We start from the raw sequence: 138093 nt of genomic DNA, 5'->3' as shown, positions 1-138093 counted from the left end.
GGCTATAACCCGTTCCTGCAACAACTTACATGAAAAGTACCTGTGGGAGCGGGATCTGTTTTCAGAAAGCTGGCGTGCTGGGGCTTTGCGCTCCATCCGTGCGGGTTTTTAACCTTTCCGCCGTGTGCGGGAGCCTCTCGAGTTGCGCAGGGGCCGCAGAGTGCTGTGGTTTCTCAAGCCACGGAAAACCCGCGGCTGTGGAGCGTGGGAATATCGGCTGCATCCCTTGGAAGGCCGGACAGGGACATTCTGCGCGAGATTTCCCCCGTCCCGCTGCGAAAATAGCCGGGAAGAGGCATAGAAGTTGCAGTTGGTTTCCAGGCCGTGCAGTTGGGCTGTGCTTTGGGGTGACACCGTGTTCCTCTGAGGTGGTGGGGAACAGCCCGTTATGACTAGGACGCGGACTGCCGGCGGCCTGCGGCCGGGCGAAGGGACAACGGGCAAAGACCCACGGGCGCAACATCACCCAAGGGGACAACATCCCGTGTCTGGCGGGCAGGGCCTTGGGCTGCCCAGGGGCGAAGGGACCCGCGTGGGACCCCCCTCGCCCTTGGGGAGCCAGCAGCCTCCACGACTTTTGCCACCTGGGGCCTTCAGTGAGGCTGGAGCAGGCAGCAAACTCCGCGCTGGGGTTGAGGCTGCTGAAGCCGCCCGCAGCCTCTTTTCCCGGTTGCACCCTGCGCAGGGTTGGGGGCTGTGGGCTGGCTCTGGTGGCCGGTCTCCTACCGGCTGTACCTGCAGCCCGCGGGCAGATACCCACCCGTTGTCTCGGCTGCAAGCACCGGGCAGACGCCTTTCCTCTGCCTCTTTGCAAGACTTGCTCCTGAAGGAGCTCAATCGCCTGCAGAAAGCCACTTGTGAATTACACTTGTTCTCACTCGGAGTGAATAATTCTATTTATTCCGCTATATTTCGCAACCTGTATAATTATTGCATGAGACAAGCCGCAAATTACGTGTACTGCAGGTCGGAGATGGGGGAGATAGGCAGGATTCGAGTCCTCCGTATCTTAGGCAGGATCTTCTATTTTCACACCATGCCCCAGAGCGATATAACTCAAGGGCGCCTTGAAAGAAACCCACAACGCGAATATGGCCGACATTAGTAAAATAACAGGGGTTTGGGTTTTGTTGGGGTTTTTTTTTCCTTTAAAGATAACTTTTAATCGGAGCTAGCGTTTGAAGATTATTTTCACACTGAACTACCTACCGTTCAAATCTGCTAAGCATTTCTAGATTGACCGTGGATTAGCGAATTTAAATTCCCACTACTGTTCAAATAGCTCTGCCGCATATACATTTCACAGGGTAAAAAGGGGAGCGTTTGACTCGCGATCGCCGGCTGGAGTAAGGTAACATTTTGAATCGGACCCCTGCTATCATGTAAGTCAACGTCGAGGTTCTCCCAGGCTTCAACGGGAGGAACAGGTCGTGTTTCCCGGTCCTGTAGCCGAGAGTCCCCGCAGGGAAGCGGGATCGGGCCGGCTGCGGAGCTCCCCCACCCCTGCGGGGTGTCTCTCCCTGACACCAGGGCGTGAGGCGGCTCCGCTCCGGCGGCTCCACGCTCGGTCCGCGGTGCCGGCAGCTCCTCTCGTACCCGCTGCCACCTCATCGGGCCCGACTCGAGGCCGCCCTCGGAAAATGTCCCATGGGGGGCGAGTGGCTTGGTCAGGTGAGTAAAGGCCGGGAACCCCGGGAACCCAAGATGAGGAGACTGCGGGGAGCGGCGGTGCCCGGCGGAACCCTCCGCGGCGCGGATTCAACGCACCTAGACAGGGGTGTCTGGGGTTTTATGAGCCGCGAAAGATTCCCAGTGTGCTGGTCTTGCATGGCCTGCCCGCCTTCGCCTCGGTCTCACCGCATGCCTGGCGACCCACAGCTGCACCCCGCGACCCCATCCCTCCGTCCCTCGGCCGGGTCGGTGTGGCCTCGGAGCGTGGAGGAGAGCGGGTGGGTAGGTGTGTGTGTGTTCGTGTTATTTATTACCTTCATTTACCGTCCAAAAGCTGTTGGCACATACATTTTCAAGTACAAATTGCTGTTGTATTGCATATTCCCCTCTCACCAATCTGCCGCCAGCGTCCTAAAATACATCCCTAATATATTTTACAAGTAAATATATCACCAACGAAAATAATTAAGCAACGTGATGCATCGGACAGAATTATTATTTATATTCCCTGCGTTACCGAGAATGTATTTAAACGGTGGTGGGGAACGTACTGTGCCTGGCTCGCTGTGTAGAGTTATATGTGAGAGGAGGTTTATTTGCAGACATTAAAAAAAAAAAAAAAAACCAAACAGAAGAAGGATCTGAAAAGAAAACAAACACAAAATTAAAAAACAAAGCTTTCATAAACAAAGTAGGGTCTCTATTTTCTCAGCTCCCTGAAATTAAAATATTCGGTATATTAGGTATAATATTTGAGCGGGTGTGCCGAGGGACGCAAGGGACTGAGGGGGCAAATTATTACTGCATATTAGGAGTATTTATTGAAACATTAATGTCAGAGCGGTATTTCATTCGCAGTCTGAAACGCAAAACATAATTGAAGACAAAAAAAGATTAGTTCAGTTTCATTTCAAGTAATTCTTGCGGGATTCAGCGATATCTACTTTGATTACCAGTGTCTGAGAATGTTAGTTGAAAATCACCTAATTCTGGACGTCCTTGATCCCTCAGATTTGGAATTCCCATGAGCAGACAGTGGCCTTACGGCTCTGAGGCGAGCAGGCGGGCACAGCAAATGTTTTGTACTTTTTCCCACCAAGAGAATAATCCGGTGTTTAATCTATCCCCGCCTCGAGCTCTTGGCAGTTACAAAGGTGGTTTGCTATGGGAAATAAACCTTGACAGGAGCATATTTCTGAAAAAAGAATAAGTAGAACTGCAAAGCTGTATCTTTTTCGGCCTCCTTTTGCTCAGAAATGCTCCTGCTTAAAAACCCTCGGTAGGCGAGATGGCCTCAGCAGCAAACAGAAAAAATACGGTGTTCGACATCGAAATGTTGAGGAAAGAAATTCTCCCATTGCTTCCAGAGCAGCGCCTTTATTTTGTATGCCTGTGAACGAACGGTAAGCATCTCGGCCTTTAGCCTATAAATTAGTTATTTAAAAAATAAAAAAATTGCTATGGCTTAAAAAAAACCCCATTCCTGATGCATTTCAGCATTCTCCGTGGGCAGCATTAGCAATAAAATCAAGACAACATTTAATACAAAAAAAATATTGGCAGGCGCTAAAAGGCCGTTTGTTGCCATTCATAACTTGGAGATGCGTTTTAATGCACTTTAATGATGATTTGAAGAGATGTCCTTGCGCGTTCTCGGCCGGTAAAGGAGTCCAAAATGAGGGGGGGGGCCGAGACAGGAGGTGGCTTTACCGCGTGGGGCGGCAGGGACGTGGGGCGGTGGGGGCCGGGCCGATGCGCCCCTGCCGCGGGTGGTTTAACCACGCCGGGAGCCCTTCCCTGCCCCCGGGCCCCCTCCTCTTTGAATGCAGTTGATTCATGAACTAGGGTACGAAATGCAAATGTTCATTAAGTCTTTCCTCCCTCCTCTCTCCATCCTCCCTCCCGCCTCCGCACCCCCTTCCAAAAAAAAAAAAAAAAAAAAAAATAAAATCTTTTTTTTCTTCTAGTGAATAGCTTCAACATGGCGTGCTGAAAGGCAGAAGCTTTGCCCGTTCCTAGATCTGAACTGTGATTAAACATCCCCAAAGAAAGCATCTCTTTTCCTCCTACCGCTCCCCCCATTCCCTCCCCTCCCCGTAGCGTAGAGGAAAGCGCCCTCTTCTACGTAGGAAAGGTCAAGTCCTACAACGCACAACCCACGGTCATTACTGTACGGTGACCCGGGGTGTACTGGGGAGGAACGGCCGGGTGTCCCGTGATCAAAAACACTGGGACCTTTTTTTTTTTTTTTGCTTTTTCTTTCCTTTTTTTTTTTTTTCCTTTCCTTTTTTTCCCTCCTCCTCATACGATGGGAATCCGTGGAATTAGACAGCATTTTAGCTTCCTGCAATCACCTTGTGTGCAAATCGCCATCGGAAATCCTAGGGAACCAGGAGAGACAGAGAGAGGGAAAAAATAAATAGCAGTAATAACAGTAATTATACCAGCAATAATCGTCATTAGCCCGTGATATTGCTGCGTTTTGCCTGAAGCTGGCAGGAAGGACGATGTGCCCTAGTGGCTAGATTTCTCTTCGTCTAAAGGCAGACCAACAACTAGAACAAAAAAATTATATCAAACCCCAAATCAACAGCAACCCAAGTCACTGAGAGATCGCGAAGGAGTGTTTTGTGGAACGGGTCTATTTAATCTGTAGGGGAGGAAAGCCAAATAATATGCAATCCATCCTCATTGATCTGGAGGTCTACAGCCCAGCGCGGGATCCTAGCTGTCAGTCTCCGTCGGGATATATTTTTGCACAGGCGAGAGACTTCTGGATGCTGGGGTAAGATTTTCATGCTCTTCCTGGAAGCGGCTGAATGTTTCTCCTCTCCCCCTGGCTCGGTGGTGAATTAGGCAAACAAGCCAACACCAAACACCCACCCGGTCCTCCCGCGAAGCCGCCTGCATGACTGGAGCAAGGTCATTCGAAAGGCCTTTGTGGAGGGTTTCCCAGGCCCCCGCTCTCCCCCCAACCCACCCCTTTACCTCCCCACCCCGCTCCCTTTCTCCTACGGTGTAGGAGGCCGAAGTGCCGCTTCTCCTGCTGCGACCTGGGTGAAGAAGGCTGCCTGGGCTAAGAGAGCCGAAGAGCCCGCTGAGAAAAGTAAGATTGCTTTTCCTAGCTTGGATGCTGGCTCCACCTTTCCCAGAGATGCTGCTTCCCATTCTAGCATAGGTGGAAAGTAAAGAAGGCTCCTGGCAGGAAAGTGGACCAGGAGAAGCTGGGGTTAGAGCCCAAGATGTGGGCAGACTTGCAGATACAGCTGCTGTTTGCTTGGCTTTGTGCTGCACCGGGGTGTCTTGCAGAGTTGGGTCTCTTTCCTCGTGGAAAAGCTGCTCTTGGATTTTAATCGTGGTTGGTTTACTCACGTGTGTTTGCTTCTGACATTATTTTTATCGTTCAAGAGCTGGGGAGGAGGGTGGACGGTTACGTGTGGAAAGAAGCAGGGGAAGCATGTTGAACCTGTCTGCTTTTCGCCGTAGCCTATGTGTATCTAGAGAGGAAAATGCCAGCCAGGAGGTGTAACCTGCCAGTTTAAATTAATCTGAACTTCGTCGTGATCGCTTTGATTTAAACGCACCAAGCAAAGTGCTTTCATTTATTCCTGGTCGTATAAATCGGCCCCTCTAGTCGGTCTGGGAGAGGAGCAATAGAAGAGCAGGGTGTTTTAAGCCTGGTTTTAGCCTTCGAGATGCCCTCAGGTAGGCATAAAAAATTATGGATTTTAATACAAAGCAATCCTGAATGGGCATTGTCTCAAGCTAGTGGTTGGTTTATGTTTAAATATGTGAAGGTTTGTAAAATCAAAATACCGTGCTGTACAGACACTTGATAGGAAAGTAAAATCGAAAGAGAAAGGAGTAACCAGCACACTGCGCCCTGTCTGATTAGGAGGTTTTGTCCGAATTTCCTGGCCTCTGTGGCGGGGACCTGTCTTGTTGATGCACCCCGATTTCTGTAAGGAGTGATATTAGTATCGGCCTTTGCTGGAAAGTCGGGAAAGGGCAAATAAGCGGGACCGCAAGCGGGTTTCCACCCCGGCATAGGCGAGAGCAGCCATATTAGGCTTAGATTGAGAGCTATTTTTATGGGTATCTTTGTGTGACACAAGAGAGAACGGACAAGAAGCGGTCCTTATAGAGCTGGCTGAGCTATATGGAGGTATGCGATCACATCCTCGGTTGCAGCGCGAATTTTAATCTCGTGTTAGCCAAACAGCTTCCTATAAAGGTTACACAAATACAGGTACCTTCATTATTATACAATTCTGAGAGTCCATCAAAATATGAAGTTAGAGCTTTGAAGTCGTTGATTTGACAGCCCCGGTATAGTGATACTTCCTGTACCCGCCCCCTAAAACAATCCTTGATGAAGAAATGCCTTTACGTCGGTGGGTTTCACGATATGTGAATAAGGTTCTCCTATAAAGTTAGCGGTATGGTACAGTAAAATCTGATGTGTTTCTTGGCGAGTTGGGCAAAATAAAATAAAAAAAAATTGAAATACGTTTATAAATCATTGTTAAAGTCCAATGTATATTAGAGAGAACCCTGTATCCTATAAAATTCAGTTTAGCTTAGAATCCCAGTCGATTACCTTGACTTGAATTTCTGTGGCGAAGCGCGGATCTTGGCATCACAGAAACAGTCTATCTACGACAAGCTTGTCTCAGCGTTGAGACATTCCACTTCGCGTAGCTTTCAGCTCTTAATCTAGAGGGCACATTACATATCTCATAACTCTGGTGTGTTGTTTGCATCCTGAATTTGCAGGGAAAAAAAAAAACACTCGTTTGTCCGAGGCAACGCAAGAGAAATCCGGCCCACCCCCCACCTCCCAAATATATTTCCTGGATTAACAAATCTAAGGTCAAGTTCAAGGCATTAGTTGTAGCAATACTTTTAAATGTAAGTGGACATGGGAATGTTTTGGCGGCCTTGTTTTTTTCCCCCCTAAGGTGGAGGGTAAAGCAGCATTCCGGGCTGCGCATGAACTTTGCATGGAAACATCGCTTGAGATGTGGCCGTCCGTAGGGTTAACCACGCCGTTTAATAGCACCGCACTTTCAAGGGGTTTCTGGGGATGTTCCCTAAACCGTTCTGATTAATTCCACATAAAATACACCGGCACGAAAGGGGACTGCTACCTGCTTCCTACAAACGGCGCTAACGACCTGGGGTTTTGTGTGTCTGGGTGGGAGTCGCTGGGAAGTGCCTGCTTTGCTGTACCGCGGATTATAACCAGGGAAATTTGCTTTCGCGCTCGTTTTAAGCCCGCCGCTTGGTCTAGACACCCCTCACCCGCAGCCTAGTTTTGCCGAAGTCTCTTGCACCTGTATCTGGATAGACGGGGCGGGGGTGTGTGGAATGAATGACTGGATGTGAGTATTCGTGTGTCGGGAAAATCTCGCAGAGCATTCAAGGGGAGAAAAAGAGACATTTATGGTAGCACCGTCAGTCAATCAATTTCCGATATACTTGGCCGTCTGAGAAAATATTTCCTCATGTCCCCCTTATAGCCAAAACTGCCTCCATTCTCTTTCAGGAGCAAGCTACTAAATATAAAATATTAACAATATAAAATAAACCGAATTTTAGAGGGGTTCAACTTCCCGGAGCCTGGGCGGGCAGGGCTAGAAGACTGGGGGGGGAGGGGGGGCGGGGGCGAAGAGAGACGGCGCTGCGAAAGACTCCCTGCGCTTGGGAAGGCGCCGGAAGTCTGTCACAACACTACGGCGTTTGGCTGCAAAAGGGCAGGAAAATAGTAGTCGAAAAAAGAGATTTTATCTCTCTGGAAGTAGCTTCGTCTCTTGAAATAAACGAAACAAAACAAAACAAAAAGAGCCCTCGATATTTTGGCTTGCAGCAGCTGTCGGAATCAGAGTCTGCCTTTAGATAGAGCCCTCGAGCGTACAAGGGATGCAAAATAGCAGGGTTGGTCGCCAGCGATGGGTAAATCTCTGTAGGTCCGCAGCCCTTTAATCCCAATAGGCAAACTAAACGTGAGAATTGGGAAGATCTAAAAAACAATCACCCTCAGCAGCTTTTCCATCTCACTACTTAAATAGACACAGAGGGTGATGGAGGAAAGGATTTCGGTAATCGATACTAAAAATCAATCTAAAATATTCTACTCCCAGATGAGTGCAGCCTTTTGAGATGTTCAAGCCTCTGACATAACGTAATGTGATTAAATACAACAAAAAGAGTCATAATAACTTTGACTTGAATCGTGTATACATCCGCCCTTTCTCTTTGCACGTATTCTGCAGTTCCCTAGAAAAATCACAATCATACCGCTTCAGGTTTTGGACGATAAATAGTCTATCCCATATCACAGCACGGGGCTTCCATCTCGCCAATTTAAAAAATTACCTATTATTTAAATTATTAGAAACATTTTAGCTAACTATTGAAACACACTTCTATTGCAGTGTTACGGGAACATATTTAGTTGAAAAGTAAAAATAAAAATAAAACCAAAGACTACGTATAGCTCCTTTCCATAAAGGTCAAAAAGGCAAACAGAAAAGAAGAAACAACAGTAAAGAACTTCTGAGCCCTAAACATTTAAAATACAAACAATAAGCACAATTTTTTTTTTTTCCCTAAAGCTGCATTCCTGGCCAATTTTGCGAAGAATTATCGCCTTCTGGCCCTATTTTCATTGGAAAAGTTGGAAGGGGGTTGCTCTTTTCCTTGGCAATAAGGTTGCGAATTCCCTAATACTGTATTTTTCTAATAAGCCTTTGCAGACTGTAATCAACCCCCAGGTTTACCAAACACTGTCCTAATTCCTGAGACATTTTCTCCTGCTCGAGCCGGAACACCCCTCACCATTCCCATGCGAGAGGAGCAGCAGCGATGGAAGCCAGCGATCGTGTAATATTTTAATTAGCTCCTCTTGACGCAAATTCCTTTTAGCACACGTCTCTCCTGTTAATTATAAGCACCCACCCTATTGGCAAGGTAAATGGCCGGCTTCAATTTTTTTTTTTTCCCCAAGCAAAACCTGGTGCAAAAAGACAACAATTTAGATACTTTAGAACTTGACCTCTTGAAGACTAGCGGTAGTAACTTAAACAGTCCCCTTCGCACGCCATCTGTATATATAAAAGCTGGCTATCGAGGCATCTTAGCTCTGTTTATATTCCTCCAAAGAAGAGATGTAGCATTTTTTTTCCTCGCTTTGTTTAGCTTAGATGTGGATAAATGTGCTCACAGTCTCCCCACCTCTTGGCCACGCTTCTCCTTTGCAAAAACGTCCTGCAGCAGAGCTCCCAAATTCAGAGCGGTTTTACCCTCTCTAATCCGGCCGAAATACATGGGAAGGCGTAACGAATGCATTTTGCTTCTCCAAACGAAATGCCTGCCTTTGTTTATGTTGTTTTCAGTGAGGTTAGCGAGGGGAAGGCTCGGTTTTCCCCCTTCCTCAACGCGGAAGTCCCAATTACTGTATTAAAAGAGCAATTCAACATTAGACTAAATAATCAACATTTATAATTGTGCTGAACACAGCAACTTAACAGCAGGCTCCCTGCAATTACCCGCACATTCCGGGGCTTTAAGCGTACATTATCTCTGTTTCACTCAACAGCAAATAAAGCAGAGAACAGCCTGTGCCTTGGATGTCTACTCACTCCCAGACGAGCGGCACCTCTCGCAGCCTTCCCCATCACCCTCCCCGCTTGCTCTGCAGGAGGAGCCCAGAAGCGTTTTGGGGTCCCCTTGCGTTGCTAAAGCGCTTGGAGAAACAAACTGCTCGGTTTGGGAAGGGGGGACGAGGGGATACACACACACAACTCGAGCGATGCAAAAGTAGGCATCAGGGCTGCATGTGTGCATGCTTGCAAGCACACATATGCCCAGACACACACACACACACCCCACACGCACACACACGCCTATTCGCAGTTGCCTTCTCGCCCTTCTTGCCTTAATTTCCCTTTGTTTCCCAGAGGCAGCCGCGACCTCTGGCACGGCAGAGCCTCGCACGGCGCCGCAGCCCCGGCCGCCGAAAGGAGCTAGGACGAGCCCCATACAAACCTGTGCCGGTTCCGCTCCCCACTTCTAGCCCAAAGGTTTGAAATTTATTGAAATGCAAGAGGGAGGGAGGGCTGCAGTGAGTCCGAGGAGGTGGCGTCCCGCGATTAAGCACTGGGCAGCTCTGTCATGTCTGCTCTGACACAAGCTGAAGTTGACTGCCAAAGTGCTATAAAACCGCAGGTCGGTCTAGAACTGTTTTCGGTTCTCCTAGACGCGCCGTGTTCAATTATAGCCTTAAAAGCCCTAATACAAGTGCAAGAATTTGTTTGCCATCACACAGAGGCGGGGCGAGGCTCTGCAGTGGTGGTGCCTTTGTTATCTCAAAGTCACTGAAATCCTTATACATTCCTTTTTGTTGGAATGGAGGGGTGTCTGAGTGTGAGCAGGGTGTGGGGAGAGGGTTTTCGTCCACGGAATTGAAGGGTGGGGGGACACAGGGAAAAGAAACAGTGCTCGGATATCAAAAGAGGGCTTCCGACCCCCCAAACCCACCCCATACCCCCATCCGCCCTCAGAAGCGGAAAGTAAATGCGAGCGAAAGTATAACGTTAAGGAAAAAGCCATCCGGATCTCTTGCATCCCCCTCCCCAAGTTAAGAAAAAAAAAGAAGAGAGAGGGAGAGGGAAACCACCAAACCCTTTTATAGTCCTTAAAAGACGCTGCAGTCTTCTGCTGGCGGTTTTGACGATGTGCAATCTCTTTCCATCCACTTTCTAGCAAATATGTCCAGCTGGAAGATTAATTAATTAATTTCAAGTTCAGCTTGCAGACATGCAGTAAGCGTAAGAAGTTCTTGCAGCAAACCAAAATAAAGAGTTCATTACAGGGATACGTCCAGAGCATTTGATTTGTGAACGGTAACCCTTGTAAAATAAGAAAAAGGCATATAAACATTAATGCTAATAAATTAGTTTACTCCACTGCAAAGTAATTACTTGATAATACTGAATTTACAGCTTGAATTCAAACGTAATAGTTAACTATAATGTAGGGAAAATACATAATGAGAATATTTTCTCTGTGCACAACATGATTAGATTTGTTATTGAGTCAGTTACGATAAGCTAAGCAATAAATAAACAAATCGATGTTGACATTTAAATACCGAAGATCTCCAGAATTTACTGGAGAACTTTCTCCGGATATATAAATACTTCCACAGCACTGCAGAGGAAGAGGGGGAAAATCCAAATATTCCTTCCCTAACGTTTTCGTTTCCCTTCCATTAGCCTCCAAAGTCCACGGGGGCATGGATCTTGAACTACTTCTGATTTCCTAAGAGCACCGACTTTACAATAGCCTTTTACAGTTCTGTTTTTCTATTTTGATGAAATCCAGCCGGAACCCAAATATTTCTTTTCTGAAATCGAGCATCAGAATAGCAAAAAAATATTTTCTCCGAGAGCCTAGGGATGTCCATGCCTCAAAAGGTGCTGTATTCTTTGGCGTATTTCTCTGTTTTCTTTGGCTCTGCTCGTTCGGTGGGGTGTGCATTTTTATTGGCAGAGAAGTACATTTTAGTCTCTGCCCTGTACAATCCGCTTTCTATATCATCCCTTTCATGCAACAATAGTAAAAGTTTAACCACGATTTTAAAATAGGTCTCCCTGGGTCTCAGCCTTCAGCGACGGTGCGAAGCGAAAAGGAAAGTATCTCGGAACTGCAAGCTTGTTTCTAGGGGTTAACAGTATGTCAAATAATTTTAACTAGGCTTCTGGCAATTAAACTCTACGTATTTGTCAAGATGGGGTAGCCCAATCTGCACTGGTTTTCCAAGTATTTGGCGGCAGCGTTGAGGCGGAGAGATCAGCAAACACCCTTTAGCTCCGTGGTCTGCAATTTAAAGGGCTTTCTGGCGTTGCGAATGAGGCAAGGGATGGTTTGAAGGGGGTGAGGAGGGCGAACCTGCGTCCTGGGAACCCGACATTGCTAACTACCTCCAGCAAAGCTTGGCTGAAGCCGCGCGGGGTATTTGAGGTTAATATGTAAGTAAGGGAAGGAAGACACTAAGCGCTTCGGAAGTGAACATGAATGCAAGCATGTAATCTATTCACCATGAAAATCAGTACAGACTTGACCCTGGCACATTCTTCCTAGTTTCAAGAAAAATCCTGCGGGGTGAGGGCTTTTTATTTTTCTTTTTTTTTCTTTTTTTTTTTTTTGGGGGGGGGGGAGGCTGTGGGGGAGGGGGTCTTGAGAACTCAAACCGATCTAAAACAAACTGGTAAAAAAAGAAAAGGGGGGTGGTGGTGGTGAGAAATAAACCCCCGGTCGGTTCCTTGAGGAGCGTATCCTGCTCGGCAGCAGCTCTCCGGCAGAAGCCATGCCTGGATCTCTGCTGTGCCCTCCGCCCGGAGCCTGCCGTCTGTCCGCCGAGCGCCCCAGCCCGCACACGGCCAGCGGGAAGGTCTCACCCAGCCCTGGGGGGACCGCTAAGGCTGTGCCCCAGCGCCAGCGGGCGCCTCGGTCCAGGCGGCCCGGCCCGGTGCGGGGCTGCGGCAGTGGCCCGGCGGGTCCGTGTCCCCCGGGGCTCCCCCCCGCGCTCGGCTCGCCCCTGGGAGCCGGCGACGAGCTGTTGCTTCCCCCGCGCCGGCCACAAAGGGAGCGGGGCCCGGACCCGCCGCTCGTCAATGTCAACGTCGGGCCACGTGACCGCACCTCCCTGCCGCCGCCGGGGAGAGCTTTCCACGTCAGCTTACGTCTCCCCATCTCTTACTTCACGGATCTGCTTCAAAGAGGCAGCTGCGTTAGAGAATCATGTTAAGCTCAGCTAATGCGGAGAAGCCGAGGTAGCCCTAATGATGGATTTTGATGAGCGTGTTCCTTGTTCCTCTAACATGTATTTGCCAAGTTGTACTTACTACGTCTCGGGTCCTGATTTTTCCAGCCTCCCTTCTTTTTTGCCCCAGACCCCGTCTTCTCGCCCTATGACATACTCCTACTCCTCCAACCTACCCCAAGTCCAACCTGTGAGAGAAGTTACCTTCAGGGAATATGCCATTGATCCCTCCAGTAAATGGCACCCCAGGAACAATCTGCCCCACTGCTACTCAGCAGAGGAGATCATGCACAGAGACTGCCTGCCTGCCACCAACACTGCTAGCATGGGCGAGATGTTCGGCAAAAACACAGCTAACGTCTACCACCCCAGCAGCAACGTCTCCTCCAATTTCTATAGCACAGTGGGCAGGAACGGGGTCCTACCCCAGGCTTTCGACCAGTTTTTCGAGACGGCTTATGGCACGGCGGAAAACCTGGCCTCGGCGGACTACCCGGTAGACAAGAGTGGCGAGAAGGCGCCCGCGGCCGCCGGGGCGGCGGCGGCAACTTCAAGTTCGGAGGGCGGCTGCGGCAGGGCGGCGGCGGCGGCGGAGAAGGAGAGGCGGAGGCGGCCGGAGAGCAGCAGCAGCCCCGAGTCATCTTCCGGCAACAATGAGGAGAAATCCGGCAGCTCCAGTACGTATAAAGGCAGCGCCCGAGCGCTTTTAGGAAAGGCAGCTTGAAATCTAGCGCACCGCCGCTGTTAAATTTTTATATGCTGTTTTATAAGCATATAAGGTTTATGAAGGGCCTTTAGATTTCCCCCAACAAAACTTTGTTATAAAAGGCGAGATCACGTGTTTAGTGCTGAAATTGGCCGTGAAATACCCACCGGGCAATGGATGCCTTAAAAAAATTTTTTTTCTCTCTCCTTCCTTTTTTTTTTTAATAATAATAAAAAAGAGCTCTGTGGTCAACTCTCGAAAATATAATAACGTCCGTTCGGTGCCTGTAAATTCGGGATTAAAAAAAAAAAAAAAAGGAGATCTAGACTCCTTTGATATCAATGTAATCCAGTGATTTTATAAAAGCCATGTGTTGCACCAGAAGTCTAGTTAGGAGCTGAATTCAAAGCCTTAGCAGTTTTAACGATTGCACTAGAATAGCGTTTAACAGATAAAGTAGCCGCCTGAACTGTAGCAATATATTAAAAGAAACAAATTAACCTAAAGCTGGCCTTTTTGTCTAAAGGAAGCCATTTTACTAAGGCACTGTGGCAATTACGTGTTGCCTTCTGTCCAACAGTTTGTTACTTGCAATTGTTATTCAATCTGTCAAAGTCTGATTTTTTTATGTGGGCTTTTTAAAAGGCAAAGCCAGTATACGGCTCGGGGGAAAAAAAATACTTCAACAATGAACTGTACCAGAAAAGGAAGTTTTTAAAGGGATAGGAGCTTCGTTTAACGTAAAGAGCTCCTGAACCCTGAAACCTTTTATATTCTGCTTAATGAACTTTAAAACCGTAATGGCTAATCGAGAGGAGAATACCTCGATGTTGCGGAGAGCACGCTTGAAAATAGCCGGCTGGGGGAGAATGAGGCGCCTTGGCCCTGAGCTAAGGGTTTTTTTTCCTCTGCTGTGGATTAGCCTAGGGAAGGAGGGCGAGATCCGAGCGGGTATGGTTCGGAGAGAGCTGGACGCGGGGTCCCCCTGCCCGCTGCCGCCCTGCCTGCTGCAGGCAGCCAGGTGATGGCTGCTGCCTGGGCAGCTCCGTGTGCGCGGAGTCCGGCGAAGCAGCCTACAAAGGCTTTCCTCCAGGTCGTGAAACCCACAGGAACCCCCCGCCACCAGCCCTTCCTCCCGCCGCCCTCCCCGCCGAGGCAGCGAGGCCGGATCCCCGCGTCCCGGCGGGGGTTTCACCCTGCCCGAGGCCCGGGGCCGAGGCTGCTCCCGGTGGGTCCCTCTCTCTGGCTGCCCGCACCGGCCAACGCGTGGGGCTGTTGCCCAGCCTCAGACCTGCCACCGACGGCCACGGAGCGGGCAAAATTTTCCATGTTAACGTGGTTTTTTTTTTGGAGTATGTCCCCCCCACCTCTCCTCAGCCCCCACCAGGTCTCAAACGCTTCTGCCTTTTTTCGCTCCACAGGTGGACAACGTACCCGTAAAAAGAGATGCCCATACACCAAATATCAGATTAGGGAGTTAGAAAGGGAATTCTTCTTCAGCGTCTACATAAACAAAGAGAAACGCCTCCAGCTCTCCCGAATGCTCAATCTGACCGACCGCCAAGTGAAAATATGGTTTCAGAACAGAAGAATGAAAGAAAAAAAAATTAACAGGGACCGATTACAATATTACTCAGCTAATCCACTACTTTAAAACTCATAGCGTTTTTCAAGACGAGATTAAATTCAGATTTCGCCCTTGACAAGGTCAAGCCACGGGGTTACATGGAGGGAGGAGGTGTGTATCTGATGGGACTAGAAGAATCCAAGGTTTTACATACATGTAAATCTACTCTGGAACTTCAATGATGATTTTATATATATATAGATATATTTACATATCAACTGGAATCGATTTGATTTTGACACACATGGCACCCATTTCGGAACGGGCACGTCACCTCTGAGAGCAAAATCCATACCTCTTACCTTTCCAGGCACTGCGGCTCACCCTGCTACCGCTTTCGGGGCGCATAGGCCGTGAGACAACATCCCTCCGTCCCCGGACTCGCCCATTCCCGGCTCTCCTTCGCCCCTGGGCGGCTGCGGACCAGGGTCTGGAGATTGCCAGGTTGAGCTCACCCACCCAGGACCACTGCAGAATAGAAACTCTGAGAAATAACCTTCTGTTCTTCCTTAGTGGAAAAAATGTCTAGGTTAGAGGCAGTGCTCCACTGCCCATGGGTTTGAAAGGAGAATTTGAGGGGACACACACATAACACCAGGAGGGGGGGATGACATGCCTACACCTTCACAAGCCAACCGCGAGCAGTTGTAATACGGATGTAGTGATGGTTCCAATAGCGTTTCCTTTGGGGGTGTGGGGAGGAAGGGGCTAGGGGGAAGAAAGAGGACTAAATGAAAGACTTAATTATTTACTTAAAAAAAAAAAACCAAAAAAACCCACCAGGTATAAATTCGCCATATATCGTAAAGAAACAATCACTGGGAAAAAAATTTGCAAATTTTTAGCTCTCGTTTTATTTATGACAACTGACTATGCGTTGCCATCTTTTCGGAGACAAATCATATTTAAATGCTAAAAATAAAACGGGGGGAGAAGTGTGAATTTAAGCGTTTTAAAAGAAACAACTCCATAAAGGAAACTAACCTTCTGGCTTCTGGCTCACAAACTTTCTTCAGGAAATACCTGTGGAGAACGACAGTTTAGCAAATACCACACAACACTTAATTGAAACTTGGAGTTGTGCAATGCACTAACATTGGATCATTAAAATAACTCCATCGCATGTTCGTTTAAAGGTGACTAGCGAGGAGTTTAAACGGAAGCCAAACAATGTAAATATGGTAATTTTGTTGTTGTCTACTTTAAATGTCACGAGCTCTACTTTGTCGCCCAGTCGACGTATGCAAAGAATGGAGAGTTGTTCGGACTTATTTTAAATATCTATAAATATATATATATATTTCCCTGCAGGAACCAAAGCGTGGAAAAAAAAAAAAAAAAAAAACAGGCAATTTAAAACAAAAAAGGTAAAAAAAAAAAAAGAAAATATTTAAAATTCTATATCAGTTTACAAAGGATACGGTGTTCTATCGTTAAGGTAATTTGCTGTTGAGAATATCTGAATGTATATTTCATACAGGAACGGTGTTTTACAAGACTTGTAAATACTAAAAAAAGAACCCATGACCTATTTTGTTCGAATGCTTTTCTCCCCCTCCCCTTTTTTTTTTGTGGTGGTGTTGTTCCTTTGGGGCTAAAGGGTGTGGGATTTCTTTACATGTGCAACAAAGTGGTGGTAAGAATGTTTTTTGATTAGTAAATTTGCCAAATGGATGTAATTTCTTTGTCACGGTTCACGAAATGCAGTATCTTTATATGACATCACTGTTTTCAACATGTATCATCTATATGTATATACAGTTTTCTTTTAATATGCGAAAGTATTTGGTTGCATGTATACAGTGGAACAGCGCACAAGGAAAATAAAAAAATAGAAACTTTATATTTTTACTCTGGTGTTAAGTTACTGCATGTTCTTTTATCTAATGTAACTCTGGGACCCAAAATTCCTCGTGACCTTGTTCAGCCGTTTGGGGAGAATTATTCTTCTTTGGGGAACTTCGCCGTTAAATCTTCTGCTCTGGAGTTAACAAGTGAACCTGGGCTTGCTCTAGCATCTTTTTAGGGGGTCGCAGGGAGAGGATAATGAAGGATGTTGGTAGCTCACTGTGTCTTAGGCCTTTTTCTTACCCTGCCAAGGCCGGTAAGGCAAGGTTCTATGCTCCAGGGTTTGATGTGACATTGCTGCTTGCTCCCCACCACATGAGTCCAGGAAAACTGCTTGGGAAATGCTGGCAGTGTCAGTAGCGTTTGGGGCAGATTTTATAAGCCAAAGGGAATTTATAACCAAAGGGAAAGTCTCAGCCAGCCGATGGATGTGGCCAGAAGCGTGAGAGCCCTAACAAAATTGTTGTCTTTGGAAAAAAAAAAAAAAAAGGCATGTGGTGGAAATGGACTGTTTGAAATTGTCCTTGATCTCCAAGGCAGGGAGGAGGTGGACTGAGGCGGGCGGGGGGGCGAAGGGGTGGAGGGCTGGAGGGAGAAAGTTATGGGAGGGAGGTGGGGAGAAAACCCCAAACAATAGCTGAGATAGGAATGTGTTTTGGGAAGAGTGTTTGAATCTTTCATGTTGACCCTAATCCTAATCAGGAGAAGAAAGTACATTCTGTTTTCACATTGTTTACTGGCTTTGAACTTCTGTATTGCTTGGACATCACCCATAACCTTGAGGTGAAGGACTTACTGACTTTGGGCCTTTGTTGACAACCGCCACCCAGCCAGGCAACCTCTACCCAAAGGAAATGTTAAAAAGTGAGGGGGGAAAAAGAGAACTTTGTTTGTTTGTTTGTCTAGTGTGCAAGGGGTGATGCCAGTTAAGAGGAGACGGACAGAGGGACAGGCACTGGGAGAGGGACAGAGGGACGGATGGTGAGCTAAATGGCAACGAGTTAAGCCAGCAAGCTTCCTTTCCTGGTTAAAAATTAACTAGCATTCCTAGCCAATCCCAGAGACAGTTAAACCATGGATTTTCTCTGGTTGGGGTTCTGATTTCCTAGCCCAATAAAATCTCATCCTCTATGTTGTTGTGACAATGTGGCCATAAAAAGTGTCCGTGACTTGTCTGCTCGCCTGTACGAAATACATTGCTATAAAGGCAGCGGAGGTTTCTGCACCGAGAGGTGAGTGGCCACTTGCCCACCACCATCCGTCCATCCGTCCGCCTGCCCGCAGTCCTGCCTTGGGGCCCCGCGGCAGGACGGCGGGCAGGCGGACGCGCGGTCGGAGGCGGTTTGAAGGCTGTTTTGCCACAAGATGGCGATCTTCAGATCAATGTCAAAGCCGCCCAAGGCGAGGGGAGCAGCCTGCAGAAAAAAAAAAAAATCTTGGCCTTTGTTCATTTTGCATCCCTGGAGCCGCACGGGTAATTATTGCACTTACAGGGCTTCGCGTTACAAAAAGCCGCTCGGGATGCCGGGGAAGGGGAGGGAGCTGCTGGGGCTTCTCGGTGGAGTTAAAGCCTCTGGGTTTTGGGTTGGGAAATGCGCGAAGGTAAGTGTTTTATCCATCTACCCTGAGTAGAGAAGGGAGAGGAGCGGGCAGTGGTCGCGGTGGTCCCCAGCCAGCTGGGGTGGCCCCGGATCGGACCATGGAGCACAGCGGAAAAGAAGTGTAGTGAGGGGAAGCGATGCAAAAAGTTGGTGATTACGATGTGAAATAATATAGAAGGGACTTTCTGAGTTGCAGCTGACCTTTTATTTTCTCTTTGTAAAGTTTTGGCCAGCCGCGTGGAAAAACCCACGTTATCTGGAAATATTTTTTCAGAGTAACTTGTAGCTTTCTTCCAGTTATAACAAAAAAAAAAAAAAAAAAAGTAGCACTGGAAATATTATGAAACTTGACATTTATATGTGGAACAGTAGGTGTCTTCAATCAAATAGATCTATGGCAACAGAGACTGTAAATGACAGACAATTCTGACAATCTTATTGGACTTGAACTGTAGTTTAGTTGGGGTCGTTTGGTAACTTTAAAGGGTAGGCTGCTTCCTTGCAGCTGGACACAGACTGTGGTAAACAAATTTTGACACACTTAAGTTAAAAACTCTTTGTGTGATTGCATATGAAGTCAATGTTTATGCGAGACCAGATTTGGATTTCCTCTATCTATCTATCTATCTATCTATCTATCTATCTATCTCTCTCTCTCTCTAAACCAGCACATGGGCTGTAAACAAACAATAGTCACGCATTCTCATGTGCTCAGGGCTGCTCTGGGTTGTAGCTTTGAAACTCTATCCTGGCTACGAGTATCCCTAACTCCAGGTTACTTTTCTCGCCCATAAAAGTTTCACATGTTTTTGTTATGTCTCCATTTGAGAAGGGCGTGAGAGAAGGTGATATTATAGGAAGGAGATACTGGTTTGGCTGCATGTTTTAATTCACGTGTTTCTTAGGAGAGATATACAATTTTAAAATATCTGTCCGGTGAAGAAAAAAATAGAAGAAAAAGAAAGGAAAAAAAAAGGTCATTTTATCCTTGCTCTCTCGTAATGCAACACGCCTACAGTATTCTTAAAGAAAGCGCCCTTGTGCTTCCAGGGAACTGTTGCAAGTGTAGTTAAAAGCACATGCTCAGTCGGTAGAGAGCAGTTTTGAAATGCCTATCGGAACCGATCGATTTTATCAAAGATGCTCAGTTAAAAGCTCAGGGATGTTGATCTCATTTAACCTCCCCTCGGCAACGCCAAGACGCGAGAAGCCACGTCTCGGAAAAGAGCAGGGAGAGTTGAGGGTCCCTTTGCAACATTTCATTTTACACCAGTTAAGTTAAACTCAGCATATTTGATCAAATATTTATTTTTCCCCTCGTTGTTTCCCTGCCCCATTCAATACTCGGCTGAATAAATCAAAGGGACCCCAGCAGCAGTTAAAGCGCCCTCTGGTTACGAATTGTTTACTGACGGCCGCAGTTATAGGATAATATTTAAAAAAAACAAGCTTGTTTCTTACAATAACTGTTTATTATTTCACATGATTTGGGTTTGCATGTTTTGGAGGGAAGAGGCGAAGCCAACTCAGTGTCTACACTGTGTTTAATTAATCGTGTACTCAACTTCAGCTCACATACCACATCCAAACCCCTGGGAGGCTTTTTCATAAGCTCTTTGGGTTTCTGTTTTGTTGGGGTTTTTTTGGTTTTTGTTTTTCGTTTTTTTTTTTTTTTTTGTCACAATCTTTTCATTAAATGCTCTGAAATCGAAACTTCAGGCCAACGTGTGTGTCTGAGAGCCAAGTTGTACCGCAACCAAAAAAGACATTTGTGTACGCATCCAGATCTTTTTTAAAGGAATGACAGCTACAAAAAGGGGAGAAGGGATACAGTTTCAAATGCTTAATACAGCTGTGCGGCCCATCTCTCACAGTAGAACGGGTACACTTAAAAGACGGACTCGGGTATATAAGATTTCCCCGGCACATATATAACCCGATACCGCTGTTGCTTCTGCCCGGTGTTCGGGGCTCTCTGGACAATAGAAAGCCCCGTTGCTCTCGCCAGTGCCGAGGAATGGCGAGGAGACGAAGCCCTAATGAACTGGTTGGATGTATTTTGTCCTGACGCACCCTAGAATTCGGAGCTCGCCAGACTTACTTGCAAAATATGTTCCTAATCCAAATGAGTAAAACGATACACATATACTATAAAACATAGTTAGGAGAACAAGCCTCCGGATGGCTGGAATAAAATTAAATCTCAGCCTAATTTTTAACAGGATAATCCGCCAAAAAAGCCAACCTCACCACCACCACCACCAGCGTGAAAGAATTTATAGTAAAGATAAAATTAGTGGGGCCGTCATTTGTCACCTAACTTGGCACAGACGCAGTTCCTAAACCTCCTGATTGAAATCCGCCTTCTTTGGAGCAATTCCAAAAAAGAAAGGGGAAGCAAAAAAAAAAAAAAAAAGAAAGGACGAATCTGGCACACATGCACGTTCTTGACAACTGACAGTTCCAGTATTTAATAACTATACCCTGATTGCATTAATTTTCGGAGCTGTATAAAACGTAATTCGAGGCTATATTCTCAGATAGGCGGCGCATGCACTCCTGCAACAGCCTGCAAGGCCATTTGCGTTTTCACAAATTGCAGTTTGCCCGTGTCTACAAATAAAAGCATATTTTAATTAGCTCGCAAAACGCGTCTCCGGATTAACAGTGCTGATCTTTTGGGTTATACGGGCCAATAATAAAAAGATAAATCACTGTTTAACATGATCCATTTTGAGATTTCCAGTCATAATTTGCTCAGGCTGAGCTGTCGAGTTTTATTTATTCCCTTTTTGTTTTTAATTTCAGTCCATCCAATAAAACGGCTTAACGACGCTATTAATGCACCTATCATATTTTTCTTAGATCAATAAAGTTTTATTTTGATATTGCTGTCTATGTACGCCATGAATTTAGATTCTCCACGAAAGCACCTCCTCGCCGGTTTTGATATTTATCAGGATTTTATTTGCTCGGTTTTATAGACCCTCGGATAGCTTTACTTACAGGAGTAGAATTAAAAAGAAAGTATTTCTCGTCCCCTGGCGTCCACAATATTCTTTAAAATTTCTTTTAAATGGGAGTTAAGCTCCAAGTGACACATTGTTAAGGGCTGGAAATGCAGTAGCTACACCCAGCGCATGCCAAATTAGCTCCGTTTAGTCAGAATTGACCATTATCTTTTATAGTTTCGAATCAAGCCAACATTATTAGTTTTACTTCACTGGGTTTGACGATGCTGGTTACTATTTGCCTTGGCCTTGTTAGCGATTAAAGAAAGCGGAGATAATGCCACTCCGAGCTGAGTTCATGATCTAGACGGAGGCTGTGCCTTGACCATCAAACCCGCACTGGACACCGCTACTAACACCGCACAACCGGGCTACGCAAACTGTAGCTCCCGCAACGCCTGGCACCCTCCAGGGGCGGGCAACCCCCAGCCCTCTGCTGCAAAACCCACGAGGGAAGCCTAAGAAAACTTTAAACCTTCCAACCTGACCCCGGCTTCCGCGCCTTTTGTCTGATTTCCCAGCTCTAGCTTGCAATGAGGGAGAAGAAGCCAACTCGTGTTTCTTTCAGAGCATTTCGAGTCGTTTCATTCCGGCTGACAAGAATTGCAACGTACTTTTATGGGCCTTTTCGCCCCTTTAATCCAATTTTTTTAAAGGGAGCTGCTTATTTTAAAAACAGCTTTGGAAGGATTTCAAGTGTTGCTCCTTGGTTCCGTATGGCTTTTAGGTTTGCAATCCATTTCTATTTAATTTGGCAAATGCAAAATAAACATACCGCAAGAGCGGACTTCCCCGGAGTAATTTTTATACCTGACTTGTGTAGAGAAATTTATTTGGAAGGCTGCGTTGGGACTCACGTTTCATTTTATTTAGATCTGTATTTATAACGCTAAGCCTATTGATAATAGCCTTCCTGTATACCAGCCAATAAACCCGTGCCGTATGTAGTATTAATTTTGTTAACAGCGATATGGCCCACATAGGAATCTGATAAGGGTTTGTCCATCGCACATTAACACATCGTGGGGTTAGTCGGGTTGGGAAAGCACAAACAATATTACAGCATGAAATACGAGAAGGAAATAACCCACGGAAGGTTTCCATAGGTTGTGGGATCTACCCTTGTCACTACATCCCACTGGGCCGGTCAGAAGGAAGCCGCGCTGTGATGCTCGCCCCATCTCACTGGAAAAAGCAGGAGCCTTTCCATAAGGATTTTATGGATGTTGCAAAGTTGTAGGTAGCAGCCTCTGCCCGCTCGCCCGGCGCTTTCAGCGGGCACGGAAGGAGGCTGAGGAGGACCCCTCCGGCCCGGCAGGCCCGCGGAAGGGACACTCGCCTCCTGCCGTAAGAAGGAGGGGAGAGAAATCCTCCGGGGGAATGTCACGCCGAGGAAAAAGCGTTTCCCCGTGGCAGGCACACACTGCGGGGCGAGACCACGGTGGGGCTTAACAGATCCGTGGGACGGGGGGGGACGGGTGCTCCTCGGGGCGGCTTGAACGCTGAGGGCAGGCACCGGGGGATACGGGGCCCCGCGCCCACTCCACAGTCGCCGCCGCCAGCGCCATCTCGGGCACTGCACTTAGGTGCCAGGCAGCGGCCATCGCCCCGGCCGGTGCTGATGCCCTGCCGGCAGTCGCTCTCCCCACCCGCCTCACTGGAAGCGGAGACCGGCAGGGCGGTGCTTCCCCGGGCAGCGTGCGGGAAAGGGGACCTGGCCCGGCTACTCGGAGTGGGCAGACAGCGCCGGGCAGCCTCAAACTCCCTTTGAACTAAAGAGCCCGGAGTTCCACGGGCCAGGCAGTGAGGCGACTTCGAAATGGCAAAAGCGAGAGATGATGGAAGTGAAAGCAAGCCATAATTAAGCGATTCATTAGAAAATCTATCTGTCTCTCTGTCTGCATCCCTGTCTGTCTGCTATCTGTCTGCTGCCTCCGCCACAACTGCAAATTGACTGGACAGGGCTGTCTAGTATCTCAGGATTCATCTGCTTATTCTTCTTTCTATTATTTAGTACATTGCTTGTGAAAGAGATGGTGCTTTTGAAGAGGCAAAAGGTGAATGACCCAAGGGGGGGGGGGAGAGAGATAAAAATTATCTTCCGAATATAAACACATCAATAAACAGAGTCGGCAGCATCCTGCGAGGATCCATTTGAACTGCTCGCGTCTGGATTCTTTCTGTGGCATATGTCTAGCTTTATATTTTAAATGGTAATCAGAGCTCGAGAAGAATCCAGCGTTAACTAAAGCACTAGGAACTGCAACCGCACAATCAATCCTCCCAGAGTGGCATTGCTCCCTAAGAGATTCTTCAGCGCAGCAGCAAGTGTTTTATCTCCAGGAAATTTAAGCATTTAAGCCCAGCCTGGCGGCGTGGCGGTGATGTTAGGCTGGAAGCAGCCCCCTTCCTCGGTAGTTTAACGCGAGAGGCACCAGGCCCCTTTACGGTTTCCAATGATCCGTGATAAACAATAACACGTCTTTTACTTCTTAAAAAACGAGACAATCAAATAAAATGAGCAGAGCCTGAGCATAAAACACCGGGCGAGCCGGGCTTTATTAATTTCGTGAGACACACGCAGGCTGCGCAGGGAGGCGAGCAGGCACTGCCGCCGGAAAACCCAACCGCGGGGAAAGAGGAGCGGTAGTAAAAGCTTCATCTGGACACCGTTTCAGCCTAGGTATAATAAACATCAGGACCGCCGGGCTCTTTTATAGCTGTGCGTGTGATAAGAAAGGAGCAAAACTTGGAGCCAGCATCGGCAAAGCCCGCTCCTGCTCTTTCCCCTTCACTTCCCAGGAGTACGGCTCCTGCCCGGGCACAGGCGCTCGCCCATATGGGAGAAGCATGCGAGTCAGTGTGTATGGAAATCCATATTACACATTAATATCCATCTATCTCCCAAATTCAGAGGTCGACCTGAGAGCAGCTCTGTGCATACGAAACCAGACGGGGAGGGGTTGCTGGGGAGGCCCGGGCTTCCATTGGCTGCAAGCGTTTGCCGTGGTGCGGGGGTATCTCTAATCATATTCAGCATGTTTTGCACAAGAAATGTCAGCCAGGAAGGGCTATCTGCTCCCTTCGCCAAATTATTCCACAACAATGTCATGCTCCGAGAGCCCGGCTGCAAACTCTTTTTTGGTAGACTCCTTGATCAGCTCGGGCAGAGGGGAAGCGGCGGGAGCAGGAGGAGGAGGCGGAGGAGGAGGCGGCTACTACCCCAACAGTGGTATCTACCTGCCACAACCGTCCGATCTGTCCTACGGGCTGCAAAGCTGCGGACTTTTCCCCGTTTTGAGCAAACGCAATGAAGGTACTTCTCAAAGCATGGTCCCCAGCTCACACCCCTACGTGTCAGGGATGGAAGTGTGGCTAGACCCGCCCCGGTCCTGTCGCATGGAAGAGCCGGAGAGCCAGCAGGCCACCTCGTGCTCCTTTGCTCCAAGCATTAAGGAAGAGAGCTCCTACTGCCTCTATGACTCAGAGAAATGCCCCAAGGGCTCGGCTGCCACCGACCTCGCTCCCTTCCCCCGGCTGAGCGCCGAGGTCAACCCGGCCGGCAGCGGCGGCGGGGTCCCCGTCCCGGGATACTTCCGCCTTTCCCAGGCTTATGGCACCTCCAAGAGCTACGGCGCCGGGCCGGCCGGGGCTGCCCCATTCCCTCCGCAGCCCCCCGGCCGCTTCCAGACGCCTCCATCTTTGCATCCTGTCCCGGACGCGGGGAGGAAGGAGGACGAGGAGCGCTCCCCCAGCCCCTTGGCGTGTGTCTCCCAGAGGGAGGACGAGACTCAGGCTTCATCTTCCACCGCAGAGGATCTCTCTCCAGCTCCGTCAGAGAGCAGCAAAGCCTCTCCCGAGAAAGAGCCCGTAGGTAAGCGAATGGTGATGATGGTGATAGTGGTGGTGATGATTTAATAAAAAAAAAAAAAAAAAGGAAAAAAAGAATCGGTTGAGGATCATAGTGGCATCGCGATGCAAAAGGAGGATCCCAGCTTCCCTGCGGGGCTGCCAAGAAGCGCTGCTTAGACTGACCTTCTGAACTTCGTAATATTCGGGCATGGGGTTGCCGTAAAAATTAATGTCCATCCTATAGTTTAAAACCCTTAGAGCCTCCGCTCTGGGCAACTTTAGCCCGCATGCTGCTTAAACATATAGAAAAACAAGATCAATCTTTCCCCTGTGATATGAAGGTGCCTACCAGATAACAGAGATGTTTGTAAAGCATCCAAAATAAGCAATAGGCAGTGCCAATAAATAAACCTATTAACGCGGTAAGTTATATTTTACGATCCAGAATGCTGTTCGGAATAACAGCCGCGCTGAAATGTGCCATCTATGAACTGCTATCAAATTAGACTGATGAATGCACCGCGAATATCCTTCAGCGTCTACACCAGATAACAGGGTTGTTATTTATTCATTCGCTTCTTTATTTCCCTTTCGGGTCCCCATGGCAAAAAAATAACTCCCCTTCCCTGGGCGGCAGACTTTGCAGGGGCTTCTCTCCGGCCGCATTTCAGACGCCCTGTTATTCCTTCAGAGCGCCCCGTTGGAAAATAATAAGATCAAAACAAAAAAAGAAAGCGGAAAACTACTAGAGAGCCAACCCCAAACCAGAAACCACTCCGAGCCATCGAGGGATCAGTGTTACCTCTTTCCTAGCCACTTCCAGTGATAGGAATAAACACCTTGTAACGGAGGATTTTTAGTTTGGGGGATTTTGTTGTGGGTTTTTTTATCTCCTTCCCAGAAATGATTGCATAGGAGACGGCCGAGGCGAAGCTCCCCGGGAAGACAGGGAGGCTCCGGCTGCTCAGCGCACCTTGTTTTCCACCTCCAGAGCATGCTTGCAAAGTTCTGATCCTAGCAGGCTTTGTTTTTTTGGAGGCAGGTGCCTGGAGGTGTGTGAAATAAGCCTCCAGCCATTCACCAAACCGCCCCCCAGTAGCTGTGGGCTCGGAGCGGCCGAGGGGGAGCGAGTAAAAGCCTGTTTTGGAGGGTCAGAGATGAACTACCAAGCGGGGCACGCTGCCCCGCCCGATGCTGGCCGGAGCTTTTTGAGGAAAGGCAGATTTTCCCGGGCGGATTCAGGATCTTTGGAAAACCGGTTTGAAGCTCTCGGTTCCCACAAGGACACCCCAGATTCCAACTGCCCGCCACTGGCAGAGCGAACTCCCTACACACCCACCAACACACACACACAGATGCTCCTTCCACCCTGTCCCCCCTCGGCTCTTTGCCTCCTACCCGCTGGTAACGTCCCTTTTTTACTTTCTCAAAACTAGGCAATTCAAAAGGAGAAAATGCAGCAAACTGGCTCACGGCAAAAAGTGGCAGAAAGAAACGATGCCCCTATACCAAGCATCAAACTCTCGAGCTGGAAAAGGAGTTTCTATTCAATATGTACCTGACTCGTGAGCGTCGCCTAGAGATCAGCCGCACAGTCCACCTCACAGACAGACAAGTTAAAATCTGGTTTCAGAACCGCAGAATGAAACTGAAGAAAATGAACAGAGAGAATAGGATTCGAGAGCTCACAGCCAACTTTAATTTCTCTTGATGAACCTATAAACACATCTTTATGGTTTAAAGAGCCAGTATCATTTTCCTAGGCTGTAGTCATCCGCACCTGTATGGATTAACGATTTTAGCCGTTCTCAGTATGTCCTTAACCTCTTAAGAGCTACTTTGGAGTGCGAAGGGAGGGCGGGGGGACACGACTAAAGCTACACTAATGCACAAAATGCCGTGCGTGAATCTCCCAGCTTCCTTCGGCCTTCCCGGGCGCCGGCTTGTTCCTTTGAGCTTTGAAACACAGAAATACCATTTTGGGAGCTGCAAATATCTTTCTCCCATATCTCTCTCTCTGAAAAGTAAACAAGCTTGGTTAAAGGCGCATTCTTTAAAATTAGAATCGGTATAACTTGAACTGTACGTAGATGCACAATGAAGAATTTAAGCCTTGCCATATTTCTATATATTGGGAGCTTTGTCCCCCTCCCCCTTTTTCCTTCGAAAAGCAGGGCTTACAATAATGAAATGCAGGCATCCTTTAACAGGGCTTCATGGGAACGGGTGTTAAGAGAGTTTTGTTTTTTTTTTTTTTTCTTTGCCTTGAAAGTCAACATTACAGCTTTAAAATTGGCCAGGAAAATGAAATCTCTTCTCTTTAAAGGTATAAAAGCGTTAGTGTTGCTCATGGACTAAATTATGACACTTACCTCTGAATTTCTCTCGCTCTTTCTGGTTGTAGATATTTACTTAATGTAGTTTTGCTTAAATATGTGGAATTAGTGATATTTTTTTGTCTATAAATAACGTTACCATTGGTAACGCATGACAAGCACACAGAAATTCCCCTTTGAGAAGAAAGTCGTCACTTTTTCGTCACTAATTTCACTGAAAACTATATATCCTGAACATCAGAAGGACTTTCTGAGCCAGAGTCTGAGATTGCGAGGGAGAAAATGTTCTTCTTCCTTTATACTGTGAAGTTACATGAATTAAAGAGTCAAACATATAGGTGAAAAAATTTAAAAAGAGAAAAAAAAGAAAGAAAGAAAAAACAAGGGGAAAAGCTATAAATACAGATATGTATAAATGTCTATTATTATTAAAATGCCGATACTGTTTTAAGCAAATGCATTCTATCGTTATTATAAATGTTAGTTCTAGCTATATCTAGTTCTTACCTTAAATCGGAATAAATTAATATTGTAATGCTGCTGTGCGTGAAAAAGACGATGTTTATGTTCTCGTAGAAGAATAAAATACCGTGGAATGAATCCTTTTAATTTTACCTCTTTTTGTGACTGTTTATCCTCAGGTTCTACTTTATGTCTTCGAGAACTTTTACAACAGGAATAGTTGCCTAAACCCCCTGCAATTACTTTAGGAATCTATTTAAATATTACCTAGACGGTCGTAATTTGTCTGGGCCATATAGCGATGGTGCTCTAAGGTTTGTCGGCTTTTGTTCAGTTTTATGACTTGCTAGTATATCTGGATTGTTGCTGTCTTGAACGAGTGGTTTCAGTTGACTGAGGAGCTGCGTAGACCGAGGAAGCAAATTACTATTTCTTGAGGGTAGGGAAATGATTTTTTTTTCCTTTAATCAAACACCTACAAGTGTGCGGGGATCTTTTACTCCAGAGGACGGTGACAAAATTCTAGCTTTATCTCAGGGCTGAGAAGAAACCGTAAAGGTGAGCTCATGGAGAGGGGGGTAACCCAGCCTCGCCTCCCTGCCAGTGGGCCCCTCCAGACAAGACTATTCCCTACCTGTTTGCATGTGGAAGAGCTTATTTCACCCAGGCTGCTTTGGTTTTGGTTTGGTTTGGGGTTTTTTGTCTGCTTTTTGCATCCTCCCTTTCTTGCTGCATGGTTAACTGATAGAGTCTTGCACAAAGGGAAGGCAAAAGGAGGTCTGAGGGAAGACAGAGAGCTTCCTTGCAGGGGCTATGTATGCTTGGAGGAGGGGGGGACAGACTTTGAACCCGAGCTGCTTGAGAGCCTTTAGCTTCTCGTGATGTTAACATTAGTGTGCATGACCTTTTTCTTCGCGATTGCATCTGCATGGAGAGGCGAAAGCTGCCCGGGAGGGGTGGGGTGGTGATGTTATTATATTTTTTTCTTGTTTTCATTAACCCACCCGAGGCTGGCCGGGGACCGCGGAGGGGCGCCGGCGGGGCGGGCGGGCGAGAGGGATGTTTTAGTCACGTTTCTGGTTTTATTTTCATAGCGGGATCCTTGCGTTAAGGACCACGGCAATGGGAAAGTAATAATTAGCGCCTGAGAACTGCTCTGTGGTTTAGGTAGTTTCATGTTGTTGGGGCTCCACCTTTCTCTCTACAGCACGAAACTGCCTTAATTACTTCAGCTGATATCATCACCAGGTATGCTTGGTGCAAGGGTCCTTTCTGCCTGAAGAAATCCTAGCGCTGAACTGATCTGTAGGCGTCAAGTCCCAATGCCATTGTTCCCCATCTGCAACGGAGCCTCCTTTGATTCCTCAGATAAACACGGCAGCCGAGGGGGGAAGCTTGGCAAGCTCTTCAAGGTTAGCTAGCTCCTAAGCGAGTCCCTGCCTGCTTGCGGGATTTTAATATATCTCGTAGGCTGCATTCAAGGTCAGGTGCGTTTTGTATTCTGCTCGGCGTGCGTCGAGCTCGGGGGCCTGGAGGAGCGGGGGGTAGGGGGGAGGCTGTTTATATTTTTCTGTCTGGATTTATTAAAAAACAGAGACCCAAAGGCCTGCCTGGGGGAGGAGGTGGGGAGAGATTAAGTCTGCCGACCCCGCTCCTCACACCCATCGCAAACAAGGCCCAGGGGCACAGGGGCAGTGGCGGGGGGGACCCCAGTCGCGGTGCGGGTGCGCGGCCCCGCCGGCGGCTCTCCCCCTGCTCAGGGGGTGGCTGGTGCCCGCCTGGGCCTGTCACGGGGCTCCGCCGACCCCGCGCCGCCGCCCGTCAGATCCGCTCCCCCGGGGCTGCCCCGCGGCCCGCAAGGCCTCGGTTACGATCACGATTGCGGCGCGGGCGCGGCCGTTCTCCGCGACGGCGGAACGGGCAACAGCGACCTCTCCGGGCCCGCCGCCGCCGCCACCACCGCCGCCTTTTGTGTCCGCAGCGCGGCCGCGGGCAGGGGCGGCCTCCAGCCGGGCCCTCCGCCAGTCCCAGCACCGCAGCAGAGCGGGGCACCTCGGCAGCGCGGAAGGCAGGCAGGGGAAAGTGCAGAAAACTCGATCTGAGTGTGTATGTATTTCTACTTATTTTGTAGCGACCGTGATTATTTTTGCCTAAAAAATAATAATAAAAAAATATATAAACTTTTTCGAAACTCGAAGCTGGGCTGCGGGAACTCGGAGGAGTTTGGATAACGGATTTATCTAGACCCATCCTAGCCGGTTCCTTAGAGAAGGAGACGCCCTTGGCTGGGGCAGGAGCAGAGCTCGACGTTGCAGTCAAATTTAAGTGTTTATGTCTGCCTTTACCCACACTGCACGTCTGACGGGCTATCTGCTGTGTCTGTGACCATGCGGGGAGTGTGTTTACAGTGTGTATGTCCGTGCGCGCCTGTACGGCCTTTGTACATAGATTTGCCTCTGGTCTTTATTTCCCTTTTTTTTCAGCATCATCCTGATTTTGGACTCCTTTACCGCAGTTCTGATTTTTTATTTTATTTCCGCCACGCCAAAATACCTCCGTGCATTCGTAGCACTGGCGATTCCGTGAGAGAGGTTTGCAGTGGCAGGAAACTCTGGGGAAAGGCGATCCTGAACTTCCCGTTCAGGAGAGCTCGCCAAGTCCTGTGCATTCCTGCCCCGCACCCGCGTACGCTCCGCGCCTCCTGCTAATGGAGCAGGGCTTGCAGATACCTTTCACTTAGAAACCGGCAGGGTCCTTCTTCTTGCAGCCGGGGGTAAAAGGCAGTGGGGTGGGAGCTCGGCTAACTTGGTTATATCGAGGTGGAGGGCAGGGAGTATTTTTGTCCAGGCACGATGGTTCCAACGGTCCTTCGTTCCTAGGAATTCGTATTTCATCGTGCAATTTGATGTGAACGTTTGGAGGCTTTTGCCTCCGAGGGTCTGAACCACCAAAACCTTCAGTAATTTGCAAGGCAAATTGTACGGAGCCCCCGCTGCCCCTGCTAGCCTTGGTGGCTCGCCTGCAAAATGGGCTTTGGGGAAAAAAGGGGCTCTAAAAGGACGAGAAGAGAGGCGAATGCTCCAGCGTTATTATCAGCAACGCGATCGCGTGAAAAACGCCTGTAATTATTTGCTATATTTTATCTCTTGCGCTCTGTACACCCGCTCCTGCCACTTGGCTTCCGACAGTGAGCAAAGGCAGAATTTTACAGGGAAATAAAAATGCAGGCACTTTCTTTAAAGCGTTACTGTTATTGTTATTCATTTGCTATTATTTTTGGTGGGGAACCAAAAAAATGAAACCCGCTGCAAGTTGAGAACCCAAATTCGAACATAAACATCAAGGACTCCTGCAGCTAAGATTATTTTTTCTGAATGGAAAAAGGAAGTTCTACAATCACATTTCACCACAGCTGACTCTCAATAATAAATACAAATGACGTCGAGTTCCGTCTTTCCAGGAAAGAAATACAGTTATTTTGTTCTATTACAGCGTGTCCATACAATGGCCCAAAAAAAAAAAAAAAAAGGCAGAGGAGAACTTTATTTGCATTTTTTAAATTGTTAGAAAATAACTGGCTCCTTGTTTGTGGAGATCTTGCAACTGTTCCGTAATTTTCGAACTCTAATGGGGGATAATAGTTTCATTATGGGCCTTTGTAATCGTGAATGGGGGGAGAGAGCGTTGTTAAAATCGGATCTCTGTAAGATTTCAGATTAAACTGTTGGGAAGACATGAAAAGAAGAAGAAAGAGAGAAAGACAGAGGGGGAGAGAGAGAGGGAGAGAGGGACAGCCACATAGCGATGTAAAACTAATTAGAACCACACTTTCGCATGCACAATATTTACACGTGATTTTAATTATTACTGAGCCGTCCCTACCATTTGCCGGGCTCTATTTTCAATAAAAGCTATTTCGAGTAAATTGAGCCACTCGCCGAGGTTTTTTGTGCCCCCTGCATCCTACTGACCGCGCTCCTGCGCCAACCGCGGACATAAACAGCGTGAGCCTCCGCCGGAGGAGGAAACCCAGGGGGTCGCAGGCGTGTTTGCAGAGCGCTCATTCACGACTTTAATTCCTAACACTGGACTTGGATCTGGCCGCCTCTTACTTTCCCCCCCCGCGCACCCTCCCCTCCTTCTGTAACCCTCCGCTCGGTTTCCGATGCCGCTAGCGTGTGTCCTGCAGTCAAAAGGAGGTGCCAGCAAATAAATGACTATATTTGCACATAAATTTGATTCACCAGATTGCGGGACGGCCGACTGCTAGCGCCCCTTTGATAGCCGCCCGGAGAAGCAGGGTGCCTTTCGGCAGCGGGGAGATGGGGCTTTTTCTCCCATTTCCCCCCGCTGCTTCCCTGCTTAGTTAAAGAATTAATTGTCGTGATAAATACCGCCGCCCGGCTCTGACCGCGCTCTTTCCCTCCCGGCCGGGACGAAGGCTCCGTTCCCCTCCGGCCGCCCAGCCCCGGCTCTTGTCCCCGTCCCGCCGAGGGGGTCCCCGTCCGCAGCGGCCCCGTCCAAGGGCAGGCACGGCGGGGAGGACAGGGAGGGTGTTTCGGTCACTGCCGCGCTCTGCCCGGCCGGGTGCGGTGGGTGGTGAAGTGCAGTTTGGTGCGGGCCAGTCCAAATACCCGAGCCAGCCCCTGCTCCGGTCCTCCTCCGACCCGGCGGCCGGATTGTGGGAAGTGGATACGTTAAATTTGACTTTCCGCTGCCGGCTCTGCGCTGAACGGAACGGTATTATTTACAGTGAGTTCCCAAACTAAACACAATAGTATAATTTAACCTTTCCAAGCACTCATAAATTTTTACTGCTGTGAAACACAGCGATGCAAATGAGCACGCTCATAGTTACTGACTTAGTAACAAACCCGTGGTTCCCGAAACAATAACTCCTTATGAAATATAATAAATACATATTTAAATACAGTATACCGCAACTGCTATTTTGCTTTTTTTATTGCTTTAATTATTGTATCATCTTATTTGAAGGTCTCAGATCACAAGGGTGGTGGGGGGTTTTATTTAATTTTTTTTTTTTTTCTTTTTCCGCGGAGAACGCGACCCACTGATGGGATGATTAATTATGATATAAAATAGTCCGCTTAAAAGAAAAAAAAAGGAAAAAGAGGGGCGAGAGAGAGAAAAGGGGGGGGGGCCGTAATACGGAATCTGATCTTTTCATCTCGGTTGGCCGCAATTAAAACAAACCCCGCCGTATAACTCAAATATCCCTTTGCATAAAAACATATGGCCTCGCTATAAAAATTATGGCTGGAAAACAGTGACCCATTAATAGCCCGCGGACTGATTTATACTTTATTGTTCTGCTCCCCCCGCCACGTGACCGGGGCAGCCAATGGGCGCCCGGGCTGCCCTCAACTTATTACTGAGTCTACTTCTCCGCCAGCACCAAGTTGTTACGTGAAACCCGCAGCCCCGAACCGCGGCGGGTCCGCCGCCCGCGCCCGCCATGTCGGCTCCCGGGACCCTCAGCAATTACTACGTGGATTCCTTCCTGGTGCCGGAGGGGGACGAGCTGTCGGCGCCCCGCTACCCCCCCGCCCCGCTGGGGCCTCCGCCGCCGCGGCCGGCGGCGCTGGCCGAGCACCCCGAGCTGGCCCCCTGCAGCTTCCAGCCCAAGGCGCCCGTCTTCGGCCCCCCCTGGAGCCCCGCGCACCCCGCCGGCGCCAGCGGCGTCCCCGCCGTCTACCACCCCTACGCGCACCACCAGGCGCCGGTGGCACCGCCCGACGGCAGGTACATGCGTTCGTGGCTTGAGCCTGTGCCGGGCTCCTTGTCTTTCCCCGGGTTACCTACCAGCAGGCATTACGGCATTAAACCTGAACCGCTGGCGGCCAGGAGGGCTGACTGTACCACGTTTGACACTCACACTTTGTCTCTCTCTGATTATGCTTGTGGTTCTCCTCCAGTTGATAGGGATAAGCAAAGCCACGAAGGCGCATTCTCTGAAAGCAATGGAGAAAGTGAGGCAAACGGAGAGAAACCGCAGATTGATCCAAGTAAGTGGGACTGCGAGGGTCATGGACTTCAGGGCGCTGCGCCGGCGGCAGGGAGGTGGCGAGGCTCTGGGGCTAGTTGCGTGGCCGAGCACCGGCTGCTGCCGCCGCCGCCGCTCCAGCTCGCCGGGGTCTGCCATCTGCGGAAGCCAGCGCTGCCTTCCGCAGGCTTGAACGGCTTTCCAGGCTGAAAGGAAAACAAACCCCCACCCTACAGCTGCAACTTAAACAACAACAACAACAAAAAAAACCCCACCAACTAACCCCCAAAACCAGAGAGGCAAAAGCCGCCACCCCCCTACCGCCCCAGCCACCCCAGCAAACTTCGCGGGACGCGTTCGAATCCTCCTGCCCCAGGCAGACGCCGGGGAGAGGGTGCCTAGAAAGCATCGGATGTGACTCTGGTCTTTTTGAGATGGCTCGCAGGCCTGAGAAGCTCTTGTGGGGCTGAGAGCACAAACCTCGAAGTTGACTTGGTCCCTTCCCTCCCCCCTTTCGTCTCCTCGGTGGAAAAACACGGCCGGGCTGGATGCTCCCAGAGCTGCGGAACTGGTGGCAGAGCGCCTCGGGGTTGCTATCGCGATTAACGCCGTGCGAATGAGGATCCTAAGAGGGCGAGGTTTTAATTATGCCAGCTGTAGACTGGCTCGCCAGCTCCCTGGGTCTTGCCAGTGATGACACAGGAGAAGGCAGAAATTAAAAATTGAAACAATTTCGATGACATGTTGGTCTGGCTGGTCACTCCCCGGGCTGGCAGTTGGCGGGGGTGGGGGTCAGGAAGGAGGGAGGGAGCTAGCAGGGAAAGAGAGGAGGAGAAAGTATTTTAAAATTGCATCCTATAAACAATAAAAAGGAGAGGGGAGGTGGGGGCGGCGAGGCTCTACCACATGTAGTTGCGTGTGACCTCTCCATGTGTCTGTATTTTGGAGTCCATTGTGCCTCACTATCCTCTGTGCCTGGGGCGATGAGAGCCACCTCCTAAACCCCAATATCGGGACACCTACGCGGTTTGTTCTGCGTGGATCTCCCTCCCCAGCCCCCTCCTCCTTATCCCCCCACTCGACCCCGAGCCTGAACTTCTCCTGTTGTTTTCGTTGTAGATAATCCAGCTGCAAACTGGCTCCACGCAAGATCCACCAGGAAAAAGCGTTGCCCTTACACCAAGCACCAGACGCTGGAACTGGAGAAGGAGTTCCTGTTCAATATGTATCTCACTAGGGACCGCAGATACGAGGTGGCCAGGCTCCTCAATTTAACCGAGAGACAAGTGAAAATCTGGTTTCAGAACAGGAGGATGAAAATGAAGAAAATCAACAAAGATCGAGCAAAGGACGAATGACGGCGACACGCGGGTTAAACTGAAAATGCACAAAGTTAAAAAAAAAAAAGGAAAAAAAAAGAGAAAAAAGTTTAAAATAAAACAAAAAATCCTCCCCTGGAGCCCTGCCATGCAATGCGTCTGGGTCCAGGCCTCATTTTTTTTCCCTTGGCAAATTGTGATTATGATTGTACCTTGATTGTCACAGAGACCAGTTTGCCAGGAGAGGTACAGTAAGACTTTTAATTTTCTAATAGGAAAGAAAAAGGGGGCATTAGCACGAGAAGGCTGTTTAGCTGGCTTGTATAAATCTACCTGTTTCTTCACTTACGGAAAGAAAAAAAAAAAGAAAAAAACTACCTTTTCATAATGCACAACTATTTACGGACTGTATAGTTTAGTCTTACGTAGTTAATTTTATTCGCTCTTTGCGCGGCAGAGAGATCTCTGCTCAAATACTTGAACACTGTGTTTTATTGTGGTAATTATGTTTGTGACTCAATTTATGTGCTTGGGTGCTGTACCGGATGTAATGGTGTAAGCTAGAATTCAATTTGAACTCAGGTTGTTTATTATAAAAATTGCATAGAGTATAGCTCTGTAGTGTATTAAGTCTTTTCTGTATAATTAGACAGTTAACCTTTGATTGTAAAATATATATATTATATATATCCCAACGCAAAAAAAAGAAAAAAAAAAAAAAAGGTTCGTCCGGGATGTCTGGGAAATACGGTTTGAAGCAAGTCATTTTAGTATGCACAGTTGATATATGTATAGTACTGTCTTTGTCGGTTGTATATATAATCTATATATTAAAAAAAGTAAATGAACAGACTAGCTTAAATATTGTTTTTGCACCAGTGAGCAGTTATCAGATTTCGGAGCTATACGTATATGTGAAAAGGGTAACTACCTATGGTTTACGTTTGAATTTTAATCGAATGATTTGATGTTATTGTAATGAAGGTTAATTTTATTGATAATAAATTATACGCTATAAAAACCTACATTTGGTTATTGTAAATTTGTATCGATAAAAAAAAAAAAAAAAGAAATCCGGGAAGTTATGTTGATGCAGAACGTACACTGTCTATTTTGAAATAGTTACCTCATGGCCTACTGACCAAATCGTTGTGTTGAAATGATATTTAACTTTTTGCCAAATAAAATATATTGATTCTTTTCTATTTTGTGATGCTTTAAGATTATTAAGAAGGGGTTCTTCCACAGCACACGGAATCTCGCCCGCAGATGAGGTAGGGCTAGGGTCGCCGCCGAGGCAGTATTATTTCGGCGTCAAGGCGAACGCACGGGTCTATAAAAGCAGACCACAGGTGATAAAAATTTGCGCTTATTTTCCTCCGAAATGGGCAGATTCAGGTTCCGAATGCTGAGAGGAGGCTTTGCTTCCCCCCTCCCGGATACAATTTAGGAAGCAGGGCGAGGAGGAAGCCCCTTCGCCTAGCAGCGGGGGCACAGTCCCCACTAAACGCGGATTTAATAAATTCGCCTGGCAGGGCGGGGGATTTAGGGCCAAACCAAAATGTCCGACCTTCTTCAATGCGGACAATAATGTAAATCAGCTCAGACAGCGACATTTAAGATGAGATGGTAAATTAGTCTCCACCAGAAAATGCCTAGCACTAAGTGTGCTTCCACAAGCGCTGTGAGAAGGCTCGCCTTACCAAACGCCTTCATTTTAGGGTTACCCTTTCTAGAGATAATTACCCATGCAAAAATATGTTATTTCAAACATCACCCACTTTTTCCTTCCCCTGCCCTATGTTTGGGATTCCCCCCCCCCCTTTAAATGTGCCGTGGCAAATAAAAATAGCTTCGTTGCATTTTACTCGCGCCTCAGATTATACATGTATGCATAGATAGATAAAGATATAGATACAGATAAAATTCTACTGACAATTATACCAGAATTTATGGTGTCAATTTTACTCGCTGATTTAGCCGAAGGAAAGAGGTGGGCTGGCAGCAGGCTAGAGCATAGGAGACGAAATAGGATTTATTTTTTAAAAACACAAAAAGGTTTCTTTGGAGTGGAAGATTTCCACACACACGCCCCCTACCCCACCAGTGCACCCACCCCTCCCCCGCCGCCCCAAGCCAAACCAAGCTCAGCAACAAAAGAAAATAGCGAAGTCTGTGAGCTTGCTGAAATTTACCCTTGTTTTGGGCGGACATCTTACTGCTCAGAGCAGATATCCTCCATAATATGAGCAGGAGCACACTTCTGCGCCACACCGAGCCTTGTTTGCAAATATGTCGAATAACAATAAAAGTCGTCTTGTTTTACGGAGGTACACTTACACACATATATATATTTAAAGAAAAATAAGATGGAACACACTTATGGTCTTGGCAGAAGTTGTTAGGAAAATTCAGAGCCATACAGTGCAATAAAAGAAAATGACTGCTGTTACCGTTTATGGGGTGTAAAACGCTGCAGGGCTAAAGACAAAACTTAGGGACCCGGCAAGAAATTTACAGATGTGCAGAACTGCGGGAAGGGGAAAAAAGCTTTCGGCTTCACCTTAAAAAAAAAAAAAAAAAAAAAAGAAATCCCAGGGTAAGATTTGATGAGTTCTAATTAGCAAAAGGGAGCTCTTTCTGGTGTGCACACATACAAAAAAGCCCCTAATTGATCCCTGAGCCAGTATTTGCGGATGCTGGGACGCCCTCTGTTGTTGCAGACAGAGGCAACTTCAAAGAATCAGCATTAAGAGTGTGTAATAAATGACGGGTCTGCAAACTGTCTGGAATTCGGCTCTTAATGAGTTTACAACTGTCCAGCCACAATTAAGATTTTCTACAAAAGCCTTTTCATTTGTTTTGTCTGGCTGTTTTAGATAAAGCGGGCGAGCGGAAATAACAACCTTTTATTGGCCTTCCCCTGCTTAAATCCAGGCTGGGAGGTGGACATTTATCTTCTCGGGCGCTGGCGGGCAGAGGCGCTGGCTCCGCGGGGCCCGACGCGGCGGGACGGCGGGCGGCGGCGGTGGCGTCCCGGCGGCGGCAGGTGGCGCTGTGAGCCCGCGAAAGAGCCAGCGCCCGCCCGCCATCAAGCGCTCGGCCGCCTCCCTGAAAGCTCCTAAAATGTCGACTTTATGGGAGCATAACTGGGGTGGGAACCGCTGGTTTGGTTTTAACAAAGGCCGAGAGGTTTGAGGTTCCCGCCCTCCCCTTATCCTGGGAGTACGGCGAGCGATGCCCTGCTGGCACCGGGAGCGGTTAGGGTGGTGTTCAACGCCCGGCCACGCTGGGTACACCCGTGGCAAAAGTAAAGCTTGCTCTGCACCAAGAACATATCCTGCATTTATTATTCTCAAAACGCCGAATCATCTCCTATTAGCTAATAGAGATGGATGGAGCCCTGGCACTGAACCACCAGCTCCTCTTTCTCTTGGCCCAAACCTTCGCCCTTCTCTGCGAACCTTTGAGCCTGCAAACAGGCTGTCCTGACCTTCCGAAGGGCTCCTCAGAAAGGAAACCTTGGGAGCAAAAGGAAGTGGAAGGGTTCGGGCAGGGTGGAAGAGGATCTCCAGATCAGCCCCGGAGGAGAGTGCCCGGAGGGCTTGCCCCTCGGAGAGGGGGATAAAGCGGCGGGTTTTCCAGTGCCCATCTCCGCCCCGCATAGTGGGAAACGGCAGCACAGCAAAACCCCTGTTCGAAAATTATTTACCGGCTATTGAAATTCCTCAACAGCTGTCTTTGATCCAAATAAAAAGCCCTATTTGTGTCCTCAGCAGTTTCAGCTCGGTGGGACCCGCTGTAATTAATTATATGATGCAGATGCTAGCAGACTGATGTTCTGCAAACTTGACGTGTCTCTCAAAGTCATTCCTAACTTCTTCTCGCCTTCTATTTTTATTTCTTCTAGTCATTTTCTTATTTTTTCACCCCGTTTTGCTTTTGTTGGCTTTAGCGTCTTGAGAATGAGGCTTAGTGGGGAATTGTGGGGTATTTTCAGACGGCAGTTGCCAAAAGAGAAGCGGGGAGGAAAGTAAGTGGAAGGAAAATAAAGGCAGAAGGAAAGGAAATATAAAATATGGGCTGAAGTATGAACGCTGTATTCTTCAAGTTTAAGACAGACAAGTAAACAAGTCGCTGCATAGTACTCCGTAGCAGAACTACTTTCTCTGCGGTTTATTTAAATTTCCTTAAATCAAAGCCTTTATATCGAAATTCAGCATCGGGAAGGAATGCGAGCTCTGAGCTATTTTTTACACGCTCTGTTCCAAAGATTTAATTCTTTCTAGGGATAAAGAGTAACAGCCACTCCCTGCTTTCTAACAAGAGCCTTCTGATCAAATGTTTGTCTACAATGACATTACTAAACTTATTATGATTTTTTTTCCTTGGGCAGTAAAATTATATTGAAATTTAAAAGTGTTTATGCGTCGTCATGCTAAGTAATAACTTGGCACAGTGCGCTCCATTATAATCGTGGTTAAATTACAGCGAGCAGATTCCAAAACAACAAAATCTTCTCTAGTATGAACCACATCAAGATACTGCTCAATACACAAGCCATAATCATGTAGTGCTCCCAGGTCGCTTATAACTTATGAGCACCATTTTATGACTACCTTTTACTTCTCGGAAAAGCTCAGAAGGCAAAGAGAGGTAGTCCAGAGCTCACAGGAGAAAAAAATAAATAAATACAATGAATCACGCCTAGAGGATTGTTTTTAAAGCGCATGAGAATATTGCGGTGACGGAAACCTTGAAATCTGCGCCCGTTCGCTGTTTCCTCGACTGGCGAAAAAAAAAAAAAAAAAAAAAAAAAAAAGCTGTGGAAAACCCCCAAACCCCACATTAGAAATTTCAATTTAAAAGTGCGTTTTCAGACTCAGGGATCCACCCTGGTTTTGTGAGCGATAACACGGGAAATTTCAGCGGCTGTTTCAGAGACAGCGTTATGGCTAACGCGGGGGGGAGCAGTAAATAACGTGGCGGGGACCCATGTCTGGGGGCCGTTTTAAGGTTTATTCAGAGAAGACTTCTTCAGAAATCTTAAGGGATGGCAGGAAAAAAAAAAAGCTGAAAGCAATATATATATACACACATATATATATGAAAAAGGTAGTGACAGTAAACACACAGACGCAAGGAAAAATATATAAAAGTGGAAATTGTACAGATCCAGAAAGCTCGAAATACAACCACTCAGATGATCTATTCGGTCCTATGCTATTCATATTTAAGTCTAGACATTGGTTATATTTGCTGTTTCTTTCTTCTTGCATCTTGGTATGTTGTCACCAGAGGAACAATTTATTGGTCTAATGTCATCTACTTCAGCTTCTTTGATCTTCTTGGTCGTCGTCTTGTTTGCATCCATTCGTTTAACTTCTTGGGCCTTTATTCCTTTCCAGCAGCCTCTTCTGCCGACGTGTTCCCACATCGCAACTGCGACCGCAGGGATATTGTCTAATATTGGCGAATTGGAAGAAATAACCGAATGGGGCTCGTTCGCCAGCTGCCCCCTTACTCCTGCAAATAATAACTGTGTTTTCACGTACTTAACACTTGGCAAATATCTACATACAGCCGCCACATTTGCGTGCTCTGAAGCACCAATATCTCAGGGATCTGGCTGTATAGAATATACTTGCTTCTGTCAGTAACCTATATTCATGGGGCTGCAGTAACCTCGTATAAAGAGTCCCAAAGGATGCGTGTGTATGTGTATGTGTTGGAGGTGTGTGTGGAGGGGGGGGATGTCCCACGTTTACAAAAACGTAAAGTTTAGGGTCCGTGCGAAATATCGCCAAGAACAATTTTAAGTGGTGAGAAAGTCTTTGTACACGGGGCACCAAACTATAATTGAAAAGAGAATTTCCGGGGCAATTCCATTGTGCTCCTTCCAGTTTATGATGTGCAATACAGTCAGGCAGTAAAAGCTGTCTTTACCAGGACTCCCTGTCTGAGGGAAGGAAACTCATTTTACGATCCGTTTAAAGGAAGGGCACGGTGCAGCATCCTCAATGAAGAGCCATTCGCATTGTTGGGGAGCCCACTATTTCGAAAAGCAGCAACGCTCCCCGTCTTCAGAGCGTCCCGCTGCCGCCTCACCCTGAGGACCGTAAGGTACGTAGGACCGTAAAGGTAAAAGGGGCATGAAACAGGCAGCTGAGATTTGAATCCATTTGTAGGCGATTTCTTCAGCTCTGGGGATTTTGGTTTATTTTTCTTTTTGAGGAGTTCAGAAAGTTGTGTTTTTCCGAATATTTTTTTATTTCCTTATCCTGGTTTTTTTTTTTTGGTTTTTTTTTTGTTTTGGTTTGGTTTTTTTTTTCCTCCGGGGAGTGTGACCCTGCCTTTTTGTCCTAGGGGAGGACAAATCACGGGGTCACTCCAGGGGGACCCCCTGATTTTCTAAACTCGGAGCAGCCCCTCAAGGCCAGCGGCGGTGCGACGGGGCCCGGCGGCTGGGGGGTACCCCTCCAAACCCCTCTCCCGGCTTACTGCCTGCGTATTTTCCCCCTTACGAAAAAAAACCCCCTAGGGCAACGGTGACGAGCAGCCGCCGTGAAACTCTATATTTTATTTTATTTCATTTCTCGCAACACCCCCGGTGTGTCTAAGGGACCGCATGTGCGTGTCCACCCCTCGGGAGGTGGGGAGCACCGCGCACACACACCCCGCCCGCCGCGGGGTGCGAGGCGCGGGTGCGGCAGCGGCTGGAGGGCGCTCCCGGGCCCGGCGGCAGCAGCGGCAGCGGCGGCGTCCCCGGCCCGTCCATGTCCGGGCACCGGCGGGCCGCGGCCGGCACCACCTGTGAGGCGGGCGGGGATTGGCGGGCGGCGTCATATGACCGGTCACGTGCTCGAGGCAGCTCAGTCCAAAAGAAAATGGGGTTTGGTGTAAATCTGGGGGTGTAATGTTATCATATATCACGCTACCTCGTAAAACCGACACTGAAGCCTGCCGGACAACAAATCACAGGTCAAAATTATGAGCTCTTCGTATTATGTGAATGCGCTTTTTAGCAAATATACGGCGGGGGCTTCTCTTTTCCAAAATGCAGAGCCTACTTCTTGCTCCTTTGCAAGCAACTCCCAGAGAAGCGGCTATGGACCAGGCGCGGGTGCCTTCGCCTCCTCCATGCCCGGCTTGTACAATGTGAACAGTACCATATATCAAAGCCCGTTCTCTTCCGGATACAGCCTGGGCTCTGATGCCTACAACCTGCATTGTTCCTCTTTTGATCAGAACATTCCCGTCCTCTGCAATGAGCTAACCAAACCCAGCTGTGAGAAAGCGGAGGAAAGCAACCTGCACAACCAGGCTGAGCCTAATTTCCGGATATACCCCTGGATGAGGTCTTCAGGTAGGGGCAAGCGGAGAGGGCTCGGAGCTGTGGCAGCCAGGCAAAGCGTGTCGCCAGAATTACTGTCAGCACAGCCTTTATGGTTTTAATTATAGCCGAGGCGCCATTGCGTAGAAAGCCTGTGGCATTGTATGTAAATGAGTATCATAAAACTTTTTATTGCCCAATTAATGGGTTCTAGCCTCGTAAATTTATTTAACTCCATTTGCTATGGAATTTTAGCATTGAGTTGATTTGTGCTGTTTGCTATAGAAATGAGGAGAGCTGGCCGCGGGCTTCCAGAGCCCCCACGGGTAAGCGGCTCCCCTGCCCTCTGCCGAAGTTGGGCAGAAAAATCCCGCTCGCTGGGAAAGGCGGAGGGGAGAGGGGCGTTCAGGAGCGGAGGACGGGCTGCTGAGGACTTTGCCAGCCCATGTTGACGAGACGTGCCACTCTTGTCCCTCCCTGCCCTTTCCACGGAGATTAGGATCTATAGAAATGTACTAAACAGGAAAACGGGGCGGGAGGGTGGGGGCTACTGGGGGCAAGAGTGTGTGAAAAAGGAGAGCTCTCAAATCTGGAGCTAAATGCGATGTATTGTTTACGATCCAGGCGGGGTGGGGGGTGGCGGGAGGGAGCCCCCGACATTAAAATAAAATAAATACGGCCCAACCTTCCAGCTTTCTATTTCCCCTTGCGAAACGCGTAAGTCTGGAAGGTTTTAGGGAAATACATCGCCCGGGGGAAAGTTCCTCCTCCCAAAAGCAATTTCCTCCCCCACCTCCTCTCCTGAATGCTTTCTCTCTACTTTTTCTAGGTCTCGAGCAACTTAATTTTTTGCCCTGCCTGAGCAGGGCAGGGCGTGTGGCTGAAATGTCTTTGTTATGGGAAAGTGGGGGGGGCGGGTGGAAGTGAGAGGAGGGGATCATTCACTCTCGCTAGGCTTGTTTGTTTATTATTTATTTATTAAAAACATATTAAGGGAAAGCAAAAAAAAAAAATTTTGAAAGAAAAACTTTTTTCTCTCTTCTCGCATAACTCCTGGCCGTGTGTGCCTGTTTTCAGGTCCAGATAGGAAGCGAGGGCGCCAGACCTATACCCGCTACCAGACCCTGGAGCTGGAGAAGGAATTCCACTTCAATCGTTATCTGACTCGACGGCGGAGGATAGAGATCGCCCATGCCCTCTGCCTGACGGAGAGGCAGATCAAAATCTGGTTCCAGAACAGGAGGATGAAGTGGAAGAAGGAGCACAAGGAAGAGAGCTCCAACACCCCGGCTCCCACTGAGCCCACGTCAGCAGCAGCCTCTGTCGAGAAAGTGGAAGAAGACGAGGAGGAGGAGGACTAAGGAGTCCCACTCGAGGAAGCGATCTCTTAGTCTAATGTATGCACATGACAGTTGGGAAAGCTCCCTTTAAAGGAGAAGAGAAAAAAAAAAAAAAAGAGAGATAGAGAGAGACTTAATGTTTTTATTAAGAAAAAAAAAAATTTCCCTTCAATAATCATCTTGCAAGCTAGCGTTTGCAGACATGAAAACGTTGCTTGGGGTGGTTTCCCAGCCTTCTGTCCACTCTCCGTGTTCCCAGACCTACCCTGTGCCGAACCTTTTGGTATTATCTCCTAAGAGCACCCTACAATCATTTGGTTTTTTTCGTTTACCCAAAACCGGGTGGGTGGGTTTCTCCAGGGGACATTTCACTGAGAGAAGCGCTGCTTGCACCAATAGTAAACCGTGACCTTCGAAGCAACTACCTGACTCAATAGTCCCAATCATGTGTAAGGGAAAACGTGCATTAGGCTCACATTAAGAAAAACTACCTAATTTTGAATAAGTAGCTCTGCACTTCTATTTTTATTTTTTCTTTCTTTTTTTTTTTTTAATTATTGTTAGAAAAATATCATAACTAACAGCTACACTAACAAAAGGTTAAACAGCAAGTAAGGGGAGGGGGGAGATGTTCCACAAACCACTACGATCTACAGCAATGATTTGTACTACCTATTTTCCAGACTACCTATATATCTTGCTCTGGCTACCTATCTTTGAAAGTATACTGTATTTTAGTAGTCAAAAGAATGTTACAAGATTACTAATGTGAATCGCAAAATGCTTTTAGAAATGTAAGTGTAGTCGTTTGAAAAGCACGCATCCATAGCTTTGGTATAGAATTTGGTATCGAAAAGGCTGAATATATTTAAATTTAAAATAATATATTTATTCCAAAGCAATTATAAATGAAAACCATATGCTGCAATATATCTTTGTTCTTGATTCTTTACTATTCCGAGCGAGGAAGCAAACACACGCCAATATTGTACAAAGCGGTTTCGTATCTCCCATTGGCTTCTACCTTCGGCTGCCTCTGCTAAAGGCCGTTTTCTTATTCTAGGTTGATCTTACTTAACATAGCGGAAAGTGTTATTTGAAAACTGAATTTAAATGACCATGTAACCACCTTTAAAAAAAAACAACTGTTTGTCCTGATTATCCGAACGTGTTAATATGTAATACCGTGAATTTTCCTACAATAGCAGATACTGGTTGGGTTTTGTTTTGTTTTGTTTTTTCTTGTCATCTATATTCGTCTTGGAGCTCATTTGTAAGATCATGTAATAAATTGGGAAGTATGTAATTAATTTGGAAACTTTGTAGCATGATGTATTGTTAAGAACTCTGTATAAATCCGTCTTGAAGGTTTGGCTAAAGTTTATTCAAAAATTGTATGTTACAATGTGTTTCGACGTGTTCGTTGTGAACATTTGGATATGCCGTGTAAGTATTGGAAGTGGGGAAAAAAAAAAAATGTCCGTGAACTCTCTTTGGAAGTGATACCATGTTCAAGTATCTCCCACGATAAATGTGTTTTATGTTATACAGAAAATAAATATGCTTGTTGACAATGAATTGTGTTTCTTTATTAGGGAAACAGTTCGAATGAAGCATCAAAAAATACTTTACATTGACAAATAGATAAATTAGACCATATAAATATTATTTTCTGTAACCAGAAGGAAAAAAATCCAAGGTGATGAATTGATAGGAATCAGTCAATTTCTTTATCTCGTCTTCATGATTTTTTTCGCCCTGGCGCAGTTGATTAATAAAGCGGAAAGCCTGCTTTATGGGAGGGCTTCCTTCCACCGTTTTCCCGTCCTCTCGCAATCCTAACGCCAGTCCAGGCGGCCGGCGAGGGAGCCGAAATCGCACGCAGTGAAATAATATTTCGTAATAAACAGAAAGTGCGGTACGAAACTTCCAAGTGTAAATGATCTGGTCGGGTACGTGTGTGGGGTGTGCAGGGTATGCGGGCGGCTTTCGAGGGCAGCAGAGGGGCATTAAAAAGGGGGAAAAATCCCCCCGCTTTAGAAAATGTATAATTTTTGCCAGGTACCACGTAATGTCAAGGAGATCTGAAATTTTCAATCTTAAAAAAAAAAAATAATAATAATAATAAAAAAATTAAAAAGCTCGTCCGAGAAGTCCCTTTATTCGGACGGGTAAATGCAGGTAGAACCAGAGCATCATTTGCGCAGAAGTTTCCCTTTTCTACCACACTCCGTTCCTGCTCAACCTACTAATTGCAATTTTAATAAAATTAGTACAAACTCCAGGTCTTTTCAAAAACTCCAGGGCTGCCTCTGTGGTAAGATGGCGCCTCTCTAAGACCTGCCTCTTCTTAGTGATGAGGAAAAGGCCATAAATCCGTTGTTGTTTATGAAAATTTACAACTTTGCAATACAACTTTATGAGTTGTTCGGTTTTTCCATTGGTCGTTGTCGGTCATGTGGATGGTAACCGTGAACATGAACTTTTTTATAATTTCCCTTGCGAGAATAGAGCCGCATTCTTTTGCTGAGCTCTGTCCTGCTTCGGATCTCTCTGGCTTTCAATCCCCATTTCATTTGTTCTTTGTAAGGCAATAGTGAACAAAGTGTGCGGAGGTTCGGCATAAGCAGCCGCCTAGAACACAGATCCGGGATGGCAATTTCCAGTTCCCCCGCTGGAAGGTGTGGCATATTGGATTCCAAGCACTGGCGTGGCAGATTTTCAACTTGCAACCTGGCTAATTTCCTGCTTCTTCTGGCACCAAAAGGAGGGCGATTCGTCTCCTGTGCAGCCAAAGCGACAGCTGTCAAAGTCGCAGGGGCTCCTGTGAGCCAGAACCTAAAAGGTGAGAAATGTATATGACACTACCGTAAGCAGGGATACATAGTTTAATACGCTTAAATATTAGACATGTGCAATTAAAGCAAGTGGAAATGTTAGCGGTCAAAAATAGACGTGGCTGCAGCTCGGTTGATTTCGACTTAACAAATGCATGCAAAAATATGCCTAAATAAAATGTCTACTTTCTATTATTTAGCGAGGAAGTCGCGGCTTTAATTTTTTTTTTTTTTTAATGAAGTTTATTTCTGGTTGCATTTGTCAGGGGGCTCTGTGACATGCGGATTATTTCCTAATAATTTAGCTTTACAACATCAATCCGAGGGGATTTTTAATTATTTTTTTTTTTCCCCAGCGTCAGGGAAAAAAAAATTCCCCCCCTTCAACATTAATTTATTTTTTCATTATTTCGCAGCATTAACTTAAAGTTCATTTGCGGCGGCTGAAATTTAGATGTGATTTATGTTTTAGCATTTCAGAAAAAAACCCGTAAGTCAGCACAATGTCTCCTGGCTTCTCCGGCATGTCCAGGCGAAAGGTTATTCTAGATGGGGGAAACAGCGCGGAATGTGTCTTTGATTTTCTTTATCAGATCCAGCGCTGCCTGCAAAACCCCTGTGCCCCGCCGTGGGTCCGTGGGAACGGCGTTCCTGGCGCTTTCCGCTGTGGGTAGCTTGGGCGCCTCGGCTGCGCGGAACGGATAAACCGATCCCAGCTCCGGAGATGGAGCTTTTGCTTCCCCCCCACACCCCCCCCTTTCTCTCGTTGTTGTGACTGTTACGGTGAGGCGCTGGGGCGGGGGGAGCGGCGGCTGTCGGGTTGGTGCCCCACGGTGTATGCCGGTGAGGGGGAGAGGGGCCCCGGGGACGGCGCCCCGGAGACACCCCCCTCCCAACAATTCCCCGCCGCCGCTCCCGCCTCCCCATGGCGAACGAGAGGCTCGAAGGGCTTTAAGTGTTGGCCTCGGCTGTGGTTGTGCTGCCGAGCTGATAAAGCATTGCATTTGCATTGCATTGCGGTATCCGCCGGACTGGAGCTGCAGTGAGCGCCGGATTATTTATTGCGGGGCAGCGGGTGCTCAGTGCTGCCACGGCGTGGCGGAACGGCGGAGGAGGGCGCGGAGCCGCGCGCGCGGGCCCTGCGAAGGGCAAAGCTGCTCGGGGGAAACCCAAAGAGAACACCTCCAAAATACAAAAAAATATAATAATATTAACAAAAAGAATTACATAATTCCGGCCAACCGTCTTCTACGAGAGCATCGCAACTTGCCCCCGGGCAAGATATTCCGGCAGGACCGGCTCTGCCCCCTCCCCTTCCCTTCCCTTCTGCTTCTACCGCGGTGTGTGTCAACTGTAAAATATCACCGGGGGAAGCTGGGGAGGAGCCGCCAGCCCCCCCCCGGCCAGGCTCCCGGTACCCCGCCAGTCTAAACAACGGTTCGCCTTGCCCAAACTGTTTGGATTAGGAGCTATTAGGTAAAGGTTGATTGTGGTGACGCTGCCGAGCATGAGAAGGATTTGTAAGTGGTTTTATATACGAGGAGAAGGAGGCTTTAAGCTTAAGAGGGTAACTGGCCCCGCACCTGTATCCGAGGGTGCCCGGGGCAGCCGGCCCGGTTTCGGCGGGAGGAGGACGGCGATGTGCTTGGCGGAGGAGGTGCTGGGGGTGAGGGGCATTCCGAAAACAAATAAAAGGCGGATAAAATCCGCGCATATTACCAAGTGTGACTTTGTTGCGGTGGCAAAAATGCAGCGGCTGGCTTTCTGCTTTCCAGAGTGGGGAAAAGGCGAAGGGAAACTGCTGTGAAATGTGCCCGGGCAGGGCATTTTCCCCGGCAGAGCTGGGGGGTCACAGATTATTGTACCTCGGGGTTTTCTGGGGGTAGGGGGAGGAGCGAAGAGGACGCCTGAATGTGACTGAAGCGGAGATTGCAGTGTAGATTGTTCAGCTGTCACAGCAACTACTCGAACACGACCCAGCCAGGCAAACGTGCACATTTCAGTCCTTTCCATATTATGGGATCAACGAAGAAATGTTTTTGCTGCCTGCGGTCGGGCTTGTGACAGTTTGGTTTGAGCGCAAACAATAACTTGAAAAAGAGGAAAGAAACAAAAAGAAAAAGAGAGGGTAAAAAGAAACCGGTCTGTAACCGATGCTATAAAATGTAAATATAACTAAGCCTGGCGCGGTTTTTTAACTTTGGTCTCTGTGTGATGGATTAAAACCCCCCCATCCGGTCTCAACTTTTTAAAAGAGAGGCCGGTGGGTTTCGCTTGCCCCCAGTATTCATTTTCATGGTGCGTTTTCGTTCTGACCTGTGTTGGTGAAAATTTGCTATTTTAAAACCCCCTTTGTATTTAGCGTGCTGTGTGCTTGTCTGATGATGTTGTTTCCTTTTCGTAACTATTCACACTGAGTAAAAAAAGAAAGAACTTTTTCTGGAGAAGGCTGGCTTTCAGGAAATACACGTTTCCGAACTGACCTCCCAAAGCACGCAGCTAGTGAGCTGTAATTCTACCAGGTGTGTTTATGGATTAGCCTGCATGAAGAGGTTAAGGAAGTTGGGAAAAAAGGGGGAAAAATTGGAGGCAATCAACATCTGAATGTGAAAGTCCAGCTGGGACTGTGAACAATACAAACTATTGTGGAGCGATGGTTTAACTCACTACTGTTTTATAGGTATCGTAATCTGCCCCCGGAAATGAGACAAATAGTCTCCCAACAACAACAAAACTCTCTTTTGAATGCTGCTTCAGGAAACAGGGCTCTTACGAATGTCACTTTCCGTCAGAGGGCCTTTAGAATTAGGCTATTCAATCTGTTGTAATGGGCACGGATTATGAGTAAACACAGCTTGGAATGAGCAACCTCATGTTATCTGCAGGAACTGCAGGGTTATGGCTGAATTCAAAGCGCCTCAGCGAATTTCATCAGCACTGTTACCGTCCCTGCCCTGGGCCAAGAATTATATTTCCGCTATGGGGTAACTGCCATTGAAAAATTGAGGTGGAAATGCTTGTTTCATGTAGGTTTGTTAGGGGTTTTTTTCCTCCTCTTGAAGACACACATCCGCGTTTAATCAAATTATTCGGAGAAACAACGAAACCGATTGGTTTCTGCTGACTCATTAGAGGGGCTGTATTAATTAGGAATATTCCTACTGGTTCGTTTCTGAATTTGAATGTTTGATTCCCTTGGCTCGACTCTGGCGGGGGGGAACTCAGGGAGCAGAGACACGTGGAACTTTAGCTGGGCTGCTCAGGGAGCGCCGGGAGCCAGCCCAGCCCTTCCCGGGGCCTTCCTGGGCACTTGGTGCAAACCAAAAATCTCATTCTCCAGAAGACCACCATTTCCTACCACTGCCGAAACCTCCGCGTTAATTATGAGGGTGTTCATTAATATATGAGACCTCTTCCACGCAGGACGCGTTAGTTTCTCCCACGAAAGCTAGGTTCGGCGCTCAGACGAGCTCCGAAGGGAAGCCTCAGCGGAGTGAAAACAATGAAATAAATTTAAAAATCGGCTAAAACCTCCGGAATGCGGTTGTGGAATAGTGGTGGGAAAATTGAGAGAGGCTGGACCGTCCCCCCACCCCGTCCCGCGCTGCGTTGTGCGGCGCTCCTCTTCCCCTTTCGCGCGCTCCATCCACTCCAAACTTTCCCTCCGCAGCATCCACCGCTGCCTCCATCCTTCCCCCCCTTCATCATGTCCCCCTTCCTCCACCGGAGGGCCGGAGCACTTCGCCCCCCATCCCCACACGGCTACACGGCTCCCTCTCTTGAAAGTTGGCGGCCCCGTGACGGGCGCGTCGCCCCCCTCCACACACCTCCGACCCCCCCGCGGGGGAGGGTCTCCCCCCGTCCGCCGCTGCCACATTGCCTGGAATTATTACTATTATTACTATTATTATTATTATTATTATTATTACGATGGGGCTCCCTCCCGCCGGCGGGGCGGTGCCGCCCGGGGGCGCGGCCGTCCCCGCGGCGCTGCGCGGGGCTGCGCGGGGCGGCGCGGCGGGGCCGGGGCTGCCGGTAAGTTGGCGGCGCGGTGGCGGCGGCCCCGGGGGAGCGGGCGCCGCGCGCGCTCCCATTGGCCGCCCCGCCGTCAGCTGCTCCTATTTTCTGCTGTCGCTTTTGGCGCTCGGCCATCCAGAAACAAACCACTTCGATGACTCCTAATAGTTATCGCCAGATGTACTAATACACAACAAATCACAGTCCGGGCGAGGGGGAAGAGCAAATGAGTTCCTATTTCGTGAATCCCACTTTCCCGGGGAGCCTGCCCGGAGGCCAGGACTCTTTCCTCGGGCAGATCCCCCTTTACCCGGCGGGCTATGATGCTCTCAGGCATTTTCCGGCTTCTTACGGGGCAAGCAGCCTGCAGGACAAGACTTACACCTCACCTTGTTTCTACCAACAGTCCAACACCGTCATTGCTTGCAATCGGGCTTCCTATGAGTACGGAGCCTCTTGTTTTTATTCGGACAAGGAAATTAGTAGCGCCTCTCCCTCCAGCAGTGGCAAACAGAGGGGGCCCGGGGACTACCTGCACTTTCCTCCCGATCAACAGTACAAATCCAGCGGCGTCCAAGCCAAAATTGTAAATGACGAAGGCACCGACCGGAAGTACACGAGCCCTGTTTACCCCTGGATGCAGCGGATGAACTCCTGCGCTGGTAAGGCACTCGGATGCAATGGGGAAGGAGGTGGGGGGGTGTGGGGTGTGGGGAGGAAGGAAAAGTTTCTTTCCCCAAGATTTTTTGTTTTGGTTTGGTTCTTAGATAAAGTCCAGGCTGCTGGAGAGAAAAGGGTCCTGCAGGGCACTGTGTAACAGGAAACCTTCCCAGGTTATTTTAGACCTGGCACGTTGGCACCCTGGGATGGTGCCACCAGCTTGTGGGTTCACTGGTGGAAGTTAACGGGGAATCCTTAGGAAGCAGGCAAAAATAATAATAATAATTATTAACAAAAAAAAAAAAAAGGAAAGAAAAAGAAGTAAAAAAGAGCAAAACCAGCAGCAGAGCAGTTTTACCACTTTCCTAAAGCCACCCCACAGCCCCTGCTCCGCTTCTTCATTGTGTCAGAGGGAGATTCAGGGAATATGCCCTCTGTTCTGAGGATCCAATGCATTTGTGGCACATTCCTCCTCGCCCCCCTCCCCCAGCTCATTAGCCTGTAAGTATTGGAGATTGAGAGCACGTTTCTGGAGCCGTGGGCGCACTTCCATGGCATCGCATTTCTGATTTTCTCTGACTTAGGAGTGAACTTCACGTAATTGAACTATTCTGACCAGGAGTGGTGCTTGGGGGAAGAGGGGTGGGGGTTATGTATTGGGGTAGCACTTATTTTTAATAATCCCATAGTAAGACGTTTACTTCCAGTGTTTGTTAATGTCTTCCCTCCTCCCGAGTTTATGTTTGCTGGACTGTGGGTTGCATTTCTTTTTTGGAAGTTAAACTTTTTTAGCAAGACCTTTCTGATGCTGTTTTGCATTCGAGGGCAATAAATTCCGGAGCAAATGGCAGAGGCTGTGCTATGATCTTCAGCTGATGTATATAATTATACTTAAATCACAGCCCCTCTGTAGTCACAGCCATGGCAATAGAGCATGTTTCTGTAAACACACCCGCATATGCGTGCATACACGCACACACACACATGCGTGCAGCTCCACGGATCGCACACGTGTGCGTGTACATGTGTGTGCGCACAGGCTCGCAACACGCAGAGGATACACACTGCTCAGGGATTCACACGCGTGCTACCTACTGCATTTTGCCTGGGTCCACCTTAAAGCCTCTTCGTACCCCAGTTACCCCACCACTCTAAGCACGCTGCACATCCGCATTTACAGCTGGTCAGGCAGGAGAAAAGGAAAAGAGGGACAAAAAGAGAAAGAAAGGGAAAAAAAGCCTCCAGGAAACCACAGCAATTCTCACCCCCCACCCCCACCCCTCTGTGATTGTGCCTGCAAAAGGAGGCAGAATATACTAATCGCTCTTTCTGGTCTGAAATCACTGGGCCCTGTCCAATGCGATCATTTTGTCTTTACTTCTACAGGTACAGTATATGGAACTCATGGGAGACGAGGGAGGCAAACTTACACCAGATACCAAACGCTAGAGTTAGAGAAGGAATTTCATTTTAACAGATACTTAACCCGAAGACGACGTATTGAGATTGCAAACGCTCTCTGCCTTACTGAACGCCAGATTAAAATATGGTTTCAAAACAGGCGGATGAAATGGAAAAAGGAAAACAAATTCATAAATTCCACACAGCCCAGCAGCGAAGAAACAGAGGAAAAGTCAGGGGAGTAGAACCACGTTTAATAAACGCTACCAGGCCTTTCCTTAGCGCTTACTATTCCTATTATTTACCTTGTGTTCCTTCTGCTAGTAAAATCCTATAGGTTTGTCACAGTCTATTAATTCCCCAAAGGCTTGGTTAAAAGATGTACATTTGCAATCATCTGTGACTTTCTTTAATATATGTGGAAGTCCTAACTTTCGAGCTACAGGCACCTATGTACATAACCACCTTCCCAAAGCATAGACGGCGTTGCTTAAAGTCTTAGAGAAATGGCCCAGATTTTGAAATGTTTGTGGTGAGCATTTTTGTGTGAGTGAGTGTCCCTGGCGAACCTGTGTGAGAAGAGACCAGCGAGGGATTTTTTAATTTTTTTTTTTTTTAATTAACAGTGTTCATACTGTAGAAATACGAGAGATTTTAGAAAATGTTGGGTTTCTGTTTTTGCTAAGTCCCGCTACATCGGGCCGTCTCGTTGTGGTGTGTTTGGGAGCTTATGGTCTTCAGGGGAGGAAAAAAAGTTTTACGCATGTATAAGATATTTAAATAGTAAAAAGGAAAGAAAAAATCCTTTTTAAAAATCGTTCTATAAACCCCTGGGTATAATCTTGCAGTTAAAGCGAAGATGAATTGCAGAGAGATTTATTTTAAATGCCGCTAAACTGCCTAATGTGCACTACTGGTATTAAAGTAAAAACTCGGCGTTAAACTTCAGGGGAAGCGAGGGAAGAGGTTTCGAGGCGGGCGAATTTCTGTGGTTCCCGTTGAGCTTACACTGAGGTTTCGGTGAGCTCAGCTATACACTGAAGGGGCTTTGAATTATGGACTACATTTCTTGGGGCTTCGGGGGCTTGGGTCGATCTTTTTTATTTTCTTTACTTTATTTTTATTTTTATTTTTAATTAAAAGTGTCTATCATTAAGGCAGGGATCTTCTTCCTCGCTTGTGTGGTATCTTAATTCACATTCGCATTTCTTAGCACTGGAAACAAAAAATAAACAGATACTGTAGAGAAAAGTAGCTGCCATAAAAGGCTTCCACTTCGAGTTCTGTACAAGTAAAATGAGCGCAGCGAAAATATTAATATATACGTTATATCTATATTATGTTGTGTGTGCGTGAGTGTGCGTGTGAAGCTGTGTACAAATACACTTTTATATGCATCGAGGCTCTTTTGTTTGGAAGACAGCGCGATTTGGGCTACCGCTCTAAACATTTTAAAAGCCAAATCTGGAAAATACTAATGAAAAATGGCTACCGCCGCATATAGAGGTTTGGTTGGTTTTGTTGGGTGTTGTTTTTTTCCCGAGATGCGGAAAAATAGTGGCGGCCGTAAAGCCGCCAGGAATTTGACCCCCTAGTTGGAAAAACGCTGCACGATATTTATCTTTCATAGGTACCTGCCATTTCGCATCGGCAGGACCCGGGTGCCTCTCGAAACCGCCGGTACGGGAAAAAGCAGGGAGAAAAATAAACTAAAATATATATGTAGAGAGAGAAGGAACATAAGCGTGGCCAGCAGCTGAGGATGGATCACGCAGAATTTGTAAACTGGTGTAAATAAGCCCCGCACGGCGGAGAAAGCAGGCACAAAGCGGAGCGCTCCCTGCACGCCGAGCTCTCCGCTGGCCGCGGCGGGGGAGCCGGCCGCGCCGGCCCCACCGCCCCTCCGCCGCTGCCGGCTGCGGCATGCCCCGCTCCGCTCCGCTTCGCCGTCGGGGGCCGTCACCCCGGGCCGACCCTGCGGAGCCGCCGCCATCCCCCGCGCCGCCAGCGGGTGGCGCTGGAGGCCGGCTGACGGGCGGGCAGCGGAGGCGGTGGCGCGCAGCGGCGGCGCGCCCGGGGCCGCCCGCGCCCTCCCAGCTCCCCCACCAGTGCACGAGTTTACCTCTAGAGGTCATCAGGCAGGATTTACGACTGGACAACAAAAGCACGTGATGTGGAGCCGTACCCCATATTTGGGTGCCTACGTAGGAGGGAACCAAGTACATGTCCCAGTCATTTCCATAATTCATCATAAATTGTGCAAGGGTGCTATAGACGCACAAAACGACCAAGAGCCACAAATCAAGCACACATATCAAAAAACAAATGAGCTCTTATTTTGTAAACTCATTTTGCGGTCGCTATCCAAATGGCCCGGACTACCCGTTACATAATTATGGAGATCACAGCTCGGTGAGCGAGCAATACAGGGACTCCGGCAGCATGCACTCCGGCAGGTACGGATACGGCTACAATGGCATGGACCTCAGCGTCGGGCGCTCTGCTTCCACCCACTTTGGTGCCAGTGAGAGACCCCGCAGTTACCCGGCCAACACCACCTCTGCCTCGACAGAGCCCAGGTACAACCAGCCCGCGACGGCTTCCCACTCGCCTCCCCCCGACCCTCTGCCCTGCACCGCCGTGGCCGGTTCGCCTGTCACCAGCGAGAGTCACCACGGGGTGAAAAACTCCCTCGCCAACTCCACCAGCACTTCGTCCAATTCCAGCAGCAACACGCACATCAGCAGGGACGGGGTTGGCACCTCGTCCGGGACTGAGGAAGACACTCCAGCAAGCAGCGAGCAGGCAAGTGCCCCGACCGACCAAAGCACAGCCCAGCCTTCACAGCCCCAGATCTACCCCTGGATGCGAAAACTGCACATAAGTCATGGTAAAGCAAATACCCTGTTCTTTCTTTATTTCTCTGGAGGAAAAGGAGGATTTGATGTAAACCGGGTGGCTGTGCCGAGCAAGGTCGGGGAGAGGGGGAGAGGAGGGCGTGAGAGCGGGCAGCCTCCGCGCACAGCACAAGTCTGCTCTCAAGGAAGCACGCTCCCTTCTCAGGGAGAGCCGTGTCCCCCCCCTCAAAAAGATGAAAAGAAATGTAAAGAACCCGCCCTGCCCCAGCAACCCAGCCCGGCCGGCTCCCAGCGCCGGCCTCGGCGGGCAGCGGGAGAGCAGCAAGCGCCTTCCCGAAGGGGCTCGGGAGCAGAAGCTGCTCCCGGCTCTCCTCTGGAAGGGGGCTCCTCCAGTGGGAACGGAGCGGCTGACCCCATTTATTTTGCCGAGCCATATTAAAAAGAGAATAGGAGAGGGCGAGGAGGGCAGTTTTCACTGCTGGGAAGCCGTAGGGAGGGGGAGGGGGGGCGAGTCGCCCCAAACTCCGGGGAGAGGGCTCGAGGGGAGCGGGGAAGCGAAGCAACTTTCCGCCCTGGGTACTTGCCCTGCCCTGGGTGCTGGGGGAGCAGCCGGGGGCTCGGCGCCTCCCAGAGCCTTCCCCAGCTCAGCCGTGGGAAAGGGCTGCATGCTTCAGCTTTGGTCTCCCAGCCCTGAAAACACAGCTAGCAGCAGAAGCATCCTCCAAAACAGCTTATTTGGGGAAGGTGGGGGTGTGGGGTGTTAGCCCTAAAAAAATGACCCAAAAAATCAATTAAAAAAAAAAATCGAACGCCAAATCCAAGCGAAAACTTACCGAAACCACCAAATCCCCCTCCCCCAAGCCTTTCCTAACAGGGGCTGGAGGAAGAAACTTGTTGAGCGTTTAGCCAAACCAGAAACAAAACCAAGCAGGACTGAGAATAACGGTCCGGGACGCTGGTAGCTGCAGCAAGTCACGAAAGATCCGAGTGGCTGCTGAGATTCTAAATCATGTACTTTTCTCTTCCAGACAACATAGGGGGACCAGAAGGGAAAAGGGCTCGGACTGCTTACACCCGCTATCAGACCTTGGAGCTGGAAAAGGAATTTCACTTCAATAGATACCTGACCCGCAGAAGAAGGATTGAAATAGCACATGCTCTTTGCCTCTCAGAGAGACAAATAAAGATCTGGTTCCAAAACAGGAGAATGAAATGGAAAAAGGATAATAAGCTGAAAAGTATGAGCATGGCAGCTGCAGGAGGGGCATTCCGTCCCTAAGCGTTTGATCAATTAAAAGTACTGAGCAGTATTAGCTGACCCTGCGTCTCATGTCAGTACTAAGTTGACTTTCTAAAACTTCCTTGTGTTACTTCTGTGAAGAAACCCTGTTCTTGTCGCCCTTATTCATCTTTTAATCATGAGCCTGTTTATTACCATTCTCTCGCGTGTATAAGTAGATCTGCTTTTATCGTACATTTCTTTGTCTTGAATGGCTTTGTCTTGAAAAAAATAATAGATGTTTTAACTTATTTATATAAAGCGAGCTGTGTTACTTGAAGTAACTGTTAAAACAAAACTAAACTAAACAAAAAAGAAGAAAAAAAAAGGAAGAAAAAAAAAAAGAGAGAGAGAAAGAAACCCTCCCCCGGTTTAGTACAAATGTTATGTGTTGCACTCAACCTGCTTAACTGTGCATGTGTGGTCAAGTGTTAATGTCTGTATAGCTCCAAGCTGTTAAAAATATTTTTATTCAAACTACCTATATAATTCCTGTGTAATTAATGCTGTTGTAGAGGTGAAATGATGAAATCAACTGAACTTGTCCTACGTGTAGTGAATAGTGAATCTGTGACGAAAACTGTGATTCCAAGCAGTATGTCCTTGCTGTGCCTTTGTATATGACTCTTTGCACGAACTCTTAGAAGTGGCTCTTATTAAGCGCAGCTTCTGTGATGTATGTTTTTTGTGAACAAAGTTACAAATATAGTCAAAGTCTGGCTGTTTGAGCAAACTGTGATCAGCTTTTTTTTTTTATTATTATTATTTGTTTTTAAAAAAACTTGACTGGAAATCAACAAAAAAATAAACTTTCTATTGTAAAGTTTTCGTGACCTGATCTGTGCAAAGCAAGAAGTTGTGCTTCCTGATTTGCCTCTAAAAAAAAAAAAAAAAAAAGAAAATTAACCCATTCAGAGTTTGTAATATTATTTTACCTGGCTCTTGCTGCACGGTGCAAATGGTAGTGCTGCGATTGTCCGCTACCATTATTTTTAGTTGAAAGTTTGACCACAAGTTCCTCATTACTGGTTTCTCGCTAGGTGAAAAGCTGCATCGCAGGACCACAATCAACACCCTTTGTGGGTGAATCAACTGTTGGATGTTTGCTGATGGTCGGAAAAAAAAAGAGAACACACACCCCATGTGCTTTGTTAAAACACGCTGCTAACTCCAAGGCGTGTTTGCATCGCTCTAGATTTTCTCCTGTGGTTTCATTAAGTATATTTGCAGGACAGCCACCTCCGAACCCTCTGCGTCTATTAGTAACCCTCGGTAGCCACATTCCCACTTTTCGCCCTTTAAAGATTTTTGGTTTTCTTCTCTAAAATTAGTTTGCTATAAACGTAATGTTACTTACCCCATCAGAGCTTGAATGGTTAACTCTTCTGAGCTTCTAAGAGCAACTAAAGGTTTGCACATTTACTGACGGGTTACATTGATGCCTTCCCTTAAAAGTTATAAAACAGTAAACTTTATAAGCCCCAGTTCCGGCTATATGACATTTGGGTGCCAAATGAATAGGGTTTTGTCTATGAATTAGATCGTAAAATCATCCATAGCACAGACAGATAGGCTCACTGGCTATAAAAAGTCACGTGGTGCCATTAAAGTAAGTTTTATGGTTTTGGGGAGTTGACATCCAACATTATATACCACATAACATATAATCTCACTGACGCTGGACTTCATTTGACTCTTTTGCAGGCTACGTGTGCCTCCTGGCCATTCAAATTGTCAGGTTTAGGGACAGAAGTATCCAAACCACAAGTTCTCAATACTGTATGAAAAATGGCTCCCTGCAAGTCAAAGGTAAGTTTTGTGCACAAGTTCCTTAAAGTTTATTTGGACAGTGGGGAAGCTGAGGCTCCCGCTCGCTCTCGCTGCCTCTCGCCTCTCTCTTTCTCTCTCTTTCTCTTTCCCTTTCCTTTCCTCTCTGCCTGGAGCTTTTCAGGACGGTCCCGCTGAGCCCGAGAGGCAGGATCAACCACTAATGATCCAGGTTGCGCTGCAATTCCTCTCTCTCTTCTCCTCCCCCCCCCCCAGCAGCTAGCTCTCTATTTTAACGATCAAATCAAAGTAAACCACAATAAGCGACTTTGGCAGAGATGGATTTTGGGGCCTAACTTTAATCACTTTGACTACCGCAGAAGATAATTACTTCCTTTCCTCCAATAGACTCTCCAACTTTGGAGAGGTTTTGTTTAGCAAGGAGTAGTTACTGCAGGCGATTAAAAAAAGGGGGAAACAGAATAGATAAGGCTTGATATTATCTGGGCAGTGTCTTATGTAGGCGTGATAGAGTTGGAGGCGTGCTGATATGTTAATAATCTTTGGTTTGGCGAAATACGTTGCACATCAGAGCTAGTATTAAGATAGCACAGATCTTATTGGGGCTCTTAAGATTCTTGTTTTCTGCACCGGGTTGTGCAGAAGGCTGTAGCTATGTATATATGTCCATCTGTGAGCATATGGTGTCTTTCGGGGATGCGCATTTATAATGTTGCTATAACTTTTCCCAGTTCTTATATGTAATTCCATAAATATATTTAAATTATGCTCGTGTGTGCATGCATGTACAAATCAATGTGTGAGCCTGTGTAAAGCCATGCACATGCATACGTGTGTCTAATATCAGTGTATTTATGTATACAAAGGGTGTGTACGTACATATATATATGTTCCTGTGACTTTTTTTTTTTTTTTTAAAGCGAACCAATTGACTGTAACTTGTAGCATTAATACAAGAGACTAGAGGTCATTAGAGTGCTGCAAATTATGAAATACGGGCTTGCTTTATTTAAGATTGTAAATATCCCCTTAGCTCTGCTCTCTCCCTCTCTCCCTTATATTGCTGGCTGCCATTGTGGGGTAGGCCCCAGCTGCGTGTTTACTTCAACATTCTTTTTATTTAAGTGGACTGTTCTCACTAGAGTGTGATTACTCAGCAATAAACTTTATGGCCGGATTTAACTTTAGTCTTTGAATTTCCAGGACTTGAATGAAAGGGTGAAAGGAGCTCTATCTTTCTCTGGGTAGCATTAAGGCCTAATCCTTACCCTCAGAGCTGTTACTTAGGTGAATGATCTCAGGGGGGACAGACCGACTAGTCGGGTGTTAGGGAAGAGACTTGAGCACTGCTTTCAAAATATATGTATGTTTGCATATATATCTCTCATATATCTATCTCCAAACCAGCTGTGAGTATTGCTTTCTCTGCTCAGGTTTGGAGTAGTGGGGATTCTGCAGATAGCATTGTTTTCCTTCATGTGACATAAAGTCGGGTTTGCAAAAGAACGGGGTAGTTTGAGGTGAGCTGGAAGATGGGCTTTGTTTTATTTTGCTAGTGCTATCCTGTTTGAATATTGAGGTTTAAGCTGTGTCTGTTACTGTGAGCGAAAAGGAGAGAAAGGCACAGGGGTACAGGTGGGTGAGGTTGTTGTGTACCTCTGCAAGGTCTGCACATTGCTGACGGAATTATATTTTTAATTGATTTGCCTTTAACGTTAAAGAAATGGTAGTATAAACGGTTGGCTCAGCTGAAATATCTCACAGTTTTACAAATATTTAATATTTAGAGTCAACCTCCTGTGTCAGATAAATGGAGTCCGAAGCCTTTGTGTCTGTATATCCTTCCTATCAACACTAAACAAACACATATGCATATACTTTATATTTTTTTGAATGGGAGAGGCTTTAAAAGTACATATCCAAATACACATTTGAAAATAATTTCTGTAATAAACAGCTGGAGATTTTATAGTACACTAGGTGTCACATTTCTGCCAATAGGAGTACCAAAAAGTTATATATGATAGCCGTGCATTATATTATATGCCATAAAAAATTGTAGTTTTAAGTAAAGGCATGCAAACCTTTTAAAAGTTTGGGCTTTATTGATATACAAGTCCTTTTCCAAGGAATATCCTTCGCTTGTAAACGGGAATGATACTAGATACAAACCGTTCGCGATTACTCAATATTCAACAATGCTGCGTTATTTGAATGATCCAGTGAATATACAAACACACTCACACCCGCTCGACTAATATTTTAGTAACCTAAGTATCATAGCAGATTGTAATTTTTCATTGTCCAGGGCGAAAATATTTGCTACTACGGATTTTCACATTTTTGAATGTGGCTTCTGGACCACATTCCACATAAAGGAGTGTACAGCGATTCGCGAAGTACTGATAAGAAAAAAACATCCCCAAACCCACAAGCATATAAACCCGCCCGTACTGCAAGAAACTCTCTCACGACAAAAGAAAGTTAGCTAGAAATGTCAACTTCTCCATATCTCTGGCCCTGCCCTCTCCCGAACAGCACTGTTGAAGCCATTCAAATCCAGAAACGCAGTCAGATTTTTCTAATCCGCTTTAAATCTGAAATTCAAGCAAACCCAGCCTGCGGAACCCTACCAAAATATTCCCAGGTCCGAATTGTTTTCCGAGGGAAAAATGTCATGGAGAATAATCGCTGGGAATGAGAAGAGAGGTCTTATCTGCGCACATTATTTTTCTGCTCTGTTTGGGAGATTAATGCATGCGAGTTTGTTTTACTTTAGGCATGGCAAGTGGTGTTCTGCAATTTGAAATATAGTTTACCTAATCCTTTGAAAGAAATACTTGAGTGTAGTGTGTCATGTCTAAGCGTAAGGCCAATTAAAGATTAGGCAACTCTCTTAATGTGTGTAACTAGTGACTTCGCAAGGCGTAACTTTCTCTAAAGCAGAAGTATAACAACCCGGTGGAAAGTCATCCGTAAATTACAGCTCGGCAGCCTTGTCTAAACCGTGCAAACGCCCTAATTGCAGAACATTACAGGGAAATTATTATTCTGCCATTTCCTTACATTTAATAAGTGTGTATCTGTGGAAGGGTGACAATGGAGGGGTTTGCAATCTGCTTCATGGGAAATTGAATGGAACAGATCATGAGGGGCGGATCATGAGGTTTCGATTTCAAACCCTGGATATTGGAGCAGTGCCTTTTCCCTCCCCGCAAATACAGATTTAACGCATTAAACGCAGACATATGTAAATCTCCTGACCAAGTCAAGACATCGCTTTGCTTTCTCTGCTCTTTCTCTTTCCTGCCCTTAAAATCTCCCCGATTTGTTACTAGAGCTTCTAGCCAGAGCGCAAAACCACAGCTCCCACAGCCGCCTGGTCATCTTTGAAAATACTATTCCTTTCAAATTAAAGCATCCTCGCTAATATCTCTCTGGAAGACAAATACTCTTGGACCATCCCAGTCACATGTTCCTGTGGCTACACGCACAAACAATATGAAATCTAACATAGAGAGCGTGTAAAATTTGCAAGGATAAGGAATCGCATAAGGAAACTTTCCTATATCCCCTCCCCAAAAAAATGTCTTTTCAATAATAATATTTGCTATGAAGGTTATTGGGTAATTATTGCAATTTTGTGGAACAGTCCTTGCTTGAGGTGAAGTCTGTCTCTGGATAACAAATGGCAGCCCGTGCAGTTCACTGCCAGGTTAAGTAAATGCAGAAAAGATAAATCTGCACACCCTAGGAATCACCAGCAGAGCTCGCTTTAGACCAAGTTCACAGTCAACTCGTTTGCCTAGACAAGGCTTCGCAAACAATTAGAGTTGTTTCTTTATGTTTAAATCAAGGAGAAATGAGTAAGACCCTCGCAGCAGAGAGCTGCAGCTTTTCCCCCAACTCTCGTCGCTACATTCCTTCCAACCTCATGCCCAGAACTTACCCAGCATTTCACCTGCAATTGTAACCATATAGCGCCTTTGAGTAAGAGGCTTCCCTCCAACGCTGCTGAAAGGCTGCTGTGCAATCTAACAGAACTTTACAAAGCTGCGACATTAAAGAAAAGAAAAGAAAAAAAGGCAATAATTAAAAATGCAAAAGTATCCGATTTCTCAACAGCAAGAAGGAGGAAAAAAAAAAAAAAAAAGCAGCCCTTAGAAAGCTGGAGGAAACGGGAGAACTATTGAAACAAACAGTGCGAGTCTCTTACTCCTAAAAGAAGCTGCATAGCTTTTGTATATCTTTGTGGTTAAGGGCGTTACAACTGCAGGTCAAAAAGTTGAGGGTCAAAAGTTTACGTTTTGCACCACTCTTAGTCATTCGCCCAGACAGAGTTTGATGTCAATGTTATAGCCGAGATCTTGACTATCAGCACAAAAGATAAAATAGCTTTGAGTTACGTGTGTATCACAGTATGGACTCCAGGTGAACTCTGCTGGCTGAATGACCTCAATTACCGAGGAAAGGATAGAAAATTCCTCTTTTCAAGAGTAATACGCGTTGTTTTTCATCTTGAATTATCGGCCACATTTGTGTCTGAATATCTCGGGTTCAGCCGTGGCAGGTAAACACGTGTGTTACCCCCACGGCAGCCACTGGTGCTGCCTCCTCCGAGAGCCAGGTAGCAAACTGTTTCACCCTTGTTTATTATACAATAACCTGCTTTAAGAGGTTTAATGTTGAGCCTTCTCACTTTGCAAAATGGCAGGAAGATAAGATAGGAGCGAAGCTATTAACGCCTGTATCGATCCTAGCCGCGTCTTTGTTTTTGCTCTCATTTCTGTAGCGACCACTAAACTGTGCTTAAACACGACATGCAGGAGATAATACAGGTTATATGTTTGGTCCGAAGGAGCTCGCTTAAAATGCGTGGCGGTGGGGCTGCGTCGTGCTACCGATGGAAAATGTTGCGGGGAAGCTGGCGCCCTACTCTTCCTTGATTTGGAGGGTTCTCACAGCCTTCGGGAATTACCCGAGGCAGCAGTTCCCAGCGAAATGGGGAGCGGGGCGTCTTTTTTTCTAACCCTCCATCTCCTTGGCCCCCTCCCCCCAAAGAAAAAGTTTTGTGGCATTTCTTTGCGAGGAGAGTTACTCCCACATTGCTGGGATTTTTTGTTCCCAGTGCCTCCTTGGTGTTGAAGCTTTAGCTCCTGGGTTAGGCGAGTCTGGAAGGAGATCTGGCCAATATTGCATAGGGAATTTCATTCTGGGGGAGATCACTGCAAACCAGCTTCAGCCTGAAATGGTGAGGACGAGGGCTTGATGGTGGAGAGAAAGGGTATTCCTAAATATTCCTAAACAGATATGAAAGTTGTGGAGGAGTGGTGACGAGGAAGCCCGGAAAGAGCTCACCTCACCCCCATCCGTGTATTGCTGCCTTTCCACACCAAAGGCAGGAAGATACAACAGCCTCTGTGTAGCTGGTAAGCGGGAATTCTTTCCCAGATACACAGCTGGATTGTGGTAGGCGAGTGCTATTCCTTGAGAAGAAATATGCGAGATGAGCCAAAGCGATTATTGGAGATTTTGACTGAAGTACCTGCTGAAGCCTGGGAAGTAGATAGTGCAAGTGTTTGCTCGGCGTGTAGACCGTGTTCACAAGTTGCTGCTGTTGCTCACTTGTAGCGAGCCCTGGCATTGCACGTCTGGGGAGCCTGCCCTCGCTGGAGATAGAGTATAACCTTTCACATCCAGAGTATTTATTTGGTGTAAGAGCAAAGCCTGATAACAAGCTAAAAGCCGTAGCCAAATATCTATTTGGTTAGAGAATAGCAGGCGGATTGTTTCCAAGAATAACAATGAGTCTTTGATACACCCACAATGAAAGCAGTTACTATAACCGGCTTACTCATGATTAGGTGACCAAAATCCGTTTGCTTCCTCACCAAAGCAATTAGTGTCTCGAATTCCATATTTTCTACCTGGTTTAGAATGAAAACGTAATTGAGAGTATTTTCAAATAACTTGAATCTGCGATTTCAATAAATTACAGTTTCTTTCTTCTGAAATATCGTTTAAAATATTCCTTAAAAAAAACAAAACAAAAAAAAGGCAACAACCTGGAGCACAACACTTAATAATTTGAGACGAACTCTTTCTGTCCTTTCACTCTCTGCATCGGCACACTGCTCTCTGGCGTGGAAGGTCTGCTCAAAAGACCATTCATTTCAAATGGGGGCACAAATCACATTTTACGTGTTTGTCTAACCGCGCCAGGACAGAGCGAGCAAATCCCGCCAACCACTCCCGTTGTTACAAGGAGCCTCAGTACCGGGGAAGCCACCGCTTTTGCCAGATGCTGAACTTGGGGCAAAACTGCCAGCATTGCCCCGGCAGCGACCGTAGGAAAGAAGCAGAAGCAGTCTCGGGGGCTGTATCATTCCCAGGAACAAAGGAGGGAATACAGTCGATACATTCCATAACGTTTACATTTTCCCGCGATTTTTTCTTAATTTTCCCTTAGAAGTAGTGACCTGGGCAAAGCACCCCGCTATCTAAAAGGCACTGTTATAGACCTTTTAGAAAAACTAAGTCCAAGGCCGAGGTGAACTTCAGGTCACTGCGTCTAACAAATATGAAAATGTCGCCTGGTGAAGGGCACGCCTTGTTATTTAACAAAGACTGTCAATGTGTAAGATTAATAAGAAACAAAATGCACACGGTGTCACTTTTCGGTCACTTTGAAACTTGGGACAGCCTCGCATTCAAGAGGGGAAAGCTGGGGCTAAATATATTCAAAATGGTTCAAATCAAATTCAAACCAGGCTGCTACTGCGATTCTTCTTCCTCCTACCGCTCTCGGTGGAGGATGCCCGGGCACGGCGAAAGGTTGACTTGAATTATTATTATTATTATTACTATTGCTATTCTTGCTGTTATTATTATTTTCTCTTTCGGGGTAATTACGTTTTAGCCGCGCATGTGGAGGGTAGCAGGAGTGCTTGCTTGTTTCACAAGAAAAAGGGGGATTCCCTTTCCCCTCCCTTCTTTGGGTATGTATGAGGTTGCCTCTTCTTGGTGCATGAAAGAAAATTGACTCTCCCTCTCAACTTAATTCCGGTGGGGTCCCCATCTCTTCCTCGGCCAGCCTCGGCCGGGAAACTCTCCCTCCTTTATTAACTGATTAAAGTCTCCTTCGCCATTGAAATCGAGCCTTTAGTCCTTCTGAAAAAAATAAGGGACCTGGCCTACTTTTTCCTCTCCTTTTCTTTCTTTGAGAGCTTAGGATGATGCTACAAGTTTGCTAAAGGGAAGTAACGGGGAAAAAAAGAGGGTTTCTGAGATTGTTTATTACAGCCATAAATCTTGCAGTAAAATGTCGAAATGGCCGTGTGCAAGATAACACTTGGTGGTCTTGGCTGGGTTCTTGTTTATGATAACAAAACCACAAAGACATGGAACAGGCCTTTTGGAGGTCCTGCCTCAGCACATCTTCGCAGGCTAATAGAACCACACGAAAAAAACAAGACTTCAGCTGAGCAGCTCAGGTCACCTTGCAGATTTACAGTTGTATACAAAATTGCATCCTTCTCTCTGTAACCGAGCGCCAGAGCCCCACGGTAAAAAGAGGGACAGTGAAACAAGTATACTTTGAGATCTAATCACGGTAAATAATACGAAACAGAGCCCAGTCAGCTCGGCCAATATAGCGCTGAGCTTACAAATCTACACACCAGTTTTCGTTGTGTTTTACAATGGCGTGGGAGCACGGCAGCTTGCTGGGGTGCTCTGGCCATGGTGTCTCAGGACTTGTGCCTAGGATAATATTTTTAGGATAACCCAGTGTAATTCATCTGGTGCTGGCCGGCAGGTATTTGTACGTATGTGTCTGTACGTGTCTTTATGCCGGGAAAATGTTCTCTGCTCGTGGTGGGCTTTGGCAATCCTTGATTTTTTACATTCCTGTGGGTGGGGGCTTTTTTCTTTTACAACATGGGTTGCTGTTGGTTTTGTAGGGGTTTTGTTGGTTTGGGTTGTTTGGGGTGTTGTTTTTGGTTTTGGTTTTGGGGTTTTTTCCCTCTTTTTCTTCTTTTTTCTTCTTCTTTTTCTTTTTTTTTTTTAATAATATATATTAATAAAACTATCTCCCCTTTCCTGTCAAATGTGTGCTGTTGAGCAGTTGCGGCTGTCTCTGTGTGCGTGTGTGTAACCGCATTTCCTCTCCACACAGAGTAAATAGAGAAACTTATCTATTACCCCAGTAAAAGAGTTCCATAGATGTGCTGTTGGAACTGAGTAAGTAAATGTGTTTTAACTCTCTTTACAAATTAGACATTCGATAGGAGGAGGAAATGAGTGATTGTTTAGATAAGTACCCCAGTATACCCAAGTGCTGGAAATGTTCTAACATATTACAAGCCGCCTGCAATGTGCGTGCCTCTGTGTGTGTGTGTGGATAAAATATAAATCGATACTATGTGTGCCTTGTTAGATAGAATATATATTCAAATAGAATTTTATTGCATGTATCCATTATCTATAAAACTGCAAAAGACAATAATCTGAATTTAAACCAGGCTAACTGTTAATGTAATATCTTTAGGAGGGCAAGATCTAAACCGTATCGTATTTATGCTTGATATATTAGATGTATTGTACCCTACCAGCAGATGGGATTACCCACTCAGCAATTATATTCTCGAAGGGTGCGGTAAATATTTCTGTGTGTTTAGATGCTTTCCTGAAAAGGAGGAGGAGAAAAATTCCGAAAAGTTCGCTTCTAACTCCGCATATACCAGACTAGCTGATGTTTAATAAGTACTTTTTTCCCCTTAGAATAAGAGCGTAATTAATTTAATCATCAAATTTCAATTACCTAAGGTCAAGGCGGTTGCCTCTTTTCCCTCTGAGCCGAAAATATCGTTAACAATCGCAGTTTTAGCCATGCAGAAGTGCCCCAGTGCCCTCTCCCCTCCACGCCAAGGTTTACGGGTTCCTTCTGTGAAGGCGCAAGCGATTTCGCGTGGAACAGAAAATTAAGAAATAAGCCCAAAAAGAGGCATACCAAACCGACAGACTTAAATTCGTAGTTTGGAAACCGCTCCTGCACGGGGAGGGATGGTAGCAGGGAGCCCTGCCATCGCCGCTAGGAAGTACTTGATGCCTTCGTGTCCGCCTTCCCCTCTCTCCCTCCCTTCCCCCTCTCTTCCCCGATATTTTCAGCCTCCTTATATCCCTCACACCCCGCAAGCCACGCGAGGACTCTCCTCGGCCTCCCCGCCACATTCGTACGAACTTTTTCATCTATTCGAAGGGCAAAGCTTTGGCCCCAGTGCTCCCGGCCGGCCGGCCGCGGTCTGCGGCGGCGGGGCGCTGGGACCAGACCCCGCAGGGCTGTGGCTGGCCCGTGCCCGGCAGCCGCTGCCGCCCTCTGCCTGCGCGCAGCCCCGACTCCAGGCGTTTGGAGACAGGCTCGTCTAAAAGGATTGTGCAACGCCTTGTGCAATGCCTGCCTCCCTCTGGATCGCGCAGCTGGACTGCGCTCCACTTCCTCGCCCCGCTTCCTACGCTCTCCCGCGCGGAACGGAGAAACAAAAAAGTGCTGGGGTGGGGACGGGGGAGAAAGGCTGTCAGAGCTGGACTAGTTTTATCTCGCTTGACACGGCCACTGCCGGTCGCGGCCCGGGTTGGAGCAGGGGATGCTGGTGAGGAGCGGCCGCGCGCGTCCGGCAGCCCCCGGCGGGGCGCTCCCTTGTCGGGCAGCCGCCACCGGGGGAGGAGGAGCGGCAGCGGCCCCCGCGGTGAGTCCACGGGCGCGGAGCTGCCCCGCGGCCGTTCGCCCTCCTTCCATTTCCTGATCCGGGGTCCGCGGCCCCGCGCGGTAATTGGCGCTGGTGGTCAGGTGGTGGTGGGTGAGGGGGGTGTGTGTGCGTTTGGGTGTTGTGTGTGTTGTAGGCGCTCCAGGGGTGGGAAGAGAGGAAGGGAGGAGAGTGAGACTGGGAAAGGAGCGGGGGGGGGGGGGGAAGCTGGAGGCCCAAACTTTGGTAGCGGCGAGCACTTGACAGCGGCGGGAGGGGGAGAGGGAGGGAGGGGAGGGGGGGGAAGGGGAGGGGCCTCGCCGAGCCCAGAAAAACGACAACGCGAGAAAAATTAGTATTTTTGCACTTCACAAATTAATGACCATGAGTTCGTTTTTGATAAACTCCAACTACATCGAGCCCAAATTCCCTCCCTGCGAGGAGTACACGCAGCACAGCGGCAGCGCCGGCAGCTCCGCCAGCTACCACCCGCACCACCCGCACCCGCACGCCCCGCCGCAGCCGCCGCCGCACCTGCACGCCGCGCACCCGGGCCCGGCGCTGCCCGAGTACTTCCCGCGGCCGCGCCGGGAACCGGGCTACCAGGCTCCTGCAGCGCCGCCAGGGCCGGCGGGGCCGCCTCCCGAGGCGCTCTACCCGGCGCAGGGACCATCCTACCCCCAGGCGCCCTACAGCTACAGCAGTGCCGGCAGCGCCGCCCCGGGCCCCGAGCAGCCGCCCCCGGGCTCCTCGCCGCCGCCGCCCGCCAAGGGCCACCCCGGTCCGGCCCAGCCCCTGCTCCCAGGCCATGCCCTGCAACGCCGCTGCGAAGCGGCCCCCGCTGCCGCGGCCGGCACCGGGCCCGGCTGCCCGCTGCTGCCCGACAAGAGCCTGCCCGGGCTGAAGGGGAAGGAGCCGGTGGTCTACCCCTGGATGAAGAAGATCCATGTGAGCACGGGTGAGTTGCCCTTGCCAGGGGGAGGTGGGGATGCGCCTGCAGAGGAGGGCAGGGGGGAGGGTGCTCCCGGGCCCGGGATGGGTCGTTGCGTGTGTGGTGGTTTTTTTTTTTCCCTCCTTCTCCCTCCGCGTTTCCTAACTTAAAAAAAAAAAAAAGAAAAAAAAAAAAAAAAGTGAGAAACCTTTTGTATCCGGGGTCCTTTATCAAAAGATTTACGAGACGCCAAACTGTTAGGGCAGTAATTATAGCCCCCATAAATTTAATTGCCCTGCAGTGGCTCTGGGCCATGTGTCTTTGAAGCTTTTCTTCTAACCCAAATGCCCATCACCATTTTTTATTGCTCCTCGATTGTCCCCACTGTCGATAGGCTGCGAAACAATTTTTCTTGCCGTTTATGTATCTTACGTGAACCTGGTGTCAAGTTATTATATAATGATTATGTTCCATCGCTTTCCCCTCCCTTCTCTCCTTTTCTTTCCCCTCCGCGTGTATGTGTATGTGCATGTGCCTGTGTGTGCACGTTTCAGTCAATCCCAATTACAATGGAGGGGAGCCCAAGAGGTCTCGCACTGCCTACACCAGACAGCAGGTCCTGGAGCTGGAGAAGGAGTTCCACTTCAACCGCTACCTGACCAGAAGGCGACGCATCGAGATCGCTCACACCCTCTGCCTCTCCGAGCGCCAGGTCAAGATCTGGTTCCAGAATAGGCGTATGAAGTGGAAGAAAGACCATAAACTGCCTAATACAAAGATGCGCTCCTCAAACCAGTCCACACTGAGCCAGCAGTCCAAAGCACAGACACAGGGCCACCCCCACCAGCTCGATGGGGCTACACCCAACGCAGCCGCGCTATAAATACGGTTATTTTTTTCCTAATATATATATATTTACCTATCTATTGGAGTTTTCCAGCTGCCCCGTGGTGGAGGCTGGCCGTTTGGACCAAACAACTGTATAAAACAAAACAGGAGCAGGAAAGGAAGACGAGACGTGCCCAAGAGTGGGCACATGTTTAAACCAAAACCCGGACGATTGTCTACATTGTATATAGATAATGGTTCCATGCCCATCATTTTTTTTCTATTTATGGAAACGTTCCCTCGCCCTCGGTGTAAGAGAGGACTGGATGCTGTCACGGACGAATTCTCTGTACCTAAGACGGACTCTTTTTTTCTTTTTTCATTTTTCTTTTTTCCTTTTCTTTTTAAGAGAACACTTTACAAATAAAAGACGGTTAAAACAAGGCAAAGCCCTCGTGAGACACTTGTGTGAGGCACTGACTCTAATAGCGCTGTTTTGTGGCGTGTTCGTGGGTTCCCGTGCGCGGGTGTGTGAGTGTGCACACTCACGCATGCACACACCCTGACACGGGAGAGAGAAAGAACACGGCCACGGGAGGTGAAGGACTTACGGGAAATGTCCCCTTACTCTGTCTAAGGGAAATGTTCTATGTATCAAAGGTAACTTAACTGGGTTTAAGTGTAGCTCCCGCAGTAGCCGTGATCTCTTAGTTTTTCTCCACATTCTCTATTGCATTTATTTAAAGAAATATTGCTATAAAGGCTGTTGCTGTCTTCATATTTGGCACCGTCTAAATCGTTTGGGTCCATGTACAATTTGTGGATTTTTGGTGTAATGTATAACAGTGCCAAATGCTGGTAATAAAGAATATTCTGTACAAAAGAATTAAACGCTTGAAACACAAGTCCACTCAGTGCTGTTTCATCCACCTTGTGCTTGTGTTGGCACCAGGAATGGAAAACAACAGTTTCACGCATTGTTTTGACCTGGATTCGTCTTGCCGATAAGGTAATGGTGTCTTAAATATGTCCTGACTCCTAATTGCCTGGCCGGGAAAAAGAGCGCTGCAGGACGAGGAAAGGTCTTGCTTCACGGTGTAGGTGAGTGGTGCTCTTTTTAGCGGACTTGGGGCAGAATCAGCCCGGCTGCCCATCGCTGTCCGTTCGACGACTATTTTCAGCTGCCTTACAGAGAAACCCTGCTTCTACCGGGAGCCAGCAAGCTCCCATGACGGGTTTTGCTGGAGGAGAAGTCATACGTGCTCCCCACGATAACACTTTAAATCTTTAGCCAGCCGTGATTTATTCGCTCATTTTCGCCCGATTATGGTTTCTCAACTGGCCAGCACTTTGGAAGGAGAATACATGGGCGGTAACTTAGTTTCTCTAAGCTTTTCTGCTTCTGTTTCCTTCTCATTTTCTTTTAAAGACTATTTCAAAATGTCTTAGAGAAATCCTAGGCAGAAACATGAATTTGGGTACAACTCAAGAGGTTTATTTGACTGAAATTGTTGAAACGGCTGTGACAAAATGGGGTTCAAGTGGCTCCAGCTCAGGCTGCGCATCTCGCTGTTTCCAGGCAGCTAAGGAGGGCAGGCAAAGCAGAGCTGGTAACGGGGAGCCTTGCTCAGGGCTTCCTCAGCAGAGAGTGGCACTGAACCGGGTGAGAAAAGTCTTGGAAAAGAGCTCAAGTGCTAGTAAATCTTCCAGGGAAGGCCTGAAGGCCATGACTTCTTTACCTACCCAAATACATCCAAGAGACGGACTTTTTGAATCAGTGCTTATCTTTGGGTGAGTGAGGCTGTCAGGACCGGGTGCATCATCACCCTTGGGTGAGGTAGCACCAGGCCTCAAGGATATTGCCAGCATCCCTGCCTGGTCATGGAACAGGGGTTGTCCTGGAGGAAAATGTAATGTGCCACTGGCAAAGCACATTCAGCATCAGTGAGGTGGCAGCTGTAAAATGCCCTCAGCAAACACCCGTCTCCAAACTTGACCAAGGAGAAGGCCTGAAAAATGCACTTCCACTCTCATACTGGTGTTTACTAAACCCTGATTTGCCAGCTGCCTCCTTATAGAGGGAGAAAAATATAACTGTGAGGTAACTACTATCTGCAAGCATGTAACACTTCGTTTTGTTTATTGCTCGAGAATCCCTCAATATATTTAGAGCCAAAATTAGCACAACCGAGCAAAATTCCAGCTGAAACATATTAACTGGTGATTCAGGATTTCTTTAGTGTGCAGCCTATGCGTATAAACCTGGTTTGCTCCCATTGTAAAGAGAAATGAAATCACGCTGCAAATAGCAATTTTAGAGAGAATCATTAATCACCTCCTACAATAAATACTTCTTTGTAATTCAACAGCGGTTCTGAAAGGCATTCTCTTGGAAAAGTCTGTGAAGACGCAAAGGATTTTCCTGGAGAAAAAAAAAAAAAAAAAGAGAAAAAAAGTGGTCATGTGTAAAGACACAGCATCTTGGCTGTCTGCTAAAAAAATGTACACTCTCTTGCTGGAGTTTGAACCGCGGACTGCAAAATACCCCATGGCAGATTATCGTCGTTTAAGGTAAATTTTCCTATTTTCCCCCTTCCCTCTCTGCCTGCGCTGAGAGCGGGAGCTGCTCCCGGGCTGGGAGCCCTCTGCTCCCCGTCCCATACCGCTCGTCTTTACAATAACTTCCAAAATTACATCGTCCAGTTTAAATTCTCGCATTGTGCTCCCTTTGCTAAGGCAACCGGGAGTTCACCGAGAGGACAAATTTTCTATCCCATTAATTGTTTTTTTTAGAGGAGCAGACTGACCCTTCAAACCCTTGACCTTTAAAGACAGTATTCTTTTTAATCCGGCACTTGGACCTAAATGTCTCTTTGCCCCCCTCCCTCTCTCCCGCTCTCCTGGTGTCTCTTACACACGGATTTATCTGCCCTGGCCACAAAAGCGATCGCGGCCCAAAATGCTGGGAGTGGAAGTTTGTCAGTCTTTCAAAGAAAGACCAAATCACCTCGGAGTCAATTCGGGGGCTGTAGGGAACGCCACGTCGGTAACCCCGGTACCCACCCCTCACCCCCCCTCCCCGAGAAAAATGCTCCTTCTCCAAGATCCCACTCCCTTCTTCTCCTGCAAGCTTTTGCTATACCTGGTGTTTTATTACGCTGGGAATTCAGCTGTGACAAGCGCCTTGTGGTATTTAATAACTAGAGGCATCCTGCATTGGAGGATTACGCAATGCTGGGGCTTTTTTTGCTCTTTCTTTTTTTTCCTTTCTTTCTTTCTTTCTTTTTTTTTTCTTTCCCCCTTCAGGGTGCTTGCCTTCCCTTGGCCTTCTTGCTTAGTGTTTGTAAACGAGGAAGGAGTGGGGGGAGCCCTCACACAAGCAGAGGTCTTGACAGGCATGCCATGACACTCCAGCCCCCTCCGTGTCCCCCCCTGCCCCGCGCTGGTGCCCGATCCTGGCAGAACCGGGTCCGCCTGCCGTTCCCACACCTCCTCCGGAGCCGGGCGGGCGCCGCGGCCCCTAGGGCCCCGCACATCGCGGGAGCTCTCGCCGGCTCCGGAGGCTCCCGGCCTGGCCGTGCCTTGACGTGCGGGGGGGGGGGTGTCACCTCGGGGCCGTCCCTTCGGGGGCTCGAGTCCGGCCCACGCGGGTCCCGGTGGGGTGGGGGCTCTCCCCGTGGGCAGGGGGAACTCCGTAGCTGCTTCTTCCGGCTCCAGGCAGCACCCCCGGCTCCGCCTGGGCCCATGGACGGGCCGTCCTGACCGGCGGAGGGCAGCCCCTGGTGCTCCCTGCCAGCAGCGTTTAGAGCCCCCCCTCCTGCAGACAGTAAAGATCTTGGCTGAACTGGCTAATCTGGGGGACACAGGAGGGTGCAAAGCTGCCCCATCTCGCTGCACAGAGCAGGACGAACTCATGTTATTAATGCCCAAGCGCTCTCCCTAGAAACTGAGGAGCTGTCAAAGCTAGGAGAGATTAGGGGACCCAAGTACGAGTATCCTTGCGCTCGCAGATAAAGGTGTTGCGTCTGTTCTGGGGGAGATATTGAAATTTTAATCTTCGGGGTCACGTGACTCATTAAATAATTAATGCAGATAGTCAGGAATGGATCTGTGGCCGTCAGTCCTCACTAGGAGTGATTCTCTCAGAAGTGAAACTCAACTCCTTATTACTGGAGTTTGTTCTTCTTCCTTTTTTTTTTTTTTTTCCTTTTCTTTTCCGTTTAAAAAAAAAAAACAACACCCGATTTATCTTGAAAGATTCTAAACTTCTTAAGCAAGCAGTAGGGTCTGTGTTGGTAAGTAGGTAGTGTGTATTTCTAGCTTGATGACTTTAATTGTTTGTGCTTGCTTTGTCTGCTGAGCATTTGCTTAACAAGTTTAATATTTAGAAATGTTAAATCTTTGTTTTAGCTGCCTTGTGGTCACATTACGGCTTTTGGTGATTAAGTGTTACCGAGGCAAACACACTTGATAATGTTCTAATTCACAGTGTGGAAGGCTGGGTGCCACAGTGCAGGAGGACCTGCTTTGTTCAATTTTCCTGGCGTTAATAAATCACCGGCTCCTAATGCAGGGCCAAAAAAGCAATGGAAAGGCAGTGTGAGCATTGTACAGGAAAAGTCATGGGCGAATTTCTCTATGACTCATTAGTCTGAACGATTTATGTACGGACTTAAAGTGCCGCAATGAATATTAGAGTTTGGGATAACAACAAATTAAAAAAAAAAAAAAAGTGTCATAGCATTGTAAAGTGCTTTACTGCTACTTAGCAACTCTCTCAAGAAGCAGCATAGTTTAAAGGGCTGTGGCGTTGTAAAATATGGTAGCGTGACTTCCTCGCTTCAAAATAAATAACAGAAAGTCGCTGGCACCACTTGGAGATACACACTCTATCTTTAACACGAGTGGGGCGACCCAGTCACGACACGCTTGATCGACGGTTATTGCCGTTTGTAACATGACTATTGATTAGGGATCAAAACGGCTGAGGTATGAGTCTGAGCCTAAAATGCCAGGGGGATCCTCCTGTGCTGGAGCCGAGTGGAGAGGAAGGCAGAGCTCAGAACAACCCTGGGCAGCAGCGCCCGGGCTCTGCCGTCACAGATTGAACTTGCCATTTTCTTTTGTGTTTGCCAGTAGATTTTAACAGTCAGCGCTCTCAAATTTATGAGACGGCAATAAACAGCTTAGTAGGCTATTATGGCATGATTTTATGTAGACTGGAGTTCAACACCAAATTTAAAATTATTAGCGTAATTATGGAACTACTAAATTACCAAAGCAAAGTCTCTGCTCGAAAAGTTCTCCCAAGACAGACTTAATAATTCCAAGGCTCAGATGACACCCTTCCGCAAGAGCGGCGTTATTAAATTATTAGCATTTACATTTACTGACAAATTTAAGATGCGTTAGGCAGCTTTTATTAGCGAGAGTGAATACGGGGGGGACATTACTATATCTGACAAATTCCAATGTAAACGTGATTCAGTAAGTGGCATGCGAATTATCTGACTATTGTCTTTTTGGATTGTGCAATATTATTTATTGTAGGGGAAGCGAAGCCTTCCACTTTTTTTCCTCTTTCAATGGTTCTCTGTCAAAAAAAAAGAAAAAAAAGGAAAAGAAAAGGGGGGGGGGATGGGGGCTTTGGGCCTGATCCTGCCTCAGTGAGGTAAATTTTTCAATTTTTAAGGTCTTCTTAGTGATGGCAGGATCGGGCCCCGCTAAGCGTTTGAATAAAAGCCCAACCACAATACGCCCCGCATTTAAACTGGAACCCTTTCCGCGTTTTATTCAGCAGAGATGAACGCCACGACTTGTGTTTAATGTCTGTTCTTGATTAAATGATCCTAAACAAAGGTTTCCCAGAGGAAAATAAAGCAGACATTCATGTAACAAGAGTTTGGAATGACAATATTTCCAAACACTTGGAGACAGAAGGCATAGCTGTCTACGGGGAGGAAAAAAAAAAAAAAAAAAAAGAAGGAAAAAAAACCCCATCCGCACGCTTTTATTTCTCAGCTCCCCGTGCTCCTCACCCGGGTGGGAACCCACGTACGCTCCGCGCCAGGAGCCCGCTCCCTCTCCTCCATCCCTGCCTGCCCCGCTCCGCAGCTCTTCCAGCGTACCCGGCAAAGCATGTATTGCCTATGAAGGAGCAAAACACCTTCCCCTGCACTCCCTGTTAAGGCACTGTTTGTTGTTTGTTTACAGGGAGCCCCGAAAAAGAGCCTCTGGGCTGGGGCGGCGGAAACCGGCAGCGCTCCCGCGCAGCTCCGCGCAGCTGGAGGAGGTAAGAGCCGGGAAGCGGCCGAGCGCTGCTTTTGCGCCGATCGCAGCTGTAAGCAAGCCATTTGCCTGGTACCTGCATGCAGAACAAGCCTGATGGAATGAGATTTTGTTGTTGTTGTTGTGATAAATATTTAACTTAGTTGGATTTTTTGTTCCTTTCCCCTGGATTGGCTCTATTCATCTTCCGAGGGTGGTGAATGCGCGTGTCTGGGCAGACAAAGAAGTGTATGGGACCTGAGTGATCGCCATCCTTATAAAGGCATTGGGGGACAGGAAGGATGAGAAGTCATTTGAAGAGCGAAAGAGGTTGAGAATTTCTTTGTCCATTCTTAGCTCCTTCTCAAATCAAAAGGCGTAAGGCGAGGGAGAGCGGGCTGGAGCCATCTCGGTGCTGAATGCCTTATCGCGGCTGGTCTGTTTGCCTCCTTCTTCAAGGGTTCCGCAGCCAGTCCTGCAAACGTGGGAGTGCATGTGGGGATATTAGAAAACCTGATTTTTTTTGTCTGAGTGCATGCACCAGCATAAGTTTCGGGAATTTGCCTGGCCTGGCCTGCTTTGCACCGGGCGGCGGTTTGTGTTTGGTGGTTCAGAGCTGCTGGAGTCCTTCACATGTGCTGGGTCCTTAGGCAGGAGAAAAGTAATGCTTTTCCTAGTGACCATTTTCTTGTGCCGGCTGCCGAGAGGGGAGGATTACATAGAATTAGCTCAAATTCCTGGTAGATTTACCTACTTATTTTTGGACGCTGATGTACAATTAGTATATTTTACTACCTTTTAAAAGCGGTCATAAATTACAGGACTACAAGGGCTCTTTGTGTTGGCTTAATGGGCTGCTTAAATCTTAACTACAAAAAGGCTCTGAAAATGTCTATTCACGCTTGTGTTAGGAAATTAAAAGAGAGAATACTGTACGAAGGAACCTTTCACCGGTGGCATGCACCCGCAACATTGCCTGCAGAGATACTTGAGATTCCTTAACGGACCCAACACTGGCAGCCTCAGCTGACTCTGGGCAGAACTTCTCTCATAAGCACAGTCGATAGCTCTGTTCTTTTTATCTGCTTGGAAATGATCAAAGACCAACTTTATCTCTATCAGATGCACAGATGTAGGTAAACAGCTCTGCGTCCTAGCAGATTCGGAATCTTTCGAGGAAGTGAAGAAATAAATACTTAGATGGTAAAGTGATTCCTATTTCGTCTCCACGCAGGAGTGATATGCTTACCTCTTAACAACTGGCACGAAAGTAAACTTGAAAGACAGTAAAAACTCTAAATCTAATGATATTGAAGGTAACTTTGAATAGCATTAATGGTAAAAGTGGCTATTAATGCCAGAGCCGGCACAAAGGCTCTCTCTTAATGAAGGCACGTTACGAACTCAGATCTGTTTGTCGTTACTGAGCGTTGAACTTCAGCTCAGCTCGAAACCATGTGTATAAAGCACAGAAAAATCAGTAGCAGACCTACTGATAAACTCCACTTTTTTTTTTTTTTTTTTTTACTTCTGCTAGAAACCACGCTTCAGGTCTCCGAATCATCGAGGTAATAAAACACAATGTTGAATGTCCAGGAACAGGAACAAAGCAATATATGGGGTGGCAGGGGAATTCTAGCGTCTGCGACGCTAGATCATTTGATTTTGTATTTGCAAACTCGTAATCGCGATACTAGAGCAAAGAAAGCTTTCTCCAAAAATCGGCGGAAGGGAATAATTTTCAGCTGCCATCCAGGACAGCATAAAGTTAGGCAGACTCCCCCTTCCGCCCTCCCAAAGCACACCCTGTGGAAGGTATTCACACGTCAAGAAGTTACTTTTCTTAAGAATTAATTAGTTTTCCCACTACATACAAGAAGTTAATTGTTAAACAGTAGTTTTAGAATTAACTTGACCATTAATACTAATAAAGATGTTCCTAGAAACAGGGTTTTGAAGCCAATAGCCACAGCTAGCGTTAAGGCATTTAAGCTGACTTATGATTGTGATTTATTGCTTTTGTAGTTTCTATTTGCTCAGGACTGTAACTTCTAAGGCCATCTTTCTACTTTTGATGCAAAGCAGTCGATAACTTTTTTACAACAGCTCCAAGAAAGACTTGCCCTGCTTTTTCCAACATATGCTCAATTCCCCATTATTTCCAGTTTCATTGTTGCAGAATAACTTCTCTGTGTGTTTCTTTTATGGGATCTAAACACACAGTATTTAAAAGAGCCGTGAGTCCATCTCGTGTAAATATCAGCCTTGGTTTACATTAAATATGAGAGCTGTGGAGGTCCCGGTTGTGCTGATATCTACAGACTTGCGCATGTTTTGTGTAGCAAACTGTCTCTCTTTTTCAAAGGTCTATAAAGGTTTTATTCCAGTTCTTAGTGAGGGATAATAGATGCGTACCCTGCTACTAGTTTAGTCATTTCCATATGAAAAATTGCAAATCCTTCCTGTGCTGTAATGTCACGCTGACTTTGCTGCAGTGTCCACTACTTCACACTGTTACTGACGGATTTAAATTCCAGTGGCCCACTTTTACATGTCAAGCGGGAGTGTCCAAGGTTTGCCCATAACACTAAAAATCATCTTTAAAAAGAAAACTTTCATTCTTTAGTGAAGCGCAGGTGAAACAGTAAGAGGGGATATGCAGTTAGCTGGAAGTTTTCTTCGGGGTCATGGGGGATGGTGGGAAGATTTAGGTAAGGGTATATACATAATGATGCAAAATACTGGAGTCACAGAAGTGGACCAGGAGCAAGTTAAAAGAGTGAATTCTCTGATTTTCTCTGACTCTTTCCAGAAAAGTTATGTGAGTTGAGGGTATCTTTTGTTTGTTTAGCTTATTGTGTCAATAGCACAAGTTAAACAGTCCTATAGGGAAGATGTGGTGTGTTCGCACATAGGCGAAGCTGCCTGGCTCGGGGGCCGCACGCAACTTTGCTCTTCTCTTTTTTTTTCTTAAGTTTTCCCCCCCTTAGGCAGAGAGCTCCCCTCTCCAATTTTTTTTCATCGTTAGAAACCTATAATTTTGTGCATCACTCAAACTAGCTGTATAGGAAATGCGTAAGCACAGGTTTAACAGCAAGGTCCCAAAAGGTTTTGCAAAATTCAGAGCCACGCCAGTGAAGGAAGGTGTATTCTTCATAGTGTGTTACAAGGACAAAAATCAACTAGCCTCTTAGAAGAGACTCTTTTGGGCCTTTGTCAGGTAATTATAGGTCTTTTTAGTTTCTACAGGAGCCCTGATGTAGCGTGTGGGAGTTGAGCAAGCCCTGTACAATGGCAGGGCTGAGGCGGCTGGGGGTGGGGGGAAGGCTGGTAATCGTCCCCGTTAGAAGGGGGCTGGAAATAATAGTATTAAGATTTGGGCTTTCTTCGGGGGTTGCAGAGGATACGCGACGTGGAGCAGAGCGGCGGACCTGGGGAGCAAATGCCGGTTAATTAGGCTAAGTATCAAAGTGCAGCGTAACACCATATTATAAGAAGATTTCCTCTTACCTTCCAATGGGCTTTGTGTAAAGAAATATTGACGTGGGAGGAAAAAGAATCAAACCGATCTTCCCCCCCTCCCAGTCATCTGCGTGTCTTGGATTTTTTTTTTTTTTTTTATTCTCCTCCCTTAAAAACTCTTCTTAAACATACTGGGTTAAGGCTTTAAAAAGCAAAGGCTAGCTCTAAGAACCCCTGTTCCTTCAATGATTCCCTATTTCAAATAAAAGGATTTAAGTTGACGTATGACCACGTGAGCACATAATACAGCGCATTATTGTGGCATTTGGAGTGGAGACCCGGTCTGGCTCCGTCTGCGATTACGCTTTTCCAGTTTCTGTTCAGAGCAAGCACTGCTTTCTATTATTCTTTTTTTTTTTTTTTTCTTCCTTTCCTCCTGCCCCTATCACCGTCCCCGCAAGAGCTGGCCATTTCGCTGACAGCTTTCGTTCCTTATGGAAAGGTTATTGTCGAGCCGAGAGGACGAAATGCTTCGTTAGAAAGGATGGATTTTATTTTAAGGTATTTCCGTTGATTGTTCATTTCTGTGGTGAGTTATTGCTGTTCGAGGCAAAGGTCAGTAGCGGAGGCTGGAGGGAGTGCGTGTGTGTGCGTGCGGGTGTGTGGGCACCCGGAGCCGGGCTGCTTCCCCCTTTGTTTCAATTTGCTGCGGTAAATATTCAACTCTCCCCTCGCAGGGAGCAGAGCAGGGAGAGTTTGCTGCTTTATTTATTTTTCTCCATAGAGATCCCACACTGCTGTTGATGGCCAGCTGCCTCCACTCCAGCCCCTCCATTGCCATCTTATCATTATTTATGACCGGCTAGAGATGGGAAGCCTCTTGTATTGTCGTGTTTGGATGTTCTCCCCTCCGCTTTATTTTTTTTTTTTTATTATTTTATTATTTTATTTGTGTGTTTGTTTATTTATTTATGCATTTGGGGAAGTGGGAGAACACGACTGAGGGGAGTGCTCCTCGGTCGGGGTAGTGCTCGAGTGTGGAGGTGGTTGTTGTTTTATGGGGTTCTATTCGGCCGCTGCCGCTCCGTAAATCGATGACTGTGTGATCATGCTGCCATTTTATTTATGATGCTTTGATGGTACTTTGTTAACCGTGTGCGGAAGGCTGCATGGGTGCTCAGCTCTGGGGCAAAGCTTCCCCCTTCCAAATGAGCCGAGGGAGCTCCTCGTTATTTCTCCGCGATGAGAAGGAGCCGAACCAAGAGCCAGCCATGGCTTCTAACAATAAATCAGCCTTGGAAATACGGGGTTCTTTTTCCCTCTCTCTCTGAATGGTAATCTGGAAAGCGAGAATAAAAAGGGGATGAGTGGAAATTATCTTCTAGGAGAATATATGCCTGTCCTAATTTCATATCCATGTCGGCGTTTACATAAAAATAGATATATCCATACGTATAAATATGTTAATTATTTGCATACACTTATACATATGTGTGTGTCGCTATATATAAAGAATGCACTCTAAATTACGAAAATTAAAGAGTACTTGACCGGCCAAGGAGGGCAAAACGCTACAGAAAATGACATTTTCCCCCTGTGTCCAGGCTTGGGGAAGGTAGGAGCGCTGGGGCTCGCTTTCCTTCAGGTCGCTCTGCGCCTCTCACCCATTCCTGTTGTAGCGTTTGGTACCCAGTCACTGGGTGCTTGTAATTGCTCATCTTCTGAGGGGTCAAAAAGAGAGGGAGAGGGGAAGGCAAGCGAACGATGATAAAAAGCTCCGCTGAAAACAAACCAAAATAAAAGGTTATTTCCACCCGGAGCTATTTGCGGCCGTACTGCAGAGACCTGTTTGGGCTGATTTCTCGCTTTCCTGCTCTTTAAGCCGCCCTCAGAGCAGAATTGACCCAAAGAAATGATATTTCCCCTTCTGACCATGCTGAAGCACATTGTCCTTTCTCAGACCCGGCGTCCCTCTTCAGGGAGGGGAGGAGAGCTGTTTCGCTCCCAGTTGTGTGTCTAAAAGCCAAGGTTGGCTTTGCCGTGTTTTGAAATGGGCCAAAACGCGCCTCAAAAATAAAGTGCAAACTTTAACTGCAGGTCAATTACTTGGCAGAGTTTTCTCTGATGTATGACCTAGTTAGGATGCATATTGACCCAGTTAAAACATTCATAAATAATACAGTCCTGTTCTAGAGCAAGAGAAAGCAAGAAGAGTTTTTGAGGAGAGAGCGATTTCAGGGAGTTGTGTAAATAAACTCAGTCTTCTAAGCAAATAGCAAAGAGCGTGTTGCCATTCTTCAGCGTTAGAGAATAGAAACAATTCAGATTAACCACGGCTTGCTTCGATAGTCCAGCCCCTCTCTAAGGCAGCTAATATCCCCTCCTAACTCTCTAACGACTTGCATAGGCACCACTTCTAGAATTGGTTTTCTTCTTCGGAAACTCCCTACGTTGCTATTTCATCACTAAGAGATCCCCCCAAATCAGCCTTAAATTATGGTGCTGCCTGCTTCCATTTCGGAGCATCCAAGGACAAACCGCTTTACAGGCATTATTTTATTCGAAAACTAAAAGTAATTCCATGAAAAGGGGGAGTTGGGGGGGGGGGGGGAAGGGGGGAGGGGAAGTCCCGCAGAGTGGGACCCTTCGGGAAGAAAAAGCAGCCAATTTTTGACCCCGGAATCAGCCCCAAATAATGCTGGTCCCTCCCCGAGCTGAACTCTATCGCTCTCCGCGGAATGAAGCAGAAAGAAAATATTCGGCCTCTGGGAGGGAAAGATAGATAAAAGCAGCGGGGATCTGCGCGTTGGGACACTTATCCCGACATCATAGGAGACATAAAAAAAAATAATAATCTTCTCATGTTTAAAATGATCTCTTTGGGGAGAGAGGGGGCGTGGGGAAACGGGGCTAATAGGCGAAATCTCGCAAAATACTCTTTGCAGGCAGTAAGACGAATGGAAGAAACAGATCAGTATTCCTACGAACCACTTTGGTTCTCACGATTAAAGTCCCTTACAAATTCCTTCAATTTTAGAAAGACCCTCTCCCCCCCACCGCCCCGTCCCCGCTCTTAAATACAGACATTTAGTCACAGTATCCTGTTGGAGACGGCTCCCAAGTTTGAACGCGCTCCCAGGAAAAGCTGGCCCAGGCTCTCGGCAGGCTCCCCAAAACGGCAGGTCCCCGGCGGCCGCAGGTTCCCGCAGTCCCCGGCTCGCTTTCCCTCTCCAAATCCTCCTTTCCAGCCCGGGGGCTCCGTCGGGGCTCAGCGCTGCCGCTCGCTATTTGGTCGGGCAAGTGGGCGAATGACCGATCAGCAGTTTCAGAAGAAAGTGTGGGGTTGATTATTGACTAAAAAGACTTTTTTTTTTTTCCTTCCGATGCAACATTCAAGGGGTTGTTTGAAGCAAAACGCATACGCGGGGTTTTTGCCTCTCCTCCTACGTTGCCTGCTTCCCCTTTCATGTGGTGCCTTCTCACTTATGCCATAAGGAGCAAGTGTTTTCTGTTTTAGTGCTCTGTTTACAGCTTTGGTGCATGAAGTCATAAATCTTGCATAGCCATAAATGACAAAAACCATTGGTATGCGTAAGAGGCCACCCCAGCCTTATAGTGCTTTCTATTTCTCGCTTCCCTCTCGCTTTGTTTGTGCTTTAAGATGACGCCGGGCTCCCTCGTGCTTTAACCGGACTACTTATATTTGTAATGCCTTAATTAACGAAGTAACGTCAAATTTACACCTAGGCATTATCCGGAGCCTCCGCTGAATGCACGGAGCCCACAGTCCAGCTACCGCCTGCCAGAGGGGCAGGGGCTGCAACTTTATTTAAGTTCTCGTTCGCACGGTGGCTGCAGTGATTCTGTTGCAGGGAAAGGTGGGGGACACCACCACCACCACCCCCAAAACCCAGGGAGCTGGAGAAAGAGTCGAGCGCCCTTCCCAGCTCTGCCGGTGAGCGGGAGGTGAATCTGCGAGGCGCCGGGCCCGCGTCCACGCGGGACTGCCCCTCATGGGTCCCCACGGAGGGCTGCGAGCACCCCGATCGCCTGTGCAGCACATGTGTATGTGTGTGAGCGCCTCTGTGCCCGTCCCGGGCGCTGGGGATATTTGGGGAGGGGGGTCGAGGGGTGTTTGTGTGTACATCTGTGTGTGTGTGCGCTCACGCATGCATGAGTTAATAATTAGTAACTCTAATGATTTCCAGCGTGGCTCTGAAAGCATTGCCCAGAGCGGGGATCCTGGTGGGCTTCGTTTTGCTCTCCGAACCCAGCCCCGGCTCTCCGGGCTTTGCTCCCCTCCCGGGGACTCAGCCGGGGCTTTGCGGGGCTCCCGAAGGTGGGGAGCGGCAGAGGGGCTATTCCGCAGACGCCCCCCAAGCCCACCGGTAAGAGGGACAAACCCAAGCCCCCCCTCGGCAGCACCCCCGGAGCCTGGTGAGAGCGAGAGACCCTTTGTGAGCGCCGTTTGTCTCCATTAGCATAATTTTCCTGGACTTCGGTGACGCCCGGGTGCGGGGGGGCCGCACTCCTTCAGTGCTGCGCTCCTCCGCTCCCTCCCCAGCCCCCACCCTGCCCCAGGCTTCCCCAGGCGGCCGCCTTTCTTTCTTCCTTCCTTTTTTTTTTTTTTTCCCCCTTTCTCCTTTTTCCTTATTTTTTTTTCCATTCCACTCCCCCCACACCCCCCTTTCTCTTTCCCTCTCTCTCTTTCCCTTCCCAGAGAAGCCCTGGGAAACATCCCCATCCTCCGTGGCCCGCGCAGGGCGAGGCCGGCACGCCGGGGACCGGCTCGGGGCAGGGTGGGCAGCCTGGAGCAGGAGGGGAGCAGGCGAGGCCGGTGTCCGGAGAAACCGTCCCCGTCCCGTGCGGGGCAGGCCGGGGGGTGCCGGGTGCGGAGGAGCTGAGCCGGTGCCCACCCCGCGGCTGCAGGGACCGGGCCAGGGCAGGCAGCGCCTGCTCCTGGGGTCGTGTCGGCTCCAAAAAATTTGAAAGGAAAAAAAAAAAAGAGAGAGAGAGGGAGAGGGAGAGAGCGAGCATGCTGGCTTCCGCCTCAGTCGTCAGAAGTTAAGGTAAGCAGGCCACAAATACGCTGCTATCAGTCGTGAATGGCGGAGTTTATGTCCCAGTGATTTATGACCGTAGACTTAAATGTCGGTTCAAGAAGAGTTCACAAGCTGGGGCTTCCTTCCAGGCAGTGACTGATACCCTTACACTTCGTGTTCAGGCAGCTCTCTCTCCTGTCTTCCCCCCAACCCCCCCGCCCCCCCTTACCTTCTCTCAACTTTGTCTTTATCTTTCAGGAAATCTTTCAGGGGGGCTGCCTGGTTTTTTGTCCTAGAGTCGGAGTTTGGGGCTCGGCTGGGAGTTACAAGGCAAAGATGTGGTGTGCTTGGGAATGGGGAGGGGGGGTGGAGGGAAGGAGAGGGTAGGGGAGAGCTGAAGCGGGGAGTGGGGAAAACGGGGGGGACTTGCCTACCCCAAACAGCTTTCATCTGCTGTCTCCGGGCAGAGGCTGGGGGGAGAGAAGTTGGTGAAAGGCCGAGAGGTGTATTGCACAAATAGAGATGGAGCCGATTAACTGGGCCCTGCAAAAATTGGGGGCCCATCTGTGTTTGTGAGACTCGGCCTTTTGTCTCCGATGGGAGAGGAGAGCTCTTCCCATCCCGGGCACCGGCTGAGGTGACAGACTCTACCCTCCTGCCCCCCTTCCCCTGTTAGGGCGCTGTTATTACAGTGATTCTTGTCGCTCTTAATCCCGCTATTCCCGCTTTCGCCAGGAACGGCCAGGCGCTCCTCAGGTTAAACCGCTTCTCCAGAACTTTGTAGGAAGTGATTAACTTGGCGAAGCCAGAGGCGGCTGCTGATGATTTTTTTATTGCTATTTTTTTCCTCTTCCTGGCAGGCGGCCGAAGGCTCAGTAATATTTTTGCCTTCGGAGCAAGGTTGCCCATTGTCTGTGGGCAGGAGGTTGCAGGGAGCAGCGCGTCCCGCATCCCGGCTCAGCGCTGTCTGCCCTGCCTGCACCGGCAGACTTCCCAGCGGGCAGGAGAGGCGAAATATTTGATGTCGCGATCATGAAAGGCGGGTGTCTTTGTAAAATCACTGCTGGCTCATTATTTCCTCATTCTCCTCTGGTAGTGGTGTCTATATTCTCTCTTTCAAAGGAATTGAGAAAAATCACACCAGGCCTCGATAGCATCAGGAAGGAGAGGCGAGGAGCTGGAAATTGTGTGCGTGCTTCAGATCTCCATTGCCTTATTAGCTTAATAACATCCAAAGAGCTTGATTACTGCAACGGCAGGGTAGCCGCCCTGCTGTAGGTGTGTTACCTTCATTTTCTTACGATCTAACAAAGGGAATACTGTTTTCTAAGAACTTGTATAACTTGAAAGGCATAGAATGAGCTCGTTTGGTGCATGTGTTGTGTAAGGTTTTTCGCCCCTAAGCATTTGTCCTTGTTAGATGTTTGGGGGAAAAGTATCCAGCTGGTTAAGTACAGGGAAAGTGGCAAAAGAAACGTGAGCTCTTCTGATCCGAAAAGACGTAGTTGTTTGTCAGCACAGAGGTGGTGGTGGGGGGCGGTGAGGAACACAGTTTAATTTCTGAGAACAATGTGAGCGCATGTGGAAAGAGCTCCTAGATCGGAGATTATGTACAGGTCTCCTCTCTCATGAACGCAGGAGATTCTTTAACTGGTTATTTTCAGGCAGGTGACCTGTAGACTTTAATCGGGGGGGGGGGGGGGGGAAGAGAGGGAAATAAATAAATCCATAGAGAAAGAATGACGGGGGACAAAAGAAGAGGGGGGAGAAAGGGATTCGCCCGGGCAGGAGGAGCATTCTCTGGGTTTGTGTCCACCCTCTCCCCAGCCAAGTGACCCTCATACATCAAACTACATAGCAGTTTCCAAGACAGAACCTATTATCGCTAAGTTGGAAGGAAAGTTCAAGCCGTGGTCATGGAGATGAACGCTGGTTTTTCAGGTTCCTGGTGTGTTTTTTTCCCCCAATCCATCATGTTTTAACAGGTAGGACCTGGCTGATTCCACGAAAAGTTTGTGTCTTGAAAATAACTGCTGAAAACAAAACCCCAAACCAGCAACTGCCCGAGAGCCCAACCTGTCCTGCTGGCCTAGCCAAGGGGGCTTTGCCCTGCATTGGGTGCAGCTGGGGCTCCGGCCCCACTCGCGGGTGGGAGGTGGGCAGGGGGCTGCCCGGGGCGGCCTCAGCCGTGCTTCGGGGCCGGGTGGGAGCCGTCCCTGCCAGGGTGCGCGACCTGGGCGGCTCGGGGTGGTGTGAGAGCGCAGAGGGGAGAAGGCGCTGGCTTTGTTTATTTTCCTATCGAGCATTTCATAGACAAGCCGAAATCTGTCACTGGGATTGGGGTGTTTAAATATCTCTGGCTAGGAAACCTTTCCACCCCGCTCCTGCCCCCTGGCACATGTAGACGGGAACAATCTCGTGTATTTCTTTGAAGTTGTATGGAGAGCTGTAACCTGGAGAGAAAGGCTAAAAATAAAACGATGCCGGTTAGAGGAGAGGGTTTGATCCTAGAGCTGGAATGAAGGAACAGCCCAGCCCCTTTGCATTACCGATTCCTCGATCACCCTTATCTCAGAGACTGGTACTAAAACAGCCTCTCAGTGATAAACGATCAACCCCCTTGCGCTGTTTCTTAAGAAGAAAGAAAAACCCCTAGAAAGCCCCTATCCTGGTGCAGCAAAGCACATATTTGTAGCTGCCAGTAAATCCAGGCAGCTTTTATATCGAAATGCTCTGCGCCTGAGGCCAAGTCATGCTGCTAAATATTGCTGACCACTTTTTCTTTTATGGCTTTCATGTCACTTAGCTATTGAAAGTAAGATGGATTTGTACCATTTCTTCACCCCGCTCTGCTCTCCCCACACCCCAGGTCTGCCCGGAGAGGCCATTGGAGGAAGAGTGCCACGTGACAGAGGGGTGCCAATGTTATTCTCCGAGGGTGTCAAGACCCTGTCAGTTTGCGAAATAAATATTGGGAAACAACGAAATGCAAAAAGCGACCTACTACGACAGCTCTGCAATCTATGGTGCCTACCCTTACCAAGGAGCAAATGGTTTCACTTATAATGCGAGTCAGCAGCAATATCCTCCATCTTCATCACTTGTGGAAACTGAGTACCACCGCCCTGCGTGCTCCCTCCAGTCCCCTGGCAGCTCCGTGTCCCACCACAAGGCCAATGACATCAGTGAGAGTTGCATGAGGACCCTCCCCAGCCAGCCTCTCCAGCCCCCCAGCCTCGCTGACCCACAGGCCCCACCGCAGCCGCCTCCAGCCCAGCAGGCACAACCTCCACCTCCGTCCTCTGCCTCACCACCTCAAAATGCCAGCAGCAACCCTGCCCCGGCCAACCCCACCAAGAGTCCGGCTCTTAACTCGCCTACCATGTCCAAACAGATATTCCCATGGATGAAGGAGTCTCGGCAAAACACAAAGCAGAAAAACAGCAGTTCCAGTTCAGGTATGAAACACGCTCCCCCCTCTCCCTCGGTGCCCCTGGGCTGGCCACCCATCCGGTGGGGAGGAGGGCAGCCCTGCTCACCTTTGCTTCAGGAATGAAAGGGAGGAGGCTTTTTTCCTCTCCAAGTTTACCCTATCGAGCTTTTGGAAAGGGGTTGCCACCACTCACAAGGGGAGCTCAGTGAACAAGCCACTCCCTGCAAAGCTTTCCCAGCTTTGCAGTATGGGTCTGAGGTGATTTTGTTTCCTCGTGGCTAAGCCACTTCTGCCTTCCTGCATCTATCACATTTCTTATGTAATCCCCCTCTAGTAAATCATCTCAGTGTGGAGCAGTCCAGGCCTTAAGCCAGAGGCCTGTCCCAAGTACTTTGTTGGCATGGTGCTCTTAGATTAATAAGACAGTGACCTATCTCTGCCGAAGTGTAACAGGAATAAAATAGCTCATAATCACATGCAGGCAGGATCAATGCCCTGCATGCAGTCAGAACCTCTTCCTATTTTAACAAGCTGATTGGCAAAGTTACAAGCCTGGTAAACAAAAATCATTCCAGAGTGCCATGAACTTCAGCCCATAAAATATTATTTGAGGGATGAAAGTGTATATTAACAGTTTTATTACTTGAGGAAACCCAAATCGATAACACTAGTGGTAGCTCCAATGCCCAAGAGTTGGACTTATATTAACCTCTTCCTCTTTTTCCCTTAAATGTGCCTTGGAAATACAGTTCAAAACTTTAGCAAATGTCTTTGCCAGTCTGCTTTTTAAAGCCCTAGTAACATTGCTGTTTATAGCCTTCCATATCATATATTTATTTTATTAAAAAGCAGTAACATGTAAATATGTCCATGTGCCTATGTGCAAGCCTAGCCACCGTATGTTCTTTTTAGGTACGTTATACTTCCCAATCACTACCATATGTTTATGCTACACACTAGGCGTGATAGAAACACTATACTGTCAATTTAATGCTTATATGTTATAATGTTATATTGTAGATACCTAACTTTCAGGCATCTGTGGCTGGTGTGTGTAGATCAGGGTTTTCAGAAAAAGAGGGCAGCAGGTCTTTACAGCAATGGAGAACAGCTAGCTCCTGAAGAACCTGATCCCACCATGTGAGCAGACCCATAGGTTCACCTTCAAAGTTACTAAACTCCACCTGTGTTTCCTTAAACTTTTCCTACTCCTTTATGCAAAACTCAAGATACATTGTATGCTGCCATTCTTAAAAGTCATATAGCACTACTAGTGATGTAAAGAAGGTCTGTTGAAGCTTTTAGCTTGGCATGTCAGCTAATGCCATAGGGGAGAGTACTCGTTGCATACATGCACATCCATCTCATGTGAGAGCTGGACTTTCCGGGTGTTGGTGTTGTTGGCTGTTGTCTGTGGTTCTTGTGCCAGGGTGCGCCATGCTGATTGTGTTCTTTGTGTGATTTACATAGGTGAGAGTTGTGCTGGTGATAAAAGCCCTCCGGGGCAAGCCTCCTCTAAGCGAGCCCGTACAGCTTACACAAGTGCCCAGCTGGTAGAACTGGAAAAGGAGTTCCACTTCAATAGGTACCTTTGCAGGCCACGAAGGGTAGAGATGGCTAATTTGCTCAATCTCACGGAAAGACAGATCAAAATCTGGTTTCAGAACCGCAGAATGAAATACAAAAAGGATCAAAAGGGCAAGGGCATGATGACCTCTTCAGGAGGACAGTCCCCAAGCAGAAGCCCTGTCCCTCCAGCTGCTGGGGGATATCTAAACTCTATGCATTCTTTAGTAAACAGTGTCCCGTACGAGCCCCAGTCGCCTCCGCCATTTAACAAGCCTCATCAAAACACCTATGGCATCCCTGCATCGTATACCGCTCCTCTTAATAATTGCCCACCTCCTCAAAAGAGATACACGGGGACGGCAGCTGTGACACCTGAATACGATACTCATCCGCTTCAAAGCAACGGTTATGGGAATCCACATATACAGGGAAGCCCCGTCTATGTAGGGGGCAACTACGTGGAGACCATGACCAATTCTGGGCCTTCCATCTTTGGTCTAACTCATCTCCCTCATCCTCCTCCCTCTGCCAACATGGACTACAGCGGGGCTGGGCCAATGGCCAACAATCACCACCATGGACCTTGCGATCCGCACCCAACATATACAGACCTTACTGCTCACCATCCTTCTCAGGGAAGAATTCAGGAAGCGCCCAAACTCACTCATCTGTAAAACACAGGAGTCACTAAGTGGAACACCAAGCCCCCAGCTTTTGGAGAGTACTCACCCCTTCCCTTCTCTCTCTCTCCTCCCCCTGCCATGTGCCCTCCCCTCCCCTTCTCGTTTCTTTTGTTCGTTTTGGTTGGTTTTGTTTCCTTTGGTAAAAGCGTTTTTTAGTTTATGTGACGTAGCAATATTGGTTGCTTGAATTGCTCTATAGTTTCACTAGTGAATATTTATCTTCTTGAACTGTAGCCTTGTGTCTCACTTTGGGAGTATGCAGAGGCTTTATACTTTACCTTCTACACTTTTATCAAAACAGGGTATATGAACAAATTTTCTATAAAAGGAATTCTTAAATGTGAATTTGTTCGTACATGATTGATCCCACGGGGAAGCAATTTTTTTTATTGCACTTCTTTTAAATAGCAAGAAAGACATCAAAAGCGCTTGGACAGGGACTCCCTGGACAGTTATTAATACGTGTAAGTCTTTCAATGTGTGTATGCTGGTGAACATTCAGATTTATTTATATTTTTTTTCAAACATTGAATAATCTAAGTGTTTAAAATTTTATTTATCCCCATTTGTTCATATTTATATATATATAAAAAATCTGTACCCTGAATATTCAGGAGGTATTTACCAGGCCATATGTTAGACGGCATATTGGCAAGCGTTGGAAATAGCATTTGAAAGGAAACTATAACTCCTTTTATTAAAAATGGTGATAACCATGATGATGACGATGCAATAAAATCTGGGAAAAAAGATCACGGTTTGAATACTTCATGCTTGTAACATCCAGCTAGGCGGGAAGCGTGTGAAGCTGAAAAGGCTAGATTTGTTTTGAAAGTTATACATTCCTTGCTGCTCACGTTCTGGGGAAAAAAAGACAAAAAAAGGCAAAACAAAAAAATAAAGTTTTTATTCTGAATAATAAAGAGTTAAGAACATGTTCTTCTCAGCGCAAGGGAAGGGAGAGCCCTTCATGACGTGGGGAGTTGGGAAACTCGTCTGTAAACTCACACGAGGATCCGCTCGCCCACCCGAAGGGCCCCGCGACGCCTTTTCAGCATTTTATAGGCAGGAAGAAGGACTTTCCCCCCCCTTCTTTTTTCCTTTTACTTTTTTTTTCTTTTTTCTTTTTCCTTTTTCCCTTTTTTTTTTTTTTTTATTTTCTTTCTTTTTTTCCCTTTCCCAGCGGGGTTTCGCGGCCGCTTCCTACTGCGCCCGCTGCAGGGTGCCCGTCCGGCGCAGAGGGCAGGCGGGCGCGGATCGCCTCCTTCCCGGGGCTCCGGGGGGGACCGTCCGCCGTGCAGCGCGGGGAGCTTCCGCTGCCTCCCCGGCGGGCCTGCCGGCCGGGTGTGCCTGTCTGTGACTGTGAAGCACACTGGAGCAGAGCTCCGGATAAAGCCCTGCGTGGGTGCGGAGCGGCCGCCGGGCCCCGGGCTCGCCTGCTGGGAAGGAAGGGAGCCGAGTGGCAGGGCCCCGCCGGCCCTTGGGAGGAAAAGCGGTGTTGGCAGAGCCTCTGCTAAACCGGGGTGGATGCCGATCATCGCTGCCTGCGGACACGGCTCCTTCCACCCAAGCCGCCGTTTTGTCCCTTTTCTTTAAAGTGGATTTTACTTTTTTTCCCCTTTTTGTATATGTATATATATTTTAATTATTATATTTCATTTTATTTTGAGGTTATTTCATGTTTGCTGGGCCGCCTTCCCTCCCAACCGCAGCCTGAAGCTGTGGGGGAGGGGAGCCTTGTGTTCCCTTTCTTCCCGCGGGGGTGTGCATGTGTGTGGATGTGTGTGCTTGTGTGTGCGTGTGTATGGTGGTGGGGGGAACACGGTATTACACAAGGACGACTATCCCGGCCCCAAACGGGCACCCGCGGGGGTCCCCAGTCCGAATCGGCTCGAGACGGAAGGCAAAAACTCGCCAGCGTGTGGTTAAATCCGCTTTTTCTTCCTTTCAGGCGAAATGTCTGTAATTTTTAGATTGAAACTTGAAAGATAAATCAAAATGGACCTTAACAGACTAGGTAAAATATACCCCTGCGCGTTTATAAAGACGTATTCCTATGCTGTGAGATAATAACGCACGTTGTTCACCATCTGTATCTTTTAGAGCACAGAAAAAAATGTCGCCATTTTGGTCTCCTGCTGAAATATTATTAATCTTTGGGCTTTATCTTGTTCCCAGAACCATCCTTGCCTGATGCTGAAACCTTGTCATGCATCCATGAATCTATATAGAGCTTTTCTGCATAAATAGATAAAGCATGCTCAGTCTAAGAAAGGGATTGCAAATATATTTATACTGTGCTGTTTATTGTGTATATAGATATGTAACCGTGGAAGGAAAGGTTATGTAGTCGGATATTTTTCATTGAAACCTGATTATTACCCAACACAGACCAACGACTGATTATTGTTTTGCAGGCGAAGGAAGCTTTTTTGCAACATTGCAAGACGCTGCTCGTTTCAAATGAGCGCCCGTTATAAAATCCAAGCCGGTCCCCCACCCCTCGGAGCAGTTAGGTTAGATACAACAAAAGGTAACGGTACAGCCGATAATTCTTACTGTGGGGATCCTTTGACACCACGAAGTACGTTTAGGAAAGATGTCCAAAGAGAAGGAATTTGGCTTTTCACCCCCCTCTTCCCACTCCAAAAAAAAAAAAAATACAGCCGATTTTGCCCCCTTCTTTCCAGAAACTGTACTCAACCCCTTCCTCTGAGCCTGGAGGTTGCAAATGAAAATTTGTATTTTTGCATTTAAGATTCTCCCGATTTAAAGATCCCTCTGGAGGCAGCAGTAATCGATTTGCCGAAGAATTTCGCGTCCTCTTTCCAAAGGTTTTTTGTTCCAGGTGGTTTTTGTATTAGACTGACCACAAGAAACAAATGTGCAGAATAGAGACACCCACACAGGTTTTACTCACAAAGCCTGGTTAAAGTCCAAACCTCTCTCTTTATTATATGTCATCCTGCTGTTAATCCCAATATTTTCCAGAGAGGGAAAAAAAAAAAAATTAAAGAAAATAAAAAGAAAAGCCCGACCCCGAGGTAGGCACTGAGAAGCAAAATAAAACCGGACTTTTCCTACAAGCAGCCCAGTCCTCTGCCAGCATATTTTAAAAGCAGCTTTTTTCCTTGTTTACTTGCGTTTCTTGCTCTGCCTCTTTTCTCGGCCACATTTGATCTTGGAAAGAGCAAGAAGCTTTAAATGTGTTCTTAAGGGCCAGTAGCTGTCAAACCTTTTGGCGGCCAAGATTGATCGCGCGCAGACACCACCAGAGCTTTGTTTGGACTAAAAGCAAGAAAATTAAACCCCTTGCATTTTCCAACAGCATCGATATTTGTAAGGCATCCCTTTTGAGGGATTAAATGACAAGTCTTGTTCTAGATTTTATTTAAACAAGCAACCACCAAAAAGCCCATTTAAAGCCTCCCGGCCCCTCCCCTCCCCCTCTCTCCAATGCCTTCGCAGAGATGCTACATCTTGTGGGTGCATTAACTTAAAACCGATTTTTAAAATGCACTTCGTGCAGTCTGGGCGCAGACTGATCCGCTGAGTGCTTGGGGTCTTGTTTTTCCTTCCCCCCCCCCCCTTTCTTTTCCTTCTTCCATCTTCTTTTTTTTTTTTTTTTCTTTTTTAATTACGAAGACTGTTACCGACCCCTTTTTGGCAGCTCCGAAAATAAAGCGAGGTGGCTCGGCATCGCGCTGGCGATGGTCCCTGACTCCTGGAGGACGCGGAGAGCGGTTCTGAAGCTTCTTCCCCCCCGGGCCACGGCGCCCCCCACCTCGCCGGGCCCCCCGGCTCCGCGGGAAGGCAAGTCCCATCCGGGCTGCCCGGGGCGGCTGTGACCACGGGATTCATCAGGCTGGTGGCTGTGGCCAGCATTGTCATCGCTCTCCCTCAGCCTGGTCGGAAAACTGTGCCCAAAGCATCCAAATTCGGGACTTGCCTCGACCTACCAGGGGCGACTGGAGGCGGCGGCGGCGGGAGCCAAGCGTCGGAGGCAAGTGCCCGTCTCTCAAGTCACAACCCCGCAGCATTTGTGCTCAGCCTGGCCCCATGAAAACAAACCCGCTATCAGCCCATATATTTCCTGGTAATCGAAAATACTCACCAGAGCCAGCCTACTACGGTTATTAAGCAAATTATGCCAGCAGACGGGAGTATCGTTTGCAAGCTAAGGCACAGGATTTTTTTTTTTTTTTAAGAGGCAACAGCCAGACGCGTTTTCAGCCTCGCGATTTGGCTCGCCCAGAGATGTACTCCTAGGGTTATGTTTTACGGTCCAATCCCGGGAAGCCAACTGGAGAGGGAAGTCATGAAGCACAAGGGCTGCTGCCTATGTGACTCTTCCCCTAGAAGCAATGTTGCTGAGGAAGATCCTGTTAAACAATGGCTCAGCACCGGCTGCCAATTGTTCTCCGTACTGTACACCCGATAGCTACCAAAAGAGAAAAAAAATTAAAAAGAAGGAAAAAACAAAAAGAAAGATAAGAAGAAACAAACAAAAGAAAGAAAAAAAAGGAAAGAAAGAAAGAAAGAAAGAAAGAAAGAAAGAAAGAAAGAAAGAAAGAAAGAAAGAAAGAAAGAAAGAAAGAAAGAAAGAAAGAAAGAAAGAAAGAAAGAAAGAAAGAAAGAAAGAAGGAAAGAAAGAAAGAAAGAAAGAAAGAAAGAAAGAAAGAAAAAAAGAAAGAAAAAAAGAAAGAAAAAAAGAAAGGAAAAAACCCCACCCCACGTGAAGAAAAAGGAGCCCATCGAGGCTAGGATGGGAAGAACTAGTTTTGGAGGAAGTGCCATTCCTAGGAAAAAATCAAGACATTCTGCTTCAGAGTCCAGCCTGGGTGCAACTTCTTATGCGGGGGCCTGGCGGTGTCAAAACTTTGAAGATTAATGGATTACTTTGTTAATGACTCAAGGCGTCAGATTGAGGTGCTTAAATGATTTGTGAGGTGCAAAGCGTTTTCCTGACAGTCCCAAACAATGAGAGAAGAGTGTGCGGGTGGAGGCGAGGGAGGCAGCAGGCTGCAGGACAAGCAGCCACACACACACACACTCGCAGCCTCTCACACAAACATATCCACGCACATGCACCCTCCCCCTACCCCCGATCATTTCAGATTAGGACGCCAAGGGGATAGATACTCGAGATATCATTTCCCTCTTTAAAAAAAGTGTAAATAAATCCTTTCTGGCCCCCAATGAGGCGTTCCTTCCCGACTTTTTTGGATCAATCAAACAGACAGTGGCTTCTTTTGATTAAAGCCCAAATTGTCATTGGGCAGAGGCAATCATGTGACAGCCAATTCGGTCCAATTTCAACCTTGTCTCCATGAATTCAATAGTTTAATAGTAGCACGGTCCCCATACGGCTGTAATCAGTGAATTAGAAAAAAAACACCCCACCAGCGATCTTCTATGCTATATTTTTTTCTCCTCTCTCTCCTTTTTCCTGGGCCTTCCCCCCCCGAGCCCCCTGAATCCGAGGGAACTTTTTCTCCGCGGGGGCTGCCAGTTGAAGGCCATGAATTTCGCATTTGAGCGAGAGATCGGTTTTATCAATAGCCAGCCATCGCTTGCTGAGTGCCTGACATCTTTTCCCCCTGTCGGTGATACATTTCAAAGTTCATCAATCAAGAACTCGACGCTTTCACACTCGACACTGATTCCTCCTCCTTTCGAGCAGACCATCCCCAGCCTGAACCCCGGCAGCCACCCTCGCCACAGCGGCGGCGGTCGCCCCAAGGCGAGCCCTCGCGGCCGCAGCGGCAGCCCGGGCCCCGCCGGCGCCCCGCCGCCGCCGGAGTACCCCTGGATGAAAGAGAAAAAGGCGTCCAAGCGATCCGCGCTGCCGCCCGCCTCGGCCTCTGCCTCAGCCGCCGGACCTGCCTGCCTCAGCCACAAAGGTCAGTCCAAAGACTCGCCGCCGGCCCCGGCGGGCCGCTTTTTTTGGCTCCCCGCATCCCCCCGGCTTCGCGGGGGGACGAGGCTGAGGGGCGGGCGGGCGGGAGGACGGCGCTGGCCGGGCTCGCGGGAAACCCAAACTTTCCCCCAAGTTGCTTAATGCGGGATGATTTATTTGAGTTGGAGCTGACCTCTCTTGTCTCGCCGTCCTAGAGTTAGGATATTTGACAGTAATGAAGAGTGATAGATTGCTCCCGCTCAGCTAAGCAGCTGATGCATTAATTATAAATTGCGGTATGGCTAATATAAAGTTTGCTCTGGTGTGGGGAGGTTGGGGAGCTGGAGGCAGTGTTTTGGCGGAGGTGGCCGAGGGACGCGCAGCACCAGGCGCTCAGCGCTGCAACACAATGGCTTTACTGCATCCAAAGGCGGCCATTTTGTTGCAGTTGCTATTTTATGCTATATGGACATATAGATATAGACACATACGTGTGGAGACAGCACTTCCCCTCCCCCCCCCCCCGGGATGCGATGTGCTGGGGTGCTGAAATTCAACCCGTCCATTTATCTGTTTTGTGTGTGCGTGCGTCTGGGTTAGCTTTCGCTGCTCTGGCGGTGGTGATTTGGGGTGCGTGTGGTGGTGGTGGTTTTCTTTTTCTTTTTTGTTTTTTATTTTCTTTTTTTTAGCAGACCCCCTTGAAATCCACGATAGCGGTAGCGGTGGATCTAGGCGGCTGAGGACGGCTTACACCAACACCCAGCTTTTGGAGCTAGAGAAAGAATTTCATTTCAACAAGTACCTCTGTAGACCAAGGAGGGTTGAGATTGCAGCCTTGCTGGATCTGACTGAGAGACAAGTCAAAGTTTGGTTCCAGAACAGGAGGATGAAGCACAAGAGACAGACTCAGTGCAAGGAGAACCAGAACAGCGAGGGGAAATTTAAGAGCCTAGAGGACCCCGAGAAAACGGCAGAGGAGGAGGAGGAGAAATCCCTCTTCGAGCAAGCCCTCAGCAACGTCTCCGGCGCTCTCTTGGAGCGGGAAGGCTACGCTTTCCAGCAGAATGCCCTCTCTCAGCAGCAGGCGCAGAATGCGCACAATGGCGAGTCCCAAACTTTCCCCGTTTCGCCTTTAACGAGCAATGAGAAAAATCTGAAACATTTTCAACATCAGTCACCCACTGTTCAAAACTGCCTCTCAACAATGGCCCAGAACTGTGCAGCTGGCCTGAACAATGACAGTCCTGAGGCCCTAGATGTCCCTTCTTTACAGGACTTTAACGTTTTCTCCACAGATTCCTGCCTACAGCTTTCAGATGCAGTTTCCCCCAGTTTGCCAGGATCTCTGGACAGCCCCGTAGATATTTCTGCTGACAGTTTTGACTTTTTTACAGACACACTCACTACAATCGACTTGCAGCATCTGAATTACTGAGAAATTAAAGACGTCCTCTCCAAGGGTCCTGCTTTCTCCTCCTTATTCTTCTTTATTTTTTCTCGTTAATTAATTTTATTTTCCCCCTTCCCTTTTCCTGGTCAGTATTTTCTGTTTTTTTACCTCCCTCTGCTATACCATTTTTGCCGTTTCCTACGAAGTTTTAGTTGTGTTCGCTTTTTACCTAGCCACCTTCTAGGTTCTTCTATTAAAGCAATATATGAGGTCTGTAAGAAAGTGATCATATAGGAATTGTATCTTCACTTTCTTTTTATTTTTGTATTGCATTAGGATGCATTGTCATAAGTATTTTTGGTAGAATAAATTCTTGTTTGCTACAAGGAGCTTCCTCTTTTTTCTTTCTTCTCCCTCTCTCTTTCTCTCTCCTTTCAAGAGTGATAACATGATGGGTATTCCTTCCCGTCCCTTGTACTACTAATTTACTAATAATCAAAATCCAGCATTCTGACTGGGAGCTCTGCCCTTTTGCCACTTTAGGACATTTATTAGAGAGGGAAAATATGTTCACATTCTTTATTGCAAGGGTTTTCATGCAGAAAAAAGAACAGAACAGAACAAAACAAAACAAAGCAAAGAAAAAACACCAGACAAACTAAAATCATTCACAGCTTTGATGGAGACCTCTTCCTTTTAATGTATAAATGTAGCATCTTATCTCTGTGAGGATACAAAGCTTGGAAATGCTGAGCTATAACAAAAGCGTGAACGAGCACTTTCTCTGTTACAGGGAAAACACAAGAGAGACTCAGTAGGATAAGCGTCTCTGCAGAAACTAGTCTGTTACATACTCGAAAAGCTTTTTTATTGGGGGGTGTGTGTGAATCCTGTTTGTCTAGAAATTGGTGCTTAGCAGCTAGCAATCTGTTTCAGGAAGCATATCTTTAAAAATATCAGAGCTCACAGAGAAGGGGCTTGGTTACTTCTCGCGTGCTGAGTGGTCCAAGAAATCAGCCCTAGAAGGAGAGGAAATGGAGAAGTTAGTGCCTGTAAAATCAAAAGGGTGGCAGAAACGCAGGGAAAAAAACGTAGGGAGGAATCAGCCCCTCCACTCCGTCCTTTTGAGGAGCGGGGCAGGGACACAACAGAAGATATTTTTTTTTCTTTTTAAACCTTCTTGCGGGTCGAAGGACTGATAACGAAAAGGAGAAACTCTACCTTTAAAGTTACAATTTCTTCAGGGCTCCCCCCTCTCTGCTGGAGGCAGCAAAGATGGGCTTTCAGAATCCTCCACCAAATTGCCTGCCACCCGGCCAACGAACCCCAAAACTCAGGGTGAGCCCCGTCCTTCGGGCTAAAACCGAGCAACAGATGCCATCGAGGCTCTGCCGCTCCGGGGCTGGAGGATCCCGGGCGGGTGCTATCGCGTCTCCCTGTGTGTGTGTGAGTGCGTGTGGATACATTACACGGGCGAGTGGGGTTTGTGCTGTCTGTCCGTGTGAGGAGTGTTGTCTCCCAGCCCTGCAACACGTTGTGGAGCTGGGATGCGTGGGTTATAGCTGGAAGGGCTGAACGCAATTCTTCCGAAAGTCATAAATCAAACTCTTTCTATGAATGAGAATGTCATCAAAGAGATCAATTGCAGGAACACATGCACAAATAAAAATCCTCTTACGTATTTGCCGGGGCTGGGGATCCCCGTCTAAAACCATTAAGTGAGAAGGCGTTTAGTCATAAGTCATTTTTATTGCTCTTTTAAAACAACAGCTTGGCTGAGCTGCGGACGCGGCTAAACCTCGGGCCTGCTTCTTCTCCTCCTCTCTGCTCCAGCCCTGTCCCTGCGGAGAATTAGCAGCCTCACCGGCGTTTTAACTCTGCCACTGTGTTAAATGGGACCGCAAAGAGCACGTACGGGCTTGGGGTTTCTTTTGTGCCCAGAGTTCTGGATGCTGGCAACGCTTAAGGAAAGGGGAAAAAAAAAAAAAAAAGGGAAAGGAAAATGCGATACGAGATTTAAACTTCTCGCAAACTCTGTTTAAATAAGTGGGGGACTCAGCGAGCAGGAGTCGCCTCCGAGTCTCCTGGTGAGCCCTGGGGCCACAGAGGGGGCGCGATCCCACGGAAAAGCCTAAATCGCCGGGATCGCTCCCAGTCCTGGGGCAGGAAACGTGGAGCGGAGCCGCAGAGGAGTGCGGAGGGGCCGGGCCGGCCGGCGGGCAAAGGGGAAGGGGCGGAAGCAGCCCCTCGCCGGGCAACTGATGTTGCCCGCACGCACAGTACAGGCATCAAAGCCCCAGAGCCCCGGCAGAGAGACAATGCAACAAAAGAGACAATGGCACAAAAAAAGGAGAGGGAAAAGGATTTCAGAATGCTGGAGACTGCGAGAGAAGGGCTGTGATTCGGAGGAATTTACGGGTAAAATGGATCTATTTATAGTAAAATATATTTTTCCTTGGCTGGCTGAAAAAGCACTGAAAAGATGCCAGCCTTTTTATTAGTAAACAGTCCCAGCGGCCTGCCTTTTTTCTCTGCTTTACACAGTATTTATCACAACTGGTTTACAAGAATGAAATAAATGTGTTTATAGCTGTAACCATAGCCAAAATTGGTGCAGTATAATGACATAAATGCCTCTGGAGTGTTGTTGCTCCTGTCCTCTACCCTATCCCCCTGGAGTTTAAGAAACGGAACCTTTCCAGAGGGCTCTTAACCATCCGTGCCCGCGTAGTAAATCAGAACAAATAGAAATACTGAGGGCATACGGATAGACGCGTGGAGAGACCAACCCTCTGACTTTGCCTGGCAGTAGAGAGACCATGGAGGTGGCATGGTGTAAGGGCTGACCTAATGGTGGTAGGAGAGCTTTGCACCTAGGAGAGGATATTGTAGTTCATGTGGGAGGGAGGAGCTTGAGGGTTTTGTGTGTGTGTGCTCTTGAGCAGGGAGAGGTGGCGGCGTAGAGGAGCCTTTTGGATTTCAAACCAAGCAAGAACTGAGCGTGAGAACAGAGGGATACAGGAGTCGGCTGGAAATGCAGCTGCAGAAATAGAGGGGATAGCCCCTCCTGGGGCTGGTGGCAGGGGACATGACTTTCCATCCATTCATCTAACCCCGAGGGTAACGTTTCTCAGGACGCCTCTCTGAAGCGTGTTGGTGCCGTCCTCTCTCCCTGCAGACGGCTGGGTGAGCCGGGATGGACGGATGCCCGGCCTTTACCTCCTCTTTCCTTTTCCGCACACGTAAACCGAATACGAGGTCGCAACCCGCATCCCACCTCCCTCCCTCCTTCTCTATCCACGGACCCTTTCATTTTTCCGTGAGAGTGGGGAGGGGTAGGTTTGAGTTGATGCTCAGCGCGGTTCCCAAGGGTCCTGGGGCCACCTCTGCCACTGGCCATCTGCCACCTCCCGCCACTGCCGGCCCGGGTGGCGGAGCGCAGGGACAAAGGGGCCATCGCGGCGGGCCCTGCGCCTCCCGCCGCCCCTCTGCCCCTGCTCGGGCCGCCTCTCCGGGCCGCCGGGCTGCGACCCGCGGCACTCCGGGCAGCCTTTTCCCTGCTCGGTCCCAGGGCGGGCGGCAGCGGCACCGCGGGGACCCAGCAGATGGGCTGCGGAGCCCGCGGGCCCCCGCCCAACCATCCATCCCCCTGACCCTGCTCCTCCTCCCCTACCCCACCCCAGGGCTGGTGCGGGGGAGCCCTGCGGAGGTGTGGGGGGAGCAAGGATACGGGCCAGGGGGAGGCCAGTGGGCCCGGGGAGCACAATGGCCGTCAGTCCCAAAAGCGGCTCATTTCCATGCTAATGTCCGCGGCCGCCTGGTGATGCGGCTGGACAAGCCCCTTTAACTCTTGGCGTGGCGTCGCGGTGGGACTGCGGTGGGGCAGGACCAGCGACATCCCTCGGCCCGTCCCCATCCCATCTCCATCCCCATCCCATCTCATCCACATCCATATCCTCGGCTCCATCCCTATTGTCTGCCTTATCCTCAACACCGTCCCTGTCTCCGTCCTCGTTCCCATAGCACTCCACACCACATCCACGGTCCCATCCCCATCCTCGTCTCCAGGGCTGATGCTCTCAGCGCTGTCCCAGCCGCCCTCCTCCCCAGCCCCTCGACCCGTACCGCGGATTCAGCCACCCCCCACCGCGGGCCCGGCCGGGAGATGGGGTGGGGAGATGTGTGCGGCAGAGGTGCCCAGCGCCAGCCTGACAGGGCCCACAGCAGGGGATGCGCAGGGGCACCCTGACTGCAGCAGCACTCACCCTGGAGGGGACGGACGGTGGGTTCCGCGGGCCCGGCGCAGCCTCCGCATCAATCCTGCCTTCCTCTCCCAGCCGACGGGCGGGACCCCGGTCGCGGCGGGGCGACAGCCCGGCTAGGCCCCCCCTCGTTCCCCCGGGGGGCGGCCGCCGCCGCCCTGCCCCGCGGTGTCGTGCCGTGCAGCGCCGTCGGAGCGCTCGGCGTTTAAATGCCCCCGACGCGGCGATCTATCAGCGGCAGGAGCCGGGAAAGTCCCGCAGGCGCCGCAGCCATTGGCTGCCGCCCCCCACGTGCCTGCCCGCTGCCTGTACCTTCGTGTCATTTTCCTGCCGGCCCCATGGAGGAAGTGGGAAAGTTGGCGCGGCCCCGCCGGACGCTGAAGACCCGGTGGCGGCGTGACAGAGGGACGCGGCGAGGATGAGCTCCTTCCTCGAGTACCCCGTCCTCGGCGGCGAGGCGGGGGCCTGCGCCGCCCGCGCCTATCACCCCGACCACGGGATTACAACTTTCCAGCCCTGCGCCGTCAGCGCCGGCAGCTGCAGCGGGGAGGACCGTTTCCTCCCGGGCCGCGGGGTGCCCATCAGCCCCCACCGCCACCACCACCACCACCCCCCGGCCCAGCCCGCCGCCTACCAGCACCACGGAGGCCTGGGGGTGTCCTACGCGCACCCCGGCTGCGGCCCGACCTACGGCGCGCAGGGCTTCGGACCGGCATACGGCCCCTACCCCCTGGGGCAGGACGCGGAGCTGGGAGGCGGCTTCCCCCCCTGCGCTCCGGCGGTCTATTCGGGGAGCATCTCCTCGACCTCCGCTGCCGCGCAGCACCCGCACCAGGGCTACGCCGGGGGCCCCGCTCAGTACGTGCCTCCCCCGTACGGGCAGGAGCAGCAGAACCTGTCCCTGGGCACATACAACCATGCCCTGTCTCCCCTCCACGCCGGCCACCGGGAAAACGCCCGCTCCCCCTCCGCTGAGACCTCGCCGCCGGCGCAAACCTTCGACTGGATGAAAGTGAAAAGAAACCCACCCAAAACAGGTCAGTGGCCGGCGGGAGAGCCGGGGCGGGGGCCGCTCCTCTCCCTCTCTCCCTCTCTCGGCCGTGGGTGCGAGGGAAACGGCGCGGTGCCCGCGGGGTGCCGGACAGGTGGGCCGGCCCGCACCTCTGGGAGCAGCCGCTGCTGTCTGCTCGCGGCGCTGGGAGCCAGCGCCGCTTATTCCAGCCTCCCTCTCTCCGCCTCTCCTGCGGTCATATTTCTTGTAATTCATAAACCACTTATCAAGTTTCCTCTGACACTAGGGGCTGACTCCGGTTTAGCACCTCGCACTCCATCACTCACCCTGCCGGGGCTTCCCCCTTATCCTAAGAAGTTCTTGCTCCCTATCGCTTAGCCGGTGTGGACATATTGATTACGTCGCCTATAAATCATTCGCGCTTACTTACCGTTGCATGTCCCTTCGCAGGCAAAGCTGGTGAGTATGGCTTCGTGGGGCAGCCCAACACTGTCAGAACTAACTTCACCACCAAGCAGCTCACCGAGTTGGAGAAAGAGTTTCATTTCAACAAGTACCTGACCAGGGCCAGGCGGGTGGAAATTGCTGCCTCCCTCCAGCTCAACGAGACACAGGTGAAGATCTGGTTCCAGAACCGGCGGATGAAGCAAAAGAAGCGGGAGAAAGAGGGGCTACTACCCATCTCTCCTGCCACCCCCACTGGCTGCGAGGAGAAGGCAGAGGAGTCCTCGGAGAAGTCCTGCTCCTCGCCCTGCACTGCCTCGCCCGCCTCCTCCGCCGCCTCGGACACGCTCGCTGCCCCCAACTGAGACCCGCCGCGCCCCGACGGCCGCCCGTCCCGACGGCCCCGCCAGCGCAGCTCGCCTCCGTTCACCGCCGTTATGTCAGTGCCCCGGTCGGTCCCTTGGTCGGTCGCTCTCCCCGAGAGGTTCCGGCTCCCCCCTTCCCCCTCCAGTTCCCCCTTCCCACGCCGCCTGGTCCCGGGGGTACCGGCTCCGCCGCCTGCTCGCCTCCCATCGGCCAGGTCCCGGCGCCATGAGGTTTTCTCCCCCACTCCCCTCAACCCTCACAAACCCTTTCTGCTGGAGGATCTGTGTTGGCACACGAGTCATCCTCCTCTGCTGCAAGGACGGTCCTCCGATTTTCCCTAAGTGACAGACAGGTTATCTAGGGTACATAACCTCACGAAGAGATGCACTATTGCAAGTGTTTACACGACTTATAGGACTTTCATCCCCTTAATTTAATGTATTCTTTGTTCGTGTCTATGAGTTTGTTGCTTGTAAATACTTTGTCCAAGAGATTTATCTTTTTACAGATTTTTCTAGAAATGATGTTTCAATTATCAGGTTAAGCAGGGTGAGTGCATTCGCCAAACTGGATCCGCTTTTATATTGGTAAAGCTGATGACCATATCAAGTAAACGTCTTAAGCTCAAGCAGATACCTCACAACAAAAAAAAAAAAAGTAGCGCTATTTCTTTAAATGTGACAAACAAGGCTTCAATTGCACTAGGTTTTGTAAACCTTACCCAGTGTACTTGCCCCCTTTCCCCCAAAGCTGTGCTGGATTATGCTCAACCGAAGGGTATAACTGTCAAAAAAACCCTCACCTTTTCCTAGTTTCCTATTAACCTTCCTTTAGACTTGATGTCTTTTCAACCTACTTGTGAATGTGACGAATGGCCAAATGAATGTATAATTTCTGTGGTTGGTGTCCGGACCATTGCATGATGCACCGTGCTTTGCTGTACTGCGGGTACACTGAGTTCTATCAGTTGTCGTGTGTGAGCGAAATGTCCTCCTGATTTTCTGTACAATCATGAAAGGCTCTGGGATTCCACCGGTGATGGAAGCCAGGCCAGGATTTACGGGTCCTTATAATGTCTGTAATAAATATATTCCACTTTCAGGTAGCCCTCGTTTGCCTACCTCTGTGTGACGTCAGCGCTGAGTCATGGGATGGGCTCAGCAGTTTGGTTTCCCTTATTTTCCACTGCTGGGGCCTTTCCAAGGGGGAAAGGGAGGAAAAGTCTCCCAGCATAACTCCTCATGAGCTGTTTTGCCGGGGTCAGAAGCCTGGCTGTCCAGCCTTACTCATAACACAAAGCTTCTTCCTTTCCTATGCTCAAATAACAATATTTTTAGGAAATATCAGGCCCTCCTTTCCCTCCTCCATAACTGGGAGGAATTTATGATCCTGTTCTATTTCTGAAGCACAAACACGAGAACTTCCTGGGTCAAGTGCTAACCTTTTCACCTCGGGATGGATGCTGACACTTATATAAACAGAGCACCCTTCAAAAGCAGAAACTGTCTTAGACCAGTCTTTCCTCACATCGCAGGCCCCTCGCCAAGGGCTGCACATCCAATTAGCCCATGCCCTGAGCTGGTCCAGCTTCTCCCTCCCGCTGACCTGTCCCAGGCGCCCAAACCTAGTGGCTGGTGGGTGCCAAGCTGGGAGATGGCTCCCAGGTGCTTGGCAGGGTGCTTGTGGTGTTTCACCGGCCCATTCACCACCACCACCACTTTTTTTGGGGGGAGGGATGAGGGGAAAGCAAGTTCTGGCAGGTAAATATAGTAAGATTCCAAGGGATGTCAAGTGAACAGCGGGTCGGGTCGGCGTGGGGGGGGGAGCGTGTGTGGAGAGCAAGCGGGTGGCAAGAGGGAGCAGAGACATGCTCAGCTGGACGGGAGTGTCTCAAGTCACTGATGCTTCTTGAATTTCAGTGCAAACACGCGTAGCATCTCCTTCCCCTGGCCCAGCTGCGGAGGGCTGGGTGCTCCCGGGCTTCTCCCGGGGCCGGGCTGCACACGGGGGATTTGCTTTGCGGGATCCGCAGAGAGGCAACGAAATTTTCTTCACTTCGGTGTCAAAAGAGACAAGCCCTGATTTGCAAGGCGCGGCGGCCATATCAAGAGCCGACCTATCTGCAAGGGAGCAGGGCTGTCTCCAAAGGCTCCCGCCGATGCCCCTATTTCTTTCATTTCCCCGCCTGCTATATACTTTACCTTTTGTTTATTAGTGTAAAGCCACAAAGCAAAACAGATGGCTTTCTTCCAGAGACTTGGATGTGTTAAAGTGGCATTTGCATGCCAATGAGGGCATGTCAATATCGAAATCTGGATCTAAACATTGCTGGAATCCGGATCTGCATCCCGGCTCCCCGGGTGTTGACTTAATGCGTTAGAAAGAGCGGCCATAAATTATAGCCTAAATGCGAGAGACAAGACACTTGTCAGAGCGTCAATCTTGCAGTGAGCGATTCATCGGCAAAGAAGCCCTTCTTCTTCCAAGCCCAAACACCGGGTTATCTTTATTTTGCAGTCCTTACCAATTTCAAGCAAAGTCACCCCAAATTTCCCTATCTTGGCTCATTTTGTTAGCCTTATTATTATTATTTCGATACGATCAGCCTTTCGGTTTAGCGAGTGTGGGAAAGAGAAATTAAAATCTCTACCTTGCAGTTTCTACCACAAAGATATCGCTAAATAAATAAATAAATCACAGTGTGCTCTGGCCTGATGGAAACACTAACTTACCCTTCAGGTCTAAGGGATCCTTTTGTTTATATATCTTTTAAAATTTATTTTAATTTTTATCTCTAGAGTCTCAGGGGGACAAAAAAAAAAAAAAAGGGGAGGAGGAAAAAACCCCGCTCGCGTCAAGAAAACCCTAACCCAAACCGCGTCCAAATGGCTAACGGAGTTTAGCATCTTCCTATCATACTTAAGACCATTTCTGCTGTTCACCTTTAAAGTTTACTTTTGGAGGCTATTGAGATGCTTTTGTGTTTTCCTCTGGGGCAATCAGATTGAAACCGATCAATATTTACTCAGTCTGAAAGGGCTGTTGAAAAGGCAGCTAACAACAAACTGCTTAGCTGCTCTCCCCTCTTTAATCTCAGGTTCACCGAAAGTTCAAGCAGAAATGAATTCGGTGATGGGTCACTTTAGAATAAATCCCAGTTAATCTCACAGCCTTGGTAAAGGCAACAATTACAGACTCATCCCTCTCCCTCTCGCTGTCTCCCCGGCAGTGGCAACTTTCTGCTCATTTTTACCGAGCCGATTTTACTAAATTTTAACCACTTTCCTCTCTTTTGCGGAGACGGCAAAGCTCCAGCTTCTCCTCCGCGCCCGCGCTGCACCCGGCGCCGGCGTAAAGGCGGGTACCCTCGGCGAGAGGTATCGGGAGTGCGGGAAACATCCCCCCCAGAAGGGATCCGCATTTTCACGGAGGGGTCCAGAGGCAAGAGGGAGGATACTTGGAGCACCCCCCAGCAGCGACGGGTGTGGAGGTTGGAGGCGTTGGCGGGGCCGTACTTCCCTCTCCATCCTTGATGGGAAAAGGGTAGAGAGAAAGCTGGGCAAAGCGCGATGGACGTCGCTGCTAATTGCAGGGACTCTTCAAAGGCCAAAGTTCACACAATCACTGCATAAATGCATGCTTAATAGGGATTTATTAGTACTTCTCTAATGGCAGCTCACGTTTGGGCTATAGACTCGAGCGGGTTTTCACCGGAAAAACTGCTTTTCATCCCACTCCCAGAGAAGAAATACCGGGGGATCCGGGGCACGAAAGGCCGGGCGCCGGGGAGGCTCCTACCGGGGCCGCGGGAGAGCCTGAGCAGCCGGGAAGGGCAACCGGGGGAGGCGTAGTCTGTAGTTTTGGAGAGTCTGTAGGTTTTTTTTAAAGAATCGTTTCAGAATGTTTTTCCGTGTAATCTTAGGAGCAAAATGGCTTGTTTGTTTTCCCTTAGCAATTAGCTCTGTGAGACCGCAGTAGATTTGTAACCACAGAAAGGGAATACATAAATAGTTAAATTAATAATGTATGAATAAAGGGCAATATAATATTAAAAAGCTTTCTCTTTCTTTCTTTCTTTCTTTCTTTCTTTCTTTCTTTCTTTCTTTCTCTCTCTCTCTCTCTTTCTCTCCTTCCTTCCTTCCTTCCTTCCTTCCTTCCTTCCTTCCTTCCTTCCTTCCTTCCTTCCTTCCTTCCTTCCTTCCTTCCTTCCTTCCTTCCTTCCTTCCTTCCTTCCTTCCTTCCTTCCTTCCTTCCTTCCTTCCTTCCTTCCTTCCTTCCTTCCTTCCTTCCTTCCTTCCTTCCTTCCTTCCTTCCTTCCTTCCCTCTCTTTCTCTCTCTCTCTTTCTCTCTTTCTTCTCCTTCTTTCTCGCTTTTCCTCCCTCCTCCTCTCTCTCTTCTTTCCCTCTTCTTACTTTCTTTCTGTCTTCTCATCTTTCTTTCTCTCTCACTTTTTCTCTCTTTCTCTTCCCCTTTTCTCTTTCTCATTTTCCAAGGCAAACATTCCTTTTTTCCCCAGGCACATTACTTGGCCGACTTTCACTGTTGACATTATTCTTTTGTAGTTTATGTGTCATAAAATATTGCAGGTCACAGTTACTCCTGTTTCAAGCTCAGAAAGATCATGGAATCAACGGGAACTCTGGGGAAAAGAAGTTTTCCCTTCTGCCTAAGAATTTGGTGTGAAACTGTTGATTTTGATCATGCGAGGAGTACTCTTTGCCATGCAACGTCAGAAGGATTACACATTCCAATAATACGAGCAGAAATTGGTCCGGAAAATGCTTCCGCGCTATTTTTTATAGGGAAGTGACAAATTTTAAGCATTTGTTCCAGAGGGAGAATGCTTCAGCCGTTACTTTTAGAATTTTTTTGGCTTCCCGATCTATTTACCTTGAAAATGTTAAATCAGGACTACTGATTTTTCTAAAAATATACCCGAATAATGATCAACCTCGATTACGATGAAACCGGCAGCTAGTTCATGACTTGGCCAAGTGCTCAGTTTATAAATATAAACTCAACGTATTGCAAATATTCTCCCTGTCCAAGAAAGTAAAAGTAGCAAAAAACTAACAAACACAAGCCCAAACGAGGGACAGTGAGAGAACACGAAGCCAACCTCAGCCACCAACTCTTGTGCTCACAAGAGTCTAAGATGTGGTGTAGCCAGCGGGAAGCGGAGGGATTAGGAAAATACAGGGGCTCATGGAGCGTTTCGCTCGCAACAGTTGTTGGAGCGTGTAGGAAGTGTCGGAGCGGTCGGGAGCCGGGGGAGTCGCCCGCTGCCTGCCCGGCGTCCCGGCGCTGCGCAGCGGTTGCTCTTTTTATCGGATACGCCTGGCTGTGCGCATAAGTATTTGTACATTTTCTAATTCTAACCTACGCGGGGTTGTAACTCGGAGGGACACTTGCCCCCAGGAAGGGGAAAAAAAAAAAAAAAAAAAAAAAAAGAAGCAATATGCTATCGATTATTAAAACATAAAAAAGAAATAAATCCAAGGAAATATCTACTTTGATTGAACGCTTCGCTAACGCATTTTGTAGGGATCGATTGCATTCGCAGCTGTCCTCGGGTTTGATCTTCGGGAAACGACTAATACGAGGAAAATTCGTTGTGTGCATTGTAATAACCACGAAGCGGGGCTGCGGCCGCCGGGCCGCTCCGCGCCTCTCCGCGGGTCCTCGGTGGAGGGACGGCGAACGCCAAGCTCAGCCGGGGTGCCCGACGGCCCCCCCCGCGCTGCTGGTGGCATGGCAGGGCTGAGGCAGGGGTATCGCTTCTGGTGTCCTTTGTCTATTAATACAGCCATCACCAAATCCCGGATAACCTCCCCTTGCCTCTGTCAACACCCCTCCGGTCCAGGCAGTGCTGGGGGAAGAGGGATGGGACCTGCCAACCGGGTCCCGTAGCAAGGGGGTGCCTCTTCTAGGGGTAACTTGGTGACAGATGTTGACGTTTCTAGGGAGCTCGGTAAACAGAAAGTTGGACTGGACTTTTTCATAGCCCATGTGGTTTTCATCATTCCTCGTCAGGCTCAGACCAAAGGCAGAAGCTTCCCTCTTCACACTCCTCATCCCCTCTCATCTTCAGCAGTCACTCAGCCCCGGTGACACGGAATAAAGAGCAGAAAAAACACAGGAGACCGGGTTCGTTAAGTAATGAAAGGACACGGGGGTGAGGGTAAGGCTTGCGGTGGAAACGGGGGGTGGAAGGGAGTGGGAACCTCTCTTCCACTGTACACCAGCGAGCCTTCAGGTGCAAAACACATCTGTGTAATTCACAGACTCCATCTGGGGACAGAGCAGGGGGAGCATACTGGAGGAGTCTCAGAGAATAACCACTTGTCCAGACTTCTCCCTATCTTCCTAAGAAGGTGAAGGTTATGGAAGGGGCTAAGCCACAGGGGTGGGGATTTGTAGGCAGTTTTAATTGAATCTCCTCTGTACTAGTAAAACAAAACTTTTTCTTGACTTTTACAACAGTTTACTCCTCAACTAACTCCTCTCCAAAATATCACTTGCAGTGGAAATGCCACCCAAATCTCAATTTATTTTTGTAGCATAGTCATAAAATATTCCCATTAGCACCCAGCAATGGTGGAGACTTTAACCAGACTAGTCTATTTTGCAAGAAATAAAATCCCTGCAGCACTGCTCTGTAGTATCAGTGGATTTAATATCCATTCATGGAATGCATTGGTTGGGGTAATGTTATGTTCCTCATGCTATGCTGGGGAAAAAAAGTAAAAAAAAAAAAAAAAAAAAAAAAAAAAATTAAGAAGAAGAAAAAGAATGAAAATCAAACCACTGTCTAGAAACTGAAAGGTGATCCCATGCAAGGTGAGCCAGCAAAGAGTCATGCATATTTCACTGTGCAAGAAACGTTATCTTGGAGGAACTCTCCTTCCAGCAAACAGTGTTAGCACAAACAATATGTTTAGACATGGAAGTGGGTATTGCAGACAGGCAGGAGCCCGTGGGGCTTTGCAGTTTATTACCATCTGCCCCCCCAGTATTTTATTTTTTGTATTTCTGAAAGTGCTAGGAGGCAAGGCAATGCTCATGAAAACAAAAGGAGAGGCAAAAAGGGCCTGAGAAGACCTATCTTCAGTGACATACCTCAGCTCACACTGCACAGGAAACATTCAATGTCTTCATCCATAGGAACATGTTCCCACAGAACTTCGATTCATTTGAAGAATGTTAGCAGATGTTTAATCTTAGCAGAGGCTTGTACCTGACCCCACACATACATCAGCTTTGAGTGGGACCTATTTTGGCTCATTTCCCAGGAAGATTCAGCTCACCTGGGACTTTCTGGTCTGCAAATCAAAAGATTAGCCTCATTGAACCTGTTAATCCAGGAAAAAGAGAAACTTTTCTCCCTTCAGATCACACCTTTCTCACCCCAGGGTTTGAACGGCACAGTAAAGCATATAATTAACATAGCCCAAACACACTAAATATTCTGCTGAGACTCCTCTAACAGGAGTCTCAAAATGGTTTGATTGCAAGTCAAGTGAGAGATTCTAGAAATCCAGATAATCTCCATATATTCCCCTTTTTGAGCACAGTGATGTGTTTCGAGACCAGTCAGCCATACAGGTTGAGTCCCACTTTTGCAGGAGCTGGAACAGTAGCAGACACAACTATTACCCTGAGCTCTGGATCAGGCCCTAACTGCAAACTCTGTATTCAATGATCGACAAAAATTTCCCCTCTGCTTTTAACTGTAGACAGCAGGGCAGACTGTGCAGTGAAAGCAGTGGAAACATAACAAGAAATCTTATGGTCAGACATTCAAGGTTTTTTTGTGCTGTATATATGAGCAACCACAGGGGAATCCTGCTTGTGAAAGGGGAAGATGATGCATTTAAATTTTGTCACGACATCCAGTAGGTGTGAATCAAAATAAATGCAAACCATTTAAGTTTACATATAAATCTTAGTTGCAACCTTAACTATGCTGCTGTTCAAAATACGGGAATGGAGGAAGCCTTTTAGTAACTTGTCTTAACCAGGATTAAATACAGAACACATAATGGGACCATCTTCTGCAGACCTTTTTCATTAAAATCTATAGAGTTTTGCCTTAGAAAATACTGCAGAGAGGGTTTTTTGAGCCACTAACCGTTTCTCAATGTGACATTTTACAATTTAAAATAATAAGTGAAAATTAATTACCACAAATGCAGCATTTAAAGCAACAGTGAGCCCATGTTAACATTGATTTCTCTCTGTGTGTCTCCTTCCCTCTTTCTTTATAAACCTTATGTATTCTGTCGATACAATACTACCCACTTTGATAATAAATCTGTTGTTTCAAGCTAGGATGCTACAGTTTCCTTTTCCATGTAATTTATAGTTATATTGATTCTAAAGCTGTGGTTCTCTATTTCCCTCCTGTTGTATTAAAAATGAGTTCTAATTGCAAGGCAAATGATCTTTGGTCGAAGCACCTCATAGAGTATTTTAACTGTGTCTAAGGAGATTTAATCTGATTAATAGAGAAATGAAAGCCTTGAACATTTAAAATTATAATTTTCAGTTTAAGGAAAAAAGAGAGACAGAGAAAGAATGGAGGTTAATGGAGCCAGGGAAAGCGTTCATAGATCAGGACAAGCAGATGTTCTTTTGCTTTTCTGTCAACATTTCTGGTTTGTTGTGCATATAGAAAAACAAGTTTTTTAACTCTCACCACGATTTCAGCCTGTTGCCAGCTTTGCTTGCCTGCAGGATATCTGCTTATCTAGCATGGGAGCAGGATCAGGCCTCCTCCCCTTTGATCTGGAAGCAAAACAACCTTTTACATGGGTAGTGAGGTTTGTCACGTTCCCTCCCTCCTTTGCACATTTTCAACCCTTAGATCATTATTTCATAAAATTCCTTTCGTCTTAAAGACCAAAACACCATCCAGGATATGGAAGAGCTGAGCAATATTAACAGCATTCAAATGTGTGTTGTCTGAGAGGAGACAAGAAGGACCTGGCCCCTTCCTCGAGGGCAGCGTGTGCATTCAGCCTCGTGGGATGGCAGTCCCTGCGCATCTGTACAGGGTCACCTGTACTCCTGGTGCCTGCACTCAGTGTGTAACCTCAGTGAGAAGGATGCTGCTACTTCATATGGGAAATTCAAAAGCCATTCTTGGTGAAGCACCTTTGACAGCTGCTCATGTGCTAATGTGTCTGAGGTGCCTGTGTTGAAGGAAGAGAGTGATCTGTGGGTGCATGGGTGTGTCCTTGATGATTCATGGAAATGAGGCACGTTTTTCATTTTTTAATCCTGAAAGCAGGTCTTTTGTTTAGTGCAATTCCATATCAGTTTGGAACAGCAGCACTAAAGGTGATGGAGTCTGGCCTGAGCCTTAAAATTAGGTTTGTTTGTCTCTAAATATTTTCCAGGGCAAGGAATATATATCAGCCTTTAGAAAAAAACTCCAAACAATCTGCATTTCAGTGAAGATTAAATAATCTAAGATTTATCAGTCATATTTCAGAGGGAAGGACTTTTTTGCTGTAGTAAAATGTTTAAAGTAAAAAATGCCATCAGGCACCAAATAGAAAATTCTCTTTCATCACAAAAGGTTAACTCCTGCTATGTTTGTGCTATATAAAATGCCCTAGCAGTTAGAGTGGGGAGTTTCTCAGAAAAAGGACTGTGGAAGTAGCCCCAAAAGTCACTACTCAGGGGGTGAGCACTATCTGAGCTCAGAGAAGAGGGAGAAGGGAATGAAGTGTGTCAGCAGCCTTGTCTTTAGACGTACCTGCTTGATGTGAGTTTGTCTGAAGGCAGGCACCACGCTCTACACTATCGGAAGGGCATTCCTTCATGTGTAAACAGGAGGATGTGTACTTAGCCAGAGCACCACTACTGAAAATACGTTTTTTCTTGACCAGCAAAATGAATTCTGGGTGCACTCAGAAGGTGAAGAGCTGCAGAAGTTCTTATTGGGAAAACTGGGGGAAGAAATCTCTCCTTGCACACAGCTTACTCTGTTATGTAAAAGAATTAAAAAAAAAAAAGCTTTATCTAGATGTTTCCCAGATGCTTATCCACACCTATGAGACAAGCTCTTCAAGATCTGTTCACTGGTGCTCCAAGCTTTTCCAGTTTTCCAGCCCTTGGTGCAGCCAGCGCTTTAATCCAGGTTGGGATGAAAGTGGTCAAAAAGGCAAGGCTGATGTGAAGAAAGAAGAGGGACCACCATGCACGGGCTTTGCAGGCCATTGCTGCTACTGTCCCCAAGGATATTTGCTATAGGGCAGTGGCGTAGCTGGAAGGAGAGACTGCTGCCCCAGCTGGGCAGGAGCAGGGGGACAGCATAGAGAACAGAGACTTTGGTGGTAATACCTTTTCCTTTCCCAGGCACAATGTGAAATTGCTATAGTGCATGGAGAGGTATTCCAAGTTGCATTTCACATGACCATTCAAGAGAGTTGCTATTCCCTAATGCATTTTGTAATTCCTCTAGGTTTCTTCCTGTCTGCGCTGTCTACTCTAGCTTGAGTCTCATCACCTGTGGTTTTGCGCTTTTGGATGTAACACTAAAACTTGCTTTTCTTTAAAAGGCATGTGGATAATGTGGTAGAAAATGAATGACAATTATTTTTAATCCATTTTTTACAAAAGCAAACGTCCTTCCTTCCTTCCTTCCTTCCTTCCTTCCTTCCTTCCTTCCTTCCTTCCTTCCTTCCTTCCTTCCTTCCTTCCTTCCTTCCTTCCTTCCTTCCTTCCTTCCTTCCTTCCTTCCTTCCTTCCTTCCTTCCTTCCTTCCCTTCCTTCCTTCCTTCCTTCCTTCCTTCCTTCCTTCCTTCCTTCCTTCCTTCCTTCCTTCCTTCCTTCCTTCCTTCCTTCCTTCCTTCCTTCCTTCCTTCCTTCCTTCCTTCCTTCCTTCCTTCCTTCCTTCCTTCCTTCCTTCCTCTGAAAATATTACCCTTGTCAGCCAGGTGTGACTGTAAGATATATGTACCTCCATTTCCCTTTTGGGATTACCCACAAGATTTATACTCAGATGTGTGGAAGGAAAGGAGGACGTATGGTTTCCCCAGATTCCTATCTGCCTTTTCAGTGAGGGGTTTTAAAGTGAGTCTTTAATACAAGCAATGATAGCTCTGCTGAGGGTAAGGGTGGTGGTTTGCTCTCTGATATTTGCTTGTAGTTTGCTGTTGATTTCAAGTCTTCCCCCAATTTCTTCAGTCTGGAATTTACAGACTCAGAATTCTGCTGCAGGGAAAACATGGAAATTGTTTTTCCCTTGCCACAGAGTGTTTTCTAATAGTTGCCTCCTTTTCTGCTGTCTTTTTTCTGCTTTAATATCTTTAATAAGTGTTACCATCTGCTTGGGTGCCTAGCACTACACATTGTGAACAAGGCCAAGAGTTTCTGAGAGGCTGGGGCAGTGTTGTTTACTATTAGGTGTAATGAAGATTGTTGTCTTTGCCTGGGGCAGGTGGGCTGAGGCTGGAGCACACATAGAAATGCAGAACATGTGCTGGGGTTGAGCTATCTACAGTTCTCTTAGAAGGAGGTTTGGCTGTTGAGCTAGCAGCACTTACTTAGTATGCAGAGACTCTTTCCTCCTGCCATTCTCTGGCCCCTAACATGCTTAACCTTAGAGAGAAAGGCACAACATATTGTAATGCTACTAACTGGTTGAAAAGCACTATCAATTTTAGACGTGATAGGTACATGTCAGAATCAGCATAATTAACTGGAATGACAATCCTGTTAAATGTGTTCATGCCATTGCACTGGCAATAAAGCATGTGCAAATTTACAATTAAGGCCTGTCTTTCTTCTATACCTTGGAGACTAGTGACAAACATTAAGAAGTTGTATAACATCAGGAACTGAAGGGAGGTATTTATCACAATAAAAACATCAGGTGATGCATTTCCCAGATTATCTGTTCTTCTTATGCAAATACTCCTTTTGCTGGAAATTTCAGGCTAAGTAATAATTATATTTCTGATCTGAAAGGTGATTATTTCACACTCTGAATTTTTGTCTTCATTTAGAAGATGGGTGAGAACCATGTGGTTTAGCTACCTTCCATAAAGGAATTTGAAATAGTTCTCATTTCACATTATAAAGCTGCACTTGCTTTATATTGGGCATATTGCACATTGCATATTCACGGAGAAATTTTCAGGGATGCTACAAGACGTTTCCCTACATCGTACACAGATGCTACAGCTCCTGCTACAGTGATGGCTGGAAAGCATCAGCACAAGTAAGATAAAGGTGATTTAAAGTGCATCTGTGAGTCAGGCAGTGAACTGACATCCATCTTTAACCAGCCTGACCCTGGGATGACCCTGAGCTCAGCTGGTTGTGAGATAGTTGGGTCTATTATGGGACAAAGGATCATATGTCTGACAGGATGCAGAAAACACATTATAGGATCACAGCTGAGTAATAGTGCAAGACATAATGTACATTTATTTGATGAACAACACAAGCAAATCTTGCCAAGAAAATTTAATTTCAACTATTTTGTTTATTTCAAGTCAATCTCTTTCTGCTGCCTATTTCCAGAAATTCATATTCGCTAGCTTTTTCTTTTCTAGGAATGAAACAGATGATCATGCTAGTGAAATTTATAAAGCATGCAGAATGTACACTGATCAATTCATATAATGGAGTTGCACATTTCTATTATATTTCCTGCTTCCCATGTGGGCTCAATCTGCATCTATTCGACATTAAATTTTGAACATCTTCGCCTAAAACCACATATAATTTGGTTCAAGTGAGGCTGGAAATGTCAGAACAAGTGCAGCAGTGGTTACAGAGAAAGCCATGGGCTTGAAACTGCATATGGCCTTGTATGTGAGTAACTGCACTCATGTGAACAGTGCCAGGAGACCACAATTTGATGTGACAGGGTTCTCAAGAAGGGAAATACCCGAGTACCTTTCCAAGCTGAACTTCCTTCACATCTAGTCTTAGGGATAACACTGTGACAAGGGATCTGATATGCTCAATTTCAGCACAGATAGTAAGGCTGCTGGAGATACAAGTAATCTGTTTAACCTTGTGCATGAAGAATTAGATCAGCTCTAGCCTCTCCTCTGCAGAGCTCATTGTATGCCACGGAAAGGAATGATTGCCAGGTCGAAGATGTGAAAGCTGAGGCTGGGGCAGGAAGGGGCTTGCCTGAGCCACTTGGCGGGTCAGTTACCCGCCTCCGTGCCCTGACCCTGCTGCTGACCACACCAGCTCTCTGATGTGGAGGAAAGGGAGGATGGGTGTCTCATTGCCGCAGAGGCAGCACCCAGCACAGAGCTGCAAAGTCTCTGCCAAGCCCCTTGGTTGGACTCAGGAGCTCTGGCACCGGTAAGAAACCCTTTGCAGGCAAGAGAATGGTCCTATTGGCCTAAATGGGCTTCACATAGTTTCTCATCTCCTGAAAAAAAAAATCAAACCCCAAAATAGTGTGGTTAGTAACACTCCCTCCAGCCTCCAGTGGTTAAGCTGCTGGTGTGTCAGGGAAAAGAGGTGGAGAGATGGGGAAGGGGAACAGTGTGTCTGCCAGAGGACAAATCTCTTGTCCTCCTGCAAGGGAGGAAGGACCACATCTGCCACATCTCCTGGCAGTGACGTGCCCCTATTCCGCTGCTTCCCCAAAACTGCCATCCAGCATCACCGGGTGGGAGGCAAAAGGGAGGCAAAAGCTTCAATCAGCAGAAGGAAAATTGAGAGTTAACCCCCTGCCTTTCCCGCTGCCCCCACAGCTGATGTGGCGGGGTGATGAGAGAGGCGGGATGAAGCACCACACCACAGGCAAAGCCGAGAGCAACCGCTTCACCTCAGCCAGCTTTCAAGGGGACAGGGGGTTAATCTGCTTCCCAGGCCCTGTTGTCAGTAGCTGCACGTCCTATTGCTCTGGGCAGGCTTGGATCTGGCTCGGAGTCCTATACAAACAGCTCACTCTTTACAGAGCTATTGCTCTGGGTGACCTCTTCTAATGTATTACTGGTTTATATTTGGGCTGATTGCTTCCAAAGGGGAAATGACATGAAGTGAATTAGTGTGACCTCATTAGCGTGGCTCACACTGGTAAATGGATGACCACCATTAGGAAGGCTCTGTTGTGGCAGTGCTTCCATCGTGTTACCTGTGGATAGTATCATCATCTTGCTATAACCTGCTGCAAAGATTTATGCACTAGGCTAACTTGCATGCTACAGCTGCTTTCTGTCTTATAAGTATTGACTTCTGTGCCAAAAACAACAACTTGGTACAACAGGAATTAATCTTCTGCTTGACTGATGCATCTTTACAGACCAGTTTGTCTTTAGAAAATAGAGCTCGAGAGAGTATGATTTAGAACAATACTTTGTAAGTTGATCTAAAATATAGGCTGTGATAAGCAGAAGCATCATTAAAGTGACATGGGGGCTATATTTTGCCTTTTAGATTTTCCTAACTGTGCCATCTGTTTGTCATCTTGACTTGTGTGAAATTTTAAAGAAATGGCCAGACTCTGGGTCCTGAATCTTTTCTGTATGTTGCAGTTTCTCTGATAATTTATCTATCACACTATCCAAACGGTTTTAATTAGCATGATTTTTTTTTTTTTTTAATTAAAAAAATTTTTAGGTGATCCAATTTATCAAAACACTTGCAGATGTTATACCTTTTGTCCTCAGCAATAGCATTACCATACCAGGGGAGCAAAGTGCATTCCCCATCTGAGGTTAGACACTAAGATGAAGTCACAATATTGCAGGATTCTGGAGTTGATTGTAAATAACGATATAGAGAGTTAAGGTGCTAAAAGACAGACAAGGTCTGTCTTTTTAAAGAAGAAGACCAAAAGACAGAATGTCAGCTCATCTTAACCAAGATCCTTCTAGGAAGACTTGTGCACTATGATGCCTAAACAAAGATATTTTACTGTGCAAAGGAACCATTTAGGATATTAGATCTAAAGATGAACTCAGAGTATTTTGACAATTGCCCTTTACTGAAGTTCAGGTGTTCAGGTCTCCTGTTGCAGCCATTTTTTGCAAGCCTGTCCATACTGTGCATGAGAGTGAGAGAAAGTGAGTACTCCCTGCTGTGATGGAATTTTTGGCTTGCCTGTGCTCTTATGGATCATGTGAAAAATAGGAAGGTGGTGTGGTTTAGGACAATGTTGACTCAGTTATGTTACCATGTATTATGGTCTTATTCTCCATAGGACAGATCTGACTGGCTTGCAGTTGAATTTCTCTTCGGATGCAGACTTCAGTGTTAGTTCTTTTATGATTTTAATGAAGCTCATTGCCATGTGTCCTTGAAGAAGCAGCTGGTGGCAGGACTTCCACTCCTGCGGTGAAATTCATGCTTCTGAAATGGAGCCAGTCACTGGGTTTTTCATAGTCCCCACCCAGGCAGGTGTTCAGTTTGTGCAATGTCACAGTGATGCCTTCAGAGACCATGCTTTCCACACTGAAATTCTCATTTAGGCCACTAAAATCTGTGGTAAAATACCAATAACCACTGTGGGGTGGATCATGGGTGAAGGCAGCTGATCTGGCTGTGACTGTCACTAATACGAGGTTTGAGAAATCCTAAACCACAACCCCTCTGAAGGGTGAACTAATCTGAATGGCTCATGTTAGTTATTCCACACCACTAGTTAGCTCTGCCATAAAGTTTATATATCTCAGAAAAAAATAACAATGGCAAATACTACAGGTGCATAATATGAACAAATTACTAGACTTTCATAAAGCTAACTAGTTATGTAGTGAAATTAGACATTTGGGTTTTACATTGATAAACCATTAGCATTCATTTTTTGATAGCTGATTCCCATGGTTGCTCAGTGCTTAAGCACCCAAGCAAGTGGATGTTTGAACTGGTTGAGATGTATGGCAGTCTCAGAAATGGAATTTAAAAAAATTTCTGATATTTATCCATAGGAGATGGATATGCCCGTGCATTTAAAATGATGGTGCTAAGTGTCTTCAAACAAGAGTTGTTTTTCTATTTCCAGGGGAGACAGCTAGGGAAAGTAAACCAAAACTGAATTTTAAGCTTCATCCCTGTATGGGTCCTAGTAATGCAAATATTCTCACATGGGAAAAGAGTATTTATTTTGTAGTCAATCCTCTAAAAAAACCAACTGAGCTGATTAAAATCGCTTTCAATCAATAGGAATTGTAATCAGTAGGAATCTGCATCAATAGGACTTTAAAAATGTTAACTGAGAATTCAATTTCTGTTGTGATTATAAGCTCTACAGCTATTTAATTACTTCAGGTGCAATGCCGTTATTAGAAAAAGGTTCATTCACTGTGAAATGCACATAATTGAGGCATTTTTAAGATACAGTTCCAAATAGTAGCAGTGATTATTTTAAAAAGTAAAAAAAAGGAAGGAAATCACATGGCTGGAATCCTTAAGTGGGTCGCAGCCAGACAGAGATCTTCTGCAACTGTCTGATAAACTGTGCATCTGATTTTAAATATGCCAAAGCACAGATGATAATCTTCAATAAATACATGTTCATACAACACATTAATAGATTCATATTAAGCAAACAAACATATTTTGAACTCTAGGAATGATTAACATATACAAAGTAACATGAGCTGTAGTTTAGATGTGCTAAGTTCCAAACTTTGGATTCCAAGGTAGGAAACCTCATGGCAGCTTAGTGTTAATTCTGAGTTCAAACCTATAAAGCGAAGGCTCTTTAGTTGTTTTTGCAACACTTTGCACACATGGATGCTGATCAGCAGTGCAGTAGCAATTGCTATTGGTTTTCATTTACAGAAAGCAAAACCAGACACCGGCTCTTAGTATTCCTGATCTGTGGTACAGGCGTGATCAGCAGGAGCTGTGCCTGAAGGCCTGGAACTGGCCAGATTCAGGGGAATCTTTAACTCATCTACAAAAGCTTCCCAATCTCTCAGCATAGCAGTCTGTGCTCCTGTAGAGTGGGTTGCCCTGATACTTCATGTTATTTCAGAAAATCGTGATTTCATTACATAATGGGCAAAATAATCTCTTTGTTTCTGAGAAAGTGAAGGGTTTGTGGAAAGGGTTTTCTCCCTTATTCAGCTTTAATCTTGAGATCTTAATCAAACAAGCAGATCACAGTCAGTGATACACAGACAATGTTTTGGGCTTTCATGGTTCTCTTGAGGCATAGTCCCTTAATATTTCAGTCCCTGACAGCACTGGGAAACAGTTTTTGGTGTGCTACCCAGTATTACTGACTTGCTTAGGCTCTGACATTGCATGCACTTGTGATTCTGCCCCAGATGTATAAAGCTAAGCATAAGAATTACTCCAGATTTCCTGGATCAGAGCAAAGATATGAACAGTCATCCTGCTGCTTCAGTACCAGCTGAGCCCAGCTCCAGGCCAGCACAACTGCAAGAGAAAAGACAGAAACTGTGTACATGGGGTGTTGTGAAGCCCTCAAGTTTCTAGAGAAGTCCCCTTGGACTATAAGTCCATCAGAGTGGATGAGGTAAGTATTTCTGGGTTGCAGGTTCGGCATGGTCATTCAATTACTTTTAGGAGAGGAAGGAGAGATATTTCCTTTTCCCATGTCTCCCTCCTTGCTTTCCTTCTCTTGTATTAAGGTGAACCTGAATGAGACAGCTAGCAAAAAGCCAGCATAAAGTGAGCAGAAGATCTAGCCTTGAGCCCTATTCGTTGCTCTGAAGAAGTTGATTTAACTAGAGGCCATTGCAGGAAAAGAGGCAGGAACTGCATTTCCCCCGGTGTCATGGAAGTTGCTCTTGGCATGTTTGCCTTTTTCCCTCAATTTCAAATACTTGTAAATTTCTCCCAAGCTTCTCTAGAGCTAAAAGTTTTGGCACTTGATCTCAGCTCATAAAAGACCTTTTTTTTTTTTTTCTGCTGAAGTTTGGAGGAAAATTCTTTATTCCAACTTCGAGTCACAGAACAGTGAGACAATGAACCTTCTTACAGGCTACACTTAAAAGCAAGCAAGCAAAAAAGCAAGCAAGCAAACAAAAATACCCCGGAGAAGATGCTATCTAATTTTGATGTCAGAATGTTCTTCTGTAAAGGTCAGTGTCCTAGCCTAGCTGCAGTCCCACAAAATTCAAGGAATGCCATGCACAGAAGACTCCTAAGTAAAACCTCAAGTTTGGAAAGCAATGTTGAGAAATGATTTCTAAGTGTGCATGGGGAAAATATTCCTTTGAGAAATACAAAGGAAAACCCTTGAGCGTGACAAGCTGGGAAGTGGAGAAGAGCTGGCTGTTCCATTTGGCTGGAATACCACACTGGGGCCAGGCTGGTGAGAGGGCTTTGGAAATACTTTCAGACATACTCATCTCAGCGTAGTGAGGACTTGCCCATCTCATGCATTTACCAGCCTTTTTGAAAACCAGTTCAAACACTGAATTTTAATAACTGGCTTATGGACTCAAAATGTCCCAAGCAAGGCATTTGTTTCTCGTGTTTGCAATATTTAAACAGTAAGTTTGCAGCAAATATTCTACCATTGCATTTCATGTTTATTTTAAAATATGTTGAAAATTGCCTTAAAATCAGTTTAAATCTTCTAACAACTTAAAGAGATGGTTGAGTGAAGAGATGGTGGGAGTATATCTTAATTGTCAATATGGATCCATAGACACAGATGGATTTGGGCTTTGCAGTGGTAATCGTCCCTCTCTGATCTGGTAGTGAGTGGATGCCTCCTTAACGGTACTATGGGGTGTCCAAGCATATAATGTGCTGTTAGCCACAACACTCCCTTGCGTGCTATTGGCTGTAGAAATTTGGTGAGCTTTAACCTTTTTCATCTGATGGGCCATCTAGACCTGGACTTTGATATGGATACATAGATTCTATTTAGATGTTCAAGTACTCATCCTTCATAAATCACCAAGTTGATTTTGTTTTTTTAAGCTGTGAAGTGCTAAGTGTGTTCTGTTGGCCTGATATTGTATGATGACAAATAAAAGCCTGTAAAATAGCTGATGACATGAAATAATACCAGCAGGAATATGTGATGAAAGCAAAGTAATTGTGTTTACAAAATCAAGGCTTATCATGCTGCGTTTAGCAAGGGTCTTATTTCAGCTGCACTCAAATCAGGGCTCTTCTCACTGGTTTTGTCTTACTAACATGCACACATCTCTACTGGCAAATAGAGCAATCCCTATTGAGAATAATATGGCTGTTGTTGTCATAATGGATCTCCGTTGACACATTTAACAGCTTGAAGGTATACACTTCAGACACTATAACTTACACTAATTAATCTTTATTACATCATTAGTGCCTTGTAAAAAAAAACCAAACCAAAACAGAACCTATGCAAGAGCGTGCCATTGACATTAATGAATATGCCTGACGTTAGTAAAGCAAAAGATAAACTTTATTTTGAAACAGGTGCTCTAAGAACCTTATGCAAACAGTGAGTGGATAAACCCAGCCAAGTGAAATTGTTCTCCATTACTGTAGAGTATAACTGCAGCATACTCTTATTCGATGATGAGTTACGGGTTTCTGTGTTTATAATTCAGAGGATTACTAAAGAGATTATCTGATCTGTCAATCAAACTGATTTCTTGATGGCTTGGAATACTGCTACAGATTTAGCAAAGTGTCATTATTCTAATGCTCATTCTGGGTGTCATGGTTAACCAACATCTTAATTACATATCATGAATAATCTCTCCAATGGCTTATTATTGTAATACAGGCCTCAGTAGTGACATATAACCAGAGTCCATAGCTGGGAGTCACTTAGAGCTTCAGGGTCCCGCTTAAGGACTCTTATAATAAAGAATTCAGTAAGTCGTACCCATATTGAGTGGAATGAATTTGCTTGTGGCCCCATTTGGAAACTAAGCATCCTCCACCCTGTTCAGGGGGCTCAGATGACCAGTCAGAAAGTCCAGGTACAGCAAAACCAAGCTTCATCATGGCTAAACACCCTGTCACAGAAACTAATTAACTAAACTTGAAATAATCCACTCATATCTACTGCTGCCATTAATCTGATGCTTATGGTGAAGAGAAGAAGCCACAGAGCAGTCAGCTGAAAACAACTTTTCCCATGAAGTAGCAGCCTGCATCCAGGTGCCTATCTTCTTTACCTCACCCTCTCTGCTTTCCTAGATCAACTTTTTGTTCTCATCCCTCCATCTGTCTGTTTATCTCACACAAGCGGAGGAATATTTTGGTGAGGAAGAGAGGGTTTCCTAGGTAGTAATGATCACATAGCTGCATGCTACCTAAGCACTCATGGTGTGGAATAAATGGCATTTTGCACTAACAGCCATGTAAAATTACTTGGAAATAAGGACGGGGAGGAGGGTGTGTAAGGTAACAATGCCACACAGCAGAGAAGGGACATGCAGATACTCCCCAAAATCCAGTAAAAAACTCCTTGATTAGCAGGAACAGTTTCAGCACAGCATTTCTTAATTTACCTGCCTTAGATTTCTCCAGCATGTTATGTGTGCCATTCAGGCAACCCAGGGTATAACTGCTGAAAGACCTAATCTGATTGAAAAATGAAAGCTTATCCTGGTGGCAGCTGCCAGGGCTGGCTGTTCTCCATCACAGCCTAAAGTAGAATTGCAGCAGAATAGTGACAGTGGGCTATCACTGTCCCCTCGTAGCCTTGCAGAGGAAGGGAATGTCACTAACATAGCTGGATCCCTTAAAACAGGGTATTGCTAAAGGAAGTTGTTTTCACTGCAAATTGTTATTACAGAATACGGCTACAGATATAAACCTCTGTCATTATAGAAGCCTGGGGAACAGTTTCAAAGGAATGCTTTAAAATGGCTGAGTGCTTATTCTCACAATGATGCAAACTCATCCATGTTGTGCAGTGCACCCTTATCTAAAATGTAGATACCTAAAAATCAATGCCATTAATTCTCTGTCTGGGTACTGAAAACGAACACAACAGTTATGGTGGTTAATATATATGACACATTCCTGTGATCTGCAGACAAACACAAAGCAGTTAAGCATTGGACATGTTTTCTGTGACTTTCTGCCATAGCTGAGTACAGACAGTACAAAAATGACCAGATTCTCAGGTGGTGTAGGCTGATCTAGTGCCCCAAACTCACAGATAGCTAGCTGATGGGAGATAAAATATTTCTTTCAAGAAGATCTGGGAAAAAAGCTTAAAGGATAAACAAATATGAATTACAGTAACTGCATTTTCTTTATCATGATCAGGCTCTACTTATAGCCATTTTCCATGGAAGTTCTTGAGTTTCTGTCTCTAGATACAACTATCCATATGAAGTACACTTCAGTATTTGTTCAGGATTGCTCACATGCTTATCCCAACAGGAAAAGGAAATGACCTGAAATGATCCGCTACAGCAAAGCTGCATGGACTAACAAGAGAATAGTCATAGCCAGTCAATGGAAAAGTTGACAAGTGATTAGCTGAATAATATTTAGAAGGAAATATGGCCAAAATGAGCCAAATTATTCAGAGTTAGCATTAATTTTTTGGTGCATTGTTATAGGGTATCTTAATGTTTGTCTAATTGAACTTCTGCCAGCTGTGCCTGGTATGTGTAACAGGTTCTACATAACTGAGAGAGAAACCAATGATCTGCAAATACTAACTGTGCCATGTAGCAGTTATGACTTAAATAGGAGGAACAGAGGAGAGAGCTACAAAGTTTGTTTTACCCTGGCATAGGACAACGACTGGTGAAAGCTGCATGATCCTTATGGTGAGGTGGGCCACCTTGCTTTACCACTTGCACATCAGGACAGATCTTTTCTGCCATAGGGTCATTGACTTCCACATATTAAAAGACACTCCTCAACTGGAGAGGAAAAAATTCCCCATGTTTCTTACTTTGGGCTCAATAACATCAAATGAACAAAGTGACCTTGCATACACATTATCCAAAATGATGTGCATGCCGTGTTGTTCCCTGTTCAAACAAACAGCATTCTGCTTTAAAAATAAAATGGCAGAAATCGGTAATTTAACGGCATGTAGCAAGCAGTTTTCAGCTTTCCCTGCTGTGAATCAAGTCCACAGCTTCCTGTCTTAATCAGAATTTTATTTAAATAAGTTTCATTGTACCACAAGAAACAAAATTGGCAACTCATTCTCTTGCAATGAGATATGTTGTCTGCAGGGCCAGTTCAAAGCTTCTCAGCAGTGTTGGCAGGGTTGAATTTTGCAGCCCCAAGGTTGGACGACTGGGCTTATCCTGCTGCTACATGGGGAAGGACGAAAGAAGGGCTGGAATGGAGGCGAGTCCTGGAGAGCCAGGCCTGCTACTCCCATGCCACTGGGGTGGGACATCTGCCACATCCCCTTACTTGACTTTCCAGGGCTCTGCTGGTAGGTTACTCAAAAGCTATTTTGCCATTCCTACCAGTCATCTGCTTGAGGTAACTGCTGACTTTGCCAGCGGCAGTGCCAGCTGTGGTTATTAGTTTGTCACACTGAACGCAATGTGGAAGGCAGAGTGAATACTGGGGCCACTCTGAGCCACAGTGGGAGAGAGGTTTCAATTGGCAATGTGCCTGTGAAACTGCCTTTCCCCCAGTGAAAGGCTGGCTGTTCTTGTTTACCAATTTATGCAGGTATTATTTCCACCTCCTGCAGCACTGCTGTGAAATGTGTCTTGCCTTTGAACTCAAAGATCAGGATAAATTCTCCCTTTCAACAGAGTTTGGCTTAGGTTGGGCAGGGTGAAAGACAGAGAGACAGCCTTTATTTGGTCCCGGTTGTGATTTAGATTTAGCGAGAAATGTTAAACCCTGGGTCTGTCCTGCCTTGACAATCAGCATTCCTACTGCTCCAATGCCCGCCCTATCTCCTTCATCTCTGCTTGCCTGTTAAGACCCTCTCTTTTTGAAGGGCTCACCATAAATGGTGTGACCTGAAAGAAACAAAGAATTCGAATTCAGGGAGTTAACTAAATTTACCCAAACTCAAGGAACGTGGGATTGTGTAATCCTTCATTGGTTCTAACTCTCCTAACTTGCTGTTTTCAGGCATCAGGAACAAAAACCTGTCCTGGTCCTAAATTGGTTGAAGGAGCTTTGTTAGAATAGGACTGCGTTAGTTTAACAAACAAGATGGCCTAATCTTGCATCTAATTACAAATTCTCAGCTGAATTACTGCAAAGTTACTGCAGTATCTCTGGGACCAGGCGTTACCAGAGGGGGGTAACATTACTTTCTTTGGAGTCAACGCAGCTTGCATATACAAGTGCAACCTTTCTGGTGGCTTCTGTGGCAGCTCCTGTGGGAGATGTTTTGAGTGTTTCAAATTAATCTCTGGCCTTGAACTGTCCCACAGACCTGCCTGGAGTGATTTAGGGCAAGAAAGATGACTCAGGGTTGGTCTTGCACATGGATCCTTCTTAAAAGATCTGGTATCACTTGCAATCAGCACAGGCAAGATACAGGCTGCTTACCCTTAGGCTAGCAAGCGCTGTGTCTTAGGAGCAAACTGGCAGTTGAAAGAGTTTTGGGAGCACCCTCTCTGGGGTTGCTGCTGCTCTGGGAACAGTCAGCTGGGAAGTGCTGGTCCTTCCTCCGTGAACACTTCTCCAGCTCATAAGGTATCCTATGATGAATATATGAAACAGTTATGGCCTTAAATACTTGGGTTAAAGCAGTAATTGTAGCTAATCACTGAAGGGAATAATGGACACTTCTAGATATCAGATGACCTTACCACAGTAATACCTGTCTTGTCACATTTTATTGTCTAGCAACACGATGAAGGTTTTGAAGATAATTGAATGGCAGGCATTCATGAGTGCAGCGGGTGATTAAAGGAGCAAATAGCCTAACAAGCATGGTCAGGTACTGCGAGCATTTCAGCTGTTCATTTTGCTGAAGGCCAACAATTTATGCTACACCCAGTGGCTACTGACTCTCTTCAGACTAGGTACATGCAATAAAGCTGGAATGTTAATTGGGGCCGACTGCAAGGCCTTAAAGGGACCGTGTCCTTGCAGGTACTGGCGATACCTTATTCTAACTTGTTTCACTCTTGAATTTTAATTTAAACCATGGTCATTGAAATACTTGTGGGAAGTAATTAATAAAAAATGTGACACATTTTGGTACATATTGGACATCCTCATTTCAAAGTGAAATCCAGTGCTCATTTTTTTCCTGCAGGTGAGATGACATAGCAAATATTTTTAAAGTACTGCCTGTGGTATATGAGAGGCACACTGTAATAATAAATGTGGAAAAATGCCAGTGTTGTGGAATTATTGACAGGTCTGATAAAATTCAGTTTCTCCAATACCATTCCAGATAAACAGAATGAATGGGGTATTAGACTCTCAGGGTCTGTGACTATAGGTATATCACTCACTAAACAGCTTCCCAGCTACACAGTTAAGGGGGAAAGGCCAATGTTATGCTTAAAAGCACAGGTTTGCCAGTATTATTTCTACAGCAGGTAGCTGTCTTGCTACTTGCAGGATTATTGGCTCACTTTGTAAATACTGTTATAATTTGTGTCATACCCCTCTCCGCCCAGGTTTATAACTGAAATAGGGATTCTTGAAACTTGGGAACAGTTCAAAAAGTAACTCCCAAAGAAATTGTTTAAATGTCAGCTGCCTAGGCTCAATTTCCCAAAGGTATTTAAGCTCTAACTCTCCGGTGGCTAGATTCCCACCAAGGCCAGAAGGAAGTCAAGTACCCCCGTAGGATTTAGGTTTTCAGATACCATTGTGAATTTGACCTCTAGCATCCATAAAGCCTCCTGTTGAGTGGCATAAAATGTTTCCTGCTCTCCAGAGATTAAGCATATTGGTTAGCTACACTAGTCCCCATCTGTCACTAGAAAAAAAAAAGGTGGATCTGAGATCAGTAGCTGGAAACCAAGTGTCTCTACAGTATAACACTAACTTGCTGAACCATCAAGAAAAGCTATGCTTGGAGGTTTGCCACATTGTCTGTTTTCTCATGGACTGGACATTGACAGCAGCTGAGATCCTCATATTGCCAGACTCTTGTGTCATGAGAATTGTACAGTGATTACAGATGAAGGGTGTTGGTTACATCTGTTTCAGGGCTGCTCCACTCTCTCCGCTAACAACCTGAACTGCCTCAGGCCAGTTCCCTGTTGTTTGTATCTCTTCTGCCTTTTCTCAGACTTGTTCATGAGGCAACCCACTGATACTTGTTCTGTGTGGAGCTTGGCTGCTGAGCATGTTCTTATCAGCTCATGTCACCAGCTAGATCAGCTGGACAGCAGGCTAGGAGAGACAGATAGGTTGTGGTGAGTTTTGAATATGATTAAATGCACAAAGACTTAGCAGGTTTTAGCTTTGCAGCTCTAAAGATCACATACCTTATAAAGGTATAATGATTCCTCCTTAAGGAGACTTCCACGTCTGGACACATTATATCCTGTGGAAAAGCTATGCCATGTTTTGACAGTTTTTGCCTTGATTTTTAGACTCCCTTGAACATGACAGGTTTACATTTTCACTCAAATGCCACAGACTTCTTGCACATATCCCTCTTTAAAAATTCGAATCAGTAAAGAGGGGTCAGAAGGCTACACCCGTCCATCATCAAATGAGGGGATGGAACAAAAAAGAGAGCAGCAAGTGAATGATGTTTAGAAAAAAAAGACAGCAGAAATAATAAATGAAAATATGGGGAAAGAGTAATTTATGAAGCTAATGATAATCATCTTGGTTTATTCTTATATGAACCACATTTTTTAGATTGAGCTTGTGGCACAGTGCAAAGGAGAGGTGAGCCTGGGGAGGAGGATGCTTAACTGTTGCGAACTCTACTTCTCAGAAATAGCCGATCTTGGTGCTTCAGTCAGGTTTTGTTGTTCTGTGCACTCCTTTTTGCCTTCTCTTGTTGTTGTGTTTGGATAGCACCTCCTGCAGTGAGGGGGAAGCGTGCTGGTCAAGGAGTTGCTCACATGCCTCCTGTGGCCTCAGCTTCCCAGAGTACATTGTCTTCGTGGGTCATTTGTCACCTAGCCCTACATTTGGGATGAAAGAAATGAGCCTTTTAAGTGAACTTTTCTGTCTTTTCTACTCTTATTTTATTCCCAGCCATCAAAGTCAGACAATATTGAGTCCTGGAATATAGTCTGCAGCAATCTCTGGTTTGATGGCAGGGCCAGGGTATCTCATTTGGGGCTTAATTTTGGGAACTCACTAGGTCCCATCTTATTTTAGCCTTGCTCTCTTCTGCATGGGATTAGAGTGCCTCTGCTGTCAAAATTACTAAGAGACCCCTGAGGCAGAAAATGTTTCTTCCGTAATGATATGTACTGTGCTACTTCACATCTGGAGTGCTGCAGGGCTGTTCTTTTAGCCACCTCTCACTTTGTTGGAGGAAGAGATGGAAAAATGACTGTCTTTCCTGGTACACCTTTAACATACTTTAGTTCAGTTTACATTAAATACGCAGGAGTGAGGACAGAATGACAGCTACTGTACTGTGTGAGCTGCCCAAAGGTAGACTCTGTTAATACAGAAGTTAGACAGTGTGACAGATAGATGGGAGATAAGCAAAAGGCTATTATCCCAAGGTAAAGTTATTTCAACATACTGCCAATAACCCCTACTTATAATTTGGATGAGAGGTGGGAGAGGCATGACTTCAGCTGAGATCCTTTGACTGTCATCTACACCTTTCAGTGAGGTTCTGACACTTTATCAAAGAGAGGGGAAAAAAGAGAAAGATCAGTCTTCATATTCCGGGCAGATGTCCAATAAGAAACTCCAGCAGAAGATTAAAGTCTTTAACATGAAAGAGAGATCTAGTGCAATGTGTAATATCTAGCAGTTCTAAAAATAAGCCTGTTTGTCAAGTCTGCAACAATCAGGCTGATTGCTAAGCTTGACAGCATGACATACAGCTTGAAATCTGGCACAGGGGAAAAATGCTATTCAAATATCTTCACAGGCAAGCTGGCCTTTTCATTTATAGGAGAACGACTGCACAACAGTCCTGGCCCAACATGCCTATTCTCTCTCCCCAGCTGTGACACTCACAGTTCCTGAGGAGCTGGGCAGGAGCTGGAAAGACAGTTTCTGAGGAGCATTCAACAAATATCCCTGCCTGACTTTGAAAGTCTGACCAGACCCTTCTAATGGTCTTGCCAGAGAGAGGGAGTCCCTGGCACATCTGCTGGTGCGTCACATGTTGTGATTGCGTTGTTCAGACTGCTATCAGAAGAAGGGTAAATATAAGCCTAGGAAGGTGGTGATTCCCCAGCAAGCAGTGGCAGAGCTGGGGCTAAGACCATTCTCCACCTCAAAACACCGAGAGCAGATAACTGACTAGAGAAAGGGCTGTATGCAGAGGATGAGTGCTTGTGTGATGATTAATCTCACAGTGTACTTCCTTTTAAATGCCAAGTCCTCCTCTGTGAGCAGAAAAGGAGCACTGTACCAGATCCAGCGATGGGGGAGGAAGAAAACTGGGGTGGAAAAGCCATGTAACATGACCGTAGCTATAAAGGAAGCTGATGTTCAGAGCAGGGTTCACATATGGAATTGCTCTCTTCCCACTTCTAAGCATGCTGAAGGAGCACTAAATCTAAGCTCAGGATACAAGACAACATACCAGTCCATTCTCAGAATGCTGCCTGGTATTTATGGCCAGAAATCGGAACAGTGGCACACAGAATAATTCAGTTTGCTTCCTGGGAGGGAGCTGCTGTCTTTGGGCTGCAAGAAGTACCTCTGTAGCAGTGCTCTGCTCCTGAGCTGACATGGTGCTTCTCCGAGGGAGGCATCAACACACAGGCAGCTCTTTCACAGGGACTAAGCTCCCGTCAAAGCTGGTCTGGGACCAAAAGCAAACTATCTGCTCTAATAAAGGAGCTTCCAGACAGCATGCATTTTTTCTTTCTAAGCAGTGTGATTGACCTGAATTGCTCTTGAAAGCAAAAAACGTTTCAAAAAGTCAAGTCAGCTTTCATCTCTTCCTAACTGGGTATGAAATAGGGCAATCGGTGCTTTCTGTGAGTCTGAGACCTGCAATGAAGTCTCTGGATATGAAACTCTTAACACGTTGTCCTTTGTATCTCCTGGCTAACCTTCCTTTGCATTCCATGTGCTCCACATTTACAAACCACTCCTTTCACTTTCAAGTGTCCTTCTGATCCCTTTTGAAATATAGGATTATTTTTTTGCTTATCTTTTCTTTCCAGGAAGCCAAACACTAAACCCTGAACGTGAACATAATGTTAACCTTGCTAAACCCTGTTATAGGCCAAAAGACCAGCCACATGAATTACATAGCTGATGTTCTTCACCACTTCATTAAAATCCAGGACAGCTGAATGCGGATGCTCACATGACAAGAACTGTAGGCATTTGCAACCCTTCACATTAATAAAATTCCAGAGGACTTTACTAAAACATTGCAGCTCCACCCACTCCCCAAGACACCTCTGGGGTTTGTGAGCCTGAGGAAAGAAAGCATAACAGAACTATTTCTGGTTCCACCAGGCGTTCTCTGGTCACAAATAGTATTTGATTCCTATAGCTCTTTTTAATTCTTTCAAATGCACAGCTTATGACTTCATACTTTCTTCCCGGGGCTAAGTGGTGCTGGTTCATACTCATTATTGCACATCACCTTCTAGAGTGAGTAACTCCTCATGCTCTGTTCCCATGAAGATAAAATACAAGACCCTGACTCCTGTCATCTGGGATAGGTCCTATTTTTATGGAAATTCACAAGGTTTGGAGAAATAAAAACGTTTAAGGGAAATATAGCCACAGAGAGCTGGCTTAGTGTCTCACAGTTTGTCCCCAAGGCTGGGCTGCACGGGAAACACTCAGTTTCACTTACTAGAGGTCGGACCAGAGCTCATTCATGTGCTCCTTAGCTGTTCCTATGCCAGTCCACAAGGCAGTTGCCTGTGCTGTTGGGAGCCTGCTGCATCTCTGGTGGAACCACAGGGAATTACACTATCTTTGCTATAGAGAGGTGTTGGATATACTGGCTCCATTACACAGTTTGAAATGATTCAGAAAGTTTAGGTAATGAGAAATGACCTTGTGGTAGCGTTTTGAGTGAGGACTCTGAAAGTATTCCCACATACAAACACCTCCAAAATGTCTCTGCTTTCTGGGAAAGCCTTGTCCAATTAATCTTCGTAAGGTAAGGAATTAGTTAAATAGCTATAATTTATGCGCTCACTCACCCGTAAGTGTGAATTGCAATTCCTTGCCTCTTTGACCCCAGAGAGATATGTCTGGGTTTAATGACTCTAATTCAGATGGTATTTTACCCACAGACACTGTTGGCGACGTCAGCATTTCTTGCATGACAGGGTAAGGGTTCATTACCCTGGAAGAGCAAATCCAAACCCATACCTAGGAACAGATCTAACACGAGACTAGCCATACTCCAGCAACCTGCTTCCGAGCACCAGCAACCTGAGCACTCCTGAGTGAATCTACCATCAGGGATGTGTTTTTTGAGATCGCAGCTGTTACTCTAGGCTCACCAGCAGGACTGGCACGGGAAGCTTTCAGGAGGGAAAGAAAGATCCTTTCTCTGCCAGTTTCAACACTGCTATGTGATGTGTAGGAGACAGCTAAGCTGGAAGAACAAAGCCAAACTTTTTGTGACTGGAGTTCCCAATTTCAGCTAGGCAAAGGCACTAATGTTTCCTTAACACATTATTTCTGAAATTTAAAAATGCCTGGCTTTATAAAAATTCAGTAAAACTTGGCTTTGTTACAGTTGGTATGAATTTTGTCATTGATTTCAGTAGAGCTAAAATTTTACCGTGGACACACAGACTCACAAATCATCTAAAAAAATCTACCTAATTAAACTTAGTCCAAAAATTTTTTTTTGTAGACAGGTTTATGATACAAGAAGGAAGATCACACTGCCAGTTTGAGTCAGACACTGAAAGCCCTTTCACATTTAAGGCATGATACTTGGGAGTAGGATGACAGCCCATACCATTTCACTCTTTAGCAGCACATAATAGAGCAAGTGCCACCTGTTACAAAAGCTGTCAGCACTCTCTTTGGTGTAAGGGTGATTGAACAATGAAAAACACTTGTCTGATCCAGTCAGGATTTATGATTATATGCTGCTGAGTACGTTTTGGGTTTTAACAGTGAGAAAACATACAAACATGAATGCATTTATCTGTATCACTGACCTTTGCCCCTGAGCTAGCAAATCTCTTTATTCTTTCTTTTATCTTTTACATATTTTGCTTGTAAATATTTTATTCCATATCTACTTGCAAAGTTGCTTCCTCCATAACATTTCCCTTCATCATGTCTTTCATACACCCTGTTACTGAGTTACCCCAAATCTACACAAAACAAAATCTGCCCAAACTCACCAGGATGAAGTTGGGTTTAGAATTTTTTTACAGTTCTTCCTCTCCTCTCCTGTTGTTTAAGGTTAAGAGAACCAGTTTCCAGCCAGGCTGTGTGGACAGGAGACGTGGTAGGGAATAGAGGCTATTTCTTTCTGCAGAAGTGCCCAGGAGGATCACTCTCTGTTTGAACAGTCCTACTTGCCATCAGAAGAAGGATGCATATGGCTAGCTTCCATTTTTCCACACTGCCTTAGCTGAAGGAGAATATTTTTTCTCTCTCACTTATAAATAGAGGTTGTAAGTTCCCTGAAGGCTTTGGGCAAATTGTGCCAGATGAACCTTGTTTGTTAGGATACTTAGCACAATTACAATGAAACACCTGTTTTGTTATGACAACATTTCCCATGTGTACAATCAATCCACCCTAGACACCTAGAGCCTGAGGACTTACTTCACTTTTTACTTAAGGTTTGTTTTTGTTTGTTTAAAGAAGTATTTAAGGCAAAGCAAAGTGGAAATCCTGGCATTTGACCAGGTTCTGGCAAGTAGCTCAGAGTGTCACACAGCAAACCAAGGACGAGACTGCAGAGGTGCATTTCCACCCCAACACTGGCATGCTTGCAGAAACGAGAATGATTAAAATGAAGATGACAGAAGAGACTACTGCTTAAGCCATGATCTTGCAAAGACTTCGTAGCAGGTGAGCTCTTAGGGCTGTCTAGGATTACCCCAATGTTGTTAGCTGTCCCTATGACTGAAGGAATTGCGTAAATAAGGTGCTTCTTGCAGAAGAAGCTCCAGAGCTTGGGAAAAGTCTGGGAGGAAAAGGTAGAGTTGCTCATGTGCTAGACTACTTCAGTCCCCCTTTGTAGGCTTGTCCCCATCAGCTGGCCAAGCCATGTCTGCACCATCACACCACTGTGCTCCTGACCATAGCTGAGCCCCAGCTGCCTCCATTTCTCCTCTCTAACCATATCACAGCCTCTTCCAGCTTGGTTCTGACACATGCAAGTCAGCTTCTTCAGCGGAAGGATGGAGGCTGGAGAAGGTCCTGTTGGGCAAGTCACCTCCTGCCTGCACATGTGCCTGATGCAACAGCTACACCCCAAAAGGGCCAGGAGACCTTGGACATGTGGGTGCAAACACTGGTCTCACCGTCTTGGGGACTTCTACTGAAGGTGTGCAAAAACAACAAGGGAATTTCCCCTCACAGCTCAACCCACTGCTCTCCATGATGCTGCCATGTATGTGCCTGTGCTTAGTAGAGAGAGCCAATGGAGCATCTACGTGTATCTGTTGGTGCCACAGATACATGTAGAATCACAGAATCATGGGAGAGCTGAGGCTGACAGGGCCTTGAACTGCAGCACAGGCAGGCTCCAGTTCAGCCTCCTGCTCACAGCAAGGTCAGCTATGAGAGCTCTTAAGTGGCTGAAAGTTTTATCCAGTTGAATGCCTCCCAGGATGGTGGCAGCAAAACCTCTCTGGGCAGCAACTTCCAGTATTCAACTGTCCCCATCATGAAAAGGTATTTTTTCTGATATCCATTCTGAACCTTGTGTTTCAGTTCATAACTATCGCTCCACGTTCTGCTGCCATACACCTCTGTGAAGGTCCTGCCTCTGTTTTCTCAAGAACTATCCTGTTGGTACTCAGGGGCTGAAGGCCTGCCCTTATGTCCTCCCAATGCCACCTCTTCCCCACGCTAAAGAGCCCTGTTCTCACTGGTTCCAGCCCTGACCTCAGTGGTCCTCTGCTGAGCTTGCTCCAGCTTGTCAATGTCTTTCTTGTATAGGTGGTCCAGAATGGCACTTCATGTGTCTGGGATGAAGAGAGAAAAACATCAGCTACAACAGCACTACCTGCATTGGGTTTTATTTTGTGCCTAATCACAGGCACAGTGAATTTTCATTTCACTTCCAGTTTCGTGAAACTATCACAAAGAAAACTTTATTGGATGTGCTTAGAGCAGATCGTATTAGTTTGTTATTATAATCTTTTGGATTTTGGTTATACTAGACTTTTTTTTTAAGAGATATACAGAATAGGAGCTCCATATATGTAGTTTCAAAGCATATAAAACATAGAGTACTACTGCTACTTTGAAACATTTTCTTTTATACTAGTCAGATTTGCAATATATAAATCTGCAAAATCTACCTTTTTTTTTTTTTTTTTAATTCAGAATTGGAAATCTTTAAAGTTATTTTCAAGATGAAGATTTATTTTTCCAAAACTATGTTGAATCACTGTGGAACACTATATAAAAATGCCTGATTTTGGTACACGGTTATTTTTCCATTATGAAAAAAATTGCTTACATTGAAAGATGAGTCAGTTAAAAAATTTATGCAACCGAAGCAGTTGTTACATTAATGTTGAATTTTCTAAGGAATGGATTCTTATTTGGTAGGAACATGCCATCAACTGCAGCTGACTATCTGGTCCTGAATACAATCTCCTGACTCAGAAAGTATAAACGCATTCAAAAAACAGTTAGAAAAAAATCATGGCGAAAGGCTATCAAGAACAATTCCATAAAAAAGACGCGGGTGTATAGGGTGTCCTTATACTATGGATTTCTGGATCTGAAAAAGATTTACTGAATAAAAAATATGCTTGTTCTCTAATCATTGGGTGTCAGGCACTGAGCGAGACTGGACCGAGCTACGTGGATCCTTGGTCTGGCACAGTTCTGTCATTCTGATTTTTTTTTACTTCCTCAAAAATAACAACATGTTAGCTATCATCAGACATGCCATTCTTCTTTATATATGAGAGACTATTGTACTTCTCTGATTTTTCAAAGGAAGCCATGCTTAACTTTATTTACTTTTATCTTGGGAAATACAAACTGTGAGGTGCAAAACGTTGCTGTGCTTAATTTCTGTAAAAATATCCATTTAAGACACCTGTACTGACATCAGTCACTGAGAAATGTCTACGCTCTGACTTGTTTTTGCACAAGAAATCACATACCACAGATGTACACTTTGTTTTCAACTACAAACTTCAGACATTTTTTTTTTCTCCCTGCAAGGCATACTGAGCTACCACTGCTGAGTGGTGCAGAGGATTCAGCAGGCACAGTTAGCAAAGAACCCCCTGGAAATCCCATCAGTGTGTCAAGACTGATGTTATTGATGTATATGGGGAGACTTCTCATTCCAACCCCTGCTGCTCCTTTAGAAACCCAGAGGATTGTTAACATGGTTAGAGAGAGTTCATGAACTCTGCTCTGTATGAATGCAAAGTATCTGGAACATTGATATGGAAGTGGAGACTCTCTTGCCTTTGTTTCTATTCATGTTCCTTTACATAATATCTTAATGATTAAGAACCAGATTTAGCCCTCTGATATGCCTGCTGACTCCTCTGAAGTTACCCGATTGTTACCAAACACAGAATTTAATCCTGAATTTTGTAAAAATGAAGTGATAAAAATCCCAGCTCTTTCAGCTTCATAGAACTTTTAAATGAAACCACCCCTTTGGCTCCTGCCATCTATTGTTGTTTCTACTAGGAAGAAAGAGAGAAAAGGAAGCTTGAAAGACACAGCACAACCCTGTTGATCTGATTTTTGTGCTTTTTGGAGGCATAAACATAGGGTAAGTTCCTCCCAGGGCTTTTTTACCAGCGTTACACACACTCCAGAGGCAAGTGAAGGACCTGTCCCCTTCTA

At 47.0% G+C, this 138093-nt stretch overlaps 10 protein-coding genes and 3 long non-coding RNA genes across 23 annotated transcripts; 10 read left to right on the top strand and 3 right to left on the bottom strand.

Moving 5' to 3' along the window:
* Nucleotides 1-3614: 3614 nt before the first annotated feature.
* Nucleotides 3615-9938, bottom strand: LOC115607978. Of its 3 annotated transcripts, none has more exons than XR_003991421.1 (3): nucleotides 9721-9938; nucleotides 6272-6435; nucleotides 3615-4052 (listed from the first exon to the last, which is right to left on the bottom strand). It is a non-coding gene; the product is annotated as an uncharacterized LOC115607978 (long non-coding RNA). The 3 variants fall into 3 exon arrangements; XR_003991416.1 differs by lacking the exon at nucleotides 9721-9938 and adding an exon at nucleotides 8908-9431; XR_003991418.1 differs by lacking the exons at nucleotides 3615-4052; nucleotides 9721-9938 and adding an exon at nucleotides 8908-9431 and having other exon boundaries at nucleotides 5853-6435.
* HOXA11 (homeobox A11) lies at nucleotides 3915-16681 on the top strand. 2 transcript variants are annotated; one of them, XM_030485945.1, is made up of 3 exons: nucleotides 3915-4456; nucleotides 12608-13176; nucleotides 14627-16681. In XM_030485945.1, the coding sequence occupies exons 1-3, from the start codon at nucleotides 4347-4349 to the stop codon at nucleotides 14857-14859; spliced, it is 912 nt and encodes a 303-aa protein (XP_030341805.1). In that variant the 5' UTR covers nucleotides 3915-4346; the 3' UTR covers nucleotides 14860-16681. The 2 variants fall into 2 exon arrangements, with proteins under 2 accessions (XP_030341805.1, XP_030341816.1); XM_030485956.1 differs by lacking the exon at nucleotides 3915-4456 and having other exon boundaries at nucleotides 10785-13176.
* A 7466-nt stretch (nucleotides 16682-24147) lies between these two features.
* On the top strand, nucleotides 24148-35365 carry HOXA10 (homeobox A10). The gene is made up of 3 exons (XM_030485930.1): nucleotides 24148-25166; nucleotides 26581-28381; nucleotides 35066-35365. The coding sequence occupies exons 1-2, from the start codon at nucleotides 24347-24349 to the stop codon at nucleotides 26853-26855; spliced, it is 1095 nt and encodes a 364-aa protein (XP_030341790.1). The 5' UTR covers nucleotides 24148-24346; the 3' UTR covers nucleotides 26856-28381; nucleotides 35066-35365.
* HOXA9 (homeobox A9) lies at nucleotides 33350-36470 on the top strand. The gene is made up of 2 exons (XM_030485969.1): nucleotides 33350-33968; nucleotides 35066-36470. Exons 1-2 carry the CDS (start codon nucleotides 33419-33421, stop codon nucleotides 35302-35304), a joined length of 789 nt encoding a protein of 262 aa, XP_030341829.1. The 5' UTR covers nucleotides 33350-33418; the 3' UTR covers nucleotides 35305-36470.
* Nucleotides 36471-42122: 5652 nt separating this feature from the next.
* Nucleotides 42123-45516, top strand: HOXA7 (homeobox A7). The gene is made up of 2 exons (XM_030511653.1): nucleotides 42123-42631; nucleotides 43676-45516. The coding sequence occupies exons 1-2, from the start codon at nucleotides 42256-42258 to the stop codon at nucleotides 43957-43959; spliced, it is 660 nt and encodes a 219-aa protein (XP_030367513.1). The 5' UTR covers nucleotides 42123-42255; the 3' UTR covers nucleotides 43960-45516.
* A 939-nt stretch (nucleotides 45517-46455) lies between these two features.
* HOXA3 (homeobox A3) lies at nucleotides 46456-91491 on the top strand. 7 transcript variants are annotated; one of them, XM_030511501.1, is made up of 6 exons: nucleotides 46491-46783; nucleotides 58695-58799; nucleotides 72650-72851; nucleotides 76494-76572; nucleotides 87921-88509; nucleotides 89955-91491. In XM_030511501.1, the coding sequence occupies exons 5-6, from the start codon at nucleotides 88038-88040 to the stop codon at nucleotides 90725-90727; spliced, it is 1245 nt and encodes a 414-aa protein (XP_030367361.1). In that variant the 5' UTR covers nucleotides 46491-46783; nucleotides 58695-58799; nucleotides 72650-72851; nucleotides 76494-76572; nucleotides 87921-88037; the 3' UTR covers nucleotides 90728-91491. The 7 variants fall into 7 exon arrangements, with proteins under 7 accessions (XP_030367383.1, XP_030367371.1, XP_030367361.1 ...); XM_030511523.1 differs by lacking the exon at nucleotides 58695-58799 and having other exon boundaries at nucleotides 46456-46783; XM_030511511.1 differs by lacking the exon at nucleotides 72650-72851 and having other exon boundaries at nucleotides 46456-46783.
* Nucleotides 50925-57718, top strand: HOXA6 (homeobox A6). The gene is made up of 3 exons (XM_030511640.1): nucleotides 50925-51454; nucleotides 52839-55743; nucleotides 56740-57718. The coding sequence occupies exons 1-2, from the start codon at nucleotides 51019-51021 to the stop codon at nucleotides 53096-53098; spliced, it is 696 nt and encodes a 231-aa protein (XP_030367500.1). The 5' UTR covers nucleotides 50925-51018; the 3' UTR covers nucleotides 53099-55743; nucleotides 56740-57718.
* On the top strand, nucleotides 52871-57718 carry HOXA5 (homeobox A5). The gene is made up of 2 exons (XM_030511630.1): nucleotides 52871-55743; nucleotides 56740-57718. Exons 1-2 carry the CDS (start codon nucleotides 55179-55181, stop codon nucleotides 56988-56990), a joined length of 816 nt encoding a protein of 271 aa, XP_030367490.1. The 5' UTR covers nucleotides 52871-55178; the 3' UTR covers nucleotides 56991-57718.
* On the top strand, nucleotides 58718-71185 carry HOXA4 (homeobox A4). The gene is made up of 3 exons (XM_030511615.1): nucleotides 58718-58799; nucleotides 66955-69479; nucleotides 70007-71185. The coding sequence occupies exons 2-3, from the start codon at nucleotides 68900-68902 to the stop codon at nucleotides 70333-70335; spliced, it is 909 nt and encodes a 302-aa protein (XP_030367475.1). The 5' UTR covers nucleotides 58718-58799; nucleotides 66955-68899; the 3' UTR covers nucleotides 70336-71185.
* Nucleotides 80541-83500, bottom strand: LOC115619428. The gene is made up of 2 exons (XR_003995014.1): nucleotides 83095-83500; nucleotides 80541-81348 (listed from the first exon to the last, which is right to left on the bottom strand). It is a non-coding gene; the product is annotated as an uncharacterized LOC115619428 (long non-coding RNA).
* A 909-nt stretch (nucleotides 91492-92400) lies between the features above and the next one.
* Nucleotides 92401-98406, top strand: HOXA2 (homeobox A2). Of its 2 annotated transcripts, none has more exons than XM_030511585.1 (2): nucleotides 92401-96639; nucleotides 97328-98406. In XM_030511585.1, the coding sequence occupies exons 1-2, from the start codon at nucleotides 96258-96260 to the stop codon at nucleotides 98068-98070; spliced, it is 1125 nt and encodes a 374-aa protein (XP_030367445.1). In that variant the 5' UTR covers nucleotides 92401-96257; the 3' UTR covers nucleotides 98071-98406. The 2 variants fall into 2 exon arrangements, with proteins under 2 accessions (XP_030367445.1, XP_030367435.1); XM_030511575.1 differs by having other exon boundaries at nucleotides 97325-98312.
* A 283-nt stretch (nucleotides 98407-98689) lies between these two features.
* Nucleotides 98690-102540, bottom strand: LOC115619435. The gene is made up of 2 exons (XR_003995017.2): nucleotides 102291-102540; nucleotides 98690-99044 (listed from the first exon to the last, which is right to left on the bottom strand). It is a non-coding gene; the product is annotated as an uncharacterized LOC115619435 (long non-coding RNA).
* A 165-nt stretch (nucleotides 102541-102705) lies between these two features.
* Nucleotides 102706-105214, top strand: HOXA1 (homeobox A1). Its single transcript, XM_030511599.1, has 2 exons — nucleotides 102706-103324; nucleotides 103750-105214. Exons 1-2 carry the CDS (start codon nucleotides 102706-102708, stop codon nucleotides 104106-104108), a joined length of 978 nt encoding a protein of 325 aa, XP_030367459.1. The 3' UTR covers nucleotides 104109-105214.
* Nucleotides 105215-138093: the final 32879 nt, after the last annotated feature.

Source organism: Strigops habroptila, chromosome 1, assembly GCF_004027225.2.
Source record: "Strigops habroptila isolate Jane chromosome 1, bStrHab1.2.pri, whole genome shotgun sequence".
In the NCBI taxonomy this organism is placed as follows: Eukaryota; Metazoa; Chordata; class Aves; order Psittaciformes; family Psittacidae; genus Strigops; species Strigops habroptila.
This window is presented reverse-complemented; position numbering and strand designations above follow the sequence as displayed.

Bases quoted from the DNA above. Each gene is read 5' to 3' on its own strand.
- HOXA2 (XM_030511575.1), top strand. From the start codon at position 96,258: ATGAATTTCGCATTTGAGCGAGAGATCGGTTTTATCAATAGCCAGCCA. The intron at 96,640-97,324 runs GTCAGTCCAAAG...TCTTTTTTTTAG, and splicing joins TGCCTGCCTCAGCCACAAAG to CAGACCCCCTTGAAATCCAC.
- HOXA10 (XM_030485930.1), top strand. From the start codon at position 24,347: ATGTCAGCCAGGAAGGGCTATCTGCTCCCTTCGCCAAATTATTCCACA. The intron at 25,167-26,580 runs GTAAGCGAATGG...TCTCAAAACTAG, and splicing joins TCCCGAGAAAGAGCCCGTAG to GCAATTCAAAAGGAGAAAAT.
- HOXA6 (XM_030511640.1), top strand. From the start codon at position 51,019: ATGAGTTCCTATTTCGTGAATCCCACTTTCCCGGGGAGCCTGCCCGGA. The intron at 51,455-52,838 runs GTAAGGCACTCG...TTACTTCTACAG, and splicing joins GCGGATGAACTCCTGCGCTG to GTACAGTATATGGAACTCAT.
- HOXA4 (XM_030511615.1), top strand. From the start codon at position 68,900: ATGACCATGAGTTCGTTTTTGATAAACTCCAACTACATCGAGCCCAAA. The intron at 69,480-70,006 runs GTGAGTTGCCCT...TGCACGTTTCAG, and splicing joins GAAGATCCATGTGAGCACGG to TCAATCCCAATTACAATGGA.
- HOXA7 (XM_030511653.1), top strand. From the start codon at position 42,256: ATGAGCTCTTCGTATTATGTGAATGCGCTTTTTAGCAAATATACGGCG. The intron at 42,632-43,675 runs GTAGGGGCAAGC...GCCTGTTTTCAG, and splicing joins CCCCTGGATGAGGTCTTCAG to GTCCAGATAGGAAGCGAGGG.
- HOXA5 (XM_030511630.1), top strand. From the start codon at position 55,179: ATGAGCTCTTATTTTGTAAACTCATTTTGCGGTCGCTATCCAAATGGC. The intron at 55,744-56,739 runs GTAAAGCAAATA...TTTCTCTTCCAG, and splicing joins AAAACTGCACATAAGTCATG to ACAACATAGGGGGACCAGAA.
- HOXA9 (XM_030485969.1), top strand. From the start codon at position 33,419: ATGTCGGCTCCCGGGACCCTCAGCAATTACTACGTGGATTCCTTCCTG. The intron at 33,969-35,065 runs GTAAGTGGGACT...TTTTCGTTGTAG, and splicing joins GAAACCGCAGATTGATCCAA to ATAATCCAGCTGCAAACTGG.
- HOXA11 (XM_030485945.1), top strand. From the start codon at position 4,347: ATGCAATCCATCCTCATTGATCTGGAGGTCTACAGCCCAGCGCGGGAT. The intron at 4,457-12,607 runs GTAAGATTTTCA...TGATTTTTCCAG, and splicing joins AGAGACTTCTGGATGCTGGG to CCTCCCTTCTTTTTTGCCCC. The intron at 13,177-14,626 runs GTACGTATAAAG...TTCGCTCCACAG, and splicing joins GGAGAAATCCGGCAGCTCCA to GTGGACAACGTACCCGTAAA.
- HOXA1 (XM_030511599.1), top strand. From the start codon at position 102,706: ATGAGCTCCTTCCTCGAGTACCCCGTCCTCGGCGGCGAGGCGGGGGCC. The intron at 103,325-103,749 runs GTCAGTGGCCGG...GTCCCTTCGCAG, and splicing joins AAGAAACCCACCCAAAACAG to GCAAAGCTGGTGAGTATGGC.
- HOXA3 (XM_030511523.1), top strand. From the start codon at position 88,038: ATGCAAAAAGCGACCTACTACGACAGCTCTGCAATCTATGGTGCCTAC. The intron at 88,510-89,954 runs GTATGAAACACG...TGATTTACATAG, and splicing joins AAACAGCAGTTCCAGTTCAG to GTGAGAGTTGTGCTGGTGAT.